The sequence below is a fragment of the Lissotriton vulgaris genome, chromosome 4_1 (assembly GCF_964263255.1).
Source record: "Lissotriton vulgaris chromosome 4_1, aLisVul1.2, whole genome shotgun sequence".
Lineage (NCBI taxonomy): Eukaryota > Metazoa > Chordata > Amphibia > Caudata > Salamandridae > Lissotriton > Lissotriton vulgaris.
The window spans coordinates 13,549,192-13,693,370 of record NC_141691.1 but is presented as its reverse complement, the minus strand read 5'-3'; the positions used below and the strand labels follow the sequence as shown (position 1 = coordinate 13,693,370).

General features: G+C 44.4%; 1 protein-coding gene across 1 annotated transcript; it reads right to left on the bottom strand.

The window, feature by feature from the left end:
* Window positions 1–33,301: 33,301 nt before the first annotated feature.
* LOC147718221 (nicotinamide N-methyltransferase-like) lies at window positions 33,302–90,058 on the bottom strand. The gene is made up of 3 exons (XM_086966644.1): window positions 89,887–90,058; window positions 39,392–39,599; window positions 33,302–34,115 (listed from the first exon to the last, which is right to left on the bottom strand). Exons 1-3 carry the CDS (start codon window positions 90,032–90,034, stop codon window positions 33,680–33,682), a joined length of 792 nt encoding a protein of 263 aa, XP_086822770.1. The 5' UTR covers window positions 90,035–90,058; the 3' UTR covers window positions 33,302–33,679.
* Window positions 90,059–144,179: the final 54,121 nt, after the last annotated feature.

The window sequence follows — 144,179 nt, the reverse complement described above, 5'->3', positions numbered from 1 at the left end:
TCCCACCTTCCCTGTGTGGTCAGCCAGCTGCCTCTAACCCCCTCCTAACTTCCCTCCTTGGTCTGTGTGTATGCCATTATAGTCTCACGGTTTCTCTCCAGGGTGTTTTGCTTCTAGTGCCCATCCTACCTGACCTTCAAGGTCATCTTGCTGCTCCTGCCCTGCCCCCTTGCCTCCATCCCTCTGTTTCCATGTGCAGACCCCTATTCCCTCCCTCCTGGCTGGCCTATTCCTTTTTTTTTTTTTTTTTTTTTTTTTTTTTATTAAACGAAAAAAGAAACACATTACAATAGACATTGCAGAGTAGGTTTTAGACATAAAGTGAAGAAAAAAAAAACATTACTGAAAGATAACTTTGCACATCCATATAAATGATCAGATGATAAGCACTAAAGTGGCGGTTTTAAAACATAAAAATTAGATATCGACAAGGGGATAAACAATATTACTAAAGGAAAAGACACACATCAATCAATACCCAGTAACGCAATACATCTTTAGCCAGCCCATTCAGCCACCGGTGCCCAGATTCTAGTTGCCAATAACCGGCTCCTCCCCCCTTTGCCCGAAAACACAGAAAATTCTAGCAGATGGAGGGCTAACAATCTTGTTTGCCATTGTGCAAACGTCGGGGCTTCCGCAGATAACCACTGAGAGGTGATACAGAGACGTGCCTGGGACATAGCAATGAATAGCAAAGCTAATTTGTAGAATGAATGGGTACCAGCTAAGCTATTGCCCACGTCGACCCCGAATATTACTAATGCAGGAGTCACTAAACAGCTTATCTTAAGTATGGAATTGATAAAATGCTCAATATCATCAAAAAAACCTGCAAGTACTGGGCAGGCATAGAACATATGTATTATGTCTGCTGTCGATGAATGGCAACGAGCACAAGTGGTGCCCTTACTAGCACCCTATTTTGCGAGCTTCATTGGTGTATAGTACAGGTCTAGCATGGCCATATAGCTTTGTGTCTTCAATGAACCAGATGCGGTGACCTTACTAGCTAATCCCATTACCAGGGCTAAGTCAATACCTGTCCGACCTAATTTGGTTTCCCACTTGGCACTTTGTACTAATAAGTCGTCCGGAAAAGTTGACACTATATATTGATAAAGTGCCCCTATTCTACTTCTTTTCAGAATCATCTCAATAATTGGTAACTTATCAAGTATAGCTGATGAGGTCTTCAGTTGTTTGTGTACAAAGCTTTGTATTAGTAAATATTTAAAGAAATTGCGTGGGGGTAGATTATATTTGTTCCTTATATCACTGTATACTAAGATTTACCCATCTTCTACCAAGTCGCCCAGCATATAGACTGCCTTCCTTCGCCAGCCAAACATTACATGGTCTTGAAATATACTAGGAAACACTCTACTACTTTTAAATGGCGTATAAAAATTCAAATTCGGAATATCTAATTTCTTCCTAATCTTCCACCAGATAGAGCACGCAGCAATCAATACTTTGAAGCGTGTCCTTTTGTAGTAACTAGGCTCCAAAATTTCCAACAGTATACCCTTAGCAGCTTCACCTAGCCCTATCTCATATATAGAAGGTTGGTTGGATATAGGTACATGCGCCCTATCGCCACAAATCAACACACCCATAGTTTGTAACATTGCTGCCCAATAATAGATAACTAGGCTAGGGACCGCCCAGCCCCCTCGATCTCGAGGAAGATACATCCACTTCGCTGCTCGTCGTGGTCGTCTTTATCCCCACAAAAACCTACTACAAACCCTCTCTGCCTTAACCAAGCTGTTTTGAGAAAATAACAAAGTAACGGTTCTAAACAAATATAAAAATTTCGGGAGGACTATCATTTTCAGGACACTACAGCGGCCATATAAAGATAGATGTAGGTTGTCAAGTCTCTCCAGTTTGGTGTTGACTGCTTCTATCATTGGAAGGATATTTAGTTCCGGAATCTTGTCAACTGTAGAACTTATCCGCACCCCTAAGTACATAGCTTCGGGAACCACTGGGGCATCGGATATAGGCATATCAGGAGTCTGAACCACCTCCGTTTTTGAAACATTGAGCTTATAGCCAGACACTGCTCCAAACTGTTTGGCTAATTCCTTCAATGCCAGAAATGCAGATTGGACGTCAGATGTTATCACAACTATGTCGTCTGCATAAGCTAACAGGTTATAAGAGATGTCACCAGCCCTAATTGGGACTATAGCCTGATTAGCCAGGATCTTAAAAATAAACGGATCTATATATAGGGCGAACAACAGGGGTGAACAAGGACACCCCTGCCGTGTTCCCCTTGTGATAGAAAAAAAACTAGTCTGTTTCCCTGAAATGCGAAGTTGGGCCCTTGGGGAAAGATACATAGCAGAAACTGCATGTATAAATCCATCTGGAAACCCCTTCCATCTAAGTACTGCCCATAAAAACCTCCAGGAGACCCTGTCGAACGCCTTCTCGCCGTCCAACAGGATCAACCCGAGGGGCGATTTTGTAACATGAGCCCAGTCTAACAATGCAATGGAGCGCCTAACATGGTCCGCTGTGTCTCTGCCCGGAATGAATCCATGCTGAAACATGGAGACCAATGGAGTGATCACTCGCGCTTATCGACAAGCCAGGATTTTAGAATAAACTTTCGAATCTCCACTGATTAATGATATCGGCCTAAATGATGCCGGGAGCAGCTCTGGTTTCCCTTTTTTCTTGAACAGAACTATAGTTGTATTTTGCCATGATTCCGGCACTATGCCCTTCTGCGCTGCTCTAAGGACCTCGAGAAAAAACAGTTTAATATCATCGAAATAAATTTTATAAAATTCTAATGGGACAGCATCTGGGCCGCAGGTATTACCATTAGCTAAAGATTTAACCGCTAACTCCAATTCTTCCATTTGGATAGGGGAACCCAAAACTTCAGCCTGTTCTTGGGAAATTTTAACTGTCTCAACACCATTAAAGAACTCCTCCATAGCACTCTCAGCATCCAACCCAGGAATATCCTCCCTATCTTCCGTATACAAGGAGGAATAGAAATCCAGGAAGACTCTATTAACTTCCTCTTGGGTATCATATATTATTCCATGTTGATCCTGGCTTTTTACTACCTGACTCTGTATAGTACGCTGGCGGAGTCTCTTAGCTAAGACCCTACCAGAATTCTCCCCAAACTCAAACATCTCTGTACGATATTCAAACCTAGTTCTTTTCCAAATGACTCTAATAGTTGGGCTTTCAAAATTGCTACTTTTTGTTGACTCAGCTGGGTTTCATTACCATTCTTGATATTCAGAGTTAGTTGAGTCTCTGCCTCTCTTAACTCCTCGACACGCCTACGCATCTGCTCTTGCTCAGACTTCCATCTATATGAGGTGAAGCTTTTAGTCTCCCCCCGTAGTCCAGCCTTCAGTGTGTCCCATACTATTTGATCAGATGCCAACCCAATATTTATCTCTAGGAACTGTGCTATCCACTTTTTAATATGGACCCGATATTCTTCATCATAAAACAACTTTCTTTCGAACGTCCACTCTCTAGGGGGTTTCCTAGTTCGAGGCCATCCACACTCTGCTATTAATGGGTTATGATCTGATATAAGTTGTGGGAAACAGGAAATAGTAGAAGCAATTGCCATCTGCTCTGTAAGAAAAACATAGTCTAGCCTAACATTTTTGTTATGGGGAATAGAATGATATGTGAACCCATCTTCCATTCTATTATGCAAGTACCATAGGTCAACCAAACCATGCTCCTGGAGGAAGGACTGAAGTGCTTTGAACACTTTTGGCTTTCTACCCACATATTTTGAATCTGTAGCTAAATCGAAGTCGCTTAGAGCATTAATATTCATATCCCCACATACTAAGAGTGGAGTAGGCCAAGCTGCCAATTCCACATCTAACTGTTGCACCACCTCCGGATCATCTAAATTCGACCCATAAACATTGCAAATCGTTAATAGTTTACCAGATATACAGACTTCAGCTATGGTCCACCTGCCCATTCTGTCCCCCAATGTCCTTTTACAGGAACCTAATCCCCGTTTCATAAATATAGCGACCCCTCTAATCATAGAAGTCTGTTTGGAGCAAATAAGAAGCTCATAGCCAGCCAATCTAAGAAGATCCCGCTTCCCCCATGGTACATGCGTTTCCTGTATACAAAAGATATCTGCCCGCATCAAATGAACAATTTTAGCAAAGAGAGCTTGCTTTTTCCCATCATTAAGGCCGCATACATTCCATGTACAAACAACCAATTTATCCTGCCCCATCAGAATAAGAAAGAATCAAAAGCCAGAACATGATGTGCATATCCTCAAGCTGTAATACCATTTCTGCAATGCAAGCAAACACTTTTTTTGTTTTTTCCCCCAGTCCCCTCCCCCCCTTGGACCCTCCTCCCCCCACCCCCATTTCTTCCCCCCCCCACACCCCCACCACCCAAAGAGACCACAGTGGCTGCAGCAGTGCCACCAAACAAAACAAATGATCCTCTGCAGAAAGAATCTGAAACGATGCTACATTCAGTTTACAAAACTGTCGAACTGGAATCTGATGGAAAATTCTATTCTATGTCAGATTTAACAAATTTGTCAGATAAGGAGCATGAGATAGATAGCTCCAGTAATCTGGGGGACTGGGGGGACTTACCAGATGACTTTGAAGGAGAAGAGCTTGACCAGCCTGACCGGTCAGCCTCACCGACTACAGTGAAGAAAATAACTGATTCTACGGATGGAGTACAGCAAGATCGAATCCAGCAGGTTACGCAGTTGAACCAGGAGGAGGAGCTGGAAGAGGAGCTGGAAGAGGGCTCAATTACCCTCGGCTTAATCTATAAGACTATCATGGCTCATCGAACCGAGACAAAAGCGGAAGGTTTACCCACACAAGGAGCAGTAAGGAAACTACAGAACACCGTGAGAGGGCTGGTTAAAACTTGCGCTGAAGTAACCACGCGGGTGGTTGAAGTTGAAGAGAGAGTCTCATCGGTCGAAGATACACTAGTGAAGCAACAGAGGGTTGTGGATTCCCTACAAAGATCTGAGTCCGACATCGAATGGAAGCTTACTGACCTTGAGAATCGGGCACGCCGTAACAACCTGCGGGTGCTAGGAATTGAAGAATCGAAGGAGGGAGCAGACCCACGTAAATTTGTTGTACAGCTATTCAAGCAAGCTTTTCCCGAATTAACTGCCTGGAACTAGGATGTTGAAATAATCCGTGCTCATAGATTCCCTTTTGTGTTGAGAAATCGGGGCAAGGAAGGTCAAAGTGGTCAGAATCTCTACCCAAGGGCAATTCTAATTTGCCTGAATAACTACTTGCTACGTGAGGCCATATATGACTTAGCAAGGCCGGAGAAGAAAAGAGCCGCCATGGGTTGTGAGTTTTTTGTTCGCCCAGACTTTTGCCCAATGACTGTCAAAGAATGTTGGCAAATGCGAAAATTAATTGCTCCTTTTCAAGAAGCAGGAGCACAGGTTTTCTTGCTTAATCCTTCTAAGTTAAAAGTTATTGTGAATGGGAAAGCGAGGTTCTTTACATCGTGCAATTCAGCACGGGATTACCTAAAGGAGATAACTGAGCATACTAAAAGATAGATATTACATTATATAGTGATCACCTTGTTCTGAATATCGCACTTGAACGGTTATGCCAATATAGGGAATAAATGGATTTATAGCCGAATAGGGGCATAAGGTCACAGTATCGATCAGGATCCTAGATAAGCACGCAACATTACAATTATTTAATTATATGTTAATGGGTGGTCAAGTTTCGGATTCCTTTGGGGAGAGGACTGTTGTTAGTTTTCCTAAGAAAGGCAAAGACTCAAAAGACCCTAACTCGTACAGGCCTATCACATTACTTAATACCGATTATAAGATCCTTACTAAATTACTTGCAATGCGTTTTAATTCAATCGCAACAGATCTTATTCACTTAGATCAGAATGGTTTTGTCGCAGGCCGGCAGTTAGTGACCAATACTTATTTTCTCACGGAAGCGTTATATTATTTTTAAGTTAAAAAACTCCTGGCTTTAATTTTATTATTACATGCAGAGAAAGCTTTTGATTTAGTTGTTTGGTTAACTTTATTTGTTATTTTAAAACATTTTGGTATCCCCTCACAAATTATTAGTTTAATTCAAAATGTATACACGGGTGCCAGAGCAAATATAATTATTAATTCTGTTATGATAGGCACAGTTTCCGTCCTGTAAGTACATTTTGTTAAATATCCATCTTTTAGATTACTTAATCTCTTCGCCTACTTCAAATTCAATTAAAAACATTGCGTGGTCTGAGAAACCATTGTGGAAAATTTTGGTAGGAAAATTTTAATAGCCTTGAAGCCAAAAAAAAATCTAATCGAGATGAGGATCTATGTCTCCCAGACCAACACGTGAATTCTTTTTTCTGCGGAAATTTAGCCCACCACGGGTCACAGAAATCCAATAAAGAGGTATTCTGCATAATGGATCTTCTTGATTTTGGTTTAGATTGTTTTCTTGGCCTACAAGTGGAATCTAATTTTATATCCATAAGGATATTAAAGTCACCACCTATCACTATGTCCCCCTTAACTAACAATAAAGATTGAGATAACTTGTCATATATTGGGGCACAATCTTTCACTGGGGCATAAAAGCAGACAAATGTAATTGGGCTTTTCCTACCTTTAATTAAGCGTGTGACCCAACACCACCGTCCTGTCTCCCCTTCTTCATACTGAGCAATTTCTGCATCTAGATTCTGGTTTAGAAAAATAGCAACCCCACTTTTAGACTCTTGAGCACTTGAAAACCCTCTATATAACGACCAGGTTTTAAACATAGAGAAAGAGTCAATTTTAGCAGTAGAAATATGAGTTTCTTGAAGCATTACGACAGCTGGTCGTTCTGACATAACCCAGAGCTCAATTGCTCGCATTTTATTTTAATTATTCAGCCCATTAACGTTGAAGGAAATCACTCTAAGCCCCCCAATAGACATATATATAACTCAATAATAGTGCATTAAAACATACATCTTGCCAACGTATTTTTCCATTAAAATCCAACAAGAACTTCAATTTTTTCCTTTTTTCCCCACCCCCCACCCTGCACACCACCACAGGCACTCACCTCCGGCACCTAGTCCTGTGGCCCTGCTCTTCACCTTCACCTCCTCCCCACGCTGGCCACCTGACACTCACCCCTCTAAATGAGGCACCTTGTTGTTGCGTCTCTTACCCTGGGATCCCACTGTTCCTCCCCTCCCCCAAAAATCATATTCAGTTTAGCTCTGCAGTTGATTAAGCATTTCACGTGCCTCATCAACATCAGTAAACAAATAAAATTTGCCTTTTATCAGAACTTTTAACTTTGCCTGCTGTGCATTGACGCTTGGACACCCTTTTCTTTAAATAATTGCAAAATCTTTACAAAGTCTTTTCTCCGTCTCACAGCAGCCGCCAACATATCGAAGAAAATCCGACATTTAGTAGTAGGATTGACATGAAATTGTCTTTGCTTGAAGGGTTGTGAAAGGATTGTCTCTTTGTCCCGTACATCAGCAAAGTTCACAATAATTGTCCGAGGAAAAGAAGAGTTAGGAAATGGACGAGCTGGAACTCGGTGCGCGCGTGTAATTAATAGGTCTCCCTTAAATTCAGGGATTACCTCTCGAGAAAAGAAGGAAGTAATCCATTGCATCATGTCTGATCCTTCAATATTCTCTGGCACACCTACCACTCGAAGGTATGACCTTCTATTGTAGTTTTCTAACTCATCCAATTTAATTTCAAAGGCTTTTGAAGACTTACAGATAGTAGACACCTCCTTCTGCATAGTGGTCATATTATCCTCCAGCCATGAAATTCTAGTTTCAGATTCTTGAAATCGATTTGTAAAAAACTATTTAACTTAAAATGAACCATAACCTTTTTTTAAATAGCTATCACACTGTCAGTGCCTGCTGTCTGTTCTTCAAATGTGGCCATGTTTGTTTCTGTGCAGTTTGCTTTCTTGCTACTTTTCCAGCAGCTGGATGTATGGAGATGATTTACTGACAGTAAATTAGTCAGTCGATGAAGAGAAGCTTGAAGTATTATTTGGCAATGACCAGATGGACAGGCACTTCCCATTGTTTAATGATGATCAGTGCTGTACGAATAACTTGATTAATCATTCTAACCTTTCGTCAACATTTTACTATTGTTTTTACAAATTGAATCATAGAAAAAAGACCAAGCAGATGGAACTGAACCAGCTAAGAAAGATAAAATACCAGATGTCATTAGTTTTAGGTTCTATATTGTAAGCCAGACCCCCTGGTCCTCGCATAATACCCCCCACTCGTATAATGTATGACGCCGCTTCCATCCTTGACCTCAACCCCAGACGCACACCACTCTGCTGCACAGCTACCCCAGGATACACCCATGGCCCATTCGCCTGCCACTCCTGCAAATTCACCTGCATCAGAACCCACACCAAATCCTCTCCCCCCAAGCACAGCTTTGACTCTAACTACCTGAAGTGCATCCGAAGCACCTGACATCACCATAGCCATCCCGGACAATTACAAGATCATCCGAAAAGACTGCACCGTCCAAACAGGAGGCGGCATCTCCATCATCCACAAGAACACCATCCGAATCACGACCAGCTCCGACGACAACATTGCGACCGCCGAACACCTTCACTTCCAGATCCACACCGACCCCAGGACCACACTGAGAGGCACCCTCATCTACAGACCACCAGGAAGATGCACACAATTCAACGAAGACATCACTGACTTCATCAGCCCACATGCCCTCACTTCCGAGAACTACATTCTACTGGGAGACCTCAACTTCCACCTGGAAAAGAAAAATGACAGCAACACCACCACCCTTCTGGACAACCTGGCCAATCTAGGACTTAAACAACTTGTTGACACCCCCACCCACTCTGCCGGACACACGCTCGACCCTATCTTCACCTCCAGCAAATACATCTCCTTCGATCACACCTCAACTCTTCATTGGACGGACCACAGCTGTGTCCACTTCAGCTACAAAAAGACCACGACTCACAACTCCCCACAACATATTCCTCGAAGAAACTGGAAAAAAATTACCACCGACCAACTCACCTCATCGCTTAACCAAAACCCCCCGGCCATTTCTTCCGACCCAAACCGAGCCGCCACACAACTCACACAATGGATCACCAACAGCGCTGACGAACTAGCACCCTTGAAAATCCACCAGATCAAACAAGGTAGCAAAAAGGCCCCCTGGTTTAACGATGAACTTAAAAAATCCAAGAAGTTATGTCGCACCCTCGAGAAACCTTGGAGAAAAAACCAAACCACTGACAACCTGACAACCCTCAAGGACGCCACCCGCAAACACCACCAATTGATTCGATCCACCAAGAAATCAGCATTCAAGGATCGACTCGACAACAAAGCCCACAACAGCAAAGAACTTTTCAACATCGTCAAAGAATTTACCAACCCCACCGCCGGCACCAACGACATTACTCCCTCCCAAGACCTATGCAGCTCTCTATCCTCTTTCTTCCACAACAAAATCGCCGACATACATAACAGCTTTGAAAACCAGTCTGAAGAACAGTCCACTCTTCCCACATCCGAACCAAAACAACACTCTCATAACCTTTGCGCCTCGAACCCAATCACTACTGAAGACACCATCCGCCTGATGAACTCCATCCACTCAGGTTCTCCAACCGACCCATGTCCCCACCACATCTTCAACAAAGCAGACTCCATCATCGCACCCCTTCTCCGCGATGTCATCAACTGTTCCTTCAACTCCGGTACCTTCCCGGAAAGCTGGAAACATGCCAAACTCAGCGCCCTTCTGAAGAAACCCACTGCAGACCCCTCAGAACTTAAGAACTACCGCCCCATCTCACTCCTCCCATTCCTCGCCAAAGTCATTGAGAAAGCCGTCAACAGTCAGCTCGCCGCCTTCCTCGAATCCAACAATTCCCTCGACCCCTCACAGTCCGGCTTCTGAGCCAAACACAGCACCGAAACCGCCCTCATTGCAGCCACAGACGACATCCGAACGCTACTGGACCACGGAGAAACAGTTGCCCTCATCCTACTTGACCTCTCCGCTGCCTTCGACACAGTCTGTCATAGCACCCTCATACAACGCATCAGCAACGTCGGAATACAAGGAAAAGCTTTGGAATGGATCATCTCGTTCCTCGCCGGAAGAACCCAGAGAGTCCGCCTCCCCCCATTCAAATCAAAGGCCACCGAAGTCACATGCGGCGTACCACAAGGATCATCTCTCAGTCCCATCCTCTTCAACGTTTACATGAGCCCCCTCGCATCCATTGCGTGACAACACAACCTCAACACCATCTCCTACGCAGGCGACACCCAGCTGATCCTCTCCCTCACCAAAGACCGCAAAAACCAATCTTCACGAAGGAATGAAAGAAGCAGCCGAATGGATGACGAACAGCCGTTTAAAACTAAACTCCAACAAAACGGAAGTCCTTCTCTTAGGATCTTCCCCCTCTGCCTGGGACGACTCATGGTGGCCACTGGCCCTGGGTACAGCACCCATACCTACAGATCACGCATGTAACCTGGGCTTCATCCTAGACTCCTCCCTCTCAATGACCAGACAAGTCAATGCAGTCTCATCTTCATGCTTCAACATCCTACGCATGCTCAAAAAAATATTCAGTTGGATCCCCACCGAAACAAGAAAGACAGTCACCCACGCATTGGTCACCAGCCAACTGGATTATGGAAATACCCTCTACGCCTGAACCACAGCCAAACTTCAGAAAAAACTCCAATGCATCCAAAACGCCTCAGCCAGACTCATACTGGACATCCCCCGTCAAGCTCACAGTTCCGGTCACTTGAAGGAACTCCACTGGCTCCCCGTCAACAAGAGAATAACGTTCCGCCTCCTCACCCATGCACACAAGGCCCTCTACGACCTAGGACCCGAATGCCTCAACACTCGACTGTCCTTCTACAAACCCACCCGCCAATTACGATCTTCCAGCCAAGCCCTTGCTGCAATTCCGCGCATCCACAGATCCACCATGGGAGGAAGATCTTTCTCCTATTTAGAGGCCAAGACCTGGAATTCTCTCCCCACTCACCTTCGCCTTACTCAGAACCACCTGACGTAAATAATTAATTTACTCTCTTAATTTCTATGCAGGTAAGTACTTAATCAATAATAACTCAGATCGGATGAAAAAAGACAGAGTCCGTGGTGTTAGAGTTTCTAAGGGTTTTATTCCTCATAAAGGAATGGTCATGACCAGGATATCAGATTCTGACCACCACAGGGGTGTCAGAAGGGATAGAGCGCTGCATTTTATTAACGATACATAGCTTATATACTTAATTCACATCATAAGCAATAGTGCAGGAGGCGTAACAGCTGAGAGAAGTCAAGATAACAGTATACACGTGGTACTGGTACGTAATCAAGAGGCGTGAACTTAGGCGTGAACTGGAGGTGTGTGCTAGAAACGTCACTGATAGGTGTCACAAAGGGGTGGCACTAATGGAATTGTTGCAATGTCAGCAGAAATCGGAAGCTTGGATGCGCGCGCAGCTGCATGACGTGTGAATAGTGGGGTGCAGGGGACTTGACATTTACACTGACGGAAAGAGACAGAAGTCAGATCAACTTGTACTTCTATCATATCTGATATCTGATGTTTAGGAACCATACTATCTGGGCGGAAAGGTCTCTAGGGCAGAAGCTATTCTATGCTAACTGTGGATGCGTGTATAAGCGCCTAAGTGTCTGCATGAGAAGCGTGGGGGCACGGGGCCTTCCATGGAAGCATGGTAACAGAGGCTATGAATTACTTGCATTGGGACGGGTCGGCCCTTTGGCTCTGCAGCTGGGGAGGATGTTTACTGAAGCTAGTAGGCAGGAATGTATTCTCGAGGAGCGGAACAGATAACTCGAAGGTTATAGTCAGTCTTGGCAGAAAGCAGGCTGAGCTGAGCGTGAGGGGCCGCGCTGGAAGTAAGTCAGAGTTCACGGGTACAGAGGTAGCCTGGGCAGAGGCTGTCAGAGTCGGAAGCCAGAGAAAAGGCTCGATGGCAGGAATTCGGGGCCTACGCTGCCAGAGCAGAAAAACATGTGGAGTGTACTACAAAAAGACGGTGGCATAGCATACTTAGGAACGGACTATATAATCCATTCAGGGTGGATCTGAAAGAGGACAGGTTAACGTTGGACGCAAATGTATTTGCGTCTTCATAGCTTACACAGGAGGGAAGTTACATGCACTTTAAGCTGGTACATGGAGTTGATGGGGTACGCGCTAGGGAACATAACATGACCAAAAATTTTATATTTCCTCATTCCCTCCTTGTTCCCTACGGACCCTTCATGATATATCGATCCTCATGAATCGATCAGTTTGTTCTTGTAACATCATTTGTTCTTCTTTCTTTCGTTTACGTTTTGAGAGAAAACTGGAATGTTCAATACAAGAGGTGGCACATAGTCCACAAATCGCTGGCCCACACTGCAGGCACAGGCAGCAACTGAATACTAGGACTAGGCCAATGCCTAGGAAGGATAGGATCTTCCATCCCCAAGCTGTTAACGTTGTCCAGAACCAACCGGACCAAGTCCAGGTGCCTGGATTCTGATGTATCTGATTTGCAATTTTATGGAGACGTGTAATAGCTTGATATACAGATGGTGCGTTTTGTGGTATGAAAACACAGCAACTTGACCCGATGACCTTACAGGCTCCACCTCTATCTGCCAAGATGACGTCAATAACAAGACGGTTCTGAAGGACAACAACCCGCATGGCGGACTGCTCTTCTGTTAAGTTACCTAAGGCGGAGGCAGTTTCATTCACTACTGCTTCAAGCGTTCTAGTCAATCTACGTATTAATTTACTATTCTGAACAGGTCCTAAAAAGAAAAAGAATCCTTTATTAAAATCAGTGTACTGTTCCCATGCCGTTTCTGTGTAGTCGACAAGTGGGATATCTCTTCTGGGTCTATTCTTTACTAGATTGGTATTTCTATGGTAATCAGGGGGAGCTAGGAAAACAGGTGGCAGAAGGAATGCAATGTAACAGGTACCATCCCAATCTGGAGGTAGATGTATGTATGCGGTATGACCACAAACAAAGTAAGAATGACGAATAGCTTTAAAGGATGATTTTCCTTGATCGCTGAATTCGACCACAGTAGTGCATTTACTATGACCTAAGTGTACTGAACCTTTCTTCCTGACACATAATTCACCAGTGACTGGCAATACTGACATAATGGGTAGAACTGGTGCGGCTTCGGATTCAACAGTAAGAATCATGAGGCTAATTGTATAATTACCTAATCCATACACTTCATTTTCTAGATCAGTTCCTATTCTAGTAGGGAGTCCCTCCTTATCAGGGTAACAGACGTCGAGCAGGACTAAGTTCAGGTTTCCCCAAACCCAGCCCCCATCGAAAACAGCAATATCAGGATCTAAGGAATTAATTATTTTAAACCATGCTCCGCAAGAGCCATTGTGAGTGAATGGGTACGGAAAGAGGGGCAGAGCTCCCTTGTAATTCTGGTAGGGAGGGAGTCGGCCACATATCCAGCAATCTGTAGCATTGTTAGTTTGATGAGAATGGTGTAGCATACTAATAAAAGTGTTGTTGCGCAGCGCAAGTCTGTAGGAAAGTTCGTGTGGAGGTAACTCACTAAAAGTGTGTTCAGCAGATATATTGTAAACAGATTGTTCATGCTTGAAAATAGGGTAGTAGATAGGTAAAAGGATGCTAGCGACAATAATTAAAATACTCAGAATAAACATGATTAATAGTGTCACTATACAGTGACTACGAAGTGATTTACAATATGTACGTTTCTTGGCTTCTCTCTCTCTCTATCTCGATCTAGGGGATACATGTCAGAAACTATTTAACCGATTCACCTAGGGGAGGACTTAAACAATTAAACTGTCTGACTTGCTAGATCGGAATTCCATACGGTATTTTTCTTGGGGAGTTTTTTCTCGTTCAGATTCTGTAAAGTCTTTTGGCTCGACAAAGTCTTTGGTGGGGGTGGACGGGTCTCGATCAGGTTTCAGTCCAAAGAATTTTTTCACATGACTCGTATGAACCCACCCCTTTCTCCCCTCGATCTTCACGGCGGTCCTCGTGGTGAGAAGGACGGTCTTCGGCGATTTCCAGCGGGGCTCCAACGGACTCTTTCTATCAAAATTTCGCACTAATACGATGTCACCAGGACGGACGTCGTGTGGCTTTACATCAGTGTTGTCAGGGAAGGCTGCGGCAACCTGTGAACGACATGATTGGAGTGCAGACATCAAGGAGGCAAGGTAATCTGTCAACATATTACAATCAACATCAGTAATCTTTTTCGGAATGGGCGTCCCCCACATATTCGGTGGTCTGCCAAAGACCACCTCGTACGGGGATAGCCCTGATCTCGAATGGGCAACCATTCTCATGTAGAATAGTGCCACTGGCAGGGCGACTATCCAGTCGACCCCTTTTTCCTGACATATTTTTTGCAAGGCGTATCTTTAGCGTCTGGTTATGTCTTTCTACAAGGCCTGCGGCTTCAGGATGTCGGACACAATGGAATTTCCACTGGTATCCCAGTAATAAAGAAACTTCTTTCATTAATGCAGATGAGAATGGCTGACCGTTATCTGAGTACACGACACGAGGCAGGCCGTATCGTGGGAAGAATTCACGAACCAGATGCTTGGCAGTGGTCGGAGCAGTGTAATCTGGGACTGGGTATGCTTCGGTCCAGCGGGACAGAGCACAAACAACTACGAGAACATATTTAAATCCTCGACAACGGTCCATCTGGATATAATCCATCTGGAGGACTTCAAAAGGATGATCGGGAGGATGAAATCCACCTTTCTCTACAGGGACGCTTTTACCTGGATTGAACTGACAACAGATCATGCAAGTACGCACTTTCTGTTTCGCTGCTGCTCGTAAGTGTTTATTGTTCCAAAGATTTTGTAAACTGTCTAGCATCGCTTTCTCTCCTAGGTGTGCTGGGCTATGTGCTGTATTTATCATGACTTGAACCATAGAGTCAGGGAGAAACCATGTAGATTTTCCCTTCGTCACCCAACCTTGGTCTGTTTGGACCCCTCCTTGTTCAATCCATTTCTTTATTTCTTCTGGAGTAGCATGTGTCTGAATGTCGATAACATCTAGTGTGGGATCCCTGACTGTCATACAGTTTGTCGGATCTGTTGTCTTTGTCGTATCAGTTGTCTGAGTGTGAGTCGATGCTGTATGTTTTGCTGTCTGGTCTGCCAGGTCGTTACCCTGGGAAACAGAATCTGTGACTTTAGTATGTGCTTTACACTTCATGACGGATATTCCCGAAGGCAGATGTATTGCTTCCAACAGTGCTTGAATGAGGGAACCATGTTGGATCTTGGCACCATGAGAGGTCAGGAAACCTCGTTCTTGCCATAACATGCCGAAGTCGTGTACAACTCCGAACGCATAACGGGAATCAGTGTATATGTTGACATTTCTGTTCTTGGCTAGAATACAGGCTCGGGTCAGAGCGATGAGCTCTGCCGCTTAAGCAGACAGTGTATCAATACGATGTGTTTCTTTAACTTCGGTTTCAGTGGTCACGGCATATGCGGCCACTAACTCTCCTGTACTTGTTCTCATACATGAACCATCCACATAAAGTGTCAGGTCTGGATTTGTCAATGGAACATCTGTTAAATCTCGTCGGGGCTTTGTTACTGCATTAATGATCTCTATGCAATCATGCGGAGCTGGATCTGTCATAATGGTAGGTAACAGTGTTGCTGGGTTCAAGATACTGCAGCGTCTGATTTCTATGTGTGGCTGGAATAGTGTCAATTCGTAACCTGTCAGTCGTGCTATAGTCAAGTGTTGAGTCTGGGTTCTGTTTAAAAGAACCTCTACAGAATGTGGAACTTGTACTGTTAACTGATGTCCTAAAACAATTGAATCGCTCTGTCTTATTGCTAACGCTGTTGCTGCTACTGACTTTAAGCACGCAGGGAGTGCCTGGGCTACTGAATCCAATGTACTTGAAAAATAAGCACAAGGCTTATGTGAACCTGCCTGATCTTGAGTGAGGACAGACAATGCTGTGCCGTCACGTTCTGTAACAAAAAGTGTAAACGGTTTGCTGTAACATGGTGTCGCTAAAACTGGTGCTTGGCATAATGCTTTCTTTAATTCCTCAAAGGCTTGTGTGTGTTCCTGAGTCCAAGGGAGGGCAGTCGAAGTTGCTGCCTCCTGCGTCGTTAACTGGATGAGTGGCTTAGCTAGAAATGCATATTGGGGAATCCATTGTCTGCAGTACGAGGTGAGGCCTATAAAGGCCCGCACTTCCTTTTGTGTCTGTGGTCGTGGCATATTTACAATTAACTGAATGCGATCGGGAGTGAGCTGTCTCCCCACTTTGGACAGCAAGTGACCCAAGTATACAACTTGCTGAACACAGAATTGTAGCTTCGAAGGAGACACCATGTGTCCCTTGTCGGCCAGGAAATGTAAAACTGTCAATGATGCTTGTTCACATTCGGGCTCACTTCGTGCGGTGATCAGTAGATCATCGACGTATTGCAGTAAAGCGGTGTTAACTGGCATTTGAATACAATCTAGTTGTCTTTTCAGTGCTTGACTATAGATGCTGGGGCTTTCTGTGAATCCTTGAGGTGCGCGGGAAAATTTGAAACTTCGTCCATTTAAACTGAATCCGAAGAGATATTGGCTCTCCGGATCAATAGGTACACTGAAGAAAGCGTTCTTGAGATCAATTACAGTAAAGAACGTTGCTTCTGAATCAATAGCAGTCAATAGGGAAGAGATATCGGGGACCACAGGGTACTGTGGTACAATGCATTTATTCAGTTCTCGAAGATCAATCACCAGCCGATATACTGGCGGTGCATTGGGGTCTGTTCGTTTAAGAATTGGAATGATGGGTGAATTACAGATATTGGAGTCAGTCTCTACGACCACTCCCTGGGCAATAAGCTCTTCAATGATTTTCAGTAAAGCCACTACAGCATCAGGTGGTAACTTGTATTGTCTGATTCGGGGTAGAACAACTCCTGTCTTGAGTGTAACACGATATGGAATGATATGCATACAACCTACGTCAGCTGGGCCTTTTGCCCATAGGTGATCTGGTACATTTTTCAATCTGACATCAAATTCTCGTAAAACATAATGACCCTTGAAATCCCGTAGAAAGAGTCTAACTCCCTCCGGGGAACAGCATATTATAGCTCCTAGAGCCTTCAGAGTTTTAATTCCTAGCAAGTTTTCTGGGCATGAGTTCGTAAGTAACAAATCTGTAACTCGTGACAATGGACCCACAGCCAAGGGTACTGGTTCCGATACTTCATTTACAATAGGCTGTCCTGAAAATCCAAGGGAAACATTCTGTGAGCCTGAGAGGGGTACCCCTGGGACTTCATTATGACTGATTGTGGTGCGGCTTGCCCCTGTGTCAATTAAAAACTTTCTGTCTTTTCCCAATACGTGACTGTGTACATAAGGACCTTCTTGATCTACAGGAATTTCAATAAGAGGCAAACCACCTTCCCTCTCTAGGCTGTTTCATGTATATCGGGGGTAATCTGGATATGCAGATTGAGCATACTGGTACATCTGTTGTGAAACTTGCTGAGTCGCGGCAATGGGCTGTGGTCCTGCTACTGTCTGTGCTGTATGGGATGGAGCATGCATAGGCTGTGTATTCTGCATTGGTTGTACATTTTGTGAGGTCTGTTGCTGGACCTGGTCTTGTCTAGGCGGATGCGGTCTTTCTTTAGTTTTACCTGTTGAAATGTTATGCTTCAGGACTGGGCATTCATGTACGTAATGACCTGGCTGTTTACAATAATTACATGTCCCTTTAACGGGAGATGTAGTGTGACTTGTCTGGGTCCCACCTTTTCTCTGACCGTCAGCTGGGACCGTCTGAGCTACTAACATTTTCATCTTTGTGTCTTTCATACGTTTCTGTTCCTGGTCTTGTTCTTCTCTAATTCTGTTCTGATGATATTGTAACATTTGTAACATCTGGGATGGCGTATTCGCCTGCCAAGTACTTTCAACTTTGTACACTCTATTTTTAACTAATGGTAGGGAATTCTCGACTAATTTTGATACGAAAAGGTGTGGATATGACTCGCTGCTTGGTTGTAGGCCACTATTTATAATGAAACATTTCTCGAATCTTGAATAGAAGTCACTAGTATCTTCATCATGTTTCTGTTTACAGGACGAGATTGCGTCCCAATCTTCCTTTCTAGTTGTCAATAATCTTGGCAAAACCTGTACTATTAATCCGGGTAATGCTTTAGTCTTGTCCCCAAGACCTACTCCGGGGATCCGTTTGCTTTCTTCGTCTTCTATTTCTGCCCATGCAATCTTAGTGTCCCCCACCTCCCATTCTTTTTCCTTTAATTTCTCGTAAATGCCCGTGGGCAACAGCACCTTTAACATTTTCATAATATCATCATACGTGTAATCCCCCATCAGTAACATGTCTTTAAGCTCTCTGTGAAAACCTGCAGGGTCTTTATCATGACACGGAACTAGTTTCTTCATTTCTAACAGCTCTAACTTAGTCAGTGGCGTGTGCACATATACACGTTTCAAGGTGTGATCCGTACCCATAACTTGGTGTACTTCTCGTAAGGGGTTCTGACTTTCAATGCCACTACCGCATTGCATGTGGTACGTTTTCCTTTCTAGAGGTGGGGCGGGAACATATTCAGAGCTTATGAAGGTGTTATATTTATGTCGTTGTTCTAGAATTATTTGTATTAACTTGGTACTGATACCTCGCCATCTATCCATGAGTAGTTCTTCTAATGTTTCGTGTAAGGGTCCTGGATCGGAATGTTTATTTCTGTATTTCGTAAGTAGGTGCTGAATCATGTATACACCTGCTAATTTCTGCTCGTCTGGGGAGAGGTTCAAGAATGTCTGCGCTAACGTATCATCATTATATATGTCTGGATTCTCGGCCCATAACACGGCTGACCGAGCTAGTTCCTGTTCATCCATAGAATTCAGTACATGGTACCCCATTCGGTCTCGAAGCCTTTTATCAGTTTCCTGGAACTGATGTTCAGAAGAATTCGGGTTTGTTAAAGCAGAGAGAAAAACTCTCTTGTTTTCCGGACGGATGCCTTTCCTGAGGTAGTTTCCCTTACCTACATACGCTATAGTATCTGTAGTCCTTCCTGGTTCTTCAAGTTCTTCTTCCTCCTCGGAGGAAACTTTGTCATTCCCTTTCTGGTGTACCGTTATCACTGCTTTTCTAATTTTCTTGTACATACTGGCTATGCAAGCCCCCCTGTCATGTTTTCCATCGGCTATATTTTGACCCCACTTGTTTAGTGCATCTAATTCACTTTGATCTGTTCCAGGCCTGTCTCGTTCTCTTATTAGGCAGTTGATGAAAAATCGTAGTATTTGTGCTTGAATGTGAACCTTCTGTTTATCCATTGCATCCTTGATACTGTCAGGGTCTTTCCCTGTCTGAACAAACTCATATATTCTATCTAGACGTTCCTTCATTCCTACATAGCATAGCAAGATATCAGTAGCAGATCTTAACCGTAGTGATGCCAATATCATTAGATCGTTTTTTCCGGGTACTGGATCATATCTGCAAACTGACATGTTTTCCTTTAATGCGTCAAGGCGGGGAGACTGGAACGTGAGAGGACTCTGCATGTCCCTGAAATTGAATCTGCGTGTTAATGGCGGGGTCCGAAGACCCGCAGTCGCACCTCCTGAAGCGGATGCTTGGGCATTATCTCCCTGCGGAGTCTGGATCTGAACTTGAATTTGTCGTTTAGTAGGATCGGGTAGACTTTGTTTCGGTAGGTCAATTTTGGGTGCGGGAAGTGGCGGAGCTGGCGGAGCGGGGGAGGTCTGTCGCGGTACCGGCGGAACATGATCTGGGGCCGGAGTGCCACCCCCGTCCCTTTCGGGAGGCAGGGCACGAACAGGCAAATTGGTGTAAGCTGGTGCTACATCCTCTAGATAAGAATTTAAGAATATGTCTTTAGTAGTCTTATGCATTACTTTAGTTGGGACTAATGGTGGCGGTAAGTTTGTATTTCTGATAGGGCCTCAGATGTGCCCTCGGCCGCGAGATACATCCCGTTTACGAGATTGTTTCGGGCACGGTCTATTTGTTCTGTTTTTACTCGGATCCCTTCAATAACTAATTCGTTTTCTTGGGCTTTCTCTGATTCTTTAAGTCTGTCTTCTCTACGGAGTGCTTTCTCAGCACGCTTATGTGATTCCTTACGCCAGAATTCTATGGCGTCTTTCTGAGATTGTCTAGCTTTCGTTTTCCATAATGCTTCTTCTACCTTCATGATGCACTCGGCATCCCATGTTCCGGTAACAGGCCATCTGTGTCTTTCGTCTAGGTGCTTGGTGTAATCGGCCCATAAGTCCAGATACAATATGGCGTCTATGCCATGTTTATGATACATAAAGTTACCTGGAGTGTCCCTAGGGGGAATAGGAATTTCTTCCTCCAGTATCCCTTTCCTAGTTCCTATCTGCTTTAACTTGTTGAAAAACGGCATTTTGCTTACTTATTACTGAATACTCAATCCTTACTACTTAATACTGGTTACAGCTACTTTATACAAGAAACACAAAAATGCACATTAAACGGTCACATTCATACCACGACATTAATCACATAAGAAGACATTTGAGACATAGATGACTACCCCCCTATACTGGATGTACTGCTCAACAGTACAGATACACTGGTGTAACAGTGCAGAAATTCGGAATACTAGATATACTGCTAAACAGTACAGATACACTGCCTAAAAACAGTGCAGACCGGACTTGTGTACCCAAACCCGTCTAGATACGTCCCAGCAATGGTACTCACCGGGAAGCACGGAAACAGAAGGCCTCGGAAAACTCGACTGGACTCGACTCGGTACTTCGGAAAACTTCGGAAAACTTCGGAAACCTGGTGGGCCTCTTGACACCTCGGACCTTGCTTCTTTCGGCTAGGCTCTGGTCGGGATCCTCCGCACTCCTCACCGCCTCGTCTGGGCACTGATCGCAGTCTTCGTCACCTCCGTGGACCAGAGGGAGATGCAGGAAATCCTGCCAGTACGCGTAGGTTCCGTCTAACTGATGGCAGGGGACAGAGCTTGCAATGCGCCAACCGGCGCGTGAGGTGGGGGAGGGGTACCTATTCGGGCGCCAAAATGACGTAAATAATTAATTTACTCTCTTAATTTCTATGCAGGTAAGTACTTAATCAATAATAACTCAGATCGGATGAAAAAAGACAGAGTCTGTGGTGTTAGAGTTTCTAAGGGTTTTATTCCTCATAAAGGAATGGTCATGACCAGGATATCAGATTCTGACCACCACAGGGCTGTCAGAAGGGATAGAGCGCTGCATTTTATTAACGATACATAGCTTATATACTTAATTCACATCATAAGCAATAGTGCAGGAGGCGTAACAGCTGAGAGAAGTCAAGATAACAGTATACACGTGGTACTGGTACGTAATCAAGAGGCGTGAACTTAGGCATGAACTGGAGGTGTGTGCTAGAAACGTCACTGATAGGTGTCACAAAGGGGTGGCACTAATGGAATTGTTGCAATGTCAGCAGAAATCGGAAGCTTGGATGCGCGCGCAGCTGCATGACGTGTGAATAGAGGGGTGCAGGGGACTTGACATTTACACTGACGGAAAGAGACAGAAGTCTGGCATGTCAGATCAACTTGTACTTCTATCATATCTGATATCTGATGTTTAGGAACCATACTATCTGGGCGGAAAGGTCTCTAGGGCAGAAGCTATTCTATGCTAACTGTGGATGCGTGTATAAGCGCCTAAGTGTCTGCATGAGAAGCGTGGGGGCACGGGGCCTTCCATGGAAGCATGGTAACAGAGGCTATGAATTACTTGCATTGGGACGGGTCGGCCCTTTGGCTCTGCAGCTGGGGAGGATGTTTACTGAAGCTAGTAGGCAGGAATGTATTCTCGAGGAGCGGAACAGATAACTCGAAGGTTATAGTCAGTCTTGGCAGAAAGCAGGCTGAGCTGAGCGCGAGGGGCCGCGCTGGAAGTAAGTCAGAGTTCACGGGTACAGAGGTAGCCTGGGCAGAGGCTGTCAGAGTCGGAAGCCAGAGAAAAGGCTCGATGGCAGGAATTCGGGGCCTACGCTGCCAGAGCAGAAAAACATGTGGAGTGTACTACAAAAAGACGGTGGCATAGCATACTTAGGAACGGACTATATAATCCATTCAGGGTGGATCTGAAAGAGGACAGGTTAACGTTGGACGCAAATGTATTTGCGTCTTCATAGCTTACACAGGAGGGAAGTTACATGCACTTTAAGCTGGTACATGGAGTCGATGGGGTACGTGCTAGGGAACATAACATGACCCAAAATTTTATATTTCCTCACACCCCTCCTTCAGAAAGCAACTAAAAACCTGGTTATTCAATAAATAATACTCCCACCATCCCTCAAGCGCCATGAGACCCTCTGGGTGAGTAGTGCGCTATACAAATTCTAGAACTTGAACTCTTCAAGTGCAGGGGTCAAATCATGTTGAAGAAAGAGATTATGTTTTATGGTGAAAAGGTATTTCTCTTCAATTTAATTCTTTATGTTAAAAATAAAGATATACAGATACATGACAGAATGGCTGCAGGTGGGGCTGGTTTATGATTCTGCACCAGACAGACATTGATGGCTGACTCATTCTGGGGATTTAGATGTAAACAAGTGAGTTATTGAGATTTACTGAATCGATAGACTTGAAGCAGCTGCTAGTTTAGTTTTATAGGGCCAGATGTAGGTGGCCTAATACCGGTGGGTAACGGCCGAAAATACCAATTCTCGGCCGTTACAGACCGGTATTGAGCCATCGGGCTGTAGGAGTCCGAAATCTGTCCGAATCTGTAAATTTACCGAATCGGTAAAGTTACCGAATCGGTAAAATACCGAATCGGAAAAAACACAGAATTGGTAAATTTACCGAATCAGTAATATACTGAATCGGTAAATATACCGATTCAGTATATTTACCGAATCGGAAGAGTTACCGAATCGGTAAAATACCGAATCGGAAAATAAGAAGTGGTAAAAACGACGATTGAGATGTAGGGAAGCACAGAAATACCGAATTAGCCTCAAAATCGGTATTTAAGAGTCGGTATTTACCATGGATTGGAATCAGGTGGTAACCAACTGCAACCAATAAAAAAGGACCCAAATGCAATTCAACTTGTAGTATGGCAGCATTTTATGTCATTGCAAGACGGCTACGGCTACAGCAGGAAGGAGAGAGGGAATGGCGGAGAGAGGAGCAGGTCTACAGACAGAGGATCACCTTGTTTATGCTCACAGAGGCAGAGATCCTCCAGAGGTACAGACTGGACTCAGACACCATTTTGGACCTCATCAGGGACCTCCAACCACTGTTGGAGCACACCACCCCAAGGGCACACGCTATCCCATCGCACGTTGCAGGTGCTATGCAGCCTACACCTGCTTGCGTCTGGCAGCTATCAGAGTGTGGTTGCTGCAGTAGGTGAGGTGACCCAGAGCAGCCTGTCAAGGTTTTTCCACAAATTCCTTGACGCCATGTTAGAGAGGATGGACCAATACATTTCTTTTCCTGCAACCCATGCAGAACTGGTACAAACAAAAGCAGACTTCTACCAGATTTAGGTGCTTGCAGAAGAGTGGAGGTGCAAGGCAGTATACCCGCATCACCTGCTGTAAGATCATTGCTGCCTGTGCCATGTTGCACAACCTTGCGGTGAAGAAGGGCACTGAGGTGGAGTTGTCAGAGTACGAGGATCATGACGACGACATTGCTGTGGCAGAAACCCAACCTGCTGGAGTGTCAACACCAAGTGATGGCAAATAAAGACGTGAGGAGATTACAGACAACTATTTCTGAGTGCGTAAAGATACACAGACAGGTTGTGAATGTCAAAAACGAAATTTAATGTTGCCACAACGTTTATGCACTGATGTGCAACAAAAAAAAGAAATTATTTAAAGGTGGGGACTGGTAATGCCCCGGGTTGCCTCATCCACACTGTCAATATCATTTTCGGACGCGCTTCCCAGAGCCACTGGGATGTTGCTCACTCCCTTCAGCATGGCCTGCAGGCTCTGCTGAGCGCCTGGTGCTCCTGCGTGGTTCTACAACAGCACTAGCTAGGCTTCTGCTGCTACTGCTGTTGTCTGCCTCAGCCACATCCAGGGCAGAATTGACAGCAGTATGAGAGACAATCATGGCATCCAGGGCACTGGTGATCCTGGCCATGCCCCTGGTTACCTCTGCAGTGTTTTGCGTGAGGCTCTCCTGCATGTTCACGCCTCTGCGGCATAGCTGGGGAGTTGCCGTGGCCAGCCGGTTCATAGCCCTGTTGTGCACACGCGCATCCCTGCGCCTTGTGTGCTCGATGGTTTCCATTTTTGCACACATCTGTGTAGCATTCCAGATGCAATGTCACTGTTGGTCTTTGCAACCTCCCTGTTGCTTTCCACTAACTCACTTCTGCCCTTGCCCATGTATCCCATTTGCAGATTTAGGGTCCGGAATCGGCAGTGGCAGGCCTGAATAGATTTACCCTGCATGCAATGTGGTGGCAGGCCTGAATAGATTTATCCTGCATGTAACCGCTCAGCTCTCCTCAGAGCTTGGTCACTCCACCCTCTGCTGCCGCTCCTGCCTGCCTTGCCTTGCTGCCTCCTGCCTGCAGTTTCCCTCGAGCGCCGCCCGCAGCTCCTGGGATCCCTGCTGCCCGCAGACCCTTGGATTTCCTGCCGCTGCCTCCCTGCGGCCCCGCCCCCCTGTGACTCCATTTGCCGCCCCGCTCCCGCCACCCAGCTGCTCCCTCCTCCCGGCTCTTCACTTAAGGGGACCGTAGGGGACGTCAGCTTGTGACTGCTCAGCTCTCCTCAGGGCTTGGTCGCTCCACCCTCTGCTGCCGCTCCTGCCTGCCTTGCCTTGCCACCTTCTGCCTGCAGTTTCCCTCGAGCGCCGCCTGCAGCTCCGGGGATCCCCGCTGCCCGCAGATGCTTGGATTTCCCGCCGCTGCCTCCCTGCAGCCCCGCCCCCCTGCGACTCCATTCGCCGCCCCGCTCCCACCACCCAGCTGCTCCTCCCTCCCGGCTTCTTACTTATGACGCCCCCTGAGTGACCGCGCAGCGGACATGCGCAGCGGGAGCACCGATTGAGCGCCAAAGGTGCGCCAAAGGTAAGCCCGTCTGTGCCCGTCCGCGCCAGGACCGCGCCCAGTGCCAGGACCCCTGGCCCCCGCCGCAGCAAGACGACCCGACGGACCTACGACGCCACAACACTCAAAGCACTCAACACTGGCCGGAACCCTGCCTTCTACCAAGCCACCCCGAGACGCACCCACGGACCCTTCGCCTGCCAAGCCTGCCGTTTCTCCTGCTACCGGACCTCCACGGCCACCACCAAGCCCTGCACCGGCAGCAACCACCTGAAGTGCATCCTGCTCAACACCCGCTCCATCCACAGGCACGCCGTGGAACTCTGGGACCTACTCGACACGACAGCACCGGACATCGCCTTCCTCGCCGAAACCTGGATGAACGCCTCCTCAGCACCCGACATCGCCATAGCATCCCGGACGGATACAAGATCACCCGGAAGGACCGCGTCAACCAGACGGGAGGAGGCATCACCATCGTACACAAGAATATCATCCACATCTCAACTAACTCCGACGAAACCTTCACCGCCGCCGAACACCTGCACTTCCAGATATACACTGACCCCAAGACCACCCTCCGCGGTACCCTCATCTACAGACCACGGGACCACGCACACAATTCAGCGAAGACATCGCAGACTTTATCAGCCCGCACGCCCTTCCCTCCGCCAACTACATCCTCCTAGGAGATCTCAACTTTCACCTGGAGAACAACAATGACAGAAACACCACTGCCCTGCTGGACAACCTCGCCAACCTTGGACTCAAGCAACTAGTGAACACCCCCACCCACTACGCCGGCCACACGCTTGACCCAGTCTTCTCATCCAGCAAGCACATCTCCTTCAGCCACGCCACCGGGCTCCACTGGACCGACCACAGCTGCGTCCACTTCAGCTTCAAAAAAACTACGACTCACCACCACCCGCAACAGGTCCCCCGCCGATGCTGGAGCAAGATCACCGCCGAGCAGCTCATCGCCTCCCTCAGCCAGAACACTCCCACCAGCACACCCCAATGAAGCAGCCAGCAACCTCACCAAGTGGCTGACCACCTGCGCCGATGACCTCGCACCACTAAAGAACCCTCCCAGCAGACATGGCAGCAAGAAAACCCCTGGTTCACCGACGAACTCAAGGAATCCAAGAAGAAGTGCTGCACCCTCGAGAAAGCCTGGCGGCTCGACCACACCCCAGACAACAGGACCGCCCTCAAGCATGCCATCCGCAAACACCATCAGCTGATCTGCGCCACCAAGAAGACGGCACTCAAAGAACGACTGGACAACAACACCCACGACAGCAAGGAACTCTTCAGCATCGTCAAAGAGTTCTCCAACCCCAGCGCCAGAAACAACAACATCACTCCCTCGCAAGACCTCTGCAACTCACTCGCCTCGTTCTTCCACCACAAGATCGCCGACATACACAACAGCTTCGACGCACAAACCACGCACCCTACCACCGAACCAACACCTGCCACCACCACCCTCTGCAACTGGACCCCGATCAGCACCAAAGACACCACCCGCACGATGAACTAGATCCACTCCGGATCACCACCCAACCCGTGCATACACCACGTCTTCAACAAAGCCAACGCCACCATCGCACCCCATCTCCGAGACACCATCAACTCCTCCTTCCACACAGCCACCTTCCAGGAGAGCTGGAAGCACGCCGAGCTGACCGCCCTCCTGAAGAAACCAACAGCGGACCCCACCGACCTCAAGAACTACCGTCCCATCTCGCTCCTTCCTTTTCCGACCAAAGTCATCGAAAAGACCATCAACAAACAGCTGACCGCCTTCCTCGAACAAACGGATCCCTCGATTCCTTGCAGTCCGGGTTTCGAGCCAACCACAGCACCAAGACCGCCCTGATCGCAGCCACCGACAACATCAGAACCCTGATCGACAATGGGGAAACAGCGGCCCTCATCCTCCTGGACCTCTCTGCGGCATTCGACATCGTCTGCCACTGAACTCTAGAGAAGCGCCTCAGCAACATCAGAATTCGAGAAAAAGCGCTGGAATGGATCATATCGTTCCTCACCGGAAGAAGCCAGAGAGTCCGCCTCCCTCCTTCAGATCCAAGGCCACCGAAGTCATCTGAGGCGTATCACAAGGATCCTCACTCAGCCCAACCCTCTTCGACGTCTACATGACCCCCATCGAAGCCATCGCACGCCAGCACAACCTCAACATCATCTCCTATGCTGACGACACCCAGCTCATCCTCTCCCTCGCCAGCAACCCCACCACCGCCAGAGCCAACCTACACGAAGGGATGAAAAACGTCACCGACTAGATGAGGAACAGCCGCCTTAAACAAAACTCGGACAAGACGGAAGTCCTCATCCTGGGATCATCACCCTCCGCCTGGGACGACTCCTGGTGGCCCCCGGCCCTGGGCACCACTCCCAAACCGACAGACCACGCATGCAACCTGGGTTTCATCCTGAACTCCTCCCTGTCAATGACCAGACAAGTCAACGTCGTCTCATCCTCGTACTACAACACCCTGCGCATGCTCCGCAAGATCTTCAGATGGATCCCCACGGAAACCAGGAAGACCGTCACCCAGGTATTCGTCACCAGCCAACTGGACTACAGGAACACCCTCTACGCTGGAACCACAGCGAAACTTCAAAAAAGACTCCAACGCATCCAAAACGCCTCCGCCCGACTCATCCTCGACATCCCCCGACACAGCCACATCACCGGACACCTGAGAGACCTGCACTGGCTCCCCGTCAGCAAGAGAATCACGTTCAGACCCCTCACCCACGCACACAAGGCTCTCCAAGATCTGGGCCCCAAGTACCTCAACGACCGCATGACCTTCTACACGCCCACCCGCCAGCTACGATCGACCGGCCATGCACTCGCCACCATACCACGCTTCTGCAGAGCCACCACCGGAGGAAGATCCTTCTCCTACCTGGCAGCCAAGACGTGGAACTCCCTCCCCACCCACCTTCAGCGAACCCAAGACCATCTCGCCTTCAGGAAGCATCATAAGACCTGGCTGTTTGAGCAGTAACTTTTCCCTCCCCCAGCACCTTGAGACCCTCCCGGGTGAGTAGTGCACTATACAAATGACGTGATTGATTGATTGATGTGCAGGATGCACACCATGCTCCCCTCAAGGCCCTCTCCAGGTGAACCTGCACTGCTGGGAGTGCGTTGGCAGCAGCGAGTGGTGCTGGGCTGATGGGTGGACTGCTGTGCACCAGGAGTGACTTGTGTGGGTGCTGGAGCCTCACCCTCAGCTCCCGCCATGACTCTCAGTGGGGCCACAATTCTCCTCCTGGCTGGTGAGGTAGCAGGTGCTGGCAGGGACCGTGATGGGGAGTTCTCAGGTGAGAACACCAATGGGGGGGATTGGGAAAGGTGTGGGGAGTGGGGAAACACAAGGGGATGAACAGAGTCATCCTCATAGAAGATGGCAGTGGTGTCTTCCTCCTCCTGCAAGGCATCTATGGTGCTTGGCCATGCCTCCACACTCTCCTCCCTCGCTGGTGCAGTCCCTTGTGATGCAGATGCTCCACTGCCCGATGTTGGCCCTAGGTATAAAGAAGCATATGTAAAATAAGTGCTAATGTGTTACAGTCACTTCAATAAATGCATTGCACATTTCACTTTCATTACTCATTTGCTTTCAGTGCCTTGCTGATTTCTGTGCACTTGCATATGGTCCTACATTAGCTGACTACATTTCCCATAATGCATTGCTCATGTACAGTGCTAGCAGTACTGGACTGGGGTTGGCCTGTACACAAAGGCTAAAGGGAAGCTGTTTGCTTGGGGGTGTCATGCTGCTCAAGCCTCATACCTTTTGTAGAAGCTCTGGCTGAGCTGTCCACATCTCCTACTCCCACAACACTGTGCGGATCGATGGTCGAGGCCACCAGTTCCTCCAGGTCAGTCAGGGGGGGTGTTGGTTCCTTCCTCCACCGGTGACACCAGCCTGCTTGTGGATCTCTGCCATTTTTTTTTGGTGAGGCTCCTGATGTCGTAGAACCTTTTCTTCAGGTCCTCTATGCTCCTGCATTAACCTTCTCTCCTATGGCAGTCCACAGTTTTCTTTTGGCTGACTCTGGTAGAGTGAGGGACTGCCTGCCAAAGAGCTGTTTGTGGACCCTCACCACTTCCTTCACCAGTACCTGCAGCTCCATGCTGCTGAACTTTATTTTTTGTTTTCTTTCAGCCTTCTGGCTCTCAGTGCTGCTTACCATTATCACAGTCTTTCAATTCAAACAAAACTCTCCCTGCTGCTCTGTCTCTCTGCTCAGCTTAGACTGCCTCTCCAGAACCTTCGAATGAGCTGCAGCTGCCTGGGTAGCCACTCCCTGGTAGGGTGGGGGAGGGTGGTACCACCTGATTGGCTGTTTTCATTAGTTTCACTTTTACCTGCTTGCGATTCGGTATTTACCGAATCGGTATTTACTGATTCGGTATTTCCCATGCATTCCTATGGGCCTTTTAGCCCATAGGGTTGTATGGCCATTACTGATTTGGTAATTACCGATTCGGTAAATACCGATTCGTTAACTACTGAAAGTCCGATACCGAATTTTTCCGATTCAGTATTTTTTACCAATTCTTGAATACCGATTCGGTAAAATTCGGTATTTAAGAATCGGTAAATGACTTTTACCTACATCTGGCCCATAATCTTATAGTTGATTTTGTAATGCTATAAACAGAATGAATTTACAACTCACACATTCAATCTTTATATGAAACAAAACACATTTGCAGGCGGAGCAGTGAAGTATTTTAACATTGTCACATATAGTAATGTTTCAACTAGCAGGGCATGCCTTGTTAATCTAGTCCTATTGTGATTAAGGCCCTGGGGGTTGCACCTACATATGGTGCCAAACACAACTATGTGAACAGAGTTAGATCCAGTGCCAACCCAGATGTAGGTTTGAGCAGTGTACACGTCACTTCATACAAATACCATTCCAGTTGGTTGTGTCATCATTGAATCATTAGCTATGTCAGACTCATATTTTCTAATTGGCCCCTTGGTGGTTACATAGCAGACACGTTTCAGCATTTTAAGGTTAAATGATTTATTGAGAAAGCAGCATATGAAAATACAGCAAAGTATTGAGATGCACAACATAGTGAGATATATCATAATTTGAACATCAATGAAAAGTGAGAATAAGGTATGAAATGCAGGTACAGAATCAATGCAGAATAAAACAAACTGGGGAAGGCAATAGTTTGCAACATATTATTAATAGCACAGAGCAGCATCATTGAGACAGTCCTGTCCCTGAGAAACGAGGACTTCCACCAAACCTTTGCTGTTTTACCTTACACTCACACCATTAAGGGTTTTGTTATTAGTGAAATGTGAAATAGGAAAGGCTTAGTTAGAATTGCGCTGCTGAGGGTTTTAATTATCTAAAAACTGGTACAGAAACTTGGGCAAAACTAGCATTGTGATGAAGAGGAGTCTGCCCTTCATAGAAGGGTCATATGGTCCATCCTTCTGGCTGTGCTGGCCATGTGTCAGTCACAGGTCATCACTGTCCCTCTCTTTATGAAAATACCTGGGATTTGTGGAGTCCTTTCACCATCAGACCAGGAATTCCAGTGTGGGTTTAATAGGGGTTTTAGTGAGAGGGAAGAAATGCGATGGATTCCACTTTGTTTGGACACTGAAATATCCTCTGAAAAGCCGTCTCATGGATAATATGCCTGAGATTCCTGTCCATGGCTTTAAGAAGAGGATGCTGTCTGCATGCAACAATATTAGGGGCATCTTTGTCGGAAATATGAGCCCTTTCTCCCTTTTCTCCCCTCAGTAGGAGATCACTGGAGACAAGTAGGAGTGACAGAGAACCCCACTGCCACCCACCTCTGTCAGCACACAGGAACCAGATGTTGAGACATTAACCTGCCCTTGGCACTCGGCGCCAGTATAAAAGTTGGACCATATCCACTGAATATGTGTCCAGGCTCCGCTGGTGAATCACCACCATTAGTAAGGGCTATTCCAGCGAGTCAAATCCTTTTGCAAAGTCTGGAAATGCAGAGCTTCAATCTCGAGACAGATCTTGTGAAATAGGGAGAACAGCATTCAGAGATTTCTAGAGCTTATCCTCCCTGGTATGAAATCCTCTGCTCTGGGTTCTGTTAAAGGGGTTGAACTGTCAACCAGGACACATTCTAGTATCTTATAATTCACTTGATCCCCAGTGTAAAAGCCTGCCGCTAATTTCCTAATTAACCTAGACTTGTAATGCACCTAGTAGCATGTAATAAAGAAATGAAGCAGCTGCTCATCTTAATAACTTATTATGGTTGAGTTCTTAATTCTCAAAGCCTGCTGCCAGAGGCAGCAGCCAGGGGGAAAGCAAGGACATGAAGCATATTCAAAGCTGCAGTTTTAAAAGTGAAAGTGAAGCCTGCCTTTTCCTTCTTCTGTTTTGTTTTTCCGAATGATTTGCAATAAGCAGGAAGGAGATATTTGAGGCAACGTGTTTTAGTTATTCTATTTTAGGAAATTATAGGAGAGACAAATACAATGTGTCTGCATGTTTCTCCACACCCTGAGTGGCAGGTTTATTTTAGATTGGACTAGGATTAAACTGATTCAATTATCTAACTGCATTTTTGTCTGTTTATTTTCGTACCGGAGATTTTACCCAACATACCTCATATGTTCAAATATTCTATCTCTCTTAAAATAAGAGAGCAGAATACCAAGTATTGATTTAAGCACTTTGTGGGAGGGGTTATGGTGTATTATGAGGAATAAAGTACTCCCTGCTGCACATGATAAGGATTTTGAAAGTCATCTCAGTATTCCAAAACCTTATATTGGAGCTTGGCCTTTGACTTCCTTCCTCTATATGGTCACAGAAATCCTTGGCGACCTGCAATATCCTTAAAATGTACTACAGAGGGTATTTTATTCAGTGATTTGTCTATATTAAGTAGGGAAAATAGCCAATTAGATTGATACCAATTAGCATCTTTACCCCACATTGCAATGGATTTTGTTAAGGCTTCTCTAGTAGATCTGGGTACCTCTTGCCACAGATTCTTGCTATATTTAATAGGTGTGGTTCAGGTATATCTTTGTACGTTTCATAAAATGTGTTTGTCCATCCTTCATCGTCAGGCACCCTGCCATTGGTGAAGCTATCTAGGGAATTTCTTATTTTTATATCCAAGATCGTTGTTGCATGGTATTTGACCATGCCCCCTCCACCCAGTCCTGCGTGATTCCCTGTAGATAGTCTTCAATTTATGCAGTGGGACATTTCAGTTTGGAGATTTGTAATATTTTCCAGTCACGGTTGGATCCCAATCACAATAATCGTTCTCAAGTATGTGGTCGGACATTCTTCAACAACCAGCAGTCCTGGTAGGCCTTTCTCTCTCCTCATATTCACATGCCTGGGCATTCTTTCCTAAGTATGTAATTTTTCACTCTGCCTCTTCCTTACATTTTAGACTTATATTATTAAGTTCCTTAAGTAAGTTAGGGTTGTGCTTGGTTTCATATTACATTTCTCTTCCAGACTCCTTTAAGAGTTTGGCAAATGGGATACTCTCAAAATGCAAAGGATATCCTGTCTGCTGTAATTGATTTGTAATCTATAGGTTTTTGACATCCCTGTATAAAACTCCATCTCTTAGTTCTTTATATGAGTCGAGTTGTTACACTTAGTTTAGTTCTGATGTCATAATGCCTGCTGTCAGAGCCAGCAGCCGGGGGAAAGGCAGGTCACATCATGGAGCACATTTAATGCAGCTATATAAAATGAAACGTTGCCTTTCTTTCTTTTCTCTAGCTTTCAGTGACAAGCAGAAAAGAGATTTTTATGGCAACTTTTTATTTTTTGCAGTCTTTAGGGAAATATGGAAAATTAATGAAATTAAAGTAAAGTTAGAGTCTTAACGCTTCTTTCTACAAATTGAGTGCTACTGTAGTGTATCAAACTAATTTTCCTACAAATATCCAAAAGCTTTTTTGATGTGTTGAATTTTGCACAAGCAATTTTATTTATATTGTACATTTTTGCATACCTGCTTTCTCTTTCATGTAAGGCAGCTATGCACCAATGACTAAAGTGGAATGTGGGAAAGATGAAGATGTGACCAAATAATAAATGGGATAAAGTACCCCCTGCCGTACATGACAAGGATATTAGAAGTCAGCTTGGAGTTCTATAACCTTATATAGGGGACTCAGCCTTCAACCTTGTTCCTCTATATGGACAAGAAACTCCTCGTTGACTTGAAATACCTTTATAATGTATGGCAGGGAGTATTGTATCTCATATATAAAGAGCAGACTGGACATCCGCTACATTTCTGATGGACAATCTCATCCACCATATTCCAAATGAGAACCTAAATACTTCTTTTTTTACATGCTTTTAAAACAATAATAGACTGATAATCTGTTTTATCATACAAGGCCTCCTTGTGCCGATGATACACATAATGCTCTACTATGTCATAGCCAGCATCGATGAGGGCGTTCTTCAAAAAACCCTCGTCCATGGAGACGTAGTGAAACTTAAAATTCCCAAGCAGGAGAAACGTTGCATTGAAGCTCTCACTCAATATTAGGTGTCCTCCTATTTTTAAGAGCGATGTGACATTTTTCACAGCGTCGCAGTAGGTCTTCTTGTCTTTGACGAAGAACCCCAAACAGTGTGCCAGGATTAGACAGTCAGCCTGAGGCTGGATGATGGGAGAAAAGGGGTTACTGCTCATGACATCACATTTTAGAAACTTTTTGATTTTTCTTCGTAACATGTTTTGCTTCTCCATCCAGGTTTCACTAAAAAGTAAGATATATCACATGATTAACATTTATTGACCAGCAACTTTTTTGTAACACAGTTGTAAACATTGTGGTTGTTATTCATTCTTAATCTATCACTCTGTTCAACTGTCATTTACATTTACCTTCTGCCCACCACAGAAAACACAATCGGTCACTTGGTTTTAGAGAAGGTAATTTATTTAAAATAAAACATTTAAACTAATTCATTAATAACTGAATCATACTTATTTTCAAATTTGGCAACTAAATCAGGAAGCAAAAATAAAATAGTAATAAACATATTGTTACATTTGATTCTAAAATGTTTAAAAACATTCCTGGGGGATGAGATGTTCTATTCTACTTCAGCCCATCATAACTTGGGGAAAGTGCATTGGTATGTAGAAGCTCGATTTACTCTTCTAAGTCTAATGACAAAAAGTGAATGAACTATGGAGGCTTTACTATTCTAAACCCACTCCCACAAATATTGTGAAGCTACAAACTCAAGGAAAATTACACAATATTGAGGTCGTGAATTTTATCATCTTAGGCTCCTGACATATTAAATATATTTATGAATGAGCTAATAAATGAGTTGTATGATTGTGGATGCAACCCACCAAAATTGCAAGGCAAGCAAATCCCTTCACTTTTGTTTGCTAACGATACGTTACTAATATCTAAAACCCCTATGGGCATCCAGAATGTTTTAACAAATTTTCAAATGCTTGCAAATCCTGGGGGTTGACAATTAACAGCATGAAAACCAAGTGTATGGTTTTTAACCCCTATAAAACTACCAAGGGGAAAGTGCAGTTGGAAGGCCAACCATTAGAGCAGGTCAAAGCCTTTTACTGTCTGGGCATTAGAATGAGTGATAACCTGGAACCTGAGTCCAGAGCAGCAATATGGAGTTAGAATGAATCTCATGCAGCTCGGCCGCTCACGCCAGCCACATCGCTCATCGGCTACGCACCCTGCAATGTAGGCGCTGCCTCAGACCCAGAAAGCGAGTGGACTCCTAACGGCCGGTTTGTGCCTTCAGCCAGCTGCAATTAAAATCTTCATTGTGGATGTAGCATACTGGATTGTGTGGTGCGCTGTGTCACTAGTACCTGCTCCAGCTCCAGTGTTTTCTCTGCGTGAGAGGGTACAGTGGCACCAGGAGCATGATGACAAGAGGCGCTAAAACTGGGAAAGTTAGCAAGACAAGAGCTGCCTTTGCCAGTTGCAGGTTCCGGAGACACCGGACCATCGGAGAGCCTGTCCAAAAGCACGCAGGAGGTTAGTGTCAATTGAAAGATGACAGGGAGGCACGGGGCAGGCGGTGCACACAAGGATCTTGTGTTTTCTCAGCCTTAAATAGCTACGTTATTTTCTGATGCTAAGGGGCCACTCCCTGCGTCAGACTCTATGACTAATCCTACACTCCATACACCTCCCCTTGAGAGTTCCCCCGAGGACTCGCTGACTGCTGAGTCAACCAAACTGATCTTTCAGCAAGAAATGTCCTCATTGAAGGGAAATCCTGTAGGGATCCAACCAGCAGATACGGGGACTACAAGTGGTCTGCATGAAGCGGCGGACCACATCACCGTGCCTCCCTGTCTAATTGTAGAAGGAGATGTTGGGAGGCCGACTGCACAGGGGAACATGGTACCCTGAAGTCTTGTGGCCCAAACAACCGATTGTGATCCTGATCCCACAAAAGGCTTCCTGGAAGATACCAATAAGCCCCCTGTAGTTGGTACCAATATTTACATCTGGGGCCTGGAAGCCGCATATGGCCCTCAAGTCACATGGACACCGGAGCTAGGTGTTGATAATTTTTTTTTTGTATATGACGGCTCTGGGTCTTCCACAGAAGAAGGTGGGTTTAATACAAGCGAAGATAACAGCAAGGAGTCACCTATAGACAGAGGAACAGTGCAACACCCTAGGAAGGCAAGAAGCAAGGCTAAAAGACGCAGCCAGCTCAAGTGGAACTACTCGGACTCACAGATGTCCTACCCTCTTGAGGAAGATGATTCTCACACAGCGCTCTGGGAGAATGCAAAGAGCGCACCAGAAGACTCTACTGAACCCTCATTAGCCTCCATCTTAGCCTCTATAAAGGAATTCCAAGAGGAGGTTCGAGCAGACAACTGCTCAGCTAAAAGGGCTGCCAAAAAACTACAAGGTTGCATGAGAAGACTCAATAAAATCTGCACAGACATAAGCAACTTTGTTACCATGGTTTAAAGACGCACCAAGAACTTTGAAACAGGGGTCTCCTCCGTAAAAAAAACAGGGAGACTCCAATGCTGCATGTCTGCTCGATTTAATGACAACAATGGAGGAACAGGGAAATCGGCAACGCAGAAGCAACCTTTGTTTGCTTGGAATACCAGAAGCGAAGGAGGGGGAAGATCCTAGACACTATATAGTGAAACTCCTACAAATATGCTTTCCTGGCCAGTCAAGGTGGGACTGGGACCATGAGGTACAGAGGGCACATCGCTTCCCTTTTAATTTAAGACAACAACGAGACAGCAGCAATTCTTCTGGAGGAAAACCAAGGGCGTTTCTGGTGTACTTTGGAAACTTTCTTCTTAGGCAGCTTGTATACGATAAGGCCCGCCCCAATTCTCAGAAGGGGTCCAAAGGGGTATCTTTTTTTGCGAAACCTGATTTTTGCCATCAGACAATAGAGAGAAGATGGTGCCTGCGTCAGCTAAATTCCCCGTTCCAACAGATCGGATGGATTCAAGCAAGCCGGGCTGAAGACGGCTGGAATGCCAGAAACCGGTCCTCGGAAGCTTGTTTCCGGTCCAGGGAAGGCATGGCTTGGCAGTTCGGGCTGGACTGTTCCCATTAGGCACAGGGTCAGACTGATTTGCATATAGCCATGTCTGAACTGGGGTGGCAGAGTGGGCTAAAGAACGGTGATGGATTAAACCCAGATCTTTTGACTGGGTGTGAATGTTTGATTGGTTCAGATGCTCCGTCCATTACCACCCCCTTTTGTACCATTTATGAGAGCAAAGAAGACAACCCTAGGATCATTAATTGGATTACAGGAGAACTTGCCCATTGGCCATCACCAATTATTCTTTGTGGCAACCCTAATATCAATCTGCCTTGTAATTAGGCCTATGTAGGAGGGAAGCCCCAAGTATACCAAGCAAAAGTTAATCTAGTTCAAACTCATGGGCTAAGTGATGTCTGGGCTAGCCTTAATTCTACTCTGCCAGATTATACATACTTTTCTGCCCCAAATTGGTCTCTCGTTAGGCTAGATTACTTTCTGATTTCGCCCTCTCTACTTCGCAAATGCTCCATAGACATTGCCCCACATTTTATGTCAGAACTGGAGGAAATCCCGAAATGGAGCTTCAAGAAAGCTCTATTACAAGATGCAGGATATCGGACACACATGCAAGCATGGTTCCAAACATTTCTTGAGAGAAACGCGGGATCAGCTTCAATTATGACAGTCTTGGGCACACTAAAGGCAGGCATTTGGGGAGATCCCCTTAGGTTTTCAATTAGGAAAAATAAGAAAGAAAAATTATTGATCTGTGAACTCCAGGAAAATCTGAAAAAGGTAGAGGAGAAATTAATGCGAATAGTTCAAACTGGGGGATACAGAACCTACCCAAATCGAGGTGACACTCATCAAAGCTGAATTTGGGTCAGTGTTTGCAGAGAAGGCTGCAGCTAAGTGGGCCTTGGCGCGGGAAAAAAGTTACACGTGTAGCAAATGTATCACTTTGCTCTTAAAACAAGTCAGCAGGTTGCAGGCAGTGAAATACTGTCAATCCAACATGCAACAGGAGAGGAGACTAACGACCCAAGCAAAATCCAAGAGGGCTTCCGAGAGTTCTACTCTAATTTATATTCAGAGGAGAATAGCAGTCCAGTAGGTGTAAAAGAGGACGAGATCGCTAAATACTTAGAAGAAGTGACTTTAATCCAACTTATCCTGAAAAATTGTGACCACCTTGATGATTCTCCGACCGGGGAAGTCATTGCCAAAGCTTTAGCCAGCTTACCGGATGGGAAAGCCGCAGGGGTTGACTGCATCCCTGTTGCGTTTTATGAAATTTTTACTTGCCAAATAAAGTCTTTTTTTACCTCTTTGGTAACTTCTGTCTTCAAGGGGGCCTCCCCGCCCACTGACTGGTACAACGCTAAAATCTCTATATTTCCACAAAAAGATAAATCACCATTAGAAATGGGATCATACAGGCTGTTCATGTTCATCAACTGTGACTCGAAAATGTTCTCGAAATCCTTGCAATTAAAATATCTTCAGTAATTAAACCCCTGGTGTCAGAATGGGAGCACAGGTTCATCCCCAACAAAGGCACCACCAAACACATTAGACGGGCCATAACCTTGTTTGGCGCAGCCCAGGTAACAGGAGACCCAATGTTGTTCATTTTATTAGATACTGAAAAAACTTTTGTCACGGTCTCCTGGCAGATTCTCGGGGGCGTATGGGAAAAATCCAACAGCCAGTGTATCAATAAACGGGAGGCTTACTAAACAATTTAAAAATGTTCAGGGCACCAGCCAAGGGTGTCCTTGTACCCCCTTGCTTTTTGCCCTATATATAGACCCCCTGATTAAGAACATAGAGAAAAATCTGGCTATCCAGGCAGTAAGTAGATTTGGGTAGGACACAAAAATTATGGCTTATGCCGGCGACCTGGCCGTAGCCACCCCAGAGCCCAAGAGCGCTATTTTAGCATTGGAAATGGGGGCCCAAGAATTTGGGAAAATCTCGGGGTATGCACTTAAAAAAAACAAAACTGAAATTGTTCTCAGTAAAGAAAGTAATTGTTCAGAAAGAGCAGGAAAAACATGCATTAGTTGCAGCTTAATTATTTCTATTTAACTGGGTATTGGAATTATGCAATGAAAGGTGATTCTTAACACAAGCTCAGGGTGGCTGGAATACAAAATCTACAAAATAAATTCAATAGTAAATGGCATGGGAGAATAGTATCCTTGTAAGGGGAGATAAAAGAGTTCCATCTTTTGGACTATTTTAACCCCTTGCCGCGGCGGTAATTCTGCTGCAACATGGGAGGGGCACCCGCGCCATGACGGAACCACTCAGTTACCAGCACATCGCGTGCGTGGCTCGTGACGGAGTGATTCCATCATGAGCACGGAAGGGGTTAAACCCTGGCACTCGTGACATACTCTAAGAGCACTTGGATACCTTCATAAAGGCTGTAAGACATATTCTTTTATGTGATTCTGAAAAGGAAAACATAGTTGAACAGTAGATCCCTTACCTCTTGCACTCAAGCTTGCAAACTAGCTTAGCAATGTCACTCCAGTCCAAAGCATCAGGGTCATTCTTCAGCCATTTTTCTAATGCCTCAATGGACTTATTATTCGTGCAAGAAAATATGATCTCAGTGAAATGTTCACACGCAGGTAGAACGTAATAGATTAAGGGACCAAAAGACATTGCAATCAGAGTGTCTCCTTTAACATCACCTGTATAGAGAAAAGTGTGTGGATGAGTGGATTGAAAAGAAAATAACATGATATCACAACATCATTTCCAGTAAATGAGAGCCTTTGCCTACTGCTTTTATTTTTATTATTCCTACGTCACTTTCTACACCTCCAGCCCTCCTCTAAAGAGAGGATAGGTTCGACGGCCAGCATATGTCCATAGCTTGTATCATAACCTTTCAGTTAGCATATGTGGAAGTCCCCAGACCACCCCTGCAGCAGGTTCCCCTAAGTTCACACAATTAGGCTTTGCATGCTTTATGTTGCAGTTCTCAGCTGGTGTCTCAACCAGGTAGAACTGGGGGACACAGGTATATTCAGAGCTCTTATCATGTTGTAGTCTAACCATTCTCCTCAAAATGGGGTTCACCTACATGCCCAAGGTTTGCATCATCAGAATTCATGAGCTACATGGGCAAGGAGAGAGAAACATTTCCAGGGATGTTATCATGTTGTAGCCTTAGCTGCTTCCAATGATGTGGTGGAGTTAGTGCACCAGATGTCTCACAAGGTCCCATTCCATTCAAGTGTCATATGGTGCACATCCCAAACTCTTAACATAGGTGAATGAAACTTGGGAACATGACATGTCCAAAACTCCCTCTGTGGGGGAAGGTAAGGTTGGGGGACTTGACACATCCAAAGCCCTCAATACATTTAAGTATTAGGAGGGGTAGAGATCAGGTTACTCTTAATTTTGTGGAGTGGGCTGTATGATCAGACATGTCTAAAGCTTTGGCTCTTGAGTTACACATTGGAGTCCCCAAGATTCCTGTCATGGTGGGGGATACCACAATACAACATGAACTTGAACACTGATTCTCCAAGTAAAGGGGAATATTTATTGCTGCAAGCTCCCAATAACACACGTAAATACATGTATTTGAAAGGTAAATGTATGTACACAAGAATAAGTAATTAGACATTGGAATACTTCACTGGCTGCCTGTTTAGACTCATCATTGCCAGCACAACTGGGGAAAGCGTTGAAAGTCTCATGCAGGAGATCACAACTGAGTACAAAAGGCCCTGGAAGAGCATCCACACCTCACAAGAGTTCTTGCCAAAGCTTTCAGATGTCTCTGTCTTTATAATCTTTACTAACATGGAAAGAGATTTCTAGAAGTTCACTCTCCCATCATCTTCACTGTAGGTCTTGGTTACACTTCTCTGCATTGAGGTCACTCAAAGGCGCTAGCGAGGCTCTGATGAGAGTTCAGGCAGAATTGTTCAGATTCTATCACTTGCGCACCATACGTATCCCACACCATATGTTCCAGCAGCTTAAGTGAGAAACATAACCAACCAGTGTATGTAAGTAACCTGTATCTGCCTGAGTTTGTAGCTGCAACACGTTCTTTCACCTAACATCAAGGCTTTGAGCTAATGGACATTCGACACAAGAAAACTGCGCTTCTTTGCTTGGGTGGCAACCTTGTTCATTTTGGGTGGTACATTTTACATTTTGGGACTGTTTTGCTGGATTCACAACTTGCTAGTCTCATATTCACTGAGTTGTTCAGCCTTGAACCCAGTGCTACTGAGAACTCATGTCCGATGTCAGAGACATCAGAATAAACGTGATATAGTATGCTGTCGCCAGGCAACAGTTACCCAACACTTCTGTTTTTTGTGATGTCCCAAATTTAACCCCCTATTTTGTTACCTGTAAATAAAATACTGATTGTGTTTTCACATGTATAGCTATGAGAGTAATGTATTGTGTTGTGGGTACCTCCTACCGGAGTAAGTCTGTGCTGCTAAACCACGTCACTCTTATGTATTCAGAGGCCCAAGGGCAGCACCTAGCCCTGCAACCGAAGCACATTGGTACCTGAGATCATATGACACCAGAGGTGAATGACATCATCCCTCACACAGAATACTGCCACCCAGCCACTGGCTCCCTCAAGCCTCATGGGAAAGGCCTCACATGTGGGTCCAGATTAACCCTTGCTCTTCCACTGCAGTCAGGAGCATTGGTTCCTGCACTTCACTGACTGATATTAGTTCCACAAAATGCTTTGGATTCTAGAGTGCTGTATCATGTCTCCTGGCTGTGAGCAGAATATAGGATGTACTCAGGCTGTGCAAGGCCCACTGCTTAATTTGTAAACAAATAAGGACCAGGGCCCTCATCAGGAGGACACTGCAGCTTGCACCACATATTGCCCCTGCCTGCGCCACCATGACAGCACCAACACAACCACTAGCATTGCTCTCCTACAAGTGTGGCAATTCATACAGCTGCAGACCCCCAAAGATATAATAAGGGCATGTGCGACATGTATTAGTCATTTGTAATCTGTATTGAAATAATAAACAACTGCTGTTATGCTCATCTCTAAAATTGGCAAACAGCCCCACCAAGTGGAAGTCTGACATAAGTGCTGGTGTTGACAATTAATTGCTGGTGCCGAGCACCTGGAGACCACTGCCTCAAATTAAGCACTGGCCAACCACTTCTTTTCTTTTTTTTAGCATTTTGGTGGTGTAGCGCATTTAGGATTCAGATGTCCAGTCCCTAAGCAGAGCCCAACAACCTACCCTGATTAGCTTCTGTTTGCAGTCAGAGGGCTGCATACAAACTCCAATCACTGTGCACTGCCCTCTTCGCTACTGGGAGCTCCGGTCACCTCCATGCACTGCAGTCTCACAAGAGGCAGCGGGAGGGGTCTCCTGTTAGCATCAAACCTTCTGAACATCCTTACTATAGGTACATCTTACTATAGGTACATCTCTGCACATGGGGTACAGCAGCAGGGTATAGCCAGGGCCACTGGAATTATGCAGCAGGGGAGGGCCAAATTATGCAGTAGCATTGAGTAAATTATGCGGCAACAAAAGGCAAATTATGCAGCAGATTTTGTGATAGTGTTACTTCATTATTTTGTCGTTTTTATACTGTCTGGTCATTAGTTGCACCTCATTAGTACCAGTGTAACACCCACATTTAGCAGTAAGAAACCAGAAAGGTGACCAGTCAACCTATGCAAATGGCCTTCCACTGAGCGGTAACAAGTGTTGCTGCATTTGTAGTAACATTTGAACTATTTGAATGAGATTTTTTTTAACTCTGCAGATTGTGCAGCAAATGATAGACTAAAACAGGGCAATATAGCAAAATAGAGTCATAAGTGTTCAGAGAATAAAATTGTGTTGAGATTCTGAGGTGCGACATTGAGGTAGAGAGATCAAGGGATCCAAGGTGCGCCGTTGAAGTAGAGCGGTCAAGTTATTCTCAAAGCATAATATTCTCGATGCATAGTCAGAATTGTATGCTGCACTTCTTTCTAGCGGTGAAGAGCCAGAGCTGTGGGTTAGGAAGAGGGGATGGGGAAGGCAGTCTGTGCGCAATGACAGGTGACTGCCAGGAGAAAGTGAGGGAGTCACGTAATTGAGTTTGGGAAGGCACGGTTGAGGTAGAGGACCTTTAGGCGGCTCTTGAATTTTGGAAAGGAGGGGTAGTTCTGATGTCCACAGGGATGGAGTTCCAGATTTTTGGAGCGTTGCCTACAAAAGAGCGGGCTGCAGTTTTTTGTTTGCACATTTTCAGGGGGATGAGTAGGAGGGAGTTGGAACTCCTGAGACTTCTTGACTGGCCGGCTTTCTTGAGCTTAGAAGCTAGGTATTCTCGTTTCCCTGTGTGCAGGGCTTTGTGTGTAAGGCAGGCAGTTCTGAAGCATGCACACAGTTCCACTGGGAACCATTTTAGATCTCTAAGTGCAGGACATATGTGGTCACTCTGGAGACCATTCTGGCAGCTGAGGGTAGTTTTAAGTGGTGCTAGGTGGGAGATAGCTGTACCGGAGAGAACTGCATTCCCATAGTCCAGTCTAGACAACACCAGTGATTGGGTGGCTTGTTGGAAGTCCCTTGGTGGAATGTGGGGTTTGATTTTATTGAGGAGTTTCAGATTAAGGAAGGCGCTCTTAGTGGAGTTCTAGATGTGGTTAGTCATGTATAATTTGTGGTCAAGGGTGATTCCAAGTAATTTTACTGAGTTTGTCAGGGTGAGAGCTTTCATCCATTCGACAATTTGTTGGAGATGAGCAGGATCTCGGTTTTTCCTTGTTTGAGTTTAAGGTGGTTCGTAGCTACTCAGTCTTGGACTTCTCTGAGAGTATTGTTGAGTCTTATAATGTTGTTAAAGGAGGATGTTTCCAAGTAGATGTGGGTGCCATCTGCATAGAGATGGAAAGGGATAATGGCTTTTTTCAGAATGGCGGTGAGGGGTACCATATAAATGTTGAACTGTTGAGGGGAGAGAACAAATCCTTGGGGGACACCTCTGGTCACGGGGAGAAGGTCAGAAGTAAAGGATTTGATTTTAACTCTTTGAGAGTGATTCTGAAAGAAGGAGGAGAACCATTGAAGGACCACGTTGTCCGCATCTACCCGCTCTTTCAGAGCGTTGATAATTAGCCTGTGGTCTACTGTGTCAAAGGCTGCTGACAAGTTTAGGAGGATGAGTAGACAACAATGGTCTGAATCAAGGGAGTTGCGGAAGTCATCCACAATGTCGAGGATTCCGATTTCGGTGCTAAAGCCTTTTCTAAAACATGATTGGTGATGGTCTAGTAGATTAATATTGTCAATCTGATTGTTCAGTTGGCGGAGTACGTATTTTTCTAGGATTTTGGCAAGGAAGGGGAAACTGGAGACCGGTCTGAAGTTGTTCAGGTCGTTAGTGTCTAGACCTAGTTTCTTCAGAAGAGGTGTAACTTGGCTGACTTTGAGGCAGTCTGGTATGATGCCAGTTTTTAGGGAGCTGTTTTTGATTTCGCACCAAAGTGGTGCAAGGGTAAGTTTCAGTTCTTTGGCCATTTGGGAGGGAATGGGATAGAGGTTGTGAGAGGAGGGCTTGGAGGAGGATATCAAATTGAGGATCTCTGCTTCCTGGATGGGGTCGAAGGAGGACCAGGTCATTGCAGGTCACCCTCTAAAGGTGGTTTCAGATGCTGTGATGCTGTTTTTACTGGGAGGAAGGAGGTTGATGTCAAGTGATAGTTCGATCTTGGAGATTTTTTCGTTAAAGAAGTTGGCAAAGTTGTCTCATAGGGTTTTAGAGGGCTGGACATGGGTAGTAGACGGCTTGGATGTTTGTTTTTAGATGATGTCAAAGAGTTCTCTTGGTCTGTTTTTTGCCTTGACCAGCGCAGTACAGAAAAAGTTGTTTTTTCATTATGGATATGCTTTTTATACCTTCTTCTTGCTGATCTGAGATCTTCGCAACAGCTGGAGGAGGTATTCTTTCGCCAGAGACGTTCTGTGGCTCTAAGTTGTCTTTTTTCATCATTGATGTCCTTGTTAAACCAGGTTCTGGATGGGGTGTTCACAGGTTTTTTCAGTTTCAAGCATGCTGGTTGGTCGAAGATGGTGACATGATTCTGTTGTAGTGTGACGTGAGTTCAGCAGTTGAGAGGCCATCTGGGCAGAATGGCAGGAGGGAGAATATTCTTTCTTCTAGATCAGCTGTGTTGATCTGCTGTAGGTTCCTAGACCATGTAGGGGGGCCTGTGATGGGGGGTTGACAAAGGATCAGTTGAGAGAGGTGGAATGGGATTAGGTGATGGTCTGACCAGTCGACCGGAAGTATTGCGTCATGTTGGGCGATGATGGCATCCAGGATTGCTCCTTTGTAGTGGGTCTCTTTTGAGCAGTGCTGGGTAAGGTTGTTGGAGTGCAGTGGCTCATTCAGGGATTGTACAGTAGCACTCTTCTCATCATTCCAGTGGAGGTTGAGGTTGCCTCGAATGAGGTTGTTTGTCTCTCGGATAGAACAGTGTGCGATCAGGTCTGACAGGTGTTCCGTAAATGTGGAGGTCTCGCCTGGGGGATGGTATAGGAGGTGGCAGTGCAGTAGATTGTTATAAGTCGTTTTGATGTTGAAAGTAAGGCATTCAAAGGAGTTGTATTTAAAGGTATCAATTTCGGACACTGATAAGTTTTTGTTGTGGATAATTGCCAGGCCTCCACCTTTTTGGTCTTTCCTATCATTGTTGATGATAGAGAAGCCTGGAGGTACGAGCATATCCAGGATAGGAGGTGAGGAGTCATTTAGCCAGGTCTCGGTGATGAAGGCTACGTCTATGTCATGGTTGAGGATGGATTCTGTCAACTCTATAACATGTTTCGTGGCAGATCTGCAGTTTATGAGTATGCAGTTGGTATGGGGAGTACCTTTTTTTGTTTCAGTAGAGATGTTGATGAGGGCGGCTGGGAGTCTGGGGGGTTTTGGGAAGGAGTGGTCATTTCCGAATCTGGTGATTACTTGAATAGTAGATTGCAGGGCATGGGTGAAAGGGATGGTGTAAGATGAGGCCAGCTCAAGCACTTCCTCCAGGCACATGGGTTCCGTAGCTCTACTTGGTGTCCGGGCCTGAGAAGCAGAGGGGCACAGTGACTCGCAAGGGGGTGAGGACTTGATTGGCCTGGGTTCTGTGAGGGTGGAGGAGAAGGGGGTAGAGTGGGTGCTTAGGGGGGTTGTGAAGTGTCGAGAGGTTGGTAAGGATACGATTCAGGCTTTGTATTTAATGGCGACTTGGCTTTTGATACAGGTGAGGCAGCAATCCATCTCTTCCTGAGTGGGGGAGGGTTGCTTCTGGATGGGGTCTCTTTGGCAGGGGAGGAGATGATAGAGTTGTTTTGTCTTTTGGTGTTAATTGGGTTGTCTGATTGGGTTGTGGTCTGGGGCGGAGGAAAGGGGGGTCAGGTTGTGGTAGTAGTTTTTTCCTATGGGGCGGTAGAGACCGGGGATTGGGAGACTTATGGCGTGTCTTGCGGTCATTCGGTGCTGCTTGGGGGGTGTTCGCCATCGGGGTAGTTCTGGAGGATGGACTACAGCAGGTGGAGGGACCGTGTCTTTGGAGGTGGAGGGATTGGGGAGGGTTAAGGGTTGCACAAGGGTGACTGGGTGGAATCAGGAGGGTGTTCGGTATTGGGGGTTTTTAGCCCTGGTGGGCAGCGAGTGTTGGGAGTAGAGCGTGGTGGGTGTTGGTATGTAGAGAAGGGAAGAGGAGATCAAAATCCTAAAGATTGGCGTTGTTGGCTTGGATCAGGACTGTGCCGTTCAAGTATATGGTCATCGATGAGATCCCGTAGTGGGGCAGGTGGTTTGGGGAGTAGAATGAGAGTACTTTACAGCTATGGGACGTCTTGGTGGTTTTTGTGATTTGGCGTTTTGCTCAGAGGGTGGAGACCCAATAACCTGGTCTAACTGTGTGGAAACCCAATAACCTGGTCTAACTGTGTGGAAGATGAGATCCATTTTTTTTTGCCCTTTCGAGGAACAGTGATATGCGTCTGCAAAGAGGGATTCAGGGAATTTCCTGATCAGTTTGTGTTTGAGGGATTTTTTTGATTTTGGTGCGAGGTTGGTGGGGAGGATGATCGAGAAGGAGTTGTGTACATGTTGTTTTATGAATGGACAGGAGAGGGGGTTAGAGGTGGTTGTTGTGATGGAAGGCATTATATCTGGGGTATCAGAGAGTGTGATCCTTATTGTGCTGGGCAACTCTTGTATCTCAGCGGATGGGGCAGGAGGAACTTTGGGCGGGTTGTTAACGGTGACAGATCGCTCTATATCTGATGGGTTGGAGGGAGTTGGGACACGTTCTTTGGAGTCGGGGTGACAGGGAGTAGGGTAGTTTGAGTCAGATTAGTATCTGGAGGGGGTGGGGTATTAGTGGTTGTTGGGAACAATATGGGCTAGGGTAGCTTGAGTCTGATTAGTATCTGGAAGGGTGTGGGGTAGTAATGGTGGCCATTGTGTAAGGGAGAAGGTGTGATTGCCCCCCAGGACAAAGCCTCATTGGAGGGACTGTGGTATCTCTGCAAGAGGTGGTATTGACTGAGTACAATGTTAACTACGCCGTGGGGCTGTGGTATCTCCGAAAAAGGGGGGGTCATGACTGAGTGTAGTCTAGCTACATAGCTATTTTGGGGTCCGGGGTGAGAACAATTGGGGAATTGGGAGATCCGGTTTGTCAAGAAAACAGTTAGGAGAGGGGTCAGGGGTCACCAGGTCTTGTGACAAGCAGCAGCTGACCTCTGACTATTCCGGGATGCGCCCACAGTTAGGACCTGTGCACCAAAGGTATAGTCCTGGTTGATCCGGCATTTTAAATAAAAATATTGTTCTTATTTGAATCCCAAATGTACGATCCTGAGAGATGGTCACAAGAGCTAACAAGGAAATACATCAGTCTCTGAGTCCATGCAGGGGATTGTATATTCAAGATACATAACACAAAAGAGCAGATCAAGTCTGAAAAATGTGTGCCTACAACAGTAGCCGTGTGGTACTGGTGGTGCATGCGTGAGACAAGGGTTGCCAAAACCATTGATTGGAAGTCGAGGGAGGCTGACACAATTCCCATCAGACCACCCATGCGGTGGAGTTTACGTCATGTGGGAAAGGTTTGATCATGCCGTCCCACAACCGACCATATAGTGCCGGTGCAGGGATGGATGTAAAAAATATCATCATAGACATGCATCCTAAAGTGATGGGAAATGAGAAGAGTGTAGTGCTCAAATAATAGTGAAGATGAAATTAAAATTTAACATTCCGGACTCCTGGAGACATTGCAACAGAAGTGTGGTGGAGTTCTGGACTTTTTTGGTTCCGTCCAGAGGTGTCAGGGTACAACACCCAAAGACCCCGGAGTCCCACCTGCCTTGGTGCACAAATGAACAGAAACACGGGCTTCTCGATGGTGGCGTCAAAGACCAAAGGTTTATTACTGCAGGGACACAGAAGTCACAGAATCTACACACGGGCAGAATCTAGGAGACTGTTCGATTTGTACAAAGTGGGTTGCTCCTTATATACTAAAAATTGTGCTCTAGGCAAATATTTCACATGTCGGTACATTCCCAAACCTTTGTGTCTCTAAACAATAAATATTTGGCGTTACACAGGAACTGTCGATAATATCTGATACCAAACATCACGAAGAGGGGTTCCCACCAGTCCATCACAATCCCTTGTCAATATTGCATTCAAGACCCGGACCGCCTCATCGTAAAGTTCGTTACCTCCCCCTAATAAAGGCCCAGAAGGAAAGGAGCAGAGCCAGGTGCAGAAGATAGAAAAGCGGGATAAGAGATGTTTGTGGGTTGTAAATGGGCAAGGCTACCGGCTTCGGCCGCCTAATCATGATCAGGTACAATGGACAGGAAAACCAGTTCAGGTGGGCTGGCCTCGGGCAGAGGAGGCAGCCTTTGTCGAGTCATGCAGCTTCAGCGTGATCTGGTTTAAGGTGCACGTGTCATGTAAGAGGTGAATCTCCGGCTAAGGCTACGTGTCCTTAATCAAAGTGAAGTGAATGAAATGATCAGAGGCTATTGCATATGTGAGGGCAAGGAACCACAAAATGGCGGCCATGATCTAAGATGGATGCCGTGTGTGTATCAGAAATGTGTCAGTGGAAGGAGTGCTCTTGCTCGTAGCGTAGCGAAAACACTAGGATATATTAAATGGATCATTTGCGGTTCGCTGATACTAATTTTATGTATTTCCGACAAACTTGAAAACACGGGTTCAAGTCGTCACGGAACCGTCACGGAACCTCAGACCCTCCTTTTGCCCTTACATAGGCAATTACTCAATCTATGTCTGAATCTAGTTCTATGCTCATCAGGTCAGTGACATGCTGTTGTATCATCATCCTTTCTCGTGTCTTTTCTCCAAATGCAGGTGGTTTCCTAAAACAGGTTGTAGCACAAAGACTACACAGAGCAGGACCACACTGGATAATCAGACAACATGAGAATAGTAATATTAAGATGACACCAATGACCATTAGAACCTTCCATCCCCACGCTGAGATCAGAGTCCAAACCCACTCCATAAAGGACCAGTTTCCCTCATCTACATGTATGGAGTCCGAAATCTTGTGCAACTTAGAGATCGCCTCGTAAACTGTTGGAGCATTATTAGGAATAAAGACACAGCAGCTCGATTGGATCATTCTGCATACCCCACCTCGATCTGCAAGTATAACATCTAGAACCATACGGTTCTGCAATGTCATGAGCCTATCCGCCTGAAGCTCAGCTGTCAGATTGCTAAGGGCACCAGCAGTTTCGGTAATAGTAGATTCAACTACCCGTGTTAGCTGACGTATGTTTCTACTATTGGCCATAGGTCCCCAGAACGGAAGGAAGCCTTTGAAGAAGTCTCCAGCTTCCTGACCAGCTGTATCTTCCTTACTGAAAACACCTCTAGCTACTCTTATTCTGTGGTAATCCGGTGAAGCAGTGTATGTCGGAGGCAATAATCGAGCAATATAACATGATCCTGAGAAGTCGGCAGGCAACCATGTATAAGCTCTGTCTCGACAAATGAAATAGGTACCCCTAGCAGTAAGAAAGGCAGGGGAAGAGTTAGCCGGAAACACATAAGTCTCTACGCACTCACTCCTCCCTAGCTGAGCTCTCGGATTTCTCCCATTACCTTGCAAACAGACCTGACCTCGGTGAGGTACGACCCAGATTGGAGTTGAGCTTTTACGCTTGCTTTCTCCTAAACTAAGGCGATACTCTGAAGTATTCCAACTTAAATATACTCGCAATTCGTCTCTAGGGTATGATGGAGTATTATTGACGTCTTTGATCATGTCAATAATTCCCTGGACTAAAGCTTTGTTGGCAGAGTTATATTTAGTGGAGCGTGGTGGACGTGGAGGATAGGTCTCAAGAGCATAAGCAAAGATGGTTTGAAGGGCCTGAAATGATCCATTGTAGCTGAAAGGCAAAACCAGATAGGGAATACCTTTATCCATAGTGTGGGGTATCAAGCCACACACCCAACAGTCTGTCGTGTTAACTACCAGTTGGTGTTGGTGCAAGAGCTGTACAAAAGTATTATTAATGAATTCTGAGCGTCGAGCTTGCTCATGTTCCGGAAACGAGTGAAAAGAGTGTATAGAAGAAACAGTAGAAATAGCAGGATCAAGGGGAGGTACTGTAGATACTGGCACAAAAATCAAATTTATGCTAAAGACAATTCCACCCACCAGTGTTGCTAAAACAATCAAAAATGTAATGGCACATTGCATCAAGAAACATTTGCTATGAAGAATTCTATTTAGTCTGTTTCTGCGAACGTAAATCACATTTTCTCGTTGCAGCGCAGGAAGTTCCATCTTCTACAATCCGCTCGCGACCACTGATGATGTGTACGTAGATGAAAATGCCTCTGTCAGCCCTGGGAGTTCCCAGTACTAACAGAAAGATCGACCTTGTGTCAGACCCCTGCAAATTCAAACTAGGCACACAGCCACGACCCTACGGCTACCCAGACGGCAAGGCAATTTTAAAAACAATAAACAATAACAAACTTCCTGGCTGAAGGCAAAAGTTCAAAATATATATATATATATCAAAATCACAGTATGCAGTTGCCTGCTTTATTAGTCCTTTTTATGGCTTCTAAGGTTGTATCTTTTCCTTGCTGGTACTGTTTGATCGGAAAATAGTGTATCACTAGCAGCTGTTGTAGAGTTTACGTTCGCAGATGGCAAAGTTTCTTCTGATGCTGGAGACAAATTTTCAATGTTCAAAGTAGTCTTTTCAAGAGGAGAGTCACGTTTCAAAGTGTCAGAAATCAAATCGGCATCGCTGAAAGGGACAAATTTTGGAGTTATTTCAGATTCGGAGGCACCAATTCCCTTCTTCACCCAGTCGTCGTAGGGCAGCGGCAGTGGAACACGCTTTACGTGAGAAGCGTGGATCCAGTGCTTGCGACCAGCAACACGTACAGCTGTCCTCGTCGCCAGCAGGATTTGGAAGGGGCCGATGTAGCGAGGCTGAAGATTCTTTGTCCTCGCAAAATTTCTGACCACCACGTGGTCGCCGGGTTTCAGCTGATGCCCTGGACTCTCCGGAGGTTTTGGCAAAGCATCAAAGACCTGTTGATGAATAAGACTTAATTTAGCAGTCAAGTCGTAAAGGTAGTCTATCAACATAGGATATTCAATGGAGCAGAATTGTTTAGGCCTTGGCACACCCCAGACATTTGCCGGGCGGCCAAATACAATCTCATATGGAGAAAGCCCTATTCTAGAATGCACTGTTGCTCTCGTTGATAACAAGGCCAAAGGAAGTGCGTCTGGCCAAGCCAAACCTGTGGATGCTTGAATTTTGGCTATTTTAAGCTTGAGGGTGCCATTGTAACCCTCGACTAAACCAGCAGACTGGGGATGGTTCGCACTATGAAATTTTTGTTTCAATCCTAGACCAGCACACACACTCTGCATAACTTTCCCTATAAACTCACTTCCGTTATCTGACCATACAATCCGTGGCATTCCAAACCTAGGGAAAAATTCTTTGAGAAGAATTTTGGCAGTTGATAAAGCAGTGTTGTCCTTTAGTGGGTATGCTTCTATCCACCTGGAAAAAGCACAAACTACCACCAGGACGTATTTTAAATTGTTGCAGCGTTCCATGTGAATGAAGTCTAACTGTATTACTTCAAAGGGACAGGAAGGAGGAGCAAAATGACCAGCTGGAGTTGGAGTTCCCTTGCCAGGATTATGCATCAAGCACACCATACAATTTTTCACCACTCTCTCTGCACACTTACTGATTCCCTCATTCTTCCAAACCGGAGCTAACATCTTACATATCCCTTTAGAACTTATGTGCGCCACTCCATGCGCCATCGTCACTACTGCAAGCACATACGCATCAGGCAACATCCAACGCTGCTGTTCTGTCAAATCGATCCAACATCCATTCGAGTCCAATTTGCCCGTACTTTCTCTCCATACGCGTTTCTCTTCCTCAGTCGCTTCTTTCTGAATCTCTTTCACACTTTCCATTGTGTCCTCACACATTCCAGACTCAGCAATCCATCTTGCAGACGTAGCAACATACATTCTACTCATCATGTCTCTAGCTGTCTGTTTAGCGGTTTCATCAGCAAAGGCATTTCCCCGACCAACATCATCCGTGATTGCTTTATGAGCACTGCACTTCACAATCGCAACTTCAGTCGGTAAGGTTAGAGATTCTAACAAGTCGTTAACTAGCTGACCATGTTGAATCTTAGTCCCATGGGACGTAATGAAACCCCTTTCTCTCCACAACCGGCCAAAACTATGGGCCACGCCAAATGCGTACTGACTATCTGTAAACACATTCACTCTCTTTCCCTCAGCTAAAACACACGCTCTCGTAAGAGCTATTAACTCTGCAGCTTGGGCAGAATTCTGACTCACTCTTGCAGTCTCCACAATCGTCTTCAAAGTCGTTACCGCGTAGGCAGCAGTCACATCACCATTCTCCAATTTAAAACATGACCCGTCCACATACAGCGTACCATCTGGGTCGGATAGAGGAGTATCTCTCAAGTCGATACGACCTTTTGTCTCTTCCTCCGTTTTGAAATAACAGTCATGTGGCTCAGAATCACTCGACTCTTGATCAGTCGGCAACAATGTTGCTGGGTTCAATACATTGCATCTTTTGATCTGAATATGACTCGCTAATAACGTCAGCTCGTAACCAGATAATCTCGCACTAGTAAGGTGTTGTGTCTTCGTTCGGTTCATGAGTGTGTCCACTGCATGAGGAACCATGACCACTAGCATATTGTTCATCACCAAACCAGCAGATTGTCGAATGGAAGCTGCAGCTGCCGCTGTAGCCCTCAAACAACTAGGTAACGCTCTAGCTACCGGATCTAATGTTGATGAGAAATACGCACAAGGGCGTTGTTTATCACCAAACTTCTGTGTCAAGACACTCAACGCGCAACCTTCTCTTTCGTGAACGTAGAGCGTGAATGGCTTACTGTAATCAGGTGTGCCCAATACAGGAGCTGAACACAAAGCTTTTCGTAATTCAGCAAAACTCTCTTGACATTCATCAGACCATGGCACCGGACTCGGAACATTTTTCCCAGTCAAAGCTACCAATGGCTTTGCTAAAAGTGAAAAATTTGGGATCCATTGCCTACAGTAAGAGGTAATACCTAGAAAGGCACGTACTTCCCTCTGTGTGCGTGGAACACTCATTTGCATAATTGCTTTTATTCTTTCTGGGGTCAACTTCCTTCCCTCCTTTGACAAGAGATGACCTAAGTAGGTTACTTCTTGGCAGCAATATTGCATTTTGGAAGGTGACACCTTATGATTCAAATTAGACAAATGATGCAATAGTGAAATTGTAGCTGCTTTGCAAGTCTCCTTGTCATCGGCAGCCACTAAAAGATCATCTACGTATTGTACTAGGGCAGAACCTGGAGGAAGGACAAAAGAATCTAACTGGCTTTTTAAAGCTTGACTGTAAATAGATGGACTTTCACAGTAGCCTTGTGGAGCGCGTTTAAATCTGAAACTGCGACCTCCTAAACAGAAGCCAAAAATATCTCTGCTTTCCTCGGCTATCGGAATGCTGAAAAAGGCATTCTTCAAGTCGATGACTGAGAACCATGTAGCTGTAGCAGGAATCAATGTTAACAAAGCAGTAATGTCTGGCACTACAGGAAACTGCGGAATTACAATCTTATTAACTTCTCTAAGGTCTATGACAAACCTATAGACTGGAGGCTTTGTAGGATCTGTTCGTTTCAAAATCGGCAATACAGGACTATTACAAACATTTCCTCGCGTTTCTTCAACCACACCTTTTTTAATCAAATCTTGCACAATCAATAAGAGTGCACGCTCACCTTCATTCGATATTTTATATTGAGGAATTCTTGGAAATTTCACATTCGCTTTCAAAGTTACTACATACGGTGGAATCTCTAGTAGACCTACATCATTGGGACCAGTCGCCCAAAGAGAATCAGGGAGTGAACGTAGCTCCGGCGGGAGTTTGTCCATTGACAAGTACATCGGAGAGGTGAGTCTTTTACCCAAAGTAAGCTGTACTCCTTCCGGAGAACAGTACAATGTCGCATATAGTCGTTTTAACAAATCTAAACCAAGCAGATTTTCATTACAACCTGTCGTCAAAATTAAGGGTGCTTTCAATTGACACGGTCCAACAGAAATAGACAAAGGACCAGATATCGGGTTGTACACAGGGGCGCCTGAAAAACCTACGGAAACATTTGTTGAGCCAGACAAAGGTGCGCCAGGGAGTTTCGCATGCATGATAGAACTTTTTGCGGCACCAGTATCCAACAGAAACGGTTCGACTACACCTGATGTTGCTACTGCGACATAAGGCCCACTCTGATCCACTGGAACTGATACTACTCCCTCTCTCTGTCTATGGCTGTCCTAGTACCCATTTTGTTGAAATCCCTCTTCAACTTCACAATAATCCTCAACAAGATATTGCTGAGATCTATTCTGTTGAGCTGACTGTACATTTCGCTGATCAAAGTGATTAGAAGGACGATCATTAGTTTGTGGAGGCATAGCACCTCGTCCCCGACCTCTAGAATTCTGTGCAAAACCACCACGACCTCTCTGAGCTGCTGCCGCATTATTTTGCGCTAAAATCTGACAATCATTTTTATAGTGACCCTCTTTCTTACAGTACGCACACTGATTCCACTGGTATTGAGGCCTGGTCGAATTATAATCTGTCTTTTGATACGAATTCTGTTGCATATTAGTCTGATTCGTGCGAGGCGGATACGCCTGCTGTAAAAGAACTTTAGTCTTTAAATCTTTCGTTTTCTTCTCTGATTTCTCCTTTTCCTCTTTATCCCTATTTTCATAGTACTGTGCAGTCGCAAGTATTTGCGCTGTCGTAGATACAGCCCACGCACTTTCTGAGTCTTTCAATTTATTGCATAATTCGGGTAACAAATTATGCACAAATTTATCGACAAACAATCTCTGTCCTCCTTCAGTGCTCATATCCTGACCACTATGGTCTACAAAAGTCTCTTCGAACCTCGTGAAGAAGTCGGAGACACTTTCGTCTTTCTTCTGCTTGCATGCGGATAATTTATCCCAATTAACACGCAATGCTGGCATCAGAGTCTTCATTAAATCTATTATTCTGCCAGGAAGATTAGCAATTAGGGGTTCGGGTTTCGCACCACCTATTTGTTGAGCATCTGCTGCAGTGATAGCTGCCCAATCACCACCTAAAGCAGCCTGATGATCCTCTCTACGAATTTTAGCCCACACTGGTTGTGGAACTACATTACCAAACAACATATCAATGTCGGCTAAGTTCATTATACAAGCCTCAACTGTCTGTGTCAATTCCTTGTAATATCCGGCTGGATTCTTACGTGGATCTGGCAAGGCCTGTTTCACTGCTAACACTTCTGCTCGCTTCCACGGAATATGTATCCATACTCTTTGGAACTGTGCTGGAGCAGCTGCAATACCCGCATTATCATCACGTTGTACTGCTTCGCGCCAAATTGGAGGAACTTCCCTCATAGGATATTGGCGACTTAGCTTCACTTTACCTTTCTCTAAATCTCTCGGCGAACGAAGAGATGGATCATTCCTAAAACTCAAAATGAGTTCCATCGCTTCCTTTATATTATCGCCCACTATCATTCCAGCAGCAAACTCTTTTTGAATCTTAATTAAATCTTCCAAATCTGATTCGACATCGTCTTCTTCTATTTCCTCACGCAACAACGAGCACATCTCGTCGAAGACGTATCGCTGTGTTGGCTCTCCCCATTGCATAAATGTCTCTAACACATCTTTCGTACTATATCTTCTAACTTTTGTAATCCATCTGAGAGCCGTGGAGTCTAAAACTCCCCGTTCCTCAGTACTTGGAAGCTGACTCCGTCTCTGAACAGAGTCAGGAGTAGGAGTCTTAATCAAGGTTTTATATATAGGAGACAGCATATTAGTAACAGAATCAGTAATTCTTCGACGAACAGAAAGTGGAGTTAGTACACTCGCAGACATAGAGAACGCAGTAGAGGTAGGAATAGATGACGAAACAGTAGGAGTATCGAGGAAAATAGTTTGAGGACCAATAGGTACAGTGGTAGGTATAGGAGCGGGCAGTGCAGGAAGAGGAGGAGCTGTAGGAACATTTACATTCACCACAGGAGGTATAGGAACTTGATTCTGAGGAACAAGAACACCAGGTTGTCCAGCAACCGGCAATTGAACATCCGGTATAAGTGGAGCCGCAGCACCTTGTGCATACGGTGGAGGCGACCGTAACAGATAAGATAGCAGAGGATCGTTTTCGGAATCCTCCAGTATCTTAGCCATTTTCGATGGCAAGGCAGGATAGCACTTGTCAATCGCTAAGTTACGCTCTCTAATGGCTACATCTATGGCTTTCTCACACTCGTTAGCCTGCAACTGCTTAGTCGCTTGCTCTAGAGTTAACTCTTCTAGTTCTTTTTGCTCTTTTTTCAACCTTTTCATTTCTCTCTGTTTGGATTCTTTCCGCCAATAACGAAAAGAGTCAAACATTGCCGGCCGGGCTTTCTTCCTAAACAATTTCGCTTCTAAATTGTCGAGAATCTCTTGTTCAAAACTACCATGCAGTGGCCAACTAAGGACACCATCCTTCTTACAATAACGGACCCATATCTCATTATAAGTTATAGGACCCACACCATACTTACAATATAGGTCATATAGGGGAGTCCCAATCGGAGGAACCAGACAGGAATCCTCTAATTGTGAGTCACTGTTGCAACTAAAACAAGACAACATTTTCCGACTTACCATTCTCAGTCCGGAACACAAAACAAACAAAACACGAAACAAATTGTGCACTTGAACCAAGAGCTTAGGCCTACCAAAAACGAACTGATGTATCGATACCCAAAACTGAACCAAATAGATTATCGTAACCAGAACAACTAGTGATAATCTTACAAAACCAAACCAAACCAAGAACCGATCAAGGATTTTTAACAATCCTCACAAAAGTAACCAGCTAGCTATCACTAAATACTTAACTGAGGCACTGAAGACGTCACCAAGGAGAAACCCGTCACGTTTCGCCGTACTAAGGACTGCACCACTTCGGGTCCAAGACAGGGCGACGGTCAAGGCAACGGCCCACTGCAGCCGTCCTGAACGGGAACCCTCGTGGAAGAGAACTTCAGGGCCACTTTTGCGATATGCCGGGATCGATGAAGTGGGGCGCCTCCCTCAGGAATCTTCACACGAAGCTTCTCGAACTCTTCAGGCTTTTGGACCGGTACCGAATGACGTCGCCCCACGTTGGGCGCCAATTGGAGTTCTGGACTTTTTTGGTTCCGTCCAGAGGTGTCAGGGTACAACACCCAAAGACCCCGGAGTCCCACCTGCCTTGGTGCACAAATGAACAGAAACACGGGCTTCTCGATGGTGGCGTCAAAGACCAAAGGTTTATTACTGCAGGGACACAGAAGTCACAGAATCTACACACGGGCAGAATCTAGGAGACTGTTCGATTTGTACAAAGTGGGTTGCTCCTTATATACTAAAAATTGTGCTCTAGGCAAATATTTCACATGTCGGTACATTCCCAAACCTTTGTGTCTCTAAACAATAAATATTTGGCGTTACACAGGAACTGTCGATAATATCTGATACCAAACATCACGAAGAGGGGTTCCCACCAGTCCATCACAATCCCTTGTCAATATTGCATTCAAGACCCGGACCGCCTCATCGTAAAGTTCGTTACCTCCCCCTAATAAAGGCCCAGAAGGAAAGGAGCAGAGCCAGGTGCAGAAGATAGAAAAGCGGGATAAGAGATGTTTGTGGGTTGTAAATGGGCAAGGCTACCGGCTTCGGCCGCCTAATCATGATCAGGTACAATGGACAGGAAAACCAGTTCAGGTGGGCTGGCCTCGGGCAGAGGAGGCAGCCTTTGTCGAGTCATGCAGCTTCAGCGTGATCTGGTTTAAGGTGCACGTGTCATGTAAGAGGTGAATCTCCGGCTAAGGCTACGTGTCCTTAATCAAAGTGAAGTGAATGAAATGATCAGAGGCTATTGCATATGTGAGGGCAAGGAACCACAAAATGGCGGCCATGATCTAAGATGGATGCCGTGTGTGTATCAGAAATGTGTCAGTGGAAGGAGTGCTCTTGCTCGTAGCGTAGCGAAAACACTAGGATATATTAAATGGATCATTTGCGGTTCGCTGATACTAATTTTATGTATTTCCGACAAACTTGAAAACACGGGTTCAAGTCGTCACGGAACCGTCACGGAACCTCAGTGGGTGTCAAAGGTTAAAAGGCACGCTGGGTAGCATGGCTACCCTCTAGCGCAGTGTGATATGGTCGACATGTTTCAGCTTAAGGGCATCTCGCCCAGCTTTCTTCAGGACCGATGGCAAAAAATCAGCTACTACAACTGCATACAAAGTGTATAAATGATGAATAATAAACCTGTACTGACAAAGTTACATCTATATCGAGAGTATGAATACTTAAGTGTCCACTGCAGGGAGAGAAATGAATCTTCTTCCTGTTAACAAACAAAAGACACTGTATCAGACAACACCAAGTTAAACACACACAACACGGCGCACACACATAGAAACCGTGCAGGCACACATACATGAAAAATATGATTTTTACATGACACTAAAGCATATATGCTTGATCGCACCAAGGCATTTCCTCAGCGTGATACTCACCCAGCTTTGTGTGGGTGACGACCTCACCTCACCCGGCAACCGCTCGGGAGGAAGAGGCCCCGCTCTATAGTGTAAAAATAGAAGACTCAGTAAGCACTTAACTTTACCGTGTCTTAGCCAAATGACTTTACACTGAGACCCAACAGACGTGTGATAGTGACCCTCCTACCAAGCCTCCCACTGACAGTGCCCAGGGCACTTAAATCTCGCATATTTAATGACACTCAAGGAATAATAATAGTATCCCAACTGTTTTTATGGAATGAGACCAGTTAATGACCATGGCCTATTAGCAAACAAAGCGCAAGGGTGCTAGTAAATTATCTCAACCTGTGTCTATAACTGGCTGCCTGGAAAGTATTACCATATGTCCAGTATTAGATTATAAGGGAAACAAAAAGATAGCCTCCCCATCCCAGCGCAGAGTCTGTGACAAGTGCAAGACTCTCTCTAAGCTCACAAATCACAATACCCTGAACCAAAAACTCGATCCTAGTAAGGTAAAGAAGCAAGGTAATGGGCAGCCGGGCGTCTCACCTCTCCGTCGGTACCTCGATACTGTCAGCGAGCGGAAGTGGAGGCGAGTTAAGGAAAGCGCCCTCCCTCCTAAAATAGCCTCGCTGCACAAAGCACTGCCCCTCCGTTATCCAGAGGCTATGCAGGGTCGCGCGATAATTCGAAAAAGTTCCTCTAATCGGGAGCGCATGCGCGGAGAGATGCAACGCATTACTCTCTCGCGCATGCGCATTCATCTGCACTTGTCGGACCTCGTTGCTGACATCGCGCTCTAAATCACCCGCAGGCTCGCAAGAATCCATATTAATGGTTCTATTCCTGTCTGGGTTGATTTAACGAACCAAGAATTTATTTTGTTTGGCATAAATCAAACTGGGAGACACCGTCATGTGTCCATGAAGGAGACACTGCTCCTTGAACATAGAACCGGTGAAATACACCACTAAGGGTTCAGCAAATGTATAGGTTTTGTATTTGTTGGGAGTGTGAGATGTGAGCATACATTGTACCGCTGTAAAAATGAAATACAGTCAGGCAGATTTTATCAAGGTCATCTTTCATTCACATGAAATCATGTGCTGGATATGTGTAAAGGGACCTATATAAGAGAGTTTCTCTTCAGATACCTGGGGAAAGGGACCATTAGTATCTGGAAATAGATCTAGAGCCATTAATCAAGAGACAAATGTCTCGTGGTTGTTCAGTATATATTAAGTCCAATGACTAACAACATGAAGGGTTTATTTTTTATTTAAACATCGATGGATGGGATGTTATTATCCTGGGGTATGCAGTGGAGGCAGACAGAGGGTCACACACACAATTAGGTTGGGTGAGCTAGAAGGAGTAAACTATACAGCGTTTACATACTAATTAAGTAGACCCGCAACTGAAAAGTTGCACTAAATACTATAAACAACAAGGGTGTGTGGGGGTCAAGGGGAAAGTTTTAAGGCCTGTCTGCTCACTCCCCAATATCAAGATACATAACACAAAAGAGCAGATCAAGTCTGAAAAAATGTGTGCCTACAACAGTAGCCGTGTGGTACTGGTGGTGCATGCGTGAGACAAGGGTTGCCAAAACCATTGATTGGAAGTCGAGGGAGGCTGACACAATTCCCATCAGACCACCCATGCGGTGGAGTTTACGTCATGTGGGAAAGGATTGTATATTCAACTCATGAAAGCATCGTGCGAGTGTCAACACCTTTTTAAAAATAAATGTATGAATGCACACTAGAGTCATATTTTAATGACTCTCTTTTTATGGATTACTCATAAATAATAACTGTACAATAACTCCAGTCATTAGATTAAAACCAAATATAGAACGCTAGTGAGTTATCACACACTTAGAAAAAGATGTACATAAAGAAGCGTAATACTTTACAATATAAAAAACTGATTACTATCTGAATTATTAATAAAACTTTAATGTAAAAACATATAGAATGCCTATGAAAAGTGTGCTATTATAATATTATTGAACTTGCTGGGAAAATATTTTGATATGAGAGTCAAAAGAACTGGGAAGATACACAATATTAACAAATGATTCTGGTATTACTCCGTTTTATTCTCAAACATCATTTTTTAGAAACATTTTGCAAAATGTGCACTGTTTCCTGTTAAGTTACAATACAAAAGTAAATTACTTTCAGAATATTGTCCTCTCACAGAATATATTATTCAGTTATTCTACAATACATGCACCTAAAAAAATAATTTACTCTAAAAGAACCCTGGAAATTCAATGAAAAATTCAAAGTTAAAGTTACATTATAGTTAAAAAACACAGAAATTCAGTAGTTATAGTTGGCAGCACTAACTATAACTTGCACCCCCGCCATGCACTATTATGACCTCACATGTGACATAACTGATCATCATGTTCCATGATTTCATTTATGATGTCATTGATATTTCAAATGACATTGATGACATAACTGACTACATCATCCAAACTTCACTCCATATTGCTCTATACATTAGTATGACATATGGGCCGGGATGCCCGCCACCCCTCCCAACACCAATCCCCATGGGAGGAGACAGACACAGATTTGAACTTTTGGAAGGCGGGGGGCCTCACGACCCCCCCGGCCGTATTTATTAAAATATGAAACAAAATTTAAAACTTTAAATTAAAATGTTTCATGTATCATGTACAAATTCAACTTCAATTACATTTTGATGAAGACAGGTATTCAGGCTAACCTTAACAAATCTCTAATACAAAGGTTTCATAGCCGAGTCTAACATCCTGACAAATGCATTACATTTGAATTTGTACAACCTAACATTAAGGGCCAACGGCAAGGTCTTAACCGGTGTCAGATCCCTATAATCAACTTCCCACCCTCACGTGTGAGTGGCGCATGCGCAGAGGACTTTACCCTCGCAGCCAACTGTAACTTCCCTTGTCGTGGGGGCCCCCTTTCACTCGACGCCATCTTAAGGTCGTCTGAGCTCCCGTGCGAGGTATCTGTAAGAAGGACAGCGTGGACTCCCCCCCTTTCCCCGCACTCTCTTCCGCCGGAGCGGATATCTGGCCCCCGGGAAATTCTGGGGAGGGGCATATAGCCGTCTCCCCCTGGGAGGGGCCTATGGCCGTCTCCCCCTGGGCGACCCATCCATAGTGGGTGCTGCCCCCATGGGAGGGGCCAATGGCCGCCTCCCCCCGGGTGCTCCCGTCCATAATGGGTGGCGCCCCCCCTAGGGACCTTGAAATCACTGCTCACCGATCATGACCTTACCGCCACAGGCCAGATAGTTGACCGACTATCTGGCCCCCCCCCACACCTCCTATAGGTCATGTCTCTTCAAACCCACTAGCCAAGCTAACATGTCTCCTATCAGTAAGTCATTACCCACCCTGGACAGATGTACCCCATCATCAGAATAACAGTGATCGCCCCAGATGCACCCATGAGAAATGCTTTGGAGATGAGCAGAGCAAAACAAGGTCTCCATTTTATTGTTGACCCTCTTTACCGAGTGGTTCAACGCTGTCGTATAAAAACCTCCCCACCATACCCTCCAGGGAATCATGTGGGACCAGGCAATCGTACATCCCGGGAGCCTTTTGGCTCAGTGGTTAGAGGCGGCAGACCCGGAAGCTGAGATCGGCCCTGCACCAGGGTTCAATTCCCCGCCTCGACGGGGCTTGGGCTCAATAATTCCACGTACTCGATAATTCTCGCTCCGGTGCCTACTCGACTCACAGGTTCACACTCTGCGACTCTGGGCAATAGCTTGCTTAATCTCCACAACGGCCCCTCGTGGTGGGATGCCTGGCTTTCACCTTGTGGATACCCTGCCGGGGTTATCTCACAGGGGAATACCAGGACGGGTTCCCTAAGCAAGCGCTTAGATGCCTGCGATGTGGGTAATTTGCGCTATATAAATACATGTACATTTACATTTTACATTTACATTTACATTTGGCTAACCAGCTAACTACAGAAAGTATGTGCTCAACTAAAGCCTGTCTGCCCAGTCTCACCAAGTCATTGCCCCCTATGTGCACTATGACTACAGATGGCGGTGACCTGTGCCGCCCTAATAGTTCCTCCACAAAACTTTGCAGTCGGTCAATACAGAGGCCGCCCTTCCCATTGGAAGGTCACCCTGAACCCATATTCCTCAGATGTGTGGATCGCATCACCTGCTTTGAATATGTCCCTGGCACGCCTCACGTATGAGTGGCCCACGACCCAGACCACTCGATCTCCATTCTCTAATCCTGTTTCGGTGGTTAGCTGATACTGGGCCAATCCCAATTTCCGCCCTGCGTCACAGGCTCATGAAACTGTAATCCAAACAAAAGACAACAAGCGTGAGTGCATTTCATCAGTCTTTTACAACATGTGCAGTCGCACATACCTCTTGAAACAATTCGAAGACCAAGGGCCTAACTGTTTCACCTCGTCTGCCTGCAGACCTCGAGCAGTAGCTTCTGTAGCGGCCCCTATTCTAAATGAATGAGTCCCAAAATCACAAGGGTTCAAGCCCGCTGCTGCAATCGTAATTGCCAGCACCCTCTGAAACTGAAATCTTGTCAACGGGGTGCCGTCCGTATGTCGCAGCAGGGCCTCCCCCCCACATTGTCAACCTTTGTTTTAGGTAGGCCTCAACATGCCTCACTAACAACCTGGACTCCCTGGAGTGCGCTGCAACACCGCACTATTCCCCAGGGCCTCCTGGTCTGTTTTTGACCTGGCTATCGAGATCAGCAGAGAATCCCCCCTTATTTGGATGTGATCCCTGCGCAGACCTCCTTCCATATCTTTCTTATTTGCTGCCACTAGTTCGCTCTCCCGCAGGGCCCCATTGAACGCCAATGTGAACGCTGCTCGGAATAGTATTACCTCGTTAGGCGAGGAGCATGTCTCTTCTAGTTTAGCCAGCAAGGTGGTCAACTTATCAAAACCTATCGGGTGCCTGTTATCCCCTCTGCAACCCTCTAGGCGCCGCGGAGAGCTTTCCTGACTAGAAAGGAGTCCGTTGGGTCCCTCATCCTATGGAGCTGTGCCATAAAAGATATGGCAGCCTTATACCGATTTGCGGTTGCCGCCACCCGGCCTTCCTTATGAAGTGCCACCAAAAATTGGACAAAGGACTCCTCCTGCCCCCATCTATGCTCTCCTGCCGGCCCCAAAAAGGCGCAGTATGAGCAGAACGCCCCTTCATAAGCTTTCCTTGTCCTGGGCGCTAAACTGGCTGCCACAAGGTTTTGTAGTCTGGGGCACCGATTTGCCATAGTGCTTCAGGAAATGGTGCCGCCACTAGCTCCGCTGAGGGTAAACGATCCCTGAAAGCCTGCATTTTGAAACGAGAGAGCCCATCAGCTGCATTATTCAGTACACCCGGCACATGTTTTGCCCTGAACTGTACATTTAATCTCATGCATCGCAACACAATCTCTTTCAACAATCGTAAGATCCATTTGCAGCGTGCTGCCTGCTGATTAATGCACTCAACCACAGTCTTGTTATCGGACCAAAATACCACCGAGCGGTCTCTGAAATCCTCCGGCCATGCCAACAGAGCCACCCAGATGGGGAAGAGTTCTAGAAAACCAATGTTACTCGTCAGGCCGTTTTTTTGCCACCACGCCGGCCATCTTTGTGCGGACCAGCACTTCTGAGGATCGCGCCAAACCCCACGCTGCCCGCCGAGTTGGTCCATAAGCCGAGTTCCGCCGACGAGGCTGGGGGTTTGCTCCAGACCACTCGGCCGTTGAAGTCCGCCAGGAATGCTAGCCAAATGAGCAGGTTCTGGTGAACCTCTGCCGACAGTCTCGTGCGGTGGTGCCCTTCCCTAAGGCCTACAATGGACTGGGCAATGGATCGAGAGAAAGGGCGAGCCATCGGTATCACTCTTAATGCAAAATTAAGCTGACCCACTGTCTGTTGTAACTGGTGCAATGTCACATTCTTAGTCCGGAGACACCGTAACAGGAAAGCCCTAAATTTGGCAATATTCTCCGCCGGCAAGCGGAAGCAACCCTCCACAGAGTCTAGTTCTATGCCCAGAAACTCCAGGGAGGTAGTCGGCCTCACTGTCTTACCTGGCGCCAATGGAACCCGGAAACCCCGCATGAGCACGCAGAAGTCCTGCAATGCCCGTGCACAGTCCTGAGTGCCCGCTGGGCCAAGAAAGAGGAAATCATCAAGATAATGCATCACATGTTGGTGCCCTGTGGCCTTTGTGAACACCCACTCCAGAAATGAGCGAAACATTTCAAAATAGGCACACAAAATTGAACAACCCATTGGCATGCACTTATCCATGTAGTATTTCCCCTGAAACGTAAAACCCAGCAAGCGTGGATCTTGAGGATGCACCGGAAGCAACCTGAATGCAGATTCAATGTCCGATTTTGCTAACAATGCGCCGGGACCCAGGCGATTCAACAGCACAGCAGCGTCATCGAAAGATGCAAACTTTACACTGCAGACCTCAGGGTCAATCGCCTCATTGACAGAAGCCCCCTTCGGGGCCGACAAATTGTGAATGAGCCTGTACTCCCCCGGGTCCTTTTTTGGCACCACCCCTAATGGGGAGCACACAAAATCAGCCGTTGGTGGGTCACCAAAAGGTCCTGCCACTCGCCCCAAGCTAACCTCTTTTGCGATATTTTTGGCAGCAACTGTCGGGTTGTGTTGAACGGAGAATTGGTTCTTACAGGAAGTGGTCCCACGAAAATTGCCCGCCGGGATCCTGAAGCCATATGAGAAGCCATCTCGCAGATTCCCGGCGGATGCATGATCAGGGTATCTGTTTAGCCAGGGGGTCAAAGCCAAGATATCTACGGGCGAAGATGTCTGCTTCCGGGGCACCGTATCAATCCTGCTTGGAATCCCCTTTGCCTCCTGTGCCATTGGACCTGGATCGGCAGCTAGTTTCAGGGTGCGAGGTGTTACCACAGCCAGAGCACGCGTGCCGGAACCTACACGTTCCTCGCGGCCTGTTACACGTTCCCTTATTGAAACCCCAACACACCCCTCGCTTACTTCCGTTCCCGCCCGATCTAGGCTGGGACTCCCCCTGTAGCTCGGACGAAAGGGCTGTGACTGCCTTTGTGGAAATGCCCTGGAGCCATTCATGCTTGACCCCAAACCACTCGCTGATCCTGGCAAGAGCTGCGCATGCCATGATACCGTATCCAGACAATCCCAGGTCAAAGCCTCGTTAAACTCTTTAGCTTTTCTAAAAGCCACATCATAGCCTTTCCACTCATCATCTCCATACTTCTCATGGAAGTTTGTGATCCTGCTCTGATAACAAGCCAAGTCACTCAACAGTTCTGGTGTACGTTCAGCGATAATAGCCACAAAGATAGAAAAGGCCCTGATCCAAATCATCATTGACTCTGCGACCCTGAATTCCGCCATCTTTTCCCGCCATACACAGGGGTGCCATAAATCCTTCTGGGTCTTTGCATATTCTAGCACTCGATGATAAGTCAACAATGAAAACATATTAATATACTTGTTGGCCCACACCATCTCTTTAGTAACCATGGGAACATGTTGCGCCAATCTTTCCCGCCTTGAGGGTACCGCACCCTCACCCACCATCTGTAACGATCTCTTACCGGCTTCCACCTCACTTCCAGCCGTGTCCGTTGCTTTATCTTGGTTGTCTGCCGGGACCACCTTTGCCACCTGTGGGGAAATAGAAGGCACATTCGCTGTCCCAGCATCCCTTGTCTGCCGTAACTGCTCAATAATTAGTCTAGCTTCTTCGGCCGTGTCTCCCGCAGCCGCGTATCCCCCCACTCCCTTTTTCAACCATGGTAACACCGCCGCTAACTTAAGCGTTAATTCCGGGGGCATCTGATCGTTCTCGAGCGGTGTGATAACCATGGGGATAGGTAACCCCCCATCCGGTACGGGTACCGGGCTGGCCACTGGCGCTACTGGGATTGGTGGTATCTTCACCGGGACTGGGGCCTCGCTAGGACCCGCTTTCACCCTCCTCTTTTTTCCCTTATCCCCTGGGATAATGTTTGGCAAAGCCGGCCCTATGACTCTCTTAGGTCGGCCTGAGGGGGCAGTTTGAGCCTCCACCTGTTTTCTGAGGGCTGCCAAGCCGCGATCTAGCCGGTCTGCTTTACTGAACTTTCAGTCCATCGCCGCAACCTGGTTCACCAATGTACGCAGCATTCTTTCCATCTCGGAGCTCTTTTCGGACTTCTTGCCAGGCATACCGCATTCAAAATTAGCTCGGCCTGTCCTTCGGAAGCGACTCAAACTCCAGCTACACCTTGATGACTGAAACAGAAAAACAAAGATTACAAGTTCCAAAAATGAAGCTTGTTCCCTTGAGGGCTCACGAGCGACGAGTGGTGCAGCCTTCAGAGCGCAGGAACAAGAGGAAGCTTCCTTGGATTCCCGCGCCTTTTATCCAGCTGAGGGAGGGCAGGGCCACGCCCCCAGCATGCCCATCGATACACAGACTTCCGGGTGGGTGTTTAGGACAACCCTTTTTGGGCGGTAGGGGCGTGCTCCTGCCACGCCGCTTTGGGCATACCGGCCGGGACCCACCCCCTGCCTGCAATGGTTTACCGGGGGAGCGGGGCACCCATCCATACGTTTGGGGTGACCGAGTGGTCTCCCCTTTCCATCAGAAGCCTCAGAGTAAGTACAAAATAGCACAGGAAACAATCAACTATTACTACAGCCACCACTCAAACAACTCACTTATATGTTGAACAAAAGCTTTATATGCAGCATTGGCTGCATTGTTCAATATTTATACAGTTGTTGACAGAAAGCCAAAATAGTCAATTCCAGTTTTGAAAAACAACTGCCCTAGAATTGACAGCTTATATCTGTATCAAAGCCTTTACACTCACCGAATCTGGGTTGAGGAATGAAGTCGAAATGAGCCGAATAGTAGGTACTGTAAACAGTTTTTTCACTGTGGAAATATTTTACTTGGTATCGCACTGTTTGCAGACAGTACAACTCTCATGAAAATTGTAACACCGAGCATTAACAATAGACTACAGAGAATAATGTGCACTATATGCAACAGATGGAAAAAAAGACTATTTTTCAAAATAACCACAATCCTATGATGATAAAAAATATACCATCTGCACCCTTCCCATTGTTGCTCGGAATTTACAGATAGCTTATCAATTCCAGCAAAACTAGCCCATGTGCATATCTTAGTTCCTGGTACACAAGTATTCTATTCCCTAATGCCTACAATGGACTGGGCAATGGATCGAGAGAAAGGGCGAGCCATCAGTATCACTCTTAATGCAAAATTAAGCTGACCCACTGTCTGTTGTAACTGGTGCAATGTCACATTCTTAGTCCGGAGACACCGTAACAGGAAAGCCCTAAATTTGGCAATATTCTCCGCCGGCAAGCGGAAGCAACCCTCCACAGAGTCTAGTTCTATGCCCAGAAACTCCAGGGAGGTAGTCGGCCTCACTGTCTTACCTGGCGCCAATGGAACCCGGAAACCCCGCATGAGCACGCAGAAGTCCTGCAATGCCCGTGCACAGTCCTGAGTGCCCGCTGGGCCAAGAAAGAGGAAATCATCAAGATAATGCATCTCATGTTGGTGCCCTGTGGCCTTTGTGAACACCCACTCCAGAAATGAGCGAAACATTTCAAAATAGGCACACAAAATTGAACAACCCATTGGCATGCACTTATCCATGTAGTATTTCCCCTGAAACGTAAAACCCAGCAAGCGTGGATCTTGAGGATGCACCGGAAGCAACCTGAATGCAGATTCAATGTCCGATTTTGCTAACAATGCGCCGGGACCCAGGCGATTCAACAGCACAGCAGCGTCATCGAAAGATGCAAACTTTACACTGCAGACCTCAGGGTCAATCGCCTCATTGACAGAAGCCCCCTTCGGGGCCGACAAATTGTGAATGAGCCTGTACTCCCCCGGGTCCTTTTTTGGCACCACCCCTAATGGGGAGCACACAAAATCAGCCGTTGGTGGGTCACCAAAAGGTCCTGCCACTCGCCCCAAGCTAACCTCATTTGCGATCTTTTTGGCGGCAACTGTCGGGTTGTGTTGAACGGAGAATTGGTTCTTACAGGAAGTGGTCCCACGAAAATTGCCCGCCGGGATCCTGAAGCCATATGAAAAGCCATCTCGCAGAGTCCCGGCGGATGCATGATCAGGGTATCTGTTTAGCCAGGGGGTCAAAGCCAAGATATCTACGGGCGAAGATGTCTGCTTCCGGGGCACCGTATCAATCCTGCTTGGAATCCCCTTTGCCTCCTGTGCCATTGGACCTGCATCGGCAGCTAGTTTCAGGGTGCGAGGTGTTACCACAGCCAGAGCACGCGTGCCGGAACCTACACGTTCCTCGCGGCCTGTTACACGTTCCCTTATTGAAACCCCAACACACCCCTCGCTTACTTCCGTTCCCGCCCGATCTAGGCTGGGACTCCCCCTGTAGCTCGGACGAAAGGGCTGTGACTGCCTTTGTGGAAATGCCCTGGAGCCATTCATGCTTGACCCCAAACCACTCGCTGATCCTGGCAAGAGCTGCGCATGCCATGATACCGTATCCAGACAATCCCAGGTCAAAGCCTCGTTAAACTCTTTAGCTTTTCTAAAAGCCACATCATAGCCTTTCCACTCATCATCTCCATACTTCTCATGGAAGTTCGTGATCCTGCTTTGATAACAAGCCAAGTCACTCAACAGTTCTGGTGTACGTTCAGCGATAATAGCCACAAAGATAGAAAAGGCCCTGATCCAAATCATCATTGACTCTGCGACCCTGAATTCCGCCATCTTTTTCCGCCATACACAGGGGTGCCATAAATCCTTCTGGGTCTTTGCATATTCTAGCACTCAATGATAAGTCAACAATGAAATCATATTAATATACTTGTTGGCCCACACCATCTCTTTAGTAACCATGGGAACATGTTGCGCCAATCTTTCCCGCCTTGAGGGTACCGCACCCTCACCCACCATCTGTAACGATCTCTTACCGGCTTCCACCTCACTTTCAGCCGTGTCCGTTGCTTTATCTTGGTTGTCTGCCGGTACCACCTTTGCCACCTGTGGGGAAATAGAAGGCACATTCGCTGTCCCAGCATCTCTTGTCTGCCGTAACTGCTCAATAATTAGTCTAGCTTCTTCGGCCGGGTCTCCCGCAGCCGCGGATCCCCCCACTCCCTTTTTCAACCATGGTAACACCGCCGCTAACTTAAGCGTTAATTCCGGGGGCATCTGATCGTTCTCGAGCGGTGTGATAACCATGGGGATAGGTAACCCCCCATCCGGTACGGGTACCGGGCTGGCCACTGGCGCTACTGGGATTGGTGGTATCTTCACCGGGACTGGGGCCTCGCTAGGACCCGCTTTCACCCTCCTCTTTTTTCCCTTATCCCCTGGGATAATGTTTGGCAAAGCCGGCCCTATGACTCTCTTAGGTCGGCCTGAGGGGGCAGTTTGAGCCTCCACCTGTTTTCTGAGGGCTGCCAAGCCGTGATCGAGCCGGTCTGCTTTACTGAACTTTCAGTCCATCGCCGCAACCTGGTTCACCAATGTACGCAGCATTCTTTCCATCTCGGAGCTCTTTTCGGACTTCTTGCCAGGCATACCGCATTCAAAATTAGCTCGGCCTGTCCTTCGGAAGCGACTCAAACTCCAGCTACACCTTGATGACTGAAACAGAAAAACAAAGATTACAAGTTCCAAAAATGAAGCTTGTTCCCTTGAGGGCTCACGAGCGACGAGTGGTGCAGCCTTCAGAGCGCAGGAACAAGAGGAATCTTCCTTGGATTCCCGGGCCTTTTATCCAGCTGAGGGAGGGCAGGGCCACGCCCCCAGCATGCCCATCGATACACAGACTTCCGGGTGGGTGTTTAGGACAACCCTTTTTGGGCGGTAGGGGCGTGCTCCTGCCACGCCGCTTTGGGCATACCGGCTGGGACCCACCCCCTGCCCGCAATGGTTTACCGGGGGAGCGGGGCACCCATCCATACGTTTGGGGTGACCGAGTGGTCTCCCCTTTCCATCAGAAGCCTCAGAGTAAGTACAAAATAGCACAGGAAACAATCAACTATTACTACAGCCACCACTCAAACAACTCACTTATATGTTGAACAAAAGCTTTATATGCAGCATTGGCTGCATTGTTCAATATTTATACAGTTGTTGACAGAAAGCCAAAATAGTCAATTCCAGTTTTGAAAAACAACTGCCCTAGAATTGACAGCTTATATCTGTATCAAAGCCTTTACACTCACCGAATCTGGGTTGAGGAATGAAGTCGAAATGAGCCGAATAGTAGGTACTGTAAACAGTTTTTTCACTTTGGAAATATTTTACTTGGTATCGCACTGTTTGCAGACAGCACAACTCTCATGAAAATTGTAACACCGAGCATTAACAATAGACTACAGAGAATAATGTGCACTATATGCAACAGATGGAAAAAAAGACTATTTTTCAAAATAACCACAATCCTATGATGATAAAAAATATACCATCTGCACCCTTCCCATTGTTGCTCGGAATTTACAGATAGCTTATCAATTCCAGCAAAACTAGCCCATGTGCATATCTTAGTTCCTGGTACACAATTATTCTATTCCCTAAGGCCTACAATGGACTGGGCAATGGATCGAGAGAAAGGGCGAGCCATCATTATCACTCTTAATGCAAAATTAAGCTGACCCACTGTCTGTTGTAACTGGTGCAATGTCACATTCTTAGTCCGGAGACACCGTAACAGGAAATCCCTAAATTTGGCAATATTCTCCGCCGGCAAGCGGAAGCAACCCTCCACAGAGTCTAGTTCTATGCCCAGAAACTCCAGGGAGGTAGTCGGCCTCACTGTCTTACCTGGCGCCAATGGAACCCGGAAACCCCGCATGAGCACGCAGAAGTCCTGCAATGCCCGTGCACAGTCCTGAGTGCCCGCTGGGCCAAGAAAGAGGAAATCATCAAGATAATGCATCACATGTTGGTGCCCTGTGGCCTTTGTGAACACCCACTCCAGAAATGAGCGAAACATTTCAAAATAGTCACACAAAATTGAACAACCCATTGGCATGCACTTATCCATGTAGTATTTCCCCTGAAACGTAAAACCCAGCAAGCGTGGATCTTGAGGATGCACCGGAAGCAACCTGAATGCAGATTCAATGTCCGATTTTGCTAACAATGCGCCGGGACCCAGGCGATTCAACAGCACAGCAGCGTCATCGAAAGATGCAAACTTTACACTGCAGACCTCAGGGTCAATCGCCTCATTGACAGAAGCCCCCTTCGGGGCCGACAAATTGTGAATGAGCCTGTACTCCCCCGGGTCCTTTTTTGGCACCACCTCTAATGGGGAGCACACAAAATCAGCCGTTGGTGGGTCACCAAAAGGTCCTGCCACTCGCCCCAAGCTAACATCTTTTGCGATCTTTTTGGCGGCAACTGTCGGGTTGTGTTGAACGGAGAATTGGTTCTTACAGGAAGTGGTCCCACGAAAATTGCCCGCCGGGATCCTGAAGCCATATGAGAAGCCATCTCGCAGAGTCCCGGCGGATGCATGATCAGGGTATCTGTTTAGCCAGGGGGTCAAAGCCAAGATATCTACGGGCGAAGATGTCTGCTTCCGGGGCACCGTATCAATCCTGCTTGGAATCCCCTTTGCCTCCTGTGCCATTGGACCTGGATCGGCAGCTAGTTTCAGGATGCGAGGTGTTACCACAGCCAGAGCACGCGTGCCGGAACCTACACGTTCCTCGCGGCCTGTTACACGTTCCCTTATTGAAACCCCAACACACCCCTCGCTTACTTCCGTTCCCGCCCGATCTAGGCTGGGACTCCCCCTGTAGCTCGGACGAAAGGGCTGTGACTGCCTTTGTGGAAATGCCCTGGAGCCATTCATGCTTGACCCCAAACCACTCGCTGATCCTGGCAAGAGCTGCGCATGCCATGATACCGTATCCAGACAATCCCAGGTCAAAGCCTCGTTAAACTCTTTAGCTTTTCTAAAAGCCACATCATAGCCTTTCCACTCATCATCTCCATACTTCTCATGGAAGTTTGTGATCCTGCTCTGATAACAAGCCAAGTCACTCAACAGTTCTGGTGTACGTTCAGCGATAATAGCCACAAAGATAGAAAAGGCCCTGATCCAATTCATCATTGACTCTGCGACCCTGAATTCCGCCATCTTTTCCCGCCATACACAGGGGTGCCATAATTCCTTCTGGGTCTTTGCATATTCTAGCACTCGATGATAAGTCAACAATGAAAACATATTAATATACTTGTTGGCCCACACCATCTCTTTAGTAACCATGGGAACATGTTGCGCCAAGCTTTCCCGCCTTGGGGGTACCGCACCCTCACCCACCATCTGTAACGATCTCTTACCGGCTTCCACCGCACTTCCAGCCGTGTCCGTTGCTTTATCTTGGTTGTCTACCGGGACCACCTTTGCCACCTGTGGGGAAATAGAAGGCACATTCGCTGTCCCAGCATCCCTTGTCTGCCGTAACTGCTCAATAATTAGTCTAGCTTCTTCGGCCGGGTCTCCCGCAGCCGCGGATCCCCCCACTCCCTTTTTCAACCATGGTAACACCGCCGCTAACTTAAGCGTTAATTCCAGGGGCATCTGATCGTTCTCGAACGGTGTGAGAACCATGGGGATAGGTAACCCCCCATCCGGTACGGGTACCGGGCTGGCCACTGGCGCTACTGGGATTGGTGGTATCTTCACCGGGACTGGGGCCTCGCTAGGACCCGCTTTCACCCTCCTCTTTTTTCCCTTATCCCCTGGGATAATGTTTGGCAAAGCTGGCCCTATGACTCTCTTAGGTCGGCCTGAGGGGGCAGTTTGAGCCTCCACCTGTTTTCTGAGGGCTGCCAAGCCGCGATCCAGCCGGTCTGCTTTACTGAACTTTCGGTCCATCGCCGCAACCTGGTTCACCAATGTACGCAGCATTCTTTCCATCTCGGAGCTCTTTTCGGACTTCTTGCCAGGCATACCGCATTCAAAATTAGCTCGGCCTGTCCTTCGGAAGCGACTCAAACTCCAGCTACACCTTGATGACTGAAACAGAAAAACAAAGATTACAAGTTCCAAAAATGAAGCTTGTTCCCTTGAGGGCTCACGAGCGACGAGTGGTGCAGCCTTCAGAGCGCAGGAACAAGAGGAAGCTTCCTTGGATTCCCGCGCCTTTTATCCAGGTGAGGGAGGGCAGGGCCATGCCCCCAGCATGCCCATCGATACACAGACTTCCGGGTGCGTGTTTAGGACAACCCTTTTTGGGCGGTAGGGGCGTGCTCCTGCCACGCCGCTTTGGGCATACCGGCCGGGACCCACCCCCTGCCCGCAATGGTTTCCCGGGGGAGCGGGGCACCCATCCATACGTTTGGGGTGACCGAGTGGTCTCCCCTTTCCATTAGAAGCCTCAGAGTAAGTACAAAATAGCACAGGACACAATCAACTATTACTACAGCCACCACTCAAACAACTCACTTATATGTTGAACAAAAGCTTTATATGCAGCATTGGCTGCATTGTTCAATATTTATACAGTTGTTGACAGAAAGCCAAAATAGTCAATTCCAGTTTTGAAAAACAACTGCCCTAGAATTGACAGCTTATATCTGTATCAAAGCCTTTACACTCACCGAATCTGGGTTGAGGAATGAAGTCAAATGAGCCGAATAGTAGGTACTGTAAACAGTTTTTTCACTGTGGAAATATTTTACTTGGTATCGCACTGTTTGCAGACAGTACAACTCTCATGAAAATTGTAACACCGAGCATTAACAATAGACTACAGAGAATAATGTGCACTATATGCAACAGATGGAAAAAAAGACTATTTGTTCAAAATAACCACAATCCTATGATGATAAAAAATATACCATCTGCACCCTTCCCATTGTTGCTCGGAATTTACAGATAGCTTATCAATTCCAGCAAAACTAGCCCATGTGCATATCTTAGTTCCTGGTACACAAGTATTCTATGTTAAGTATAATTTATCATTCTGACAAGATTTTCTCTAAAACCTCAAGCCATATTTAAAATATTAGCATCTACTGCATAGAATCTATCTCCTGTAGGAAACATATTCTGTGCAACCAAAATGGTGTGTGGAGCTTAATGAATACAAGTCAACTGTCGGGTGCAAACAGAGTTACTCCTGAATGCAAACGTTTAGTGCATCTTCTATGTGCAGTGTGGAGTTGGCTGCCTGCCGGGGTTTTGTTTTCATTGCCTGGCCACAGGGAGGTTGGCTTTCTGTACATCAATAAGATGTTAATTTACATTAAAAAATTTGCAATTCACTGAAAAAAACTAAGGCTAAAGTAATGTTACAATTGGGTGTGATCAAAATATTTGTATTTGTTTAAATGAAAACATACAAGTTCACTGAAAAAGACAAAGGTTAAAGTAACGTTATAGTGAGGTGCATATGTCAGTGCAGGGTTTGAGGTTCAGCTGTGGGAAGGTGCCAGGCTATCACACTTGTATCATACCAGCAGATCCTGCACCCACTGATTTAGGTCTGTGAATCTGTTCTTTACATCACACTGATAGGAGGTTAAGTTTAGTGACTAACTTTGTCTGTAATGGATTACCAGAACTTGGCATTTGAACCAGGCTATTCCTTCAGAACTCCTCCTGCCACAACCTCCAGCTAATCTCTTGGACTTTCCTTTCCCTTGCTGAGCCTGTAGTGTGATCACATAATTATGTGTGATAATAATAAATGTAGTCATTCTGCATCAGGTAGAATCACAACTGAAATTACTGGATGTAACATATTTGTACCCAGAAACATAGGATGTGGCTCCAATGTGACACAGCAGGGGTGGTGCAGTAACTCACCCTGTGATATCAATATATTTTGATATCAGTCTTATATGGTGAGACAGGTATCACCCTGTTATATCATTACCCTCTGAGATTAGTATTAAAGGGTAAGGCAGTCACTCACCCTGTGATATCAGTCTTAAAGAAAGGTGGTGTTGTGACTCATCCTTTGATATCAATACCCTGCCTGTGATATCAGTCTTAAAGACTGGTGCAGTGACTCACCTGTGATATCAGTCTTAAAGGGTGGTGCAGTGACTCACCTGTGATATCAGTCTTAAAGGGTGGTGCAGTGACTCACCCTGTGATATCAGTCTTAAAGAAAGGTGGTGTAGTGATTCATCCTTTGATATCAATACCCTGTGATATCAGTCTTAAAGACTGGTGCAGTGACTCACCTGTGATATCAGTCTTAAAGGGTGGTGCAGTGACTCACCCTGTGATATCCATACCCTGTGAAATCAGTCTTAAAGCATAGGAGATTGACTCACCCTGTGGTATATGTCTTAATGCATTAGGGAGTGACTCTTCCTTTAATTTCAATACCCTGTGACATCAATCTTATAGGGTGAGGTTGTGACTCATCTTGTGTTAATAGTCTTAAAAGGTTCGGCAGTGACTAATTTTGTGATGTTATGTTATGTTTTGTTATGTTATGTTATGTTATGTTATGTTATGTTATGTTATGTTATGTTATGTTATGTTGTGTTATGTTAATGCCATTTGTATAGCACAACAGCTGCCCCAGCAAAGGGGCGTCCCGGTGCTGTGAGCAGAAAGCTAACACGGTGGGAGGAAAAGGCTACACAATGGGGAATAGGTGAGTTTTTATGGGTTTCCTGAAAGCCAAATAAGTAGTGTGGCTTCGAATATGAGTGGGCAGTGAGTTCCAAAGAAGCGCTGCCCTTCTGAGGAAGGAACAGCCTCCTGCCCGCACTCTCCGGAACCTTGGGACCCTCACCAGGTGCTGGCCAAGTGAGCGTAGCTTGCGTGTGGGGATGTAGGGGATAACTAGGTTGGCCAGAATACTAGGGGTGGTGAATTTCAGGGTCTTGAAAGTAATACAAAGGGCCTTAAATTCAATTCTCCTAGCCACAGGCAGCCAATGCAGCTGATGGGTTGTGGCTAACACCGGGCAGCACCTACGCAAACCAATCAGCGATCTGGCTGCTGCGTTCTGTACCCATTGTAGTCGAGCGATCTCGGCCTTATTAGCCCCCAAATACAAAGAACAGGCATAGGCCAAATCGGGACAATATAGCTGCCTGAATGATAGTCTGGCGCGTCGGGGGTAAAAAAACTTCAATAGGGGTTTAAGCCCTCATAGAAGCCCAAAGCAAACCCCTGCCACCTTTTTTGTTTGGGCCTGATAGCTGAGAGCAGAATCCAGCCATACCCCCAGGTTTTTGACAGCAGCTTAGGAAAAGAGTGCTATCCAAACTTTCTGGCCACCAGAGTTCGCTCCATAGACCATGGTCCTTTACCCCAACAGCACCTCTGATTTACTAGCATTCAGCTGGAGGCAGTAAGTGTATTTACAACAAGGGGTGGTGAGGGACAGAGTCTCTGAATTAAGCAGAAAGCTCTCACCCAGTCAAGAGATCAGGGCTAGATCCAACACCGTTTTTTAGCTCACTGCACCATCCCAGTTTCAGAACCTGGCTGTATGCAAATTAGTCTGTTCCTCTCCCAGTGCATGATGGGAACAGGGCAAACCAAACTACAAAAGCCAATTCTTACACTGGGAAGGAAACAAGCTCCCGGGGACCGGTTTCTGGCATTACAGCCGTCTTCGGCCCGGTTTGCTTGAATCCTGATGGTGCAATGAGCAAGGGTCTCACATCTGAGAATACCCTTCCACGCTTAGGGTGGACAAAAATATTTACAACAAGGGGTGGTGAGGGACAGAGTCTCTGAATTAAGCAGAAAGCTCTCACCCAGTCAAGAGATCAGGGCTAGATCCAACACCGTTTTTTAGCTCACTGCACCATCCCAGTTTCAGAACCTGGCTGTATGCAAATTAGTCTGTTCCTGTCCCAGTGCATGATGGGAACAGGGCAAACCAAACTACAAAAGCCAATTCTTACACTGGGAAGGAAACAAGCTCCCGGGGACCGGTTTCTGGCATTACAGCCGTCTTCGGCCCGGTTTGCTTGAATCCTGATGGTGCAATGAGCAAGGGTCTCACATCTGAGAATACCCTTCCACGCTTAGGGTGGACAAAAATATTAACACAAGGGGTGGTGAGGGACAGAGTCTCTGAATTAAGCAGAAAGCTCTCACCCAGTCAAGAGATCAGGGCTAGATCCAACACCGTTTTTTAGCTCACTGCACCATCCCAGTTTCAGAACCTGGCTGTATGCAAATTAGTCTGTTCCTGTCCCAGTGCATGATGGGAACAGGGCAAACCAAACTACAAAAGCCAATTCTTACACTGGGAAGGAAACAAGCTCCCGGGGACCGGTTTCTGGCATTACAGCCGTCTTCGGCCCGGTTTGCTTGAATCCTGATGGTGCAATGAGCAAGGGTCTCACATCTGAGAATACCCTTCCACGCTTAGGGTGGACAAAAATATTTACAACAAGGGGTGGTGAGGGACAGAGTCTCTGAATTAAGCAGAAAGCTCTCACCCAGTCAAGAGATCAGGGCTAGATCCAACACCGTTTTTTAGCTCACTGCACCATCCCAGTTTCAGAACCTGGCTGTATGCAAATTAGTCTGTTCCTGTCCCAGTGCATGATGGGAACAGGGCAAACCAAACTACAAAAGCCAATTCTTACACTGGGAAGGAAACAAGCTCCCGGGGACCGGTTTCTGGCATTACAGCCGTCTTCGGCCCGGTTTGCTTGAATCCTGATGGTGCAATGAGCAAGGGTCTCACATCTGAGAATACCCTTCCACGCTTAGGGTGGACAAAAATATTTACAACAAGGGGTGGTGAGGGACAGAGTCTCTGAATTAAGCAGAAAGCTCTCACCCAGTGAAGAGATCAGGGCTAGATCCAACACTGTTTTTTAGCTCACTGCACCATCCCAGTTTCAGAACCTGGCTGTATGCAAATTAGTCTGTTCCTGTCCCAGTGCATGATGGGAACAGGGCAAACCAAACTACAAAAGCCAATTCTTACACTGGGAAGGAAACAAGCTGCCGGGGACCGGTTTCTGGCATTACAGCCGTCTTCGGCCCGGTTTGCTTGAATCCTGATGGTGCAATGAGCAAGGGTCTCACATCTGAGAATACCCTTCCACGCTTAGGGTGGACAAAAATATTTACAACAAGGGGTGGTGAGGGACAGAGTCTCTGAATTAAGCAGAAAGCTCTAACCCAGTCAAGAGATCAGGGCTATATCCAACACCGTTTTTAGCTCACTGCACCATCCCAGTTTCAGAACCTGGCTGTATGCAAATTAGTCTGTTCCTGTCCCAGTGCATGATGGGAACAGGGCAAACCAAACTACAAAAGCCAATTCTTACACTGGGAAGGAAACAAGCTCCCGGGGACCGGTTTCTGGCATTACAGCCGTCTTCGGCCCGGTTTGCTTGAATCCTGATGGTGCAATGAGCAAGGGTCTCACATCTGAGAATACCCTTCCACGCTTAGGGTGGACAAAAATATTTACAACAAGGGGTGGTGAGGGACAGAGTCTCTGAATTAAGCAGAAAGCTCTCACCCAGTCAAGAGATCAGGGCTAGATCCAACACCGTTTTTTAGCTCACTGCACCATCCCAGTTTCAGAACCTGGCTGTATGCAAATTAGTCTGTTCCTCTCCCAGTGCATGATGGGAACAGGGCAAACCAAACTACAAAAGCCAATTCTTACACTGGGAAGGAAACAAGCTCCCGGGGACCGGTTTCTGGCATTACAGCCGTCTTCGGCCCGGTTTGCTTGAATCCTGATGGTGCAATGAGCAAGGGTCTCACATCTGAGAATACCCTTCCACGCTTAGGGTGGACAAAAATATTTACAACAAGGGGTGGTGAGGGACAGAGTCTCTGAATTAAGCAGAAAGCTCTCACCCAGTCAAGAGATCAGGGCTAGATCCAACACCGTTTTTTAGCTCACTGCACCATCCCAGTTTCAGAACCAGGCTGTATGCAAATTAGTCTGTTCCTGTCCCAGTGCATGATGGGAACAGGGCAAACCAAACTACAAAAGCCAATTCTTACACTGGGAAGGAAACAAGCTCCCGGGGACCGGTTTCTGGCATTACAGCCGTCTTCGGCCCGGTTTGCTTGAATCCTGATGGTGCAATGAGCAAGGGTCTCACATCTGAGAATACCCTTCCACGCTTAGGGTGGACAAAAATATTTACAACAAGGGGTGGTGAGGGACAGAGTCTCTGAATTAAGCAGAAAGCTCTCACCCAGTCAAGAGATCAGGACTAGATCCAACACCGTTTTTTATCTCACTGCACCATCCCAGTTTCGGAACCTGGCTGTATGCAAATTAGTCTGTTCCTGTCCCAGTGCATGATGGGAACAGGGAAAACCAAACTACAAAAGCCAATTCTTACACTGGGAAGGAAACAAGCTCCCGGGGACCGGTTTCTGGCATTACAGCCATCTTCGGCCCGGTTTGCTTGAATCCTGATGGTGCAATGAGCAAGGGTCTCACATCTGAGAATACCCTTCCACGCTTAGGGTGGACAAAAATATTTACAACATATAGCCAGGTTCTGAGCTGGGATGGGGCAGTGAGATAAATAACGGTGATGGATCAAGCTCTGATCTTTGGACTGGGTAAGAGTGGTCTGTTTAACTCAGACACTCTGTTCATCACCACCCCCTTTTCTAAATCGTTTTTGGCCACTATAGGTGTGGCAGGGTATACTCAGACATGAGTCCCTTTCTCACTGCTCCATCAGGATTCAAGCAAGCCGGGCCGAAGAAGGCTGAAATGCCAGAAACCGGTCCCCGGTAGCTTGTCTCCTTTCTGGTGAAGAATTGGCTTGGTAGTTTAGTCTGCCCTGTTCCCATGATGCACTGGGCCAGGGACAGACTGATTTGCATATAGCCAGGTTCTGAGCTGGGATGGGGCAGTGAGATAAATAACGGTGATGGATCAAGCCCTGATCTTTGGACTGGGTAAGAGTGGTCTGTTTAACTCAGACACTCTGTTCATCACCACCCCCTTTTCTAAATCGTTTTTGGCCACTATAGGTGTGGCAGGGTATACTCAGACATGAGTCCCTTTCTCACTGCTCCATCAGGATTCAAGCAAGCCGGGCCGAAGAAGGCTGAAATGCCAGAAACCGGTCCCCGGTAGCTTGTCTCCTTTCTGGTGAAGAATTGGCTTGGTAGTTTAGTCTGCCCTGTTCCCATGATGCACTGGGCCAGGGACAGACTGATTTGCATATAGCCAGGTTCTGAGCTGGGATGGGGCAGTGAGATAAATAACGGTGATGGATCAAGCCCTGATCTTTGGACTGGGTAAGAGTGGTCTGTTTAACTCAGACACTCTGTTCATCACCACCCCCTTTTCTAAATCGTTTTTGGCCACTATAGGTGTGGCAGGGTATACTCAGACATGAGTCCCTTTCTCACTGCTCCATCAGGATTCAAGCAAGCCGGGCCGAAGAAGGCTGAAATTCCAGAAACCGGTCCCCGGTAGCTTTTCTCCTTTCTGGTGAAGAATTGGCTTGGTAGTTTAGTCTGCCCTGTTCCCATGATGCACTGGGCCAGGGACAGACTGATTTGCATATAGCCAGGTTCTGAGCTGGGATGGGGCAGTGAGATAAATAACGGTGATGGATCAAGCCCTGATCTTTGGACTGGGTAAGAGTGGTCTGTTTAACTCAGACACTCTGTTCATCACCACCCCCTTTTCTAAATCGTTTTTGGCCACTATAGGTGTGGCAGGGTATACTCAGACATGAGTCCCTTTCTCACTGCTCCATCAGGATTCAAGCAAGCCGGGCCGAAGAAGGCTGAAATGCCAGAAACCGGTCCCCGGTAGCTTGTCTCCTTTCTGGTGAAGAATTGGCTTGGTAGTTTAGTCTGCCCTGTTCCCATGATGCACTGGGCCAGGGACAGACTGATTTGCATATAGCCAGGTTCTGAGCTGGGATGGGGCAGTGAGATAAATAACGGTGATGGATCAAGCCCTGATCTTTGGACTGTATAAGAGTGGTCTGTTTAACTCAGACACTCTGTTCATCACCACCCCCTTTTCTAAATCGTTTTTGGCCACTAAAGGTGTGGCAGGGTATACTCAGACATGAGTCCCTTTCTCACTGCTCCATCAGGATTCAAGCAAGCCGGGCCGAAGAAGGCTGAAATGCCAGAAACCGGTCCCCGGTAGCTTGTCTCCTTTCTGGTGAAGAATTGGCTTGGTAGTTTAGTCTGCCCTGTTCCCATGATGCACTGGGCCAGGGACAGACTGATTTGCATATAGCCAGGTTCTGAGCTGGGATGGGGCAGTGAGATAAATAACGATGATGGATCAAGCCCTGATCTTTGGACTGGGTAAGAGTGGTCTGTTTAACTCAGACACTCTGTTCATCACCACCCCCTTTTCTAAATCGTTTTTGGCCACTATAGGTGTGGCAGGGTATACTCAGACATGAGTCCCTTTCTCACTGCTCCATCAGGATTCAAGCAAGCCGGGCCGAAGAAGGCTGAAATGCCAGAAACCGGTCCCCGGTAGCTTGTCTCCTTTCTGGTGAAGAATTGGCTTGGTAGTTTAGTCTGCCCTGTTCCCATGATGCACTGGGCCAGGGACAGACTGATTTGCATATAGCCAGGTTCTGAGCTGGGATGGGGCAGTGAGATAAATAACGGTGATGGATCAAGCCCTGATCTTTGGACTGGGTAAGAGTGGTCTGTTTAACTCAGACACTCTGTTCATCACCACCCCCTTTTCTAAATCGTTTTTGGCCACTATAGGTGTGGCAGGGTATACTCAGACATGAGTCCCTTTCTCACTGCTCCATCAGGATTCAAGCAAGCCGGGCCGAAGAAGGCTGAAATGCCAGAAACCGGTCCCCGGTAGCTTGTCTCCTTTCTGGTGAAGAATTGGCTTGGTAGTTTAGTCTGCCCTGTTCCCATGATGCCCTGGGCCAGGGACAGACTGATTTGCATATAGCCAGGTTCTGAGCTGGGATGGGGCAGTGAGATAAATAACGGTGATGGATCAAGCCCTGATCTTTGGACTGGGTAAGAGTGGTCTGTTTAACTCAGTAAGTGGTTATCCACTTGGCGACCAACGCCAGATCGCCCCGAAATTTCAGGGCATCCCTCTTGGTGTCACTTGAGAGTACCACCACCACTTGTGTGTCGTCGGCGTAAGAGACCATGGTCAGTCCCCTATTTCTGCCCAACATGGCCAGCGGTTGGACAAAGAGATTAAATAATAGGGGACTGAGAGAGGAACCTTGTGCCACACCTTGTTTAATGGGGTGAGTGCCTAAAACAAAAGGGGGAACGGTGACCATAAATGACCTCTCGCTAAGGGACAAAGTGAACCACTTCAAAGCCGCGCCAACAATCGCTGCCTCTTCCAAACGCTCTAACAGAATGGCCTGGGATACTGTGTCAAACGTGGCGCTAAGATCCAGAAGAATCAGCGCCAACGTTTGCCCAGCATCCAGTGTAGACCAAAGATGTTCTGTCACAGTCAAGAGAGCAGACTCTGTGCCGTGGCCAGGCCGAAAAGGATTCTGGGAGGGGTCTAGCATGCCGTTCTCGGCCAAGAATTCAGAGAGGAATGAGTTAACATGCGCCTCGGTAATCTTAGCTGCCCAAGGGAGTAGTGAGATAGGGCAGAAGGTTTCGGTTTTGGCTGAGTCCAATGAGAGTTTTTTAAGTAAAGGTAGCACCTTGACATGTTTCCACTCCATGGGCACAGTAGCGGTGGAGACCAACGTGTTGATTACCTGCTTCAAGGAAGACATAATCATAGGCAGCACCCTTCTGAATTGCTCTGGTTTAAGAGGATCAGCAGGAGAGCCAGATTTATTTTCCTGCAAAGTACTTGAAGTTGTTCTATAGAAATGGGTGCGAGAGACTCCAAGATATTGGCCGGTTGATCACGCCCCACCGCTAGAGGGGTGCCAGCTGTAGGAGGGAATAACCTATAAATATTATCAACCTTCCTAATGAAAAAGGCGGCAACGTATTCACATAGCTCATTTGGACCGTATTTCCTGCCCCACATTGGTCTGCTGTGATTTAAGGCGGGAAAGTATCGAAAAAACCCTTTTTGCCAGGTTATCGCTGTTGCGGATTGGTCGGTGTTGGACCTGTCAGCCCAGGGTGGTCTTTCCCTATTTTTTTCGCCCTTGCCTCATTTTTCCCACCTTCTTTTTTTGTTGGCCTTAGGTCTCCGAGCACCTTTCTATTGCTAATCAATGCTAAGGTACAGGTGCTCTCTACTTCAAACATGGCTGCCACTGGCCCCTGCAACTGCAGCATGGTCTTTTTGTGTAGCACCCTAGTTGCATGGAGCTGGCTGGAACCCTTAAACATTGTAACCATTCTAGCCTGCCTTGCCTGCCCACAGTTAGAGTAGGGAAGCTCCTTGCACCTTCTATAATAGGGGCGGAGCATATTTTTGCCATCTTAGAGGGTGGTCACCTGACCTGCACCTATATAAAGAAAGGGAGGGAAACTTTCCAGTCAGTTGGGGCATAACTGACCTGGGGGACCCTATGCAGGAGACTTAGGCGGTAGGGCCTAGTCAGGGGCCTATGCCACTGGGAGTGACAGGGCTTAGGTGCTGCCTTCCAAGTAGAGTGAGGAACCCTGAACTAGCCCACTGATCTGGCCCGACGGGAGGGGAACCCAGGGACCACCTGAAGTGACCTGCTGACAAGCCTTCAACTCAAACCTCCCCCTCAAGAAACCAAGAAGCTGCTAAGCAAGGGCGCAGTAATCAACAAGTGCTGAGAAGACCCCCTTTCTGTGCCCCCAAGGACTACTGGGGATCATCTAGGTACTGGGCTGTGCCACTGTGTCTTCACCTGGGCCCCTGCACTGTCCTGCCTGACCCCCTTTGGGGATCCGCCTTGCCTAAACTGCTGGCTAAGCGCTCTCATTGCCCCAACGCTAGCCCTCTGAACTGCCTGCTAAGCGCTCTTATTTACTAGCGGTAACCACTGAATTACCTTTCTGCCTAAACTGCCTCACCGAGCTGAGTTTCTGCCTCAGCACTCCCCTCTGTGCCCCAAGGGGAAGCGCTGGACTCCTGCACCCTGTTGCCGGCGGAAGCGCTACTGTCACTCGAGCGCTGTGCCTCTCCACTGACCACTGCATCCTGGGTACTCTGAGGGCTTCAATAGCGTGGCCGATCCACTCCCTGGCCTCTGACTGACTGGCTCTGCCTCGCGTTGCCGCAAAGTCCTCTGTGGCCGTCATCACCGCCATGGCCCGCACTGGTTCATGACAACTGCTGCTGCCTCTGGTGCTGTCCCAGTGGACCTCGGAGCCAGGAGAGGGCCGCTGCATTGCGGAGGTAGGCCCCACTAGGCCCAGTGAGGCACCCGCACTCGCACCACGTGACGGTGGTGACCGGCGACATCACAGGCCACACCCCGCCGTGGCTAGCCCGTGATTGGCCATCCTGGCCACACCCCTCTCACCGGCCATGCTGTGATTGGCGGCCGGCGCTTCCACTTTGCTCCCTCGCCTCAGTGGTCCTGAGGCCTCGGAAGCATCTGGAGGCCCGTGACTCTGCCGAACACTGCACCGGAGGGCTCAGACAAGATCACAACCCATCCCCTTCACTGGAATCCGACGCAAGGGCCCCGAGCGGGCCAAAGACCACAAGGTAAACCCCAGGGAGGAGGGCAGAAGGCCCCGGCAGGCCCTGAGTTCGCCCCTCCCTGGGTAAAACTGTTACTGGGCCCCGTTGGCCCCACTTGACTACCGCAAAGTGAGCAAAACCCCAGGGAGGAGGGCAGAAGGCCCCGGCAGGCCCTGAGTTCACCCCTCCCTGGTGAAAACTGTTACTGGGCACTGTTGGCCCCAATTGTGTCCGCAGCACTCCCTGAACTGGCTAAGACTCTAGAATGCCCCTGGAGCCGGGGCTAGATAAATTCACCCCTGCCTGGGGTATAGTTAAAGGCTCACTTAGCTCTAAACATAATTGACCTGACGACTGAAAGGTTTTACTTCTGCTAATTAACGGTTCTACATTTAATGAAAGGTCATTCCTACCTAATGAGATGCCTGTTCTCTTATAAGGAGATGTTGCTTGATCTTTACTGAAATGTGTATCTGTACCATATGAAATGCGTAGATTTTGCCTAATGCAAAGTTGAGGAAATGCTGACTAAATGCTTTACATGAGGAGACGTTATTCCTGCTAAATGACATGTTACTTGAATGTCTCTCCCATGAATTCCTTGCAGGTGCTGGTTCCAGGATATGATGATTGAGTGTCTTTCTAATGAATTCCTTGCAGGGGCGGGCTTCATGAAATGTTTAGGTTGTTATGCTACAGTAAATATTGAATAGCTCCCCTGATGAAATGCTTTGAGGAGCTAATGTATTGAGTAATTGAATACCCTGCACGTTATCCTAGATAAAAGCTAGTGTTTTAATCCCACTCACTGGTGTGGTCTCAGTCACTGTGTGCATTCCCTGTCTCAGTGGATGTGTGTGTTGTGTACTCACTTGACACCTAAGATTTCGGGTGCCTACCTGCTCATGCCAGGCTACCCCCAGGGAACTGGTGACCCCAGTTCCTACAGGCGGCATAGAACGGTGCACGTGCCAATCCCTCCGCCATATCCGTTCCAGTCTTTTCCGGTCTTTACGCAGGTCAGCTAGCTCTCTATTGTACCATGGTTTAGAACGGGTTTTATGGTTCAGAGAAACTTTCTCAGGGATGAGGTCATCTAGCGGCTGGCTAATCCAGTATAAGATGTCCCTGAAAGTCTCATTAGGGTTGTTAGGGAGTCTAGGACATGTAGAGGACAGTCAGCCCTGGAAAGAATCCCAATTGAGTTTATGCCAGGGGCGTCTGAGCGAGGGTGTCTGGGCCATGCTATGTAAGGGCATTGTCTCCTGGAGGGACATAGGGACCAAATAATGGTCGGATCATCCCATGGGCATGGGTACAAGGGCTGTAAATGAAGGTATATTAGTAGTTGTGTTAATTGACAAGCTGCCATATCTGCTATAAAAGTTGATATTCAAATCCCCTCTGACTGTGAAGTTGGCAGTCTAAACTACTAACATGCTGACAACCTCTACGAGCGTGGCCTTGAATTCAATAGGTGGCCCAGGGGGCATACAGATCAAAAGTCCTGACATGGTGAAGTTAGGGCTAAATTTAATCTTGAACAGGGCACACTCACAACCAGGTATAGTTTATCTACTGAAGGTGCAGGGATAGACTGATTTATAAATCACCGCAATGTCCTCTCCTCTGGAGGAAACATCCTTTACAATGCAACTTTTACAACGCACTACCATTACGACGCAACTTTTACAACGCAAGTTATTACAACGAATTGCGCTGGGGGGCGCTCTAGGATAGGGAATAGTTTAATTACTATCCACCACCTTCCCTACTATCCACGGGGACTGGAGTTGGAATAGTAAATTAAACTATTCACTATCCAGCGCCCCCCAACGCAATTTGTTGTAATGACTTGCGTTGTAAAACCTGCGTTGTAATGGCATGCATTGTAAAATCATGCATTGTAGTGACATACATCCCTCCTCTGGTTACCCTATTAAGGGTAAGAATACTATACCCTGCAAGGAGCACCAGACCAGGTTCCGCAGTTGTATCATCCGAGAGCCACGTCTTGTGAGAAAGACAACATCCGTGGAGGCGTCCGCCAAAAGATCATAAATATCTGCATGATGTCTGACAACTGTTAAAGTTAAAGATCTTGATCGCCTTATTGGGCCGTGGAGAGTGACTACATAAAGTCAACAAAACAGCAAAAAGACCCCTCAGTAATGGCCCCACTGGACTGACTGCAATTGCTCACCCCTTTCCTGAAGGCAAACAGCTAATTTTTTGTGTAGATCAGCCCAGTTTTGTTGAAAAGGGCAGCATGTCTAGCGTCTGGCGACAGACTGGGGCGGACGTGCGCAGACAGGCTTGCCTTGAGGCAAAACAATAGTGCAGGTTTAAAAATACATGGCAGCATAAATGAGATCAGGTAAAACTGAACAGCAAGTGAAATTAAAACTACTGCTGACCAAATGACACAGGCTGGTGAGAATGGGTGCCCTTTCCAGGCGCTAATTTCCCCACACAGTAACAGCATGTGCCTCTGTTGCTTGCAAACGCAATCAGTCTCAAACAATAGGGTAATGAATGCCCGTGTGACATCAGTTTTAAAGAGTAAGGCAGTGACACACCCTGTGATATCAGTACCCTGTGATATCAGTCTTAAAAGGTGAGGCAGGGACTCACCCTGTGATATCAGGACCCTGCGATATCAGTCTTAAAAGGTGAGGCAGGGACTCACCCTGTGATACCAATACCCTGTGATATCAGTCTTAAAAGGTGAGTCAGGGACTCACCCTGTGATACCAATACCCCGTGATATCAGTCTTAAAAGGTGAGGCAGAGGCTCACCCTGTGATATCAGTTCCCTGTGATATCAGTCTTAAAATGTGAGGCAGTGACTCACCCTGTGATACCAATACCCTGTGATATCAGTCTTAAAAGGTGAGGCAGGGACTCACCCTGTGATATCAGGACCCTGTGATATCAGGACCCTGTGATATCAGTCTTAAAATGTGAAGCAGTGACTCACCCTGTGATACCAATACCCTGTGATATCAGTCTTAAAAGGTGAGGCAGGGACTCACCCTGTTATACCAGTACTTTATGATATCAGTCTTAAAAGGTGAGGCAGGGACTCACTCTGTGACATTAGTCTTAAAGGGTGAGGCAGTGACTCTCCTTGTGATATCAGTACCATGTGCTATCAGTTGTAAAGTGTGAGGCAGGGACTCAGTCTGTGATTTAAGTCTTAAAGGACAGGTTTATGACTGCTGCTGTGATTTCAATCTGAAAGAGTGAAGCAGAGACTCACCCTGTGATAGATTACCTAAAGATGAGGAATTTCAGCACCTGCTAGAATATAAACTCTCTCAGGAAGTTGTGCCTGGATATTTTTGAGTAAGAGAAAGACTTTAAATAAATTGCTTAAGGCACATAAGAAGGTGCTGCAAGAATGCTTAGGCATACCTTACATAGGGCATTGTTTACACTTGTCAGGACCAAGCTTCCTCCAGAGAATATGTGAAAGTTGGGACATTGCTTTTAATACCAATATTGATAGAAAAGGGTTACCCTAAAGAAAAGCATTTTAATGAGATACGCTTTACAATTCAGCACAATACGCATGTCTCGACAGCCCCTGAACTCCCCCCTTTAGCTGAACATCGCATGTACCATATCTCTGCATTTGGACACAGCAGAGTAGGAGCGTGAAATACATGAATATAGGTTCAATATACAGTGGGCACGATGCATAGTTCAGTCTTAAGCGCAGGTTAATGAACACAGAGGGGGAGTAGAAGCAGGTATTTACACACTGTGCAGTCACAGACCCCGTTGGTGACTCATGAAACATCAGTAGCAAAGACTTCTAGAGAGAGCAGATCTCTTCTGCTGTGAGGAGTCAATTCTATCAGGCTCCTGACTGGACAGAATTCATTCTTGATTCATTGTTAAAAGAACACAAAGACCTGAAAAAGAGGCATCCTTCCCATAATTTAGGTGGCTGTCTGACTATTTGTGGGATACATATTGTCTAACTATGAACTCATTCTAACAAGTATTTGTACTTGAAATCAATACGCATTGTAAGCATATTTGGGATGACTTTCTCGACTGAGCACAAATGATACTTTGATTGAGAAGAAGCTTGAATAGCACGTACCGGATGAGAACATTTTCATGTAGCCAGACAACATCTCAACAACAGCATCAACATGAAATCCAGATTCTTGTACCAAATATTCTTCATTGAACTTTCTTGGATCAAAGAACTGGTCATACTGGTCTTCGATACTGCTGGTAGTCGCCATTTTTTCCACAGCGCTGCTCTCTCGCTTTCCATCCTTGTTGCCAGCACTCACAATATATAGAGAGCAATCAGCATTGCAAATGATCTACAAACAGTGCACTCTGCAATCACAGGCATGTTATTTAATTACCTTCCATGTCTGACTTTCAAATGTAGGCTCACTGCTGAGCAGTTCATGTGAATGCACCCTATGCTCACACCCATCTTTCCCAACTTCTAGCCACAGCCTTGCTGCATACCACAGTCAAGAGTTCAAAGCAGACAAACTCTCCTTCTGAGTGCAAGTTTCAGTTTTCTGGATCATGCATTCATCCTAAGGTCCAGAGCCAGACCCACCAGACTTCATAGGGTTCTCACAAGATGTAGGGAGCAGGCAGTGGGCCTCCGCTGCTCCTGGGATCAGGTTTAGAAGGCCCCTTTTTCAGTTCAGAGCAGCTCTTCTCAGTTTCTTCAAACATGGAATAAGAAATTCTCTTCTTCCTTCAGTTTTCAAGCATTGGTGCCACCCATATGTCCAGGTCAAGGTTGTGGGAAGTGTCCATAATGCAAGTGAAGTATTGTGTAAATCATAATTATTGCCCTACATGTAGGTTTCTCCTTTTGATATGTCTGCACTTTACATAGTTTGGTTCCACAATTATTTCAAACATCCAGTTTCTGGGGAGAACTCATTTGTTCAAACACCCCTTGTAAAGTTCAGAGAGACAAAGATGTGTTTTTATGGATTTTTCCTAGTTTGGAAATGGAAGGGACTTGGGTCTGAACCCCTTTCTGTTTCCTCCAACTTCTCTCTTTATCATGGAATACCTGACCGGTTTTCTAGTTGTCCTTCAGCAGGCACAGTTCATTGGTTCCCACCCCCCCCATGCATACCTGAAATATTCTTCCATTCATCCCCTATAGGGGGCCACCCTCCTTCTACTGGTTAATGCCAATGGGGGCTTGCACGTCCTGCCTTCCACTGAACCTGACTTCACTCGTATTGTCCCAGTTTCTCTCCTCCTGTAATTGACAGTGAGCGTTGGATCATATCCATCAAGGCTCTGATTTGGGCTGAAGTAGACAATAGGGTAACACTTCATAGTCATCCCTGGGCAGCCTTCTTGGCACATTCAGGGGGTTGCAAATGCAAAGACCAACATTGGAAAGCTGTATCTCAGTTTCATGGTACCAGCTGATATTTAGAGTGCTCACATCAAAACCATTTTGACTTTGACCAATGCTTCATAATGGAGAGGCTTCATTCCACTCTCATGACAGAAGGAGCTAGGTTTGACAATCAAGTATTACATATGATTAAATTGTAGAACATAGAAACCTTCTCAGGGGTCCCATTGATACTTGGTCCTTTTAAACCAACAAAGAAGAAATTGGCACAGAAGCTGAAATATGAAAAGAGCATCTTTATTAACCTCAAATGAGTCTTAGCAACTGAATGAGGTAATCCAAGGAGCACAGGAAACTGGGGCCTTATATATGCTGAGGGTTACATAGTCAGCATAAGACCAAGGGGAGGTTCTGGCTCATGTAAGCATGCAAAATGCCTGATATGGGCATGCAAGATCTGCTTGCTCAACAAAGTGGGAGGAGAGTTACTTCTCCATACAGCAGCAAAAGTAGCCTGCCACTTATACTAGAGAAGCAGGTGCATTCTATTAGCTAGGCTCTTCTGAGCATGTGCGAAGGTGGAAGTTGCTAAATATAGTTTGTTTCCAGGGAGATTACAAGAGCAGTCAACACTGAGGGAGGACAGAGCACATGGCGAGCACGTGGCAGCACATGGCAAACAAGATGGCTGCCAGAAATACTCGGTTTCCACTAGTTGTAGCCTGTTCTTCCTTCTGTGATTCTCTTATCAGTTTCCAGTGACCTAGCTACTTATTGCCACCTGCATTAGTGGGTGGACCTTTTGTTTCGTTTGGTTAATTCTGTATACCATTTTCTAGAGTCTGCACTTGAAGGCCACACCATGGCAACAGTATTCTGATTTGTATTGCATTAACTAGCATCTTGTTATACATTGATTCATTGATGTGGTAATTTTTGGAAATGAGTTTGAGACTAACACTGATATAGGGATGCCCCTCTGCCTCTCTGCCCTCTGCCCTTCTGCCTCTTGCCCTGCTTGATCCTGCCTTGGGCAGTCTAGAACCAGTTTCTGTTTTTATGTTGATACAGAAGGCATGTTAACAATGATTAATAGTGCCATGCACAAATTGCGCCAGAATGCCTATTGTGTTCCATTGCTCAGTTAAAATCCCAGCTGCGATGATGTGTAAATATATTGCTTGTATTTACTTACTTATTGGCAGAATGTTTTCTAAAACCTGGGTGTTTTAACTCTTTTCTGACTGAGCCACACTTGTGCCTTAACCTGAAATGTGCCTGTTTATTTTTTGGCTGCTGTTTCATGTTTCATTTCTCCTGGGGGTGGTTGAACAGGAGTCCAGCTCTGCTCTTCCTTTCAGTCCCCGGCGGGTTTGATTACAGGGCATCGCAGGGGTCTCGCTGGCGAGTCCGAGGGGAGCCTCAGCATGGTGGCATGGCCTCCTCTTCAGTCAGCCTCCCTGTTCTTCTGCTCAGTGTGGGGGTCTTCTGTTTCTGTTGAGGTGTTTACAGACAGGGCATGTTGAACCTCAGCGCCACCTTCAGACGCTGCCCCGTGCCTCTCAGCGAGGCTTGCAGGTGTCACGGGTGGGAACTAAATTCAGTGTTCTAAACTTTCAAATTCCACAGAGTGATTGTCTTTGATACCTTCCAGGTGCGTGGGCTTCTTTTAACCAATGACCGATTCCTTGTCTGGGCGGAGTCTATTCAGTTTGATCTCTTCTTTTCACCAGTCACACTCAGCTCTAAGTTTCTTTTTATACAAAATGCAAAAGTCATGCTTTCTTAACTTCATGTGTTCATTTTATTCATATATCAAGCAGCAATCCATGTATGTGGGGGGATGTCCATAATCAGATACAACAATTTACACACAACAGGCTGGTGTTAGAGTGCAAGCTCTTGCACATTTCTCTCTGTATAATAATCCCAATCTATGGGGTCCATCCTGCCATCTCGTCTAGTAGTCAGAACTAGTTGTAACCACAGTCACTAGAAATAACACAGTTGTGCATTTTCACTTGTGCTTTAAAACCCAATGATTTATATGGTGCAAGTTTATATCACAATTTATGCCATAAGATGTGTGAGAATAGTTGTATCCAGTTAGTTGTCTTACCTTATGTCTCAACCATTGAGCTACATCCATAGTTGTTGTAGGCTGTGCTTTTTCACTCCTTGTGGTTTTACCAAAACCCCTCCTCCTGCCTTCCTATGCCTCACCCACCTCATGGTATGTGACCCCACAGTTTTTTCATGGGGGAAATGTTATGTTATTTTAATTTATAACGCGCACGGATACTCTCAAGTGTCCCGGCGCGATACCAACAAAGGGGAAAGGTGTCTGTTTAAACAAATAGATGTGTTTTCAGATTTTCTTAAATATCCTGAATATTACGTAGGTCAAGGGGCAGGGCATTCCAGGCGGCAGCCGCCTTCCTTGTCAATGAATTACCACCAAGCCTCTAGTAATTGAATTGAATAACTAGCGCCAACCAAAGGGACATGGAGCACAGCGGTCTGGATGGAACATGAAAAGAAAAACGTTTTTGTAGATATAGTCGGCCAAGCCAATGCAGCAGTCTGTGAGCCACAACCAATGATTTGTACTTAAACCCCAACGGGAAGCCAATGCAGTGAATGTAGATGATGTTGCACACTGCTTCTGGTAGAAACACTCCGAAGTAGCGTGGCTGCCACATTTTGGACAACCTGCAGCTTTTTCAGTAGCTAGCCCGGGATGCAATGTAAAGTGCATTAGCATAGAGAAATCGGGACAAAATCAATCAATCAATCAATCAATCATAATATTTGTAAAGCACGCTACTAACCCGTGAGGGTTTTTAGGCGCGGAGGGGAGGGAGGAGCTGCTACTGTTCGCTTAGCCAGGTCTTGAGGAGTCTCCTGAAGGTTATGAGGTCCTGTGTCTGCCATAGGTGGAGGGGGAGGGTGTTCCATGTCTTGGCGGAGAGGTGAGAGAACGATCTGTCGCCGGTGGTCGCTCTTTGGGTGCGGGGGCGGTGGTGAGGGCGTGGTCAGCGGAGCTGGCGGGTGGGGGCGTAGAAGTTGAGGCGGCAGTTGAGGTTCACTGGTCCGGTCTTGTGGAGTGCCTTGTGTGCGAGGGTGTGGAGCTTGAAGGTTATCTTCTTGTTGATGGGGAGCCAGTGCAGGTCGTTCAGGCGGGGTGTGATGTGGCTGCGGCGTGGGATGTCGAGGATGAGACGTGCTGAAGCGTTCTGGATGCGTTTGAGCCATTTGTGGAGCTTTGTCGCGGCTCTGGCATAGAGGGCATTTCCGTAATCCAGTCTACTGACTGAGTGCCTAGAGCCCCCAGTGACTGTGCCTATACGCTCATCCTGCATGAAACATGCTTCATTTTCAGACCTTTCAGGATAGTAAACTCCTCTTCCCTTCAGGCCCCAGTGCTCTACAAACACACACACACAGTGCACCATATGCTTCATTCAACCCATCCATGATACAATTCAAAGAACAAACACAACAGGATAAGTCCTCCTCCCATACCTGCCAAATTACTAAATAATGTTATCATGTGATAAGGGGGCGCTGGCACCACAAGTAGGTAGCTGCATGGGACACACCATTCTTTATTTAGTAAGGTGGATGGAGCGGATTCACTGGCACCCTTAGAGGATACCCACATTTTACAACATTCTGATAATGCCTTGCCACTTATGGAGATCTCTGCAGCAGTTGAATTACCCCACTGAGCTATCTTACTGGAACTGGAATTTACAATGCAGCTCACAACAAAATCTTTGAAGCAAATACATTCGTGCACAGGGTGATTTATTTTATTCATATTTTTTTATTGGAACCTATTGATTCAAGGATATACCAGAGCAAGAGGGAGTTGCTAATTGTCAGCAGGTGGACTCTATGTCCAACTCACACACTAATACACCCTCATGAGATTGCTCAGTTGGCTGATATCCCTGCAGCCAAGACCTTTTGTGTAAGCACATGGCCTTCTCATTACTATTTGGAGAACTGAAGAATGAGTGCACCACTATGCTGAGTTTTTCTGTTGAGTTTAAATCAACTGATTGTCTACCTAGCTCTAGATGAGAGCCATTAACCAACCACACAGTCTTACAGGCAGTGGAGTGAGTAATGTGGGTCCCATGAAGGCACTTTACCACAGTGAGATGACAGGAATAGAAACCAATAGCCTGCAGTATAGACACATTGCTTGTCAGTCACACACACCTCTGCAGCAAGGTTGTTTAGTTTGCAATGATTGTAACTTGAGATTCCTTCTATATAGGCCACCACATCAGGTGCCTTAACCTGCCGAGCCTATGCATTCAAGCTGGGCTAGTCTAGTGAGGCCTGGCACCGAGGTGATCCTGGGGTGCAGAGAGGCTGCAGACACCTGACGAATGTTTGATTGAAGACTCCGGTTCAAATTCGGTGGATGTATTTACCCAGCATGCATCACAAGCACAAATGCCACACTGTTCCCAGATTTTTAAGTTGAAGAGAATTTAAAGCACTTGTCATTTATTTATTGCTATCAGCAACTCTTTAATATCTTACAGGTGCTGTTTATTAACAGAAACCCTTGAGGCCAACCTACACGTCGCTTCAAGAGTAGCTTCTTGTACGGCCACAGCTCTAGCTCACTTTTACTTTCTTCTGCTGTTGCTTCTGCGATGCACCGTGTAAAAAACATTGAAAACTCTGATAGATTTTGCATAAGCAAAACCTATTAGCTTTGCCAATGCTTGGGAGGGCGTGGCTTGTGTCCAACGGAGATGGCGGCGGGTTGGTGACGCTCCGGGGGCCGACAAGGATAGAATACCTTAATGAAGCGCTTCCCTTGCTTCCACCGCTCTTACACTGAGGGACCTGCTCTGTGAAGTCGTCAAGCTGTTTAAGAAGCTGTTTTCCGACCTCTGCTGAGCCGGCTGTTCTCTCCTATCGTCAAAGCCTTGCTGATGCCTCCTCACTGCGGTTGCGGCCGCCATCTTGCGTTCACCATGGACGCTCTCGTTACCTCAGGCGAGCCTCCTCTCTTCATTATAATGTGGTGAGCGTCGCAACTATGTGGTATGTGCATTGGTGATTTATAACGGCATCTTACATTAGTTTTTTCTTCTTTTTTCTCCTTTATGCATATTTTTGGACTGTGCATCTCCTCATATACAATTGCGTGTTTCATGAGGGAAGTGACACCATTTCGTATGCTCCGCTGACGGAGTTCTCTCCGATGCGGTTTGTGGATAGTTGACCCTCACGACTCTTCAGAGGATGCATTCTTCGGCTCTATCATCCTATGCCTTTTTATTTAATATGCATGGAGGAAGTTTTGCACATTATATCACCTGTATTTTCTTCTTTGCTGAAATATACACCAATTTTTGAGACTCTTTTTTCTTTTATCTTCATATTGCCGATGAAGTTCTCTTCTGCTGTGTTACTTCTATTTCCTACAATGAACCACCAGAGTACAGATGGCTTTTTTCTCGTAGCGCCTTTCATGCAGCTCTATTGCCAATAACTTTTACTTGTTCACTGACATGGAACATTCTCTGTAGAATTCTACACTTTTCTTGCCCTTTTCATGATTTTTAACAGCATTTTTAATGACTTATTTGGAGTAAAGAATCTGCATAATGGAGGATCACTGGAGCTATATTTGTTATTTTTAGTCTCTACTGTGTCCACTGCAGATGGAACTCTGTTTTTGCTTCAGGCACATTCTTGCTTCTGATCCAGCGCATCACTTCCCATACGGTGTTCCAGCATGTTATTTCATCTATTTTTGCACATGTCTATTGAGCCCTGTGGTACACGTTTCTACTAAAGTATTATTGTTGTGTTTATTACTACCTTTTTATCTCATATTTCACTCCTTATAGATGTAATATCGGTTTTACATAGCTTTACTTCCCTTATATATTGTTAAATGCACATTTGCCTGACTGCTATTTTTGTATTTCTTATAGTGGGTTTAAGTGTCCACCAGTTAAGTGCTTGTTATTTGAACATTTGACTCTAGGAGGTGTTCATATATATAATTTCTTCTATCCTGCTTTATAGATTTCTGTACCTCTCTTTATCCAGTTGTATTCAGCTTTATACAATTTAAGGACTGCAGGTTATTTAGATGTTGAATAATACTGACTGTCTTGCTTTTCAGATTTTCCCTTCATGGGGAGACAACTGGGAACATTATCTCAGTCCAAACATGTGCAACATAAGTTTTTGCTTCAAACTTGTTCTTGATTTGAGTGTTTAGGTATGGATGACTCGACTAGCAACTCCTCCAAAACTTCCACAACGTCGATGCTCGCTGCCTCCTCTAATACATCGAAGTCAACAACCAAACGACTAAAAAAGGATCCTCCTTACCCAACGAAGCAACGTTCTGAGGTCACTATGGATTTATTGTTGGAGGAAATCCGTGCCCTAAGGCCATTCATTGAAGAAACTAATTCAGCTCTTCAAACTGTCACTGACAAATGGGCTAATATGGAAAAATGTGTCGTCACATTGGAGCAAAGCGTTGACTCTGTATCCTCTTCCACTTCCAAAATGGAGTCCCTATCTTCTCAAGTTTTGTCACTCCACAAACAAGTGGAAAATTTGCAAAACAGGAATAGAAGGAACACTCTGCGTATTTATGGTCTGCCTGAGGAGGCAGAACGCACAGATTCTATCACTTTTTTAAAGTCCTTTCTTTCGCAACTCCTAAAACTTCCGGAAACCACTGTTCTTAATATTCAAAGAGCCCATCGTCTAGGTTCCAAATTGTTTGCACTATCATCAACACCTAATAAGAAGCCAAGAGGAGTCATCATCTGTTTTTTGGAATATACTGATTTGTTGAAGGTCTTATCCACAGCTAGAGCGCTGAATAGAGTCACTTGATCTGGTAATACCTTGTTCTTCAAGCAAGATTACTCCAAATCAATGGCAGACCGTTGTAAGGAATTCTTTTCATTACGACCTCAGTTGCGATCAATTGGAGCACGTTATGATCTTTTCCACCCTGCCTTTTTAAGGTGACCATAAACAACAAAACCAACACTTACAAAGACCCTCTAAAAATAGTTTCCTTTATTCATTTCAAACTCATCCGATGGAAACAGCTTCATCCTCACATTCCACATGATTGTTTGCATTTGTATCTCTATTTGCTTTTCTCTTTCCTCCAGTTTATGGCATGATTCTTTCCATTCTTACAGTGTTAAGTTTTTGGATATATGGTAAACCTTTTCTCTCTGTATATGTTTTAATGTGTTAACTTTTCTTTCACAGATTGCTCCAACGTCCCCTGCTCTTTTCCTAAGCACTCCTACAACTTGCTGGTGATATGCTCTTCTTTCCGTCCTCCTGTGCGGGTCCTGATCGCGTTATCATCCGTTGTAGTCTTCCATCCATCCACCCCTCGTATGTCTTGGATTTGTTGTAAGTCTTTTGTCTTTTCATCTTCTCTCTATTTGCTTCTCTGGTAACTCTTTTCTTCTATCTCTTTTTCTTTTTCTTGGATTTTTTCTTCTTCTATCTTTGTATTTTCTCTTATCTTTTTCCATTCTTCCTCTCCTTATTGCATAATTCTTTTTTACTACCATTTTACTCTTTTTCTCCCTTTCTCATTAAATTCATTTTCTCTTTTTACATTTTATTGGTTCATTGTTGAATATGGTTCTAAGTTTTCAGAATGTTATGCTTTTCTACATGTTTTATCATGTTATAGTTCTATTATATGCCTCTAAAACTTGTTTCATGGAATGTCAGAGGTTTACATTCCCCAAATAAAAGGCAAAGGGTTTTAACTCATCTGGCCAAATTAGACACAGATTTTGCTTGTATACAGGAATCCCACTTATCAATTGAAGAATCAGCAAAGTTAAAAAGAAGTTGGGTAAATTAAATCTTTTTCACCCAAGGTGATGGCAAACAGAATGGGGTTATTATTTTTCTTCGCAAGTCCCTTCCCATAAAGATAATCTCTCATAGCTTTGATCCAAGTGGTAGATGGGTCTTTGTTAATTTTTTGATAGATAATGTCCCACTTTCCTTGTTGAACATTTATGCAACTACAGCAGGTGATCTCTCCTTTTGGAAATCCTTAGCATCACAAATAACACAATGTTATGAACCTAATTTTATTATTGGGGAGATTGCAATGAAGTCTTTGATCCTTTTATTGATTGTCATTCCTCGTCCTCTTTTATCCCCCATAAGTCTCACAAATTATTCACACAAATTGTAAAACAACATAAACTGACTGACGCCTGGCGTCTTTGTAATCCCACATTAAGGAAATATTCCTTTTACTCCCCATTACATCACACCCAACCCAGATTAGATATGTTTTTCTTTCTCACAATGTTGCTCAGTCACTTTTGACAGCTGATATTTGTTCCATATTAATATCTGACCATGCACCGGTTTCCATAAATCTTGATGTTCTGCACAATCCTAAATTAAGTAAGTAAGTGCTTTAAGATCCAGTTTTTACCTCATCTTTTACCTCATTTTTTCATGAGTTTTTTCTCTTCAATCATACAGGTAATATATCTTTTCCTGTTGTTTTGGATTCATTCAAGTCCTCAGCTGGGGATTTCATTATCAGTTATGTTTCTAATAAACGTCGCAAAGCCCGGCACACCACCACTGCTCTATTAGATAAAATTAAAATTAGAACATTCTTATTATTCTTCTAAATCTAAGGACTGTTTGTCTGATCTTCTTAAGGCTCAGTTCCAATTTAACCGAGACACGACCAAAAATGCCTCTAATATACTACTCAAATCTAGCGCCAAATATTTTGGGGGCCATAATAAAGCAAGCAAACTGCTCGCTAATTATTAAAATATCAAACAACATAAACTTAACATTGAGTCTGTCTTTGGTCAGGATACTCAAGTAAAGGTTAAGGATGAAGAGATCCTGAGTGAATTTCTTCACTAATACGTCAGAAACGTCTTCTTCTGATCATGATATTACTCAGTTTCTTTCTTCAATACATTACACTTCTCCTATTAATTTGGATTCCTCTTAATTAGAAAATGATTTGTCACAGAAGGATCTTTTGAAAGCCTTACAAACACTTAAAAAGGACAAGGCCCCGGGTCCAGATAAATTCACTGTACAATTTTTTTCCCACTTCTCAAATTTACTCCTCCCCAAATGATGTCTTCTTCTATCGGATTTTATGAAATTGGGTCAATCTTCCGGTTCGTTTGCCGATGCCCTTATCTGTCTTGTTCCTAAGGAAGGTAAAGACCTGCAACACTGTAAAAATTATCGCCCTATCTCTCTCGTTAATATTGATTATAAGATCTTCCCAAAAGCTTTAGCTTTAAGATTGGAATCTCATTTGCCTGACTTATTAGGAGCAGAACAATCTGGTTTTGTTAAAGGTCGCCTTATTACTGACAATACTCATTTACTTTTTGATATTTTGTCTAAAGCCTCCCACTCATCTCATTCATTAGCGGCCATAGCATTAGATGCTGAAAAAGCGTTTGATAGAGTTGAATGGCCCTATCTCTTTCGTGTTCTTAGATGGTTTGGATTTGGCCCGAAGATTATCACTCTAATTTCCCTTCTTTATTCTAATCCTAGAGCTGCCGTGTCAGCAAATGGCGGCATTTCTTCTTATTTTCCCTTGCATAGAGGTGTTCGACAAGGTTGTCCACTTTCTCCTTTTTTGTTTAACCTAGCTATGGAACCTTTCTTGCTACGAATTCGCCAAAACGCCAATATTCATGGTTTCACATTCAAGGATACTACGGTTAAGATGGCAGCCTATGCTGATGATGTCCTTATGTTTTTATCCTGTCCACAGATCTCTCTTCCTGCCTTCCTGACAGAAGTTCAATCCTTTGCATGTGTTTCAGGTTATAAATTAAATAAAGACAAGTGTGAAATTTTACCTCTCACTAAGTATACTTTTAGCACTGATTTCACCCCTTCAAGATTTACTTGGAGTCCTGAATACATTAAATATTTAGGATTACATTTCTCCCCGATCATGTCAGAGACTATCACCCGTTGTATGGATAATTGTCTTCAAAAACTATCATCCTTAACATCAAAATGGCACCCTCTTTGTTTATCTTGTTGGGGTCAATTGGACACCATTAACATGAAGCTTTCATCTATAGTCATATACACAATTTTTAATATTCCATTATTTATCCCCTCCAAATATTATAAGAAAATTATCTCCATCCTGTCATCCTTTCTTTGGAGTACGAAAAAAGCGTGTATGTCTATTTCAAAACTGATTCGTTGAAAATCAGAGGGTCGGATAAACTTTCCTGATTTTCCTATTTATCATACATCATGTCTTTTACATCAAGCATCTCAATGGTTGTTTTACTCTGATACATATCTCCCTAAATGGGCATTACTCGAGAAATCCTTTCTTTTACCTTTCTCATTTCAAGAATACCTATCCTTTACGCGTAAGCCACAATCCATTTCCACTCCCATAATTAAATACACCTCTAAAATTATACAACCCGCTTCCTTGAATTCATTTTTTTGTCGCACCCATATGGCATAATACCAGTATTCTGATCAATAATAAACCTGTCTTTTGGAAGACATGGAGACAGAAAGGTATAATTTGGGTCCATCAATTATATGATCAAGACCGCCTTCTCTCCTTTGATGAATTTGCTTCTTCTTTTTCCATGCTATCTTCTTTCAGATCAAAATATTCTCACTTGGTGACAGCCATTCACCTTGCTCACTATTTACATTACCCCCGCTTACCGTTTCTTCAGAGCTCGAGCACACAGACAAACTTCGGACTCTAGTTGTCAATGCTTCTAAGGCTACCGCCCTTTAGAAGTCTTTGCATATCTCCTCTTACCCAAGGGATACAGCTAAGATAGAATTGACATGGGAAACTGATTTCGGCACATCCTGGTCGATAGACTTTTGGGATAAAATCTGTCTCAAAATTTGTAGATCTTCCAGGGCGGCTAATACTACCCAAACACTCTTTTTTATTTACAACTGACTTGCAAGACATGACCATATTCCAGACTCATGCTGCTCCTGTTCAACACCACAGACGGGCCTTTTTGACATGCTTTTCACATGTACTTCCATCATAATTTTGGGAATAAAGTGTGGACTCAAATAAAGTCCATTTTTAATACTACTTTCCCTCTTGCTTTCTCCCATATTTTCCTAGATAGTCTGTCCCCCTTTTCGGTAAATCACGAGTCTTATGTTAAAATCATAGATTATTAATGGCAGTGGCTTTCCAGCAAATCACTAAGAACTGGAAAGACTTTTCTAAATTATCATTCCAAGCATGGTGGTACGCAGTTTGTTCTAACCAGAGGCATGACACATCTTTTGTATACCCTTTACACATGGCAACCAAACATTTAAATTTATGGTCTCCTGTCACACTTTTTATTGATATGAGCGCACAACGCACTTTTTGTTTGCCTCCCTCACAACAAGAAGTTGCTAAACCTCCATGACATTATTCCAGGTTATTATTGCATCATTTATCTTCCTTTTTCTTATATTCTTTTTTATTGTATTTATATATTTCCATATAATGCAGTTTTCCTTTTTCTGCTAATGTTATTCTATTTACTCATGGCACTTTGTAATGCTTTGGCCTTTTGAACAGTATTTGTTTTATTGATCACACAAATGGCATTTTGTATATCGTTCATTTATTACATGTTATCTTTATTATATTGGTTTGTTGTTATATCAACTTTAATAAACTTTCTTTTGAACTTAAAAAGCTTTGCAAATACTTGTGTTGTTTTATTGTGTCGCTCCGAGCATTGTATACTCATCTGTGTTTGTAGGATTAATGTGAATTGATATACCATAGTGTTTTTTAATATTTTCAAGCTGCTCTATATAATTCTTTAATGATGGATTTATAAGTATAATCTTTAGTGCTAGGTTTTGAATAAAATCTAGGAAGGTTTATAACAGATTGTGTTGTGACCTAGTGTCTTCTCCTATACTGAACTGGTACTAAATGTGCCATGGTTAGCCCGGGTTGGGTGTTAGATGAAATGGTATATGTCTTTGTGGTATTGTTTTTCACATTGCGAATATTATTTTTATGGTCAAATATATATCCTACATAATCTATTTTCTAACTGTGTGATTCTTAAATGTAACTATCTCCCTTACTCATGGGTATTCATTGTCCTCTCATTAAATACTTTATAATTTTTAAACACATGTTTTCAAGACTTATTTCATACAGCCAGTGCTCATACTACAGAGTCAACAATCATAACCACATAGGCGTGCTGCTGTTGAGTCTCAGCTCCACTTATACTTTCTACAAGTAAAAAAGATCCAAGCCGTTATTCGAAAGGCCTCTCTGTGTCCCACAGTCCAACAATAACATTACTCTTCAATTTCTATGTTGGTGCTGCAGTTCTTTAGTATTAACAATGAACATATTGTGGAAAATTTATGGAAACATGTGAAATGGTCTAATCACAATCATCAAGAGAGGTTGCTCTGAGGTTGAAGAAGTGTGAATATTTCATTTCAATCCCAAGATCAGAAAGGTTTAACTAACTTAATGAGAGGAAAGCACTCTGCTTGGCTGATAAATGCTATATCATTCTAATCAGTCAGTATTGATGGCTGTCTCTAAATTCCCTACTGGACATCGCTGTGCAGTGAGTGGGAAGTCTGTCCCAGGCAGCATGAGTTTTGTAGCCGGTGGTCTCCCCGAGCTCTCCCCAGCCATACCTGTGGCTGCTGCAGTGTCGCAAACGTAGGAATCGCCAGCACTCTCACATGGAGCTCCAGGGACCATCACAAGCAGGCAAGGTCTAGTCCCCTGCAAATGCTCCATCCTTTTCCTTTTCCATTTTTTGGTGCTATGAACCTTATTCTAACCACTCTGAATGAGATTGACCACTGGCCCATCAACTCAGGTCATTCAGTGACACTCTTAGTAGCACCTCATTCATAGTACGTGGATACCGACTCTTAACCTGTTTTACTATGGAGATGTTGGCTTTCCGTATCTCCAGTCTCTTTCCTTTGATGTGCATGGAAGCTCAACATGTGTGGTTTAATCCTACTGCGGGAATAGTGGGACATAGCAATAGAAGATACCATACTAACCTTTCAATTATGTCGGCTTTCCCTGTGCCAATTCCTGGTGAACTGAACAGTTGTGTGTGTCCTCTGCAGAGCTTCATCCAGTTGCTTTGCTGTTTGATGAGGCACTGACCCCAATTCTACACTCCCAGCGTTAGATTGACTCCTGGCCCATTCACCCAGGATGTACAGTGACAGGTTCTAGTAGCAGCAGATTTAATATCACATTGGTGCAAGACCTTTTACTTGTGTTGCTTTGAGGATATTGGCTATTGACTGTCCATATCCCCAGTCTCTTGCCTTTGTCATGTATGGAAGCTCATAATGTGGTAGTTTTTGTCATTGGGTGAACCGTGGGGTACATGTGAGCCCAGGTGTATGATGCACATGATAGCGATACTCCAGACATATGCTGTTCTTGATGAGCACCCTAATGTGCACAAGCTTCTTCCTTAGCCCACCTACCTGAAACCATGTGAGGCTGGTGGAGGAGGAGAACGCTGTCACCGTACTCCTTTCATCACTTTAGTGCTTTTCCTGCTCTAGTGCAACCCAATTATGCCCTGCTTGCAATGGTGGTATTGGTCTCCTAGATAATAAGAACAGATGGAGAGGGTTTTCTGGACTAGAATAAAAATCCAATTTTAACCTCTGGCAGCAGTGGCCATGACTACAGGATTAGCTGTTGTATCTTACGCGGATGACACACAGTTGTGGTGGCATTATCTAACGACCCTGGGCAGAGTGCACTTAAGGTTCAAGAAGATTTACCTGCTATTGCAGATTGGATGACAGCCAATTGTCTTTAGCTCAATGCCAAAAAAACGGAGGTCTTGGTGGTGAGCAAGGACATGCATCTGTGACGCAAACTCTGGTGGCCATCCTCTTTGGGCCCTCTGCCAGCTCCTAAACCGGCAGCATAAAATCTAGGAGTCTGGATAGACTCCGCTCTTTCTTTTCAAACTCAGAATAAAGTAGTAGCCGGAGTGTGTTTGTTTCAGGCTCCTATGTGGACTTAAACCTTAGCTGGGTTTCTTTGACCTTGCCATCTGTCAGGTAGTTATCTCACAGTACTCTCTATAGGACTATGCAAGAACTCTATATATCGGGGTCAATAGGACAGAGATGCTGCACTTACGAAAGGCACAAAATGCGGCAGCCTGGGCCCTCCTTGGTCTGAAGAGAATCTGTTCCATGGCTAGCTCCATCCGCAAACTGCATTGGCTGCCGGTGGAGAAACAAATCCATTTTAAGACTCTCTGTATTGCCCACAGAATCATGTTTCTCCAATATCCTGCTATTCTGGCTAGCCTCATGGCGCCCTATAGACCTACCCGTCAGCTTCGCTCAATGGACCAGCATCTAGCGATTGTTTCTTGGTTCAAGAGAGTACAGTCATAAACACACAGAAACCCGGTTTCTAAGGCAAACCTTTTTCAAATTGTGCCTGTGTAGGCATGAATATTGCTTTTGTGCAGGGAGGGACCCCTTTGGTAGAAAAACAATCACAAGAGGTATTTTCCTCTTTCTATGTGTGCTGCAGAAAGAGGAATAAATTAGAGAAATAATAGTATTTTTCCTTGTTGTATCTCCCTACACATCTCCTGGGGAGGCGAAGGATTTTGACACATTCCCATGTTTATGAATTGTTATGAATTTGGGAATGTGGCAGAATCTATGGGTGTTGCATGGGAACACCCACAGAAACACCCTTGGCACACTCCTTTCATTTAAAGGGCTGTATGAAAAGAGTCTGTATTTGTGAGGCCATGAAAAGCCAAGCAAAATGTCTTTACATGGCCTTGTACATATGGGGCACCACATTCTCCTGAAAGTGCATGATGATTTTAAATAAGCCCCTGGGCTTGATGTTCATTTTAAAATTGACTAAAGAAGGGATAAACTGTTCTTTCACCATGTATAAGTCACAAGTGGGTTATGGTGCAGCTGTTTTATACTAAAATTGTAAAAGGTAAACAATGAATCAAGTTTTGTGTTTAGATATAGGTTTGTTATATTGAAGTAAATGCATGTAGTACTATATCTACGTTCATTTAAGGATGTTAACTGTATACCACTCAGCAATGTGAACTTTAGTTAGGAGGAAGTACTATGTGAAAACTCCTGCTTTATAGTTAGGAGACATGAATAGGGCACTTTTGCATACTACTGTGGCAGAGGTAGAAAAGGTGTATGATGATGTCCAGTTTTGTTTCTTTTGTCTAGAACAGGACTGTTGAGAAATTGAAGAGTTGATATTAGGAGGAGTTACTGGACAGGACAGAGGTACTACAGCTGACCGTTTTCAAGAAGAGACTGAAAAATTCAAGACAGTATGTTCTGAAAACCAGAGTATGTTCATATATGCTGTCGACACACTCACTACAAGAATCCAACGTGGACAGTTGACTTATTTGTAAAAAGCAAAATAGAGAATAATGATAACTTTAAAAATTTAGTCAAGCACTATCCATGCACTCTTCCAATCATCCAAGCACTACCTAGGCACTCACCCAATCACTCAGGTAGAGCCACAGCTGCTGCAGGTACGGGGAGATTTCGAGAGACGACCATGAGGGCCAATTAAATAAAAACAAATTCACCTAGGCACTATGCATACACTTACACAATCACACAAGCAGTACCCTTGCACTCACCCAATCACTCAAGCACCACCTATGAACTCATAGATTCACTCAAGGAGCACTGCTGGACTCAAGTTAACATCCATGTACCTGTTATGCACTCATTCAATCATCCAAACACCAGCTGGGAACAAATTACGAAATCTGGTCCCTGGAATGGTGGCCAGCTAATCTCAGTAATTGCCCTACGCCGTCAACAAAGTTAAGAATCTAGGTATGGTACTGAATAATAGACTCGCATTCGATGCCCAAACAAACAGACTAGTAGGCACCATGTGGTATATTCTGAAAATGATCAGAAAATTACTACCATACATACCTATGGATACTCCAAAAACTGTGGTCACCACTCTAGCACTATAGAAACTTGATTATGGAAATAAACTGTACGCCAGGATGCAGGCCCAGTACCTGGCAAAATTGAAGCATCTGCAAAACTCAGCAGCCAGGCCGTTACTAGATATCCCGAGATCAGAATATATATCTCACCACCTTGATACCCTACATTGGCTCCCCCTGGCAAAATGTATTAAGTCCTTATGTCTAACTTACAAGGCACTCCAGGGCTCTGGATCACTGTTACTTAGATCACGTCTCAAGCCATATATACCCAAAAGAGATATATGCTCCAGTCAGGCTAAACTTTTACAGGTACCTCGTTTCAAACAAGCAAGATGGGGAGGTAGAAGCTTCCTACTACATGCTGCTAAAGAATGGAATCGATACCCATTTGCTATCAAAAACAGCACCTCCCGGCTGTCTTTCAGGAAATCTGTTAAAACCTTGTTGTTCGCATCATGCTAAATCATGCCTCCCTCTCTGCACTAATCATACGCTTCCATAGCGCTAAGATGCCTTTGGGCATATGTGCGATTTACAAAACCACAAATCAAATCAAATCAAATTAATCATACACTCATTCCAACATATATACATACTTTATCTTTTTTAAACTGCTTTTGATAGTTTTTAGTGCTTTTGCAAAGTTCCAATTTTTTTCCAGTTAATAATAAAAACAATGGAAACTGGTAATGGAAGAATAGAAAAAAACATACACTTAAAAAAGTGCAAATTTTCAATTAATCAATCAATTTGTAAAGTGCGCTACTCACCCGTGAGGGTCTCAAGGCGCTCTTGGGAGGGGGGGTGCCACTGCTGCTCGAATAGCCAGGCCTTGAGGTGTTTCCTGAAGGTGAGATGGTCCTGGGTCAGTTGTAGGTGTGCGGGGAGGGAGTTCCATGTCTTGGCTGCCAGGTAGGAGAACGATCTTCCTCCGGTTGTGGTTCTGCGAATCCGAGGGATGATGGGAAGGGCGAGGGTGGTGGAGCGGAGCTGGCGGGTGGGAGTGTAGTATGACAGGCGGTTGTTGAAGTATTCGGGGCCCGTGTCTTGGAGCGCTTTGTGTGCGTGGGTGAGCAGCCTGAACGTGATCGTCTTGCTGACGGGGAGCCAGTGCAGGTTTCTCAGGTGGGCAGATATATGGCTGTGGCAAGGGATGTCGAGGATGAATCGTTTCTGAAGTTGGCTGTGGTTCCATCGTACAGGGTGTATCCGTAGTCCTGTCGGCTGGTCGCGAGGGCCTGGGTGACCGTCTTTCTGTTTTCAGTGGGGATCCACCGGAAGATCTTTCGGAGCATGTGCAGGGTGTTGAAACATGAGGATGACACTGCTTTGGCTTGCTTGGTCATCGTGAGGGAGAAGTCCAGGATGAATCCCAGGTTGTGTGCGTGGTCCGTTTGTATCAGTGCGGTACCCAGCGTCGTGGGCCACCAGGAGTCGTACCAGGCAGATGGGGATTGTCCGAGGAGGAGGACTTCCGTCTTGTCCGAGTTGAGCTTCAGACAACTGAGCTTCATCCATTCTGCGACATCTTTCATTCCGTCCTGGAAGTTGGCTTTGGCGGTGAAGGGGTCTTTGGTGAGGGAGAGTATCAGTTGGGTGTCGTCGGTATAAGAGATGATGTTGATGTTGTGTTTGCATGCGATGGCGGCGAGGGGGCTCATATAGATGTTGAAGAGGGTAGGGCTGAGTGAGAAGCCCTGGGGTATGCCGCAGATGATCTTGGATCTTCTGTCGGAGAGGAACAATGTGATCCAGACTAGGGCCTTTCCTTGGATCTCAGTGTTGTAGAGGCGGGTTATTAGGGTGCGGTGGCAGAAGGTGTCAAAGGCTGTCGAGAGGTCGAGGAGGATGAGGGCGGCTGTCTCTCCGTAGTCCATCAGGGTCCTGATGTCATCTGTGGCTGCAATGAGGGCAGTCTCGGGTCTGTGGTTGGCTCAGAATCTGACTGGGATGGGTCGAGCAAGTTGTTTTCTCCGAGGAATGCTGTCAGCTGTTTGTTGACGATCTTCTCGATGACTTAAGCCGGGAAGGAGAGGAGAGAGATGGGTGGAAGTTCTTGAGGTCTTTGGGGTCCGCTGTTGGTTTCTTCAGTAGGGCGTTGATTTCTGTGTGTTTCCATCTTTCAGGGAATGTGGCTGCCGTGAGGGAGTTGTTAATGACGTTCCGGAGGTGGGGTACGATGATGGTGTCGGCTTTGTTGAAGATATGATGAGGGCATGGGTCGGAGGGGGAGCCGGAGTGGATGCTGTTCATGATGCGGTAGGTGTCTTCGGTGCTGATGGAGGTCCAGGCGTTGAGGCTGGAGGTGGGGGTCGTTGGTTTGGTGGTTGGGGTCAGGGTCTGGGGTCCAAAGCTGTCGTGTATGTCTGTGATCCTGCAGTTGAAGAATGGGGCGAGGGAGTTGCATAGGTCTTGTGACGGTGAGTTGTCGTTGTTGCTGACGCTGGGATTGGAGAGCTCTTTGACAATGCTGAAGAGCTCCTTGCTGTTGTGGGCGTTGTTGTCCAGCCTCTCTTTGAATGATGTCCTTTTGGTGGTGCGGATCATCTGGTAGTATTCGCGGGTGGCGCTCTTGAGGGTTGTCATGTTTTCTTGTGTCCGCTTGTGGTACCATGCTTTTTCGAGGGTTCTGCACGATTTCTTTGCGATTTTGAGGGCGTCTGTGAATCATGCGGTTTTTCTGTTGCTAGTCTTGCCTGGGGGTTTCTTCAGAGGGGTGAGGTCGTCGGCGCAGTTGGTGATCCACTGTGCGAGGTAGACACTTCCTGACCCTCTAGGTTTTCTGAGGGGGGTTTAGAAGGCTCATTTATGTCCCCCCCAAAAAAAACATTTTTACATTTTTCGCGGGGGAAGCACCCGGTACGCACACTGGGAAGCGTACCGGGGAGCGTACTTTGGTGAAAAATAGTGAAAAAAGTTAGAAAAAGAAAATCATTATGAGTGATCAGAGGTAGGGTAGCCCTGAAAAGAGCTTTTGAGTTCTGTGGCTGATTTAAGTACCTACAAGTAGATTCCAATGCACAGTCTTAAATTCAGGAGGAATATTCTATTCCCCTCATCTGAGTAGTGCACACCATCTCCCCTGTAGATGTCTTTCATGTTGTAATGCAAGTTGTTGTTGTATATTGAACCCATTCCATAGTCTCTCATGTAAGCAGAAACAGATTTATTCACATGTTTCCGTGCTTTCTCAAATTGTGGACAAAATTGGTTGGACCAGTTCCATTTCTGTATTTGGCATATATTGGAATATACCAAGGCAGTTTGTGGAAAAAGTGTAATCAATAGATCAAAGGTGTCCTTTAAAAGCATTTCCAGACCAACCCCAGTCATAGTGCCCAAATGATTTCCACCACAGTGCACTATCAAGAGGTCAGGGTTTGGCAGATGCAAAAAGGCTTTCACCAATGGTATCAATTGGTGACATCTCAATCCTCTCTGGCCAATCCACTTGATTTCCACATTTAATAAATCAAGGTTGTGATAATTTCTGCATGTTGCATACCTTTGAGCCCAGTGGATGTAGCTATGTCCAATAATCCATACAGAATACATGATGTGAGAAGGTTCTGGTGCAGTCAGATGAAGTGTGGGAATGAAATGGCAGTTGGAACAGTAGGAGTTTACAAAAAAAAATTGTGAAGTTTCCCTGCTGTTGAATCACAAGCAATGATTGGTGAATTCAGATAGTAGAAAACTGAAAGTTAGGGTGCATGGTTGTGTTGTGGGAAAGAAGCAATTTGAATGGTTAAGAAAAAGTCACTAAAAGCAATAATGCCCTGGATAAGCTGGTGTATTGAGAGGTCAAACATCCTTGCTGACTTAATTTGCAACATTGTAGAATAAACTTTTGAACCTGAGAGTTCAGGTAGGAGGGAGTTGCTATGGTAACAAATAGAAAGGTCTGAGAGGGGGAAGGGTGTTGGTTTGAAAATAGTGAGGGAAGACTTTTGATTGGTTGAAATAAGGCATATGTGTGTAGAATTAGAGATGTTCTATGCCAGTCTTGGTTTCAGTGTATTGAGTGCACACCTTTTGCTCTGCTAAAGAAACATTGGTGTGTGTGTCTGACACTGTTCTCAATCTCCATTTGTAAAGGTAAGTAATGATTCATTTAATTTAAATAGAGACTTGTTTGCTCTATGGAGAATATTTGGAAGCAGATAGTGAAGTTTCAGTAGTGAAATTGATTGCTTGTACGTAGGACTTGTGCTGTGTTTGTAAAAAGTTATTTAAAAAACGATTTGGGGGTAAAAGAATGGCTTTTATATTTTTGAGAAGTAATTAATAGTGTTTGCCTCATTAAATAAATACATTTGAACCTTTTAGAATGATGTCACTTGCATTACATCAGATTTGGAAGCAGATTGAGATTCTTTTTTATTGGTTTGTGGCATGGTTTTGGGAAATGCTTGCTATGAACATTTGCAAGATAGGGGATTTGTATTTTGTGAAACAGTGAGGTTTCAGTAGTGAAATTTAATGCGTGTACATAGGTCCTGTGTTGTGTTTCTAACATGTTATTCAAAAAACGATTTTGGGGGCAAATCAATGGTATTTATATTTGGGCTTCATTTATGATTGCCTTGTGCTGCCGGTGCATCACTTTAAACATGGGGAAAAAGTGACGCTCTGGTGGCGCAACGCCTTCATAAATAAGGCCCTGAGTTTCTTTGCTGTTGGTTTGTGCCTTGCTTTTTGATAATGCTTGATATCAACATTTGCAAGATAGAGGATTTGTACTTTGGGAAACAGTGAGGTTTCAAAAGTGAAATGGAGTGCTTGTACATAGATTCTGGGCTGTGTTTCATAAATGTTATTCAAAAAACGATTTTGGGGAAAATCAATGGTATTTACATTTAGCCCTTATTTATGATTGCCTTGTGGCACCAGTGCGTCACTTTTAACATTGGACGCTCTTGTGGCGCAAGGCCTTCATAAATAAGGCCCTGAGTTTTTTTGTTGTTGGTTTGTGTCTTGCTTTTTGATAATGCTTGATATCAACATTTGCAAGATAGAGGATTCGTATTTTGTGAAATAGTGAGGGTTCAGTAGTGAAATTGAGTGCTTATACATAGGATCTTCGCTGTGTTTCTAAAATGTTATAAAAAAAACGATTTTGGGGGAAATCAATGGTATTTTCATTTGGCCCTTTTCATGATTGCCTTGTGCAGCTGATGCATCACTTTAAACATGGGGAATAAGTGACGCTCTTGTGGCGCAAGGCCTTCATAAATAAGGCCCTGGGTTTCTTTGCTGTTGGTTTGTTTTTTGCTTTTTGATAATGCTTGCTATGAACATTTTCAAGATAGAGGATTTGTATTTTGGGAAACAGTGAGGTTTCAAAAGTGATATTGAGTGGTTATACATAGGATCTGCGCTGTGTTTTTTAAATGTTATTCAAAAAACGATTTTGGGGGCAAATCAAAGGTATTTACATTTGGTCCTTATTTATGATTGCCTTGTGGCACTGGTGCGTCTCTTTTAACATGGGACGCACTGGTGGCGCAAGGCCTTCATAAATAAGGCCCTGAGTTTGTTTGCTGTTGGTTTGTGTCTTGCTTTTTGATAATGCTTGCTATGAACATTTGCAAGATAGAGGATTTCTATTTTGGGAAACAGTGAGGTTTCAAAAGTGATATTGAGTGGTTGTACATAGGTTCTGCGCAGTGTTTCTTAAATGTTATTCAAAAAACGATGTTGGGGGCAAATCAATGGAATTTACATTTGGCCCTTATTTATGATTGCCTTGTGGCACCGGTGCGTCTCTTTTAACATGGGACGCACTGGTGGCGCAAGGCCTTCATAAATAAGGCCCTTAGTTGCTGTGGTATAAACTTTAATATGTTGCAAAATAGTGTTTATATCGTTTGCTTTTTGTCATTATTTTGTTGTTTGCTAATAGTGGTCTTTAATGTGTTATTTTTTTCAGAACCACACATTGAAATCAACATTTTAAAAGCAAGCAAAAATGCCGTCAAGGCAAAGGAGTAGAAAAAATACCATACGTAAAAGAACAAAATCATCAAAGGAATCCTCTACAACAAGTACTTCAAAAAACACCAGAAAAGCTCCTGGTAAGACAATTAAGTCTTTTCTTCGCAATTTATGTAGATCAAAAAGAAATGTTAACGGTAATGTGAAGATCCAGAAGCAGAGAGCAAATCTAAAAAGGAAGGAGAGGCCCTCAAAAAATGTCTCTATTGGAGCAGGAGAGAAGAGTATGGATAGCAATAGAAGGTTAAATCAATTTAGGGACATTCGTAAACGAATGTTTCACAAAGGGTCATTTTAAATTTGCTAAAAAATGAAAAGAAAGGTAAACAAAGAGCTGCTTTTTACAAGAAAAAGAAAAGTGTAGAGAAGATTGTTGATCAGGCTTTTGAAGTTAAGAAAAAATTATTTATTTTAGTAATCAATAGAATTAGGATACTTAATAAGGCAATTGATGTTTTCAAATCGAACAGTAGATGGAAAAGAATTATTAATCGGACTAATTTTTGTGAAGTATTTTCTGGAGAATGGATGCATAGTTCAAGTTCTGAGCCATTTTTTAATGAGGAGAGTTACTTTCAGAAAAATGATTTGGTGCATGCAGTTGACACCAGTGGTCGGGCATATGAGGTGAAAGATGGTTGTGTGATGGAAAAAGAGAAACTTATGTCTAGAGATGCAGAAGAGGTGTTAAGTGAAGAAGTTTTAGGGAGATGTACTAAGGGTCCAGTGTACACATGGAAGTGCAGTAGTATTTGTAGTGTGCGACAGGATTCAATTGATTTGCTTCGAAATTTCTTACGTACATATAGTAAGAAAAGTCTAAAACAAAAAATGAAGATCTTGCATCATTTTAGGATGTTAGCAGTGCATCATAATAAGGTGAGGAAATTAGTGAGAAGGTTGTATTATGCAAAAAGTCCAGCACTTAAGCTTAAACAGTTAAACAGTGCTCTTTTGCATGGATCTGAAGTAGATGTGAAGACTATTTGTGAAGAAATTGAGTTTTGTTATTTTGGGATCAAAGAGGACAGTGTAGAAATGGATATAGTAATGGATGGTAATGTGGAAGACAATGTACAGATTTCAAGTACAGAAAAGTTTGACGAGGAAATTACCAATTTTAAGGTGAAATCAAGTGAAAGGCCTAATTTAACTTGTGTGTGTTGTCGACGGACTCATTATAAGATTCAGACTAGGTTAGTTGATTGATATGCAAAAAGTGAAATGGAAAACAATAGTGAATGGAAGGATTTTGTAAGTTATTTGGTGGTGGAGAATTCTTTTGATTTGAGTTTTGATCAGTGTATTTGTAATTATTGTTGTAAAAAAATAAATGAAAATAGAATGCCTGCTAGAGCTGTTCCTAATAATCTTCAGTTGATAGATATTCCTTCTGAATTGATGGATTTAAATACTTATGAATCTATTTTGATTCAATGTGTCCATCCTTTTCAGGCTATTGTTCGCATGGAGCCTAAGATAGGGAAATTGCCTCCTACAGATTTACAAAGAGGATTAAAGGGAAGAGTTGTTTATTCGTCTCTAGATGTCAAGAAACATATTGATACAATTGGTGTGAAAGAGTAGAAGAGGATCCTCTGGTTATTCTAGTTAATGGGGTTCCGACAAAGAGTAAGAAAATCTGGCAAGATTTAGTGGATGTTAGGAAAGTCAAAAAGGCAACGTTGTATTTGGTCAAAAACAATGAGTACTATAAAGATGTAAGTGTTGGAGCAGAGGAAACAGCTACAGAAGAAGACAGTGATTGTTCAGTTGGCCAAATTGAAAAAGTTGATGTGTCTAGAAGTGAAGAAATATATGAACGTTATACTGTTCATCCTTTGCATTATAAAGAAGTAATGGGGAATGCAATTGACTTGTTTCAAATGAAAGCAGCAAAAGGAAGTCCTATTAGTGTATGGGAAGAAAGTTTGGAAGCTCGTTGTTTTCCACAGTTATTTCCAACAGGTCGAGGTGGACGATATGACGATCGACCAGTTCAAATTCCTGCAGCTGAATACCGGACTTTAAGATTATATGCTGAAGATCCAAGGTTTCGTCAATGCATTCCGTATTTGTTTCATCTACTGTATGAAAGTGATTTGTCTGGGCTTTCTTATGCAGTTAATCATATATTGAAAAGTGGAGCTCATCTGTAAAATGTTTCAGCAAGGGACTTTATGGAGAAAGTCAATCTGCAAGACAGTATTTTGGAATTTCAGCTAATCAATCTCATGGCATGTCAGCGTGGAACAAACGAGTATTGGTTCAGTCGTCATGGGGAATTGAAATGTATGCTAAGAAACTTAGGAACTCCTACATGGTTCCTCACTCTTAGCTGTGCTGCGTATGCATGGGACGACTTACTTCAATATCTACGAGAGGCAAATGGAAACATACAAATATAGAATTGAAAACACCTGGAGAACTGTGTTCTTTAGATCCAGTGAATGTTTGCAGATATTTTAATCATAGATTTGAAGCTACGATGTCTTTTATTACCAACAAAATAAATCCTCCCATTGGAGAGGTTTTGGATTTCTTTTGCAGGAAGGAATATCAAGCAAGAGGTGCTTCTCATATACATATGTTGTTATGGATTAAAGATGCACCCAAATTTGGATCAGATTCGGATGAAACAGTGATGAGTTTCATTGAAGAGTATTCAACATGTGCTGTTCCGAAAACTACTGAAGAAAACAGTTTAAGGCAACAAGTTTTACGTTTTCAATCTCATCGTTGTGGAAAGTACTGTCGTCGAAAATTCAAAAACAAAGAAAAGTACTACACAAAATGTTGTTTTGTGTTTCCACGACCAGTGATTTCTAAGGGAAGAGTAAATAATTTGATGTCATCTCTACGACATACTGTGACAAAGAAATCACCCAAAAATACACATAATTAAAAAAAACCGAAGAGTCCAAGTACATCAACGACTACAACCCAGTGATTTTGTCCGTGTGGAATGCTAACATGGATATTCAGGTCGTTGCTGACAACTCTATTGCTGTGGCTCGATATGTGACATCTTACTTCAAAAAAGAAGAAAAAACAGAACTGAAGGAAATGTGGGAGGACATTTCACATGAAAAGAGTCTAAGTAAGAAATTATACAGTTTCAGTCTAAAGATGTTGTCGCATCGAGAAATTGGAGCATATGAATGTTCTGATCGGTTATCATCAGCAAGTCTCTATGCCAAATCAAGAACAAACATTTGGGTGAGTCTGGGTCTTGCTGCAACACGAAATCGAGTTTTGAAATCTGTACAAGAAATTGAATGTTTGGCGGAGAAAGAACCAAACAGTACAGATATTTTGAAGACAAATATGTTGGATACATACGATCCAAATAGAAGTACTCACCTTGAGAACACTTGTTTGTATGAAGTTCTGCAAAACTACAGTTATAAGAGGAACATCACAGAAGATATCAATAATGGAAAATATGCTGTCATTGGGTATGAAGGATGTCTAGTAAAGCAGAGAAAAGGCCATTTGATTAATCATCGAAAATTGAGTTGCGAAGCTAAAGACCAAAGAGAATTTTACTATTTAGCTCTTTTGCAACTCTTTAAGCCATGGCGTACAGAAGAGGAACTACTTGGAGATTTTCTCTGTTATGAAGACTCTTTTAATTCAACTAAGGATACCATACAATGTCCTGTTTTTCCAAATTATCTGCAAATGTTGAACGAAGAAAAAGAGCAAGAAACCACAACTGCTGAAGAGATTGCTAGAGATAGTTCTTAAGACAGTCAGAGTTCTACTTCATTGAGTCAGGATCCACTAGGAGGTCCAATTATCCAAAATGAAGCTGCAACTGCCATGGATGAGGTGGAAAGAGCTATGGTACAAGCTCATGAGGATGGAGTTAACTTAGAAGATTTGGTAAAGCAACTAAACGTTGAGCAGAAATAGATATATGACGAAGTTACAGAACAGATTGAACATGGATTCAGACATGAGAAAAAAGTGTGCTCATGTACATCATTTAAGCCTGTTCGACTGTACGTAAGTGGAGAAGCGGGAACAGGAAAAAGTTTTCTGATTAAAGCCATTGCAACTTATTTGCAGAAAAGGACTGAATCACCGCTGTCTTGTGTTGTAACCGCTCCAACTGGACTGGCAGCACATAACATTAAAGGGATTACTCTACATCGTTTACTGATGCTGCCAGTTGAGCATGATAATAAAATGCATTACAACAAGCTATCTGGTGATGCGTGTTCTGAAGTTTCCAGAGTCTTGAAGAAAATGAAACTTCTTATCATTGATGAAGTAAGCATGGTCTCAAATCTAATGCTTGCTTTTGTGCATTTGAGAATGCAAGAAATTCTTAGAACAGAGTATGATGTGTTATTTGGAAGAAAATACATTATTGTTTTTAGAGATCTACTGCAGTTGACTCCAGTAAAAGGACAACCAGTGTTTAAAATGCTTATGCATGACGATACCAGGAAGTCCCTTGGAAGCATTGGAAACGTTAATATATGGTTACATTTTAAATATGCTGAACTGCTTCAAAATGTGCGACAGGCAAAGGATGAAGATTATAAAAATATTCTACAAGATGTAAGAATCGGAAAAGAATATTCCAGAGAATATTTTTTTAAAAATGACTGAGAAGAAATCTGGGATATGTTTGATGCCAACTCTGCAAGAATGTTTCATCTTCAACAACAAAATGTTAAAGTTAGAAAATGAAGAGATTGTGAAAGCAATAGATAAAATAGAGCATATGGGTGCAACAATTGTTTTGTCAGAAAATTTGAAAACAAAATTGGATTCATTAGAGAAAAGTATTTCTAAAACAGCTGGTTTTGAAAAGACTCTGAATTTGTGGTTAAATTGTCGTATCATTTTGAGAAGGAATTTAAATGTTGAAAGAGGTCTAGTAAATGAAGCAATGGGTTATGTTGTTGATTTTGTGAATTATAGAAATAGAGATGGAATTGAATTTTTAAAAATAAAATTTGATGGCATTGAGCAAGTACAACAAATCAGTTGTTGTTCTGCTAGATTTTTGCTTGTAAAAGACGTATATGTTCGCCAAAAACAGTTTCCTATTTGTTTGCCATATGCGGTGACAAATCATAAATCTCAAGGTTTAAGTTTATATAGTGCTTTGGTGAACATTGGAAGATCTGTGTTTAAAGAGGGTATGGCATATGTGGCATTATCACGAGTCAGAACTCTATCAGGATTGTACTTGATTGAGTGTGATGAGACAAAGATTTGTGCATATCTAGATTGTGTTAAAGAATACAATAGGTTAGGAAGAGAGTATGCTCCACATTTGCCTCAATATCCTCTGTTTGAAAAATGTGTGGTAGGCCGAAAAAGAAGAAATGAGGATAATTGCAGTGAGGTAGTAGCAAAAAGACAAAATGTAGATGAAACTGTAATATAAAACAGAAAGAAAAAGGATTCTGATGAAAATGTTGTTGGATTTCAGTTTGAAAACAGTTCCGGTGTCAACTGCTATGCTAATGTAGTGGTTAATGTTGTTTTTATTTCTTCAAACTTTACAAGAACAGATTGTTGAAAATCGGGATCAAAGATTGTGTGGTTTATTGAATTCTGTGTTTGAGAAATGTAGCAGTGATAGAACAAAAATAGAAAGGGTAACAGAAATTCAAAATATTTTAGATATGTGTTCTGTTCAAGATAAATTTTCACAGAACATTCAGCAGGATTGTCAGGAATTTTTAATGTATATGTTTGGTGTTTTGGAAGATGAAGGTGTAGATGTAGATAATCTTTTTAGCCTTTCTTATCAATGGCAGCATGACTGCCACAACTGTAGTTCATCAAGTACTACTAGAATAGACACTGAAAGATTTATATATTTGACTTTACCAGACTGTAAATCAGTGTCATTTAAAAATATAATTAAAGCAGCAGATCATAATATGGTGTGTACCCAATGTAAGTGTCCAATGCTATCCACATTATTTATACAAAGTTATGGTCAGTATATCATTTTAGTTTTCCAACGATGTAGACCTGATGGAACTAAATTGACAAATTCTATCAAAAATGTTGTGGCTTCTCAGTTATCAATTTCAGGAAGAACCTTTACAACTGTAGCTATTATTTATCATGACGGTTCTTCGACAACATCAGGACATTATACATGCTATTTAAAATGTCAAAAAGGTTGGAGTTACTGCAATGATTCTCATTTGACTTATAAACAACATTAGCCTTATGACTTTAAAAATTATTACCTAGTGTTTTAAAACCAAAGTTTTAGTAAAGGTAATTGGCCTTTGAAGACGGGAATAGTTAATAAAAGTTAATTAGTTAGTTAGTCTAATGTTTAAAAATATTTATCTCATATAGGTACTGTAAGTGGATCTCATAGTAAAAAATACTCATATATCTGACACGATTTGGCCGTAAGGAAAGTGTAAGGTATGATGTTCTTAGATCTTTTTTCATAGGAAGTCGATGAAATGGAAGTTATAGAGAACAGCAGACTTTTTTCCTCCAAAAGGACCTTCACTATCTTCTATTTGGCCTCAAGGAAAAGTAAGTGAATCAAAGATTAGTGTACATATATGAGTTGTAAGTTTTTTATGTTTTTCTTTAAACACAATCTTTTAGATTGTGTTTTTTTTCCCCGCTGTTATATGATGAAGAGTTTGAACTCACTAATTTAAGTGAAATTCAATATATTCTGAGAACAGCAAAAATAAACAATGTAACATATTGTATAAATCATTCTATAGTTTGCATTGTGTAATTTATATTGTATTCCCATTGTCTCACACTCATTTCCTTTTTTCTACCCTTATTTAGCTCTCTTTACTCACTTACACTGCCTTTTTTTCACTTTGTTTCTTCGCTGTTCCTTTACTCCACTTCATTTACAACTCCTCAATCCAATTTCAACTGTCTGCATTTCCTCTCTCCCTTCCACCACTTTTCATCTTTGCCACATTCTCTCAGTAGCACTGCTTTAGTTCTCTTCCCCTCTCTTTCCTTCTTTTGCTCCTTTACTCTTTTTCCTTTCTCACTCATTGTACTGCAGTTCACTCAGTCCTTCTCTTTGTCTTTCTGTGTACTTACTCTCTCACTCCTTTTTCCTCTATTGTTCTATATTAACCTCATTCCTTACATCCCTTCACTCTGTGTCTCCCCTTCACTCACTCCCAGTCATCTTCCATTCCACTTTCTTTTTAATAGTTCCTCATCCTCTCCTTCTCACTCATTTTCCTTTTACTTTCTTCTCTTTCCTGATTTTGTTTTGGTATCTCGCATTCTTTTAGTATCTTACTTATCTTCAGTAATTTGTTCTCTTTCTATTTCTTTTTTCCTCTTTCTACATTACTTTATTTCTGTTTTTGTATCCTTCACTATTGCTTTATTTCTTAGTACACTTTTTTGATTTTTTACCTCTTGACCTGTTTCTTCTATTTAAAAAAATATATTTTACTAATTATAACTTGATTTTTCTTTTGTTTTTCACAGATACAAAGTGTAGTTTAAAGATGCAAGTTAGTTTTCATTAATTATATGGTAAGTGTGACTACAAAATGTAGTTTATCATCACCCTTTGTTTTAACCTCACTACTTTTCTCTCATCCTACCTCACCTCTGTTTTCTTACTCTGCTTCCCTCACTAATTCTTATCCTCCATATTGACTTCTCTTTTCCTTACTTTCCTACCACATTCAACTTCTTTCAGTGCCCCTGCTCACCCACACTCCCTCTATTTTCTTTTTGTTCTGCTTCACTTAGTCCCTTTCTGACACTCCTTCCTTTACTCTCTCTGTTCTTTCTCTCTGTCACTCCCAATGTCTTACCCTTATTCACTTTTATCCACCCTCTTTCACTCCTTTTTACTTACACTCACTGCTATTTCTTTCCTCCGTCACCACTGTTCCTTTTTTCTGGTTCCGTCACTACCTTTCATTCCTCATCCTTTAATCTCCTTCCTTTTACTCTCATCACCCATTCACATTCTCCCAGAACATCTGCTTTAGTCTTCTTCCTCTTTCTTCTCTTCTTTCGCTCCCTTATTCATTTTCCTTTTCTCAGTTACTTCCTTTTATACCTTTTCTCTGTTTTACTTTCTATTACACAGTTCCTCTGTGTTCCTCCCTTTAGCTCTCTTTCTCTTTACACCACTCTCTTTATCCCCATTCCTCATGCTCACTCCTTCATTATTTTATTTTTATTTTTTTTGTTGGTGCACTGACGGGACGCGCCCTGGTACGTGCACCGGGCGCTCACAGGTACGCGCACCGGGAGCGCTCCAGAGTGAAATATAAAAAAAAAAGAATATACTTTTAAAAAACAAAATAATATATTAATATACAACATATGATTCATTTTTAGAAAACCATACCTTTTTAAGCTATAGATATTTACAAAAAAATAACCTTAGAAATTTACTAAATAACAGTATGAGACCCTATAAAAAGTTAAGAATTAGCAGTTGAAAAACCTATGAAATTCACTGAAAAAACCATAGGTTTCACACCAGTTATTGTTAGGAATTAGCATTTAAAAAGCCTATGAAATTCACTGAAAAAACCATAGGATTAATAGCAGTTATAGTTAGGAATTAGCATTTAAAAAACCTATTAAATTCACTGAAAAAACCATAGGTTTCACACCAGTTATAGTTAACTGGAAATTTTACTGACATAAAACCATTGAAATTCCACATTATAGTTAGTTGGACTCACTATAACTTGCGCGCCTGCAATGCAGTGCTGATGATGTCACATATTACATCACTCATGACATGGTCAGTGACATCACTCATGACATCACTGATGACACCATCCAGTGAAAAATAAATATGTTTTATATATGTATATGAAAAAGGACGATGGAAGAATAAATGTTTAAGTAAGTGTCTAAATGGATTTTTTTTTTAAATGATTGGTTAACTGGCTTATTAAGTGTATCTTAGTGAATACATATATTAACGAGTAAAGTTTAAATATTTAAATATATGTATCAGTGTTTCACTTTGTGTATAAGTGGCTGCATGGGTTGGTGACTGACTCACTGTTTGTATGTGTTTTGAATACAGCATATGTGCAGGACTGTATGGGTGGATGAGTGTATATATTGTGTGTTAGTGAGTGAATGGCTGTCTCACTAGTGTCTTTATCAGTAACAAGATATGTTTTAATCTAGTATATGTGAGTATTGATGTATATAAGTCAGTATATGTGAGAGTGAGAGATTGTAAGAGTTCCTGTTTAAATAAGTATGTGTTTCTATAAGTGATTGTTTAAGAGAGGAAGTATGTGTAAGTTTCCTTAGAAGGAAGGTGGTAGTGTTTGTAAAGTTGTATATGCAAATAAATGGATGTTCAATACTTTATTTGCATGTGTGAGTAACTTTTGGATGACTGTCAGTGTGTAACAGGATGTATAGGTGTATCACTACATATGATGAGTGAGTATATGTATGAGTGACTATATAGAAGTGTTGGTGAATGAGTAGATGTGTATATAGATGGTGGAATTACTGAATTGGTTGTTGTAACTGGTATTGGTATGTCAATTATTTTGAAAATGTTAGTTTCTATTTTTGAATATGTGTTTCAAGGGTTACATTACACTGAAAGGAGGTCTGTCACTCTGTCACAAGGATGGTGTCATCAGTGATTTCATGAGTGATGTCACTGACCATGTCATGAGTGATGTAATATGCGTCTTCATCAGCAGTGCATTGCAGGCGCGCAAGTTATAGTGAGTCCAACTAACTATAACGTTGGAATTTCAATGGTTTTATGTCAGTAAAATTTCCAGCTAACTATAACTGGGGTGAAACCTCTGGTTTTTTCAGTGAATTTAATAGGTTTTTTAATTGCTAATTCCTAATTATAACTGATGTGAAACCTATGGCTTTTTTAGTGAATTTGATAGGTTTTTTAAATGCTAATTCCTAACTATATATAAGGCCCCAAACCTATGTTTTTTTCAGTGAATTTCAAAATGTTGTTAATAGCAAATGTTTATAGCTATTAAATGTAATATTTTTCAAAATGAATGAATCCTATATTATATTTGTATTTAAAAAAAATGTTTTAATGTATATATATATTATTTTGTAAAAAGTTTTTTGCCCTGAAGCGCTCCCGGGGCGCGACCCATTGAGCGCCCCGGAAAGCGTAGTCTTTTGAAGCGCCCCAGGGCGCGCTCCAGAGAGTGTCCCGTTAGCGCTATTGCCGCGAACGAAAACATCATTGTGACACTCGAGCGAATACGATCGTGCAACGTAAACATCCAAAGCGCTTACGCGATGCGACCCGGGGCTCGCCCGGGGGCTCATCGCGTAAGCGCGTCGGGTCATGTGACCTGAAAATAACAGTTTTATTTGGTGCAGAACAGTTTTGGTTTCATAATGATGAAATCCCTGGTCTTGTGACCTGAAAATAACACTTCTCATTGGTTCAGGACATTTTTTTTTCCAAATGATGAAAGACCCCACCTTTTTTCCTTATTCTGACTTTGTCCTTTGACTGAGGAAGACCTGTTTTGAAATCTTTGAGGTATATTTTGTACTTTGAAATGGCTACAGTGGCAGCATCAGCTGGAGCATCTCCACCACCACCACCACCACCACCAAGAGGACCATCACAACATCCCATTGGTGGTCAAGAAGAAGAGGAGGAGGAGGAAGAGGAGGAGGGGACGAGGAGGAGGTGGCTGGAAGAACACAATACCCCATACCAACCCAAGTCACACATTGTATGGGAGTTTTTTTCCATCCCTGAGGGAAAAAAGAAAGTGAATGCGGCAAAGGTGACTTGCCTTATCTGTGACATGGAACTTTCAAGGGGTAACCCAAAAAAAAATATTCATTTGGGAATAATACCATGATCAGGCACATGCAGCGCAAGCATCCAAACAACTATGCTGCCGCAGAGATGGGAGAACTGGCCAGCAACCATCCCCAATCTATACCCAGCACCTCCAAACGAAAACAACCCACTCCATCGGGACCAGAGACAAGGGAGACAATCCCTTGCATTCAACCACGGTTTGGAGAAATTAGGGTCACCTGTATTTTTTGTGGTAAGACCATCTCCTACGGTGAGCAGAGCCTAAAGCTCATCCTCCTTGCTGGTGACAACCACAAATGCCCCAAAAAACCCTAATTTTTTCCTTATTTTTTTTGCTCCTCAGTAGCAGATTGTGGAATGGGGGAGGTGTTAGACCTCTCAGCCCTAGGGTGGTCTTTCCCTAATGTTTTTCACCCTTGCCTCATTTTTCCACCCTCCTCTGCGTTGACCTTAGGTCTCCGAGCACCTTCCCATTGCTAACCAATGCTAAGGTGCAGGTGCTCTCCACTCCCAACATGACTGCCACAGGCCCCTGCTACTGCAGCGTGTTCTTTTTAGTAGTACCCTAGTTGCCAGGTGCTGGCTGGAACCCTTAAACTTTGCTGCAACACCAGCCTGCCTTGCCTGCCCATAGCCAGTGTAGGGAAGCTCCTGATACCTTCCAGAATAAGGGCGGGGTCTGCTTTTGCCACCTTACAGTGTGGTCCCCTGACCTGGGCATATATAAAGAAAGGAGGTAAAGTTTTTAGTCAGTTGGGGCAAAACTGACCTGGGGGATCCTACGCAGGAGACTTAGGCGGTAGGACCTAGTCAGGAACCTAAACCACTGGGGGTGACAGGGTTTAGGTGCTGCCCACCAAGCTGTGTGAAGAGCACTGAACTAGCCCACTGATCTGGCCCGGCGGGAGGGGAACCCAGGGACAACCTGCAGTGACCTGATGAGGAATCCTGTCAGCAGCCTCAAACTCAATCCCCCTTCAAGAAACAAAGAAACTGCTTCCACAAGGGTGCAGGAACCAACAAGCGTCAAGAAGGACTCTAATTCATAAGTGGAACTGTTGAAGATCAACCAGGTACCGGCGCTATTTTCATCACTCGCTCCCCTGCTCAGCCTGTGACCCTGTGTGGTCCTAGACTGCCTAAAATCGAACTGAACTGTCTGCTAAGCACTCTCACTTTGTAGCGCCAGCACCCTGCGCTCCTGCTGTGGCCCTGGGTTGTGCTGCCACCGGTGTGTGGCCTGACTGTCAGAGACTGCTCTTCCTGTGCCTCCCCTGCGATGCCATAGGAAGCGCTGTGGCGCTGGGAACTGCTGTGCCTAAGCGCCGTGAAACCCCAGGAGCTCCCCTGCTGTGGCCCCACAGAAAGTGCATTGAAAACTCACCTCCGAACCCCCGGCTCTTGCTGTGCTCCTCTGGGGAAGTGCTGTGTCTTGGAGCGCTCCCGGGTGCCCCCAGTGCGGCTGGATATTACTGCTGCTGTTCCCAAGGTCTCTGATGGGCCCTGGGCCCTGCTGCTACCGTTGCGGCCCCGGCGCTGGCCTGGGTAGTTCCCCCGCTGCTGGCGCCATCCCGCGGCGGCCTCCGGCATCGGGAGAGGGCCACTGCAGTGCTGCAGTGGGCCGCGTTAGTCTCTGTGAAGCCGACAACCAGCCCCACATGAAGGGGGGTGCCGGCCGCATCATCGGCCACGCCCCCGTCCAGCGCCACGCAGCTATTGGCTGCAGCAGCCGCACCCCCAGGAGCTGCCCTGCAATTGCCTGTTGTGGCTGGGTACCGCCTCCACCGCCTCCTGATTGGTTCCTAGACCGTGGAAGCCACGGAAGGTCCAGGGCCCCCCACCAGCCGGCACAAACCCCGGGAGGGGCCAAGATTGATCCCCCGGCCACGTGAGGGCCAGAGCCCTGCCTCCCCGCCAAAACCCATCACAGGGGCCAGGGAGGGCCGAAGACTGAGGTAATACCCGAGGGGGCGGGCAGAAGGCCTGAGACCGCCCCCACCTCCGGGGAGACTGTTGTTGAGCCCCGTTGGCCCTGTGACCAGAACCGGGTTAGAGTCCAGTGAAACACTTGGCCCTCATAATTTTGAAGAGGAGGTTAACCCCTAAATAGGGGCTGTTCTGAGAGTCCTTATTAGAGTGGCCCAATGAATGTAATGCTTTCCCTACGCTTACGGAAGGGTTGGACCTATGTTCCATGACATGATGTTCTGATGCTCAATGAAGTGTTCTTCCGGTGTTTCATGGAAGGGTTTTCCTATGCATAATGAAATGTTCTTCCCCTGCTTAATGAAAGGTTTTGTAGTGTAGTTCCTATTTCCCAATAGGCTCTGCGCATTGGAATAACATGAACAGCAGTGTAGACGAAGGACTGAGGTCATCTAGGTCTCTACTGACTATGTTAGACTTAATTTAGGTTTGCCAGCAAGCTCAGAGGTCACTAGAAACTTTCTCTAATGAATCGGGAGAGGTTAACTTCCCTTATTTAGACAAGAAGGGATTCAGCTTTTGACAACAGCATAAACATGACAACTTTGCTCCCTCAGAATAAAGAGTATATCTCTAGAGTCGTGTGAAAACAATAGACGGCTATTTCACTCAGTCAATCGTGCATACTTAATTTCACCAGAGTGCAGAGAAATAGAGAGACAGGCGTTTTCAATAAAAAGGTGTTATTTTATTGAGCAGTCTTCTTTCTCATGCAAGAGAAATGAATTGCCACAATTGCAATACTTATTATGTAGTAAAGTGTGTACAGTAAAACTTGTATTACGAAATATTACTGTAAACCATAGATATGGTTTCTTAGCCATTTGATACTTAAAATAGATAAAATATATATACATACATAAAACCATTGACTAACGTATTCAACTGGTGCTTCTAACTGCGCCTACCCCAATGTATCTGACCCAAGCCTAATACTTGGGAAGGAGTAAGTAAGTTGCAGTTTAAGTTAAGTTGGTTAAGATTGTTTTTGCCAAGGATCTGAATCAAGAATTCTCTTTAAGGGTTTAGTCAGCTCCGTACCTTAGTAATAGAATGTGGGAGGTCTGGTATCTCTTTCTTCAGGACTCGTTCTCCCAGCAACCCGCAAGGGTGACTCAGGAACAACGGAGCTGGATTTTCTCGGCGTGAGAAAAGTAGCTTCTCCAGCTCGTCAAAGGGGAGGGGCGGCTTCCGTGGGCTCTCGCATCAGCTGGGCTCTTGGGCAAGTAGATAGCCGCTCTGCTCCAAACCACCGTGTGTTTGCTTAAGGCAACCGTGCCGGGTTTGACGTAAGGTTGGACATAAGACGTCACTAAGAACTAACAGTTCTTGCTGGACTCCAGGAGTTCTTGTTCAAATCAAAACAAAAGCAGGGGGGAATTTCCCGGGCTGCTGGAGGCTTGGTTTGTTTAAAGAACGCGTTGTGCTTTCTAGGAGTCGATGGGAGTAGCCGTGCTGTGCTTTGGACTGCATGGGCTATTACTGAATATGGATATGATTCTTATGCCTCTGTAAGGATATTATTCATTATAACCGCACAAGGGCATGAATTGGGAGTATCGAATTAGGGTCCTAGATAGAAATACAACAGTTTGCCCTGGTCTGATGACCCTCTTATTCTTACCTGATGAAATGTTCATTGCCGAGTAATGAAACGGTTATTCCTTTAATGAAATGGATATTGAGGCATGCTACATTGATTATTGAATTGCTCCCTTTGCTCCCCTGATGAAATGCTTTAGTGAGATATTGTTTTACTTGATTATTGAAATTGCCCTGAATGACTTGCCAGCCGTGATTTTGATTCTAGATAAAAGCATACTGTTTTAACAAATCAGCTGGTGTGGTGTCAGTCATTGTTTCCTGGCTCAGTGGCTGTGTGTGCTGTGTGGTCACTTTACACCTAAGCTTTCAGGTGCCTACCTGCTCGCGCCAAGCTACCCCCTGGGGAACTGGTGACCCCAGTTCCTACAGGAAGGGTTGAAAGTTGTATCAGTTGGAAAGGGTACAAAAGTTCAAGCAATATAAAAGTGTGTTTCATTTTGATTTAATGTGGGAATAAATGTGATTTGGTATTTATTTGAATATCTGTGTAGATTGAGTGTGTAGATTGCCAGGAAAAGTTTTCTATTTGCTATAGTACGTCTTGTACCCCTAGGACTGCTTAGGGGGTTTACAATGATCTTCAAGGTCAAAATCATTGATAGACTTTGTTGAGCCTTTGATGGTCCTTGGGACCACCACCTCCCAGGGCCGGGTCCTGTAGTGTTACGGGGTGCCTATCCTTGGGACATTGCTGTTTGCTATGGTAGGGCCAGAGTTCTCTTTGAAGTAGGAAAGCAGATTGCTTTTGGTCTGAGAGATCAGCATGTAAGCTGTTCTCCTCGACAAAAAGCAATGCTGGCTCTCGAAGGATGCAGGGAGCCGGCTGGGACCGTGGGGGTTTTGGGGCTTCCCCCACGGTCCTGAACGTTATATTTGAGTCTCGGCGATGAAGTCCCCGGGGATTGTAAAAAGTTAGTGATAGATGCTATTTTTTTTTTTTATGGTGTATTAAGTGTACGCGTACCGTGCTAATTCTGAAAGTCGTTTCATAAACGTACGTAAGCAAGAAAAAATCAATTAGAAATATATATTTTACAGATTTCTATCAATTTTTTGTGTTTATATGTAGTATGGTCGTAATGAGACCTTTTCTTTTTGCTGGTACTTATAAATAAGTGCTTATGCGTAGTCTAAATTTGTTGAGGAACATTGTTTCATACAGTTCTGAACTTTGGACCTCAGTTGACAGTTGACTTTTGCATGATTTGTTGGGGGTAGGGTGGAAAGTTATGTCAGTTGGAAAGGTTTGACATGTTAAACCAATAGAAATGTGTGTTTCGTTATCAATTAATGTATGAAGGATTATAATTGGTTGTTTATATGTATGTATGTGTAAAAAAGAGAAAGAAAATGTTCCATTTCGTGGTTGTGCTGGAAACACCGTCCAGACGGCTGGTGACGAGGGCCTTGGTAACCGTCTTCCTGGTTTCGGTGGGGATCCACCGGAAGATCTTTCGGAGCATGCGTAGGGTGTTGAAACAGGAAGATGAGACGGCGTTGACTTGTTTGGTCATCGTGAGGGAGGATTCCAGGATGAAGCCCAGGTTGCGTGCGTTGTCCGTCGGCTTGGGTGTGGTGCCCAGGGCATGGGGCCACCAGGAGTCGTCCCATGTGGAGGGGCATGATACCAGGATGAGGACCTCCGTCTTGTCTGAGTTTAGTTTCAGGTGGCTGGTCTTCATACATTCTGCGACGTCTTTCATTCCTTCCTGGAGGCTGGCTCTGGTGGTGGCAGGGTCGTTGGTGAGGGTGAGAATCAGCTTGGTGTCGTCAGCATAGGAAATGATGTTTAGGTTGTGTTGGTGTGCGATGGCTGTGAGGGGACTCATGTAGACGTTGAAGAGGGTGGGGCTGAGTGAGGATCCTTGAGGTACTCTGCAGATGACTTGGGTGGCCGCGGATCGGAATGGGGGAGGCGGACTCTCTGGATTCTTCCGGCGAGGAATGAGCTGATCCACTCCAGTGCCTTTCCTTGGATTCCAGTGTTGCTGAGGCGGTGTATTAGGGTGCGGTGGCATACTGTGTCGAATGCTGCTGAGAGATCCAGGAGGATGAGGGCAGCTACTTCTCCGTTGTCAAGCAGGGATCTGATGTCGTCGGTGGCTGCGATGAAGGCAGTCTTGGTGCTGTGGTTTGCTCGGAAACCGGACTGTTAGAGGTCGAGGGATCCGTTCGTCTCGAGGAAGGCGGGGAGTTGTTTGTTGACGGTCTTCTCAATGACTTTGGCAGGAAAAGGGAAAAGCTTGATGGGGTGGAAGTTCTTGAGATCTTTGGGGTCCGCAGTGGGTTTCTTCAGGAGAGCGCTGAGCTCAGCATGTTTCCAGGTTTCCCAGAATGGTGGCGGTGGGGAAGGAGATGTTGATGATGTCCTGGAGTTGGGGTGTGAAGATGGAGTCGGCCTTGTTGAAGACGTGGTGAGGGCAGGGGTCGGTTGGGGATCTGGGGTGGATGGTGTTCATCGTGTGGGTAATGTCTTCGGTGCTGACCGGGGTCCAGTTGTAGAGGGTGGTGGTGGTAGGGGGCGTCGTTTCGGTGGTTGGGTGCGTGGTCTGTGCGCCGAAGCTGTTGTGTATATCAGCGATCTTGCGGTGGAAGAACGAGGCGAGTGAGTCGCAGAGGTCTTGCGAGAGTGTGATGTCGTTGTTGCAGGCACTGGGGTTGGAGAGCTCTTTAAGGATGCTGAAGAGTTCCTTGCTGTTGTGGGTGTTGTTGTCCAGACGTTCTTTGAATGTAGTCCTTTTGGTGGTGTGGATCAGCTGGTGGTGTATGTGGGTGGTGTTTTTGAGGGCTGGCATGTTTTCTGTAGTCTGTTTGTGACGCCAGGCTTTCTCGAGGGTGTGGCAGTTTTTCTTGGAGGTTTTGAGTTTTTTGGTGAACCATGAGGCTTTCTTGCTACTGGGTCTGCTGGGAGGGTTCTTCAGTGGGGCAAGGTCGTCGGCGAAGTTGGTGAGCCACTGTGTGAGGTTGCGGGCTGCTTCGTTGGGGTCTGTTGTGTTGGCAGGAGGGTTGCGGCTTAGGGAGGTGGTGAGCTGGTCGCTGGTGAGCTGGACGGTGGTATTCTTGCTCCAGCTTCTGCGGGGAACCTGTTGTGGGTGGTGGTGGGTCGTGTTTCTCCTGAAGTTGTAGTGGACATAGCTGTGATCAGTACAGTGTAGTCCGGTGGAGTGGCTGAAGGAGAAGACGGGGTCAAGAGTGTGGCCTGCGTAGTGGGTGGGGGTGTTCACCAGTTGCTTGAGACTGAGGTTGGTGAGGTTGTCCAGTAGGGCAGCGGTGTTGCTGTCATTGTTGTTCTCCAGGTGGAAGTTGAGGTCCCCTAGTAGGATGTAGTCTGAGGAGGTGAGGGCGTGCGGGCTGATGAAGTCTGCGATGGCTTCGCTGAATTGAGTGCGTGGTCCTGGTGGTCTGTAGATGAGAGTACCTCTGAGGGTGGTTTTGGGGTCAGTGTGTATCTGGAAGTGAAGGTGCTCGGCGGCGGTGAGGGTGTCGTCGGAGTTGGTCGTGATGTGGATGGTGTTTCTATGGACGATGGTGATGCCTCCTCTGGTTTGGTGTATGCGGTCCATCCGGGTGATCTTGTAGCCATCCGGGATGGCTATGGCGATGTCGGGGGCTGAGGAGGTGTTCATCCATTTTTCTGTGAGGAAGGCGACATCTGGTGATGTTGTGTCGAGGAGGTTCCAGAGTTCGACAGCGTGTCTGTGGACGGAGTGGGTGTTGAGCAGGATGCAGTTGAGGTGAGTGTTGCTGGTGCCTGGACTTGTGAGTGCAGTGCAGGTCCGGAGGCAGGTGAATTTGCAGGCTTGGCAGGTGCAGAGTCCGTAGGCGCGTTTTGGGTTTGCTCGGTAGCAGGCGGGTTTCCGGCCTGGGTTGAGTGCGCTGAGGGTGGCGGCATCGTAAGTCCATTGTGTGGGCTGGCAGCGACAGGGACCAGGGGTCCTGGCGCTGGTGCGGTCCAGGCGTGGACGGGCGTAGACGGGCTTGCTTTTGGCGTGCCATCGGCGCGCAATCGGTGTGCCCGCTGTGCGTTTTCACTGTGCGTACGCGTGGACTCCGCCATAAATGGCGAAGTGGGAGGGAGGAGCAGCTGGGAGGTGGGAGGTGGGAGCGGAGCGGTGAAATGGGGAGGGGATACAGAAAGAAAGGGGCGGGCCGCAGGGGAGCAGCGGCGGGGAGCTGGGAGCAGGGGAAAGAGCGGGAAGACAGAGGCGAGGGGGCAGTAAACAATGAAAAATAACAGTCACGGGCAGCAGAAAAAGTACAACACTAAAAACAGGCACAGCACAATACAAAAACGAATTATCCTCAGCTGCAGGAGCAGCGGCGAATCATGGGCAGCGCAGACACGGACTACCAGAGGTGCGTTTTGGATTCGCTCGGCAGCGGCAAACTCGTGTCCTGGGGGACCTTGGGCACACTCACCGGGGTCCACGCAGTTTGTGGAGCGACCGGCCATGGAGCAGGGTCAGACAATCCTTCTGATTTACAGAGGGGATTAAAGGGAAGAGTTGTATATTTGCCTCTAGATTTAAAGAAAAATATTGAAACAATTGGTGTAGAAAATGTAGAGGATGAACCTTTAATTATTCTTGTTAATGCGTTCCTACTAAGAGTAAGAAAATCTGGCAAGAATTAGTGGATGTTAGGAAAGTGAAAAAGGCAGCGCTGTATCTGGTAAAAAATAATCAATATTACAGAAATGTATATGTGAGAGAAGAAGATATAACTGTAGAAGAAGATAGTGACTTGCCATCTGGACAAATTGAAAAAGTGGATGTGTCCAGAACTGAAGAAATCTACGAACATTACAGTGTTCCTCCACTGCATTCTGAAGAAGTGATGGGGAATACTATAGAGTTATTCCAAATGAAAGAAGCAAAAGGAAGTCCCATTAGGGTATGGGAAAAAATCTTAGAAGGTCTTTGTTTCCCTCAGTAGTTTCCCACAAGAAAAGGATGACGATATGATGACCGACCTGTGCAGATTCCTGCATCTGAACACCGGACATCAAGATTATATGCAGAAGATCCAAGATTTCAACAATGTGTTCTGTATTTGTTTCTTCTTTTGTTAATGGCATACTCACAAAGAATAAGAAAATCTGGCAGGAATTAGTGGATGTTAGGAAAGTGAAAAAGGCAACATTGTGTCTGATGAAAAATAATTAATATTATAAAGATGTGTTTATGAGTGAAGAAGAAATAACTGTAGAAGAAGATAGTGACTTGCCATCTGGACAAATTGAAAAAGTAGATGTGTCCAGAACTGAAGAAATATATGAACATTACAGTGTTCATCCACTGCATTCCAAAGAAGTGATGGGAAATACTATAGAGTTATTCCAAATGAAAGAAGCAATGGGAAGTCCCATTAGTGTATGGGAAAAAAGCTTGGAAGCTCGTTGTTTCCCTCATTTGTTTCCTACAGGAAAAGGAGGACAATATGATGACCGACCTGTGCAGATTCCTGCATCTGGATACCGCACATTAAGATTGTATGCAGAAGATCCAAGATTTCGACAATGTATTCCGTATTTATTTCATCTTTATTTTGAGAGTGATTTGTCTGAACTTTCTTATGCAGTAAACCATATATTGAAAACAGGTGTACATCTGCAAAATGTTTCGGCAAAGGAATTTATGGATAAAGTACACCAGAAAGATAATGTTTTGGAATCTCAGCTGATCAATCTCATGGCATGTGAGCGTGGTACTAATGAGTACTCGTACCTTCGTCATGGAGAACTTAAATATATGTTAAGGAACGTAGGAACTCCTACATGGTTCCTTACTCTAAGCTGTCCTGAATATGCTTGGGATGATTTACTTCAATTTCTTCGAGAGGCAAATCCAAATATAATAAATATTGAATATAAGACACCTGGAGAATTATGCTCTTTGGATCCAGTAAATGTATGCAGGTATTTCAATCATAGATTTGAAGCTATGATGTCTTTTATCACCAATAAAAAAAATACTCCTCTTGGAGAGGTTGTGGACTTCTTTTGGAAAAAGGAGTATCAAGCAAGAGGATCAAAGATGCTCCCAAATTTGGAACAGACTCAGATGATACTGTGTTGTCTTTTATTTAAGAATATGCTACATGTGATATACCCAAAAGTAGATAAGATAAGGACTTAAGACAACAAGTCCTACGATTCCAAAGCCATTGTTGTGGGAAATACTGCTACTGCGAATCTAAGGACAAATTCTACACCAAATGCCGTTTTGCATTTCCACAACCTGTAATATCAAAAGGAAGAGTGAAAAGTTTTATGTCATCTTTGCAACATACTATCACAAGAAAGTCTCCCAAAAATACCTACAACTTAAGAAGAAATAAAAAGTCTAAATATATATATGACTATAACCCAGTCATTTTTTCCATGTAGAGTACTAATATGGATATTCAATATGATGCAGACAATTCCATTGCTGTTGCTCAATATGTAACATTCTACATACCAAAATCAGAAAAGACGGAATTGAAGTAAATGTGGGAAGAGATTTTCCACGAGAATAGTCTAAGTAAGAAGTTATATACTTACAGTTTAAGGATGTTATCTCATCGAGAAATTGGAGCGTATGAATGCTCGGATTGGTTATCATCTGCAAGTCTATACTCCAAATCTAAAAGAATCATTTGGTGAGTCGAGGTCTTGCTGCAACACAAAACCGAGTTCTTAAATCTGTTCAAAAAATTTAAATGTTGCTGAAAAGAGCCAGAAAGTACAGATTTTGTGAACACAAATATGTTAGATACATATTATCCAAATAGAAGTCATCATCTTGAGAACATTTGTCTCTATGAAGTGCTGCAAAACTGTATTTTTAAATGGTATATTACAGAAAACATTCCTAATGGTATATATGCCGTTATTGGTTCTGAAGGATGTCTGGTGAAACAAAGAAAAGGACATTTGACTAATCACCGTAAACTGAGTTGCGAAACACCTGACAAAGGGGAATTTTAATATTTAGCTCTTCTGCAACTTTTCAAGCCATGGCATTTACAATTTGAATTACTTGGATATTTCGAGAGCTATGTAGATTCATTCAATACAACTAAAGAGACTATAGAATGTCCTGTTTTTGCTAATTATGTGAAAATGTTGAATAACGAAATTGAGCAAGAAGCTAGAATTGCAGCTGAGATTGCTAGAGACAGTTCTCAAGACAGTCAACCTTCTGCTCCCTTGAGTCAGGACCTACTAGGAGAACCAACTGTTCAAAATGAAGCAGCAACTGCAATGGAAGAAGTGGACACAGTAATGTATCAAGGTCAAGAAGATGTAACAAACTTAGGAAACTTGGAAGAACAACTAAATCTTGAGCAGAAATAAATATATGAGCAAGTGAGAGTACAGATTGACCATGGATTACTTCATGAGAAGAAACAGTGCTCTTGCCCATCATTTAAATCCACCCCAATGCATGTGAGTGGATAAGCTGGAACAGGCAAAAGTTTTTTAATTAAAGTAATCACAACTTTTCCACAGAAAACAACTGAGTCGCATTTGTCTTGTGTTGTCAGTGCTCCAACTGGATTAACAGCCCACAATATTGAAGGAATTACTTTACATTGTTTATTAATGCTACCAGTAGAGCATAAAAATAAATTAGAATACCACAAGCTATCTGGAGAAGCTTCTTGTGAAGTTTCAAGAGTCTTGAGGAAAATGAAACTTCTCATTATTGATGAGGTAAGCATGGTATCAAACTTAATGCTTGCTTTTGTGCATTTAAGAATGCAACAAATTCTTAAAACATAGTATGACGTATTATTTGGAGGAAAGCACGTCATAGTTTTTGGAGATCTAATACAACTTACTCCTGTAAAAGGACATGAAGATACCAGAAAGTCATTGGGGAGCATTGGAAATGTAAACATTTGGTCATATTTTGAGTATAAGGAAATTCTCAAAAATATGCGACAGGCAAATGATGCTGAATATGGAACTTTTCTTCAAGATATAAGAATTGGAAAAATTACTGAACATGGCAAACAAGCTTTACAGAGACGATTACTTTCCAACTTGTTTCTAAATGAAAATATTGTCCCAGAGAAAATATACATGAGAATTGCAGAAAATAAACCTGTAATCTACTTATTGCCAACACTACGTGAATGTTCTATATTCAATGAAGAAATGGTAAAGTTGGAAAATGAAGAAATTATAAAATTGGTAGGAATCACCATTATTTTGACTGAAAATGTTAAGAGGAAATTGGATTGTTTAGAGAAATTGATAAGTAAAACTGCTGGTTTAGAAAAGAATTTGTATGCATGTGTAATCTGTAGGGTAATTTTACACCGTAATTTGAATGTCAAAAAAGGTTTAGTAAATGGAGCAATGGGTAAAAAAGTTGATTTTGTTAATTATGTAAATAGAGATGGGATTGAATTTTTGAAAATCAAATTTGATGAAATTGCTGAAGTACAACAATTTTGTCACTGTTCATCTCGGTTTTAGCTTGTGAAAGATTTGTATGTACGCAGAAAACAGTTTTCTGTTTGTTTGGCATATGCAGTGACCATTCATAAATCTCAAGGTTTAAGTGTAGATAGGGCTTTAGTGAATAATGGAAGTACCGTGTTTAAAGAGGGTATGGCATATGTAGCTTTTTCTCGAGTCAGAACTTTATCTGGATTGCACTTGATTGAATTTGATGAGACAAAGGTTAGAATATGCACCCAATTTAGGTCAATATCCAGTCTTTGAAAAGCGTGTGGTAGGTAGAAAAAGAAGATTTGAGAATATATGTAGTGAAACTGTAGAGAAAGAAGAAAACATATGAAGTTGTACCTGCAGGCAAAAAGAAAAAGGACAGTGTTGAAGAGAAAGTTGGTTATCGGTTTGAAAATAAATGTGGTGTCAACTGCTATGCTAATGTTGTTTTTGTTCTTCAAAGTGTGCTACTGCAAATTGTTGAGAATCGGGACGAAAGATCTGTTCTTTGTTGTATTCTGTTTATGAGAAATGAAGTAGTGATAAAAGTAGAATTCAAAGTGTTTCTGATATTCGAAATGTTTTGGACATATGTTCTGGTTCTAGTCAATTTACGCAGAATATTCAGGTATATTTTAGGGAATTTTTACTGTTTATGCTTGGTGTACTGGAAGATGAAGGTATACATATTGAAAACCTTTTTGGCCTTTCTTATGAATGGCAACATGACTCTCAAAATTGTTTGTTTATATGTAGCACTAACATAGACACTGAAAGATTCATATAGTTGACTTTACCTGACTGTGAATCAGTGTGTTTTAACAATCAAATTAGAGGATCAAGTAAAAACATGGAGTGTAGCCAATGTAAATCAGAAATGTCATCAACATTATTTTTACAAAGGTATGGGCAGTATGTAATTTTAATGCTGCAACGTTGTAGACCAGATGGAAGAATATTTGAAACTTCAATTAAAAATGTTGTAGCTGATCAAGTTTAAATATCAGGAAGAACTTAGAAACTCCTAATTTAATGTCTTCTTCCAAGCTTCGCTGTTTTTTCAAAGCTCTGCTGTGTTTGTATTTTATTGCATTTAATTTACTTTGCTAGAACATGGCAAGTTAGGCTGACATTCGTGCACATGTAGACCTAGTTTATGCCATTTCTCAGAATCGATCACAATTCCATCTGCTAGTACACTCCTTCTCTGTTTTCCCATTAGCTTCTATCGGTGCGTAACCACGCCCACTGGATTCCTCTGTATTGGCGTGCCGATATAAAAGACACTGCTCCCCGGTGTGCGTTCTTCTACGCATGCGCCGTCGAGCAGTGCGGACTGAGACGCCGTCGGTTTCATTCATTTTTGTTCTTCGGAACCCCTAGTAAGTGAACAATCGACTCGTCATTTTTTGCTCAGCACCCCAGAGTGTACATCTAACTCTAATAACTGAGGCTCTTTCATTTATATTTTCCACCTTAGTTTCCTTGCGCTGGTATTCATAAACCTTCGATATTACCACAGCGCCCATGTGGTTCTACCATCTTCCTCACAAGTAAGTGTGTATATAGGTTTTAACGATTAGCACTTTACTTTATATAGAATTGACCGTCTCCTCACACTTCCCCTTTTTCTTTTACTTTTGCAGAACGCAATTAAATTGCCGGCTTCTGGAAAGTTAAAACCTTACACTTCCTTTTTGGAAAAGACGAGGTGAGCCAGATTAACTAAGCCTATGTAGTATTTCTTGTTATAGATCGAAACCTTATTTATGATCCGCTTTTGTGTTTATTTCAGCAACCTGTTTAAAGTTGCAGCCTAATATTCCATCCGTCGAAGAAAGACACTTCTTTAGCTCCAAATCTCTCATGATTCCGTATTGATGTTCTTTGCCGGTCCTTAAGAAATCGGTAAGAAGGGGTTCAAATAAATACAAACATTCGAGGTCTACAAAAGGGTCTATTCTTAAGAGCTTCTCTCTTTCTCTTTTTCGTTCATAGCAATTCAGTCATCTCTTATCTTCTAGCAAAAACCAGTACGTGAAAGTTTACTCTGACATTTTAGAGAGGGGTAAGTTTCCTGCCCGAGAACTGTTGCACCTAGTGGTTAGAGCAGATGCCAGTCAATCTGTAGAAGTTTAAAAATGTTATCTCATTGCATTATAGGTAGCCGATCATGCTCCAGCGCGTAGTCACACAGGATTTAGTGGCATCATCACATGCATGAGCTTCTGAATGAGAGGTCAGTAAAATATTTGGTACTGAGCAGCTCTAGATAACTACCTGTAGGAATATTTTCGGTATTTCACTATAATTTGTGTACGATGCATCCATTTTCATTTTTGATATGTGATACAATGTAGCACAGCTAAGACTAAGTTCCCCTGGGGTATGTCCAAGCTTGGGTGTATGTTTGACATTACTGTGGGAAACAGAAATGGTGTAGTCACTCAGCGGAATCCTGTATGTCTTCAAGTGGTTTAATGTTTAAGTAGATAACCGGTCCATTATTTTCCATTCACTTTTTTGTTCTTTTCTTTTCTTTTTTCCATTGTTCTGGTCTACAGGAATTGACTGGCCCTGAAGAGAATCCCCGCCAATCCAAGTGGGATTCGAAACGCGTAGGCTCCATCCCAATGGTCTACTTTAGTAACTGGGGATTACATTAGGAAAACCCAGTTCTAAGTATTGTACATTACCGCCTAACAAATGATTGTTAGGCTGCCTATTCACAAGAGGGTATTATTTAAAATCCTAGTGATCACCTTTAGGGCCTACCACCAGTTGGGCCCTACCTATCTGTCCAAAAGGTTTGGAAGATACGTACCCTCTCGCTCACTTAGATCCTCCAACCTGAATCTACTCATGACTCCTAAATTCAGACTAGCCACAAAAGGAGGTAAATCCCTTGGAGTACTAGGAGCCAGAACTTGGAACAAACTCCCACTTCAACTGCATCAGATTCCGTCAGAGAATCTTTTTCGGAAGGCGCTTAAAACTTGGATTTTTAAAATCACTGACACTTTCTGTTTTGCTTTAATGTAATTCCCCTTTTCCAGACATACTAGATAATTCCCTACTGAACTCTTATTGGCCCTGGTTGCTATCTCTTTATGACATGAATGATTAGCGCCAAGATGCTCCGTGGAGTGTAAGTGCGCTTTATAAAAACAATATTACATTACATTACATTACATTAAATTGTAATTACCTTTTACCTTTGAAGATACACAGGAATGTACTTGTATAAATATTTAGTTTAAATATCTCCCAACAATAAGTAGACCTTGGCATTTGTTTTCTCATTGTGTATTCATAGTCCTTACTGTATATGTTCTTAATTCCTTCTATTTCTCTCCCATGTATGTATGTTAATGGTTGCCTGTGATATGCCTGTATCTTTTTGACTGAATGAGTGAATGATTGAAGAATATCCTTATTTCCTACCCTGTGTCCATTGTAAATTTTATCTTTGTAATATTATGAATTTAATGTTGCTTTCAAATTTTGCAATTAATATGAATAAAAAATACTATTAAGTAGTAATTCCCACTTCTGATTCATTGTTCGGTTGTTTGGTTGTGATGTGATCTTGCTAATCTGTTTGTATCAGTATTGGCACTTTTTCTTTGTTGGTTAATTTGTCGGCTCAGCCTTACTGATTAGATCCAGCCTCCTGTTGTTCTTCGCTATAATAGTGGGCTCCTGCCCGCGAGGTTATACTTTGTAACCTCATTTACTCTGAGGTGGAGGGCCACCAAGTACCCCTCCCTAAAGTAGGGTTTGAATTGATTAGGTTTTTCATCCCCTTTTGAAAGTGTTGTTTGTTTGTTCTAAAAATTCTGGTCTAATCTCCATCTTTTCTCTTTTTTTAGTTGACTATTTGTGATGGCAGAAAAGGACACATTTGCTTATTCCGAAGATCACATCAGGAACCTGCTGAGTGACCCACCAGTGTTTTCATCAGTCTCTCTGAGTATAGTAGCTACATCTAACAACGAATCTGACAAATTGATCAGACTCAAAAAGAAACAGATCAGAACTGACCTTCATGGTCACTTCTTATTGCAACATCTAAGAGAAGGTACCATCCCGGGTGGGCTACAGATCAAAAATATTCCAGTAATATTTACAGAAGACCCTATCTTCAAAAAAGGCTTTTCACTTATTGAGACCAAATACAGTAGAGACCTTATGGTCCTAACTGTAGAGACAGCAGTAAGGATCTCCAAAGAGGAATTAATTGAAATAGCCACATTGGAAGCAGAGATTAACACCAATCCAGCTATAGCTGATGCGAAGGCATTGATAGAGAAGGTTGATAAGGAGATTCAAGAATTCAAGGACTATACGATTACTCAAAAAACAAACCAGTTTGAGAAAGACAAAAAAAACTTCTCACTGGATAACGTATATCCATATTTACAGTCTGACTTTTACACCAAGTTAGATTCAAAACGTTATCTCCCAGATAACCAAGGGCGTTCAAGAAAACAGTTTATCTCGTTTTCCGATACATCGTCTTTGGGCACAGATAGTGACGCAAGTAGTAGTTATAATCGCCCGAATAGAAATTGCAATTGGCATCAAAATCAACCACAACAGAATCAATCTACTAACTCTTTTTTATCGAGAGGCCAGACACATCCCAAAGGCAGAGTGAGATACACGATCCCCTGGGAGATGAAAACATGGCGCCAACAATACAAAAACTAGAGTTGTCACCTATCTTCAATCTTTCTAGTAGGACTCTCACTGAAGCAGAGGAAAGTATATTGGCCAAGGGACTGTCTTTTGTTCCATCCAAAAAAGACTGACTTCGTGAAGCTAAAATCAGAGTTTATAGAATTTTGCAGAAAACTGAGATTAACTATGTTCTTCATTGAAAATCCAATGCAACGCCCGATTGAAGTGACTGGACTTAGAAACAAGTTCACCTTTTGCCCACCAGCTAACAAGATCCCTAAAGAACTGACAACCTTTGAGAAAACTGTGTTATCTGCTATTTCATCTATGGAAAAAGACAAAAAATGTGTCAAATACAATACCACCAAAGAACAAATGGCTGCTTTAACTAATCTAAGAAATGACACCTCGATTATAATAAAGCAAGCCGACAAAGGCGGGGCGATAGTCGTGTGGGATATCAAGGACTACACCGCCGAGGTGATGAGACAATTGGAAGATCCCAACTGCTATCGCAAAATAGGAAAAGACCCTACGAAAGATCTACAAAATGAACTGTTTGGTCTAATCCAAGATGGATTCGAACAGGGTTTTGTTGGACAAAAGGAATTAGAATATCTCCAAAACAAACACCTCAAAACCCCAATGTTCTACATACTGCCTAAACTCCATAAAAACCAAGACCACTCCCCTGGCAGACCCATCGTGGCAGGATGTGGTTCTCTGCTAGAGCTGATTGCCAAATATGTGGATTGTTTTTTAAAAGAGTTTATGAGCCAGGTAGCCTCGTACCTACAAGATACAACCGACTTTATAAACAAATTAGAAAAAGTTGGTTTTTGCGAAGGGAATGACACCTTGGTCACTCTTGATGTGACATCCCTATATACCCAGATCCCTCAGGATGAAGCAGTGGCGGTACTCAATTTCTACCTTGACTCAAGACCTAGACCGATGCAAGTCCCGACCAAGTTCTTGGTTGACCTTGCATCCTTTGCACTCAGGAAGAACTATTTTTGCTTTGACAATGAATTTTACTATCAAGTGAAAGGGGTAGCAATGGGCTGCCCCTTTGCACCAGAGTTGGCAGGACTTTTTATGTCATTATACGAAGATACTCACATACATAATAACAACCCATTCAGTCAGTATGTGAGCACTTGGCTTTGTTTCATTGACGACGTTTTTATGGTGTGGACAGGTGATAGTAACAACTTATCCCTATTCCACCAATGGTTAAACGCAAGGACACCGGACATACAGTTTAGCATGACCCAATCCACTACCCACATCCCATTTTTAGATGTGGAGGTATTCCCTAGAGAAGGCAAACTAGCAACTACGTTGTTTACAAAACCTACAGACCGTAACAAAGCTCTATTGTTTGATAGCAATCACCCTAGAAGCCTCCGAGAAAATCTACCTTATGGGCAGTTTCTGCGAGTCCGCAGAAATTGCACATATAATGAGGACTACCAACATCACGCGGGAAATTTGATATCAAAATTATGTGACCGGGGATACCCGAAGAGGTTGGTAAAAAATGGTATGAAAAGAGCCAAATAGACCCCGAGGGAGACGCTACTTGAACGTAAAGAAAAATCTAACCAACAACGCCAGGTTTGCGTCACTACTTTTTGCCCTAATGCCAACCAACTTAAACGCATTATCAGCCAAAACTGGCATTTGGTTAAAAATTTAGATGCCAGCATGAAAGAGCTTCCGTTATTTGCCTTTAAAAAGGAAAACAGTATAGTAAATCATGTGATAAGAGCGGCTATGCCTTCCAAAGCTCAACCTTCATTGCGCCAATTGTTAAACATGCCCCCAGTAACAGGACACCATAGATGTGGCACCTGCTTATGCTGTGATTCCACCATGGAAGGGTCATTGTTCCAACATAACGGTATTTCATGGAAACATGATGCCTTTAGTAACTGCAAATCTAAATTTGTAGTTTACGGGATAAAGTGCCCTTGCAATTGCCTATATATAGGAAAAACCAATCAAGAAGTACGCCAATGCATTTCCCAACATAAGCCACGTCTGAAAAGGAAAGTTGAAAATGCACCTCTGGTAAACCATTGGACTAGGATGCAACATCGAATTGAAGACCTGAGTTGGACACTTATATCTAAGGTAGAAAGGGACCCACGCGGTGGTGATTGGAACCTTAAACTTTCTAACAGAGAGGCTCTTCTTATAGTCAAATTCGACACGGCTGTGTCGGGTTTCAATGAATTGAGTGAAATCTATAGACTGTAAAGTAACTTTACCACCTTTACACCTCCTCTGCTTTTATCCGATGGTTCCCCGTTAGAAACTTAGAAACTCCTAATTTAATGTCTTCTTCCAAGCTTCGCTGTTTTTTCAAAGCTCTGCTGTGTTTGTATTTTATTGCATTTAATTTACTTTGCTAGATCATGGCAAGTTAGGCTGACATTCGTGCACATGTAGACCTAGTTTATGCAGTTTTTCAGAATTGATCACAATTCCATCTGCTAGTACACTCCTTCTCTGTTTTCCCATTAGCCTCTATCGGCGCGTAACCACGCCCACTGGATTCCTCTGTATTGGCGTGCCGATATAAAAGACACTGCTCCCCGGCGTGCGTTCTTCTACGCATGCGCCGTCGAGCAGTGCGGACTGAGACGCCGTCGGTTTCATTCATTTTTGTTCTTCGGAACCCCTAGTAAGTGAACGATCGACTCGTCATTTTTTGCTCAGCACCCCAGAGTGTACATCTAACTCTAATAACTGAGGCTCTTTCATTTATATTTTCCACCTTAGTTTCCTTGCGCTGGTATTCATAAACCTTCGATATTACCACAGCGCCCATGTGGTTCTACCATCTTCCACACAAGTAAGTGTGTATATAGGTTTTAACGATTAGCCCTTTACTTTATATAGAATTGACCGTCTCCTCACACTTCCCCTTTTTCTTTTACTTTTGCAGAACGCAATTAAATTGCCGGCTTTTGGAAAGTTAAAACCTTACACTTCCTTTTTGGAAAAGACGAGGTGAGCCAGATTAACTGAGCCTATGTAGTATTTCTTGTTATAGATCGAAACCTTATTTAAGATCCGCTTTTGTGTTTATTTCAGCAACCTGTTTAAAGTTGCAGCCTAATATTCCATCCGTCGAAGAAAGACACTTCATTAGCTCCAAATCTCTCATGATTCCGTATTGATGTTCTTTGCCGGTCCTTATGAAATAGGTAAGAAGGGGTTCAAATAAGTACAAACATTCGAGGTCTACAAAAGGGTCTATTCTTAAGAGCTTCTCTCTTTCTCTTTTTCGTTCATAGCAATTCAGTCATCTCTTATCTTCTAGCAAAAACCAGTACGTGAAAGTTTACTCTGACATTTTAGAGAGGGGTAAGTTTCCTGCCCGAGAACTGTTGCACCTAGTGGTTAGAGC

What these genes read in the sequence shown, in the direction of transcription:
- LOC147718221 (XM_086966644.1), bottom strand. Translation starts at nt 90,034, where the DNA reads ATGGCGACTACCAGCAGTATCGAAGACCAGTATGACCAGTTCTTTGAT. An exon ending in CATGAAAATGTTCTCATCCG is followed by an intron (nt 39,600 to 89,886) that starts GTACGTGCTATT and finishes TTCTCTATACAG; the next exon opens with GTGATGTTAAAGGAGACACT. An exon ending in TGCAAGCTTGAGTGCAAGAG is followed by an intron (nt 34,116 to 39,391) that starts GTAAGGGATCTA and finishes CTTACTTTTTAG; the next exon opens with TGAAACCTGGATGGAGAAGC.